This window comes from Rhamphochromis sp. 'chilingali' (genome assembly GCF_963969265.1).
Source record: "Rhamphochromis sp. 'chilingali' genome assembly, chromosome: 2".
Classification (NCBI taxonomy): Eukaryota; Metazoa; Chordata; class Actinopteri; order Cichliformes; family Cichlidae; genus Rhamphochromis; species Rhamphochromis sp. 'chilingali'.
This window is the reverse complement of record NC_137930.1, coordinates 32,290,380-32,434,558: the sequence shown is the minus strand read 5'-3', so window position 1 is coordinate 32,434,558 and position 144,179 is coordinate 32,290,380. Positions and strand designations below refer to the sequence as shown.

General features: G+C 39.3%; 1 protein-coding gene across 2 annotated transcripts; it reads left to right on the top strand.

The window, feature by feature from the left end:
• Positions 1-36,206: 36,206 nt before the first annotated feature.
• Positions 36,207-141,463, top strand: LOC308391386 (leucine-rich repeat transmembrane neuronal protein 4; the record flags this gene model as incomplete). 2 transcript variants are annotated; one of them, XM_080874010.1, is made up of 3 exons in its annotated part: positions 36,207-36,332; positions 43,446-45,007; positions 140,686-141,463. In XM_080874010.1, the coding sequence occupies exons 1-3, from the start codon at positions 36,329-36,331 to the stop codon at positions 141,007-141,009; spliced, it is 1,890 nt and encodes a 629-aa protein (XP_080730136.1). In that variant the 5' UTR covers positions 36,207-36,328. The 2 variants fall into 2 exon arrangements, with proteins under 2 accessions (XP_080730136.1, XP_080730137.1); XM_080874011.1 differs by lacking the exon at positions 140,686-141,463 and having other exon boundaries at positions 43,446-45,013.
• Between the last annotated feature and the right edge of the window lie 2,716 nt (positions 141,464-144,179).

Genomic DNA, 144,179 nt, shown 5'->3' with positions numbered 1-144,179 from the left:
GAAGAATACTGGGCGCGGACAAAGGCTGCAAGCTCCCGAGCCTGTAGCACCTCCTGGGCTTCATGCAGCTGGTCCATGAAGCCCATAAATCCCTTTAGTGTGCGCAAATGAGGATTCCCCTCCAGGATCGCTTCTATAGCGTTAATCCCAACTGCCATGGTCTTAGCGTCCTTAGTGAGGGAAACCCGCTCGATCAGGCGGTGGATGCGGGAGAGGTCATGTTCCCGGAATGAATCCGCTGGGTCCATGTTGTGGTGACGTCGTACTGTCAGGAATCGCTGTGCGGCAGGCAGGAGTTGGACCCAAAATGCAGGACTCACAGACTCAGGGAGGTGAACTCAAAACACAGCTTTATTTGCTGGGAGAACAAACATACAAACTAGACTAAACTGGGAAACCATAAACTAAGAACTCACAGGGAGACACAGGGAGATCCACACACAGCATGAGGGACGACGTCACGCCGAACAGAGGGAGACGCAGACAGAAATACACAGAGGGTAAACGAGGAAAGTGGGAACACACGGGGAACACAGGTGACACTGATAATCATAACGAGACAGGGCGGGGTGAACTGAACATGACATGTACGGGCGTGAGAGTCACAAAGTAAACAGGAAGTGCACAGAGGTTCAGACAGGAGGAGAGAGAGCACGGGGAAAACACAGACATAACGGGCTGGGGAAACATGAAACAACCACAAAGGGAGACGAGGGCTCATAAATACACAGGGCACACAGGGGGGAGAGAGAGAGCACGGGGAGAACTTGGACATAATGGGCAGGGGAAACATGGAATAAAACATAAGGAGAGACGAGGGCTCACAGATACACAGAGGGGCACACAGGGGGTAAAAGCCATGAAGGGAAAACACTTAGGGAACAACACAACAGGGCAACTCAGAAAACATGGCCTAAATAAGGAACAAAATACAAACATACAAGAAAACTAAGAACACTGGGCCAACATGGCCCAGGACCATGACAGTTTATGCGGTGCTATACGTTTGATTAAACACACAACAGCACAGTGCTTGAATTTTTATTCTCAAGCTCTTTTCTTTTTAGCACATGTGGTTTTTCTTTAGTGCTGGCTAAAACAGTTTTGGAGTGCCACAAAGATATATCTGTGATATCTATATTGTCGAACTTGTGCTAATTAAAATATTTATTGACCTGAGTACACCTGCTCTTCAGTAGTAGTGCTGCCTAAATTGCGTAAAAGCTTTCACTGTCTTTTCACACATCACTAAATTATGTGTAATACTATCAGCATGCATTGTCAAACTGAGACAGACAGCTTCACTTCAGGGTAAAAGTCATGCATTTCAAAGCATGTTGATTACAGTGGTAAAAAGTTATATTTTGAATCTATTGTTGCAAAGTGACAAAGGTCTGGACTGCACAGGTCTGCACAGTGTTGGTGTGACAGATCAGTCTGCCCAGTATAGGGTGCGATGGAGGCAGATGATCTGCTGTGGTGACTCCTAAAGAGACCAGACAAAAGACAAAAGAAAGAATTAAAATTCAGGCAGATAGCTATAACAAACTTCTCAAAGATTGTTATAGGTATAGAAGTAACAACACAAAAGTACGATAACATTAGCTATATGAAAAATTATCTTGGATTAGTTAATTGCTACATCGAAAAAAGAAAAAAGATAGAGGCAATAAATATCACGTTTAAATAAAACATTGCCTCTATCCTGTCATATAGATATAGTCTCATCATGCAAATATTAGCTTAAACCACATCTTCTAAGCTGGAATAGTTAAGCACATGTGGTTGTCAGTCTATGTAACACAAACACTATGTGACAAATAGATTGACAAGGCATTGAGCACAGCATGTAAGTAAACTATAGCAACAACAATGCAAGAGTCAATCTCCACGTCAAACAGACTTTGCTTCTTATAATTCAGGTCCAATGAAAACAATTAGGAATATGCAAATTATAGTTAAACAAATATACATTATTCAAAAGATAAATAGTGACCTATTTTTGTGCAACATTTCCCATTTATTTTGGGCTTTTCTGCTCCTTTGCAGTCTGAGCCCCCACTTTCTTCAACTCTTATATCATGTCACCATAATCAGGTAGCAAACTAACAGGTTAGCTGCTAATGGAAATAAAACTGTCATACAACTAGGAGAAACACTAAGAGACTCTATATAAAAGATGGGTGTAGCCACTGGCTCTCAAAAGGGAAGCCAATGCTATGTTTGGGGGAAAAGTAAATAAATAAATAAATAAAAGATGAAAAAAAAGTATGACCACAGAAAACATTTATCTAAGGAGTTTATGATTCCAAAGAGCTTATCTGTTCCTTTTAAGCCTTAGCCCATGCAACATATCACTCCTTTTCTAAATTATGACCCAATGCAGAATAGAAAAGACATTTAAACAGGTTATGATTCAGGGTGAGAGAAATGCATTGTTGATTATACACCAGACCAATTGATGTCTTTTAAGTTCAGAAGAGAAACGATAGAAAATGAACTGCAGAATGGTTCCATGTCTCGATGAACACCCTTTTCCATTTCTTTAAAATCCAGATTGAATCATTTTTCCCCCATTTAATTGTCATTATTTTTATTTTTTATTATTTCTAGTTTTTCAAATAAAGCAATCAGCAAAGATACATAATAAACAAATGAAAGCTCTATTTTTTCACTTACTGAAAACCTTTTTATAGGGTTGTTCGAGCATGAAAAGGAAAGATGCATTTGTTTTCATTTGGTTCCTGTACTTTCTGAAAAGTTGAATTTCAATGAGTCAATCAAGAGGAAGGCAGCAAAGAAAGTTTTTGTATGTGTTGTTTGTTGACCATCATAAGCCACTCAGCATGTACGTATTGTGATGAAAGATTGTAGTTTCCAAGGTGCACACTGTATGGAGTTCAACAAGTGATTGATTTCCCCTTGCACAAGGGGAATGACAGTTGGAAGATTATCGGTTTGTTTTTCCTCACCCTCTCTCTCCCCAGGTTATTTTCATGTTGTAAATGGAGGTATTGATTCAGGCTCCATTCTGTTTGTCCTCAGCTCAGTTTATCATCTGAGGAGAAAACAGGAATGGGAACTTTCACAAGTTTGACTTCATAGCATGGGTGAATGTGATCAATGGCTTCAGCATGACATCCAGTTTTAATAAGGATACTTGTTACACCTTTGTGATCTGACTGGAAATCTTTTTTTCCCTTTTTTAAATATATGTATTTTCTATTAATTGTATCACAGTCGAAGCCCATTTCCGCCACTAAACCAAAAAAAGATAACTTGAAATTTCGAGTTATCTTTCTCAAAATTTCGAGTTTGCTAGTAATCTACGTGAATGACATCATTTTCTTGTTACCCAGAGGAATGCGCACTCAAAACTGGATTGTAACAAATTGGCGCTTTCGAGAGTATGTTTGCTGATAGTAACACCATGTGATTCAGCTAATAACACAAGGATTTCATCATTTGTGAAGCCACGCTGAAAATACTCAGCAATTTGTGCATTTATGACAGGCTGTAATACTGGTAGTTTAGCTGTAGCATTATAGCTGTTGTCTTTTGAGAACAAATTTTGAGAAAATAACTCAAAATTTCAATAAAGATAACTTGAATTTTAGAGTTATGGATACTTTTTTTTTTTTTTTGTGGCAGAAATGGGCTTCCGTACAGTCAACATACTTTCTATCCTGTGTTTAATGTAAAGTTACAATAATATGTGGTTATATACAGACTGAAATAATCAAAAATTACTTTGAGAAGGGGATGGGGAACTGATTGTGCAGCCTATACAAGTTTATAATTGGTCTTGTTAACGTATGTAGCATATCTGTGGAAGTATGGAGATGTCTAGGGTAGTGGACTTTTAATCAGATTTTTTAAACACAATACGAAGATGCCTGTGGATTGGAGAAGTGGAGAGGTAATACGTCTCAAGAATAAGGGTGATGTACAAAGTAGTAGTAACTAGGGCTGTTCGATATAACGATATATATCGTTTCATTTTACGCTATCGTTTGTTTCGTGGTGTCGCAAAATAAACTGTTTGCAGCAATATTTTTTCATCATTTTGATGGTCACTGTAGTGGCTATATTAATTTCTTAAAGTTCTCTCTTTCTCTTATGTTTAATATAACCACACTACAGATGGACAATCGCCTGTTTTTATGCGTTGTCGTTAGCAACAACGACGGTAAAACCCTCGCGTGTCCGCTTATTTTCCACATAAACCTTTCACAATAAAGCTCAAGATCCTGTTGAGACTTTTCAAAATAAACTGAATCACGTGAAAGAGTATGCAGAATATTTACGGATGAGAAGCAAAAAAGAGCCGTCAGGTGCTAAAAAATAAACCTTAGAGTCAAACGTTAGAACAGGCTTTTCCCCGCAGCACGCCGTGTAATAAATACTCACAAAGAAACGGCGGCCGTTACAACTTATGTCTAAAATGTATCGTTTCATGCATCAGTTAAAAAACTTGACTCCAGGTACACGACACCCAGCTGGAAACACTTCAGACAAGTCGAGCTGCCCGAGATTCACAGAATTTACAGAAAATGTTACATTTTTGTGATTTATATCATTATTGGGACAATAGATGTCTTGTATCGGGATATGAGATTATGGTCATATCGCACAGCCCTAGTAGTAACTACTAGTTGCTAAAATTAAAGCAGTAGCATGATAATATTGTGGCATGTTGGAAGTGGCTAGTTCTTTCCCATCATGCCTAGGGAACATGTGTTGCCATTTAAGACGTTTAAACTGTGTATTTGCATTTGTTATGGCTACGTAACTCTTATGAACATTCCTGTTAACATTAACGTTCCTGTTAATGTTCCTGTAAATTCACTGATAGTTGTTGTTTTGATACAAAGAGATGTTACACCATGAGTGAGTTTATATGCGGGGTTATTGACCCTCTGAAGCACAGTGTAGCAAAGTAAAGTGTTCAATAAAGAGCTGCTCCTACCTGCTTGGGGTGGAATAACAGTCTCAATCTCTGTGTTGTTCATTTATTGTTAAGATTCCCCAGCTTCCATAATATGAATAATGTGCTAAAGCTAAGTTAAGAAGAGGTGACATTCAGTGAGCAAAGAATGACTAGTATGGCTTTGACCACTATAGCTGCAGTATTTACTTTAAGAATACTAATGAAAATATATACAGCATGGACTGTGATGTTCTCAGTCAGCATTGTGATCTGTTATGAGATTAGAGTGCAGCTATTGCAGAAAAGAACCCGGAGAAGTATAAAGAGGAATAAAGGACAATAGAAGAAAGACAGAATATACACTCAACAAAAATATAAACGCAACACCTTTGTTACTGCTCCCATTCCCCATGGGATGGACGTAGAGACCTAAAATTCCTTCCAGATACACAATATAACCATACCTCCCAAACAGTGGTCACAAATCAGTCCAAATGTGTGGTAGTGGGCACATCTGCTATATTGAGATAATCCATCCCACCTCACAGGTGTGCCACATCAGGATGCTGATCTGACATCATGAGTAGTGCACAGGTGTACCTCAGACTGCCCACAACAAAAGGCATGCCCGTCGTCCTCATCGGGGTCTTGACCTGACTCCAGCTCGTCGCCGTAACAGACTTGTGTGGGCAAATGCTCACATTCGATGGCGTCTGGCACGTTGGAGAGGTGTACGCTTCACGGATGAATCATGGTTCACATTGTTCAGGGCAGATGGCAGCTGAGAATGTCCCAGTTCTTGCATGGCCAGCATACTCACCGGACATGTCACCCATTGAGCATGTTCGGGATGTGCTTGACCGGCGTATACGACAGCGTGCACCAGTTCCCACGAATATCCAACAACCTCGCACAGCCATTGAAGTGGAGTGGACCAACATTCCACAGGCCACAATTGACAATCTGATAGACTCCATGCGACGATGTGTTGCACTGCACGAGGCAAATGGTGGTCACACCAGATACTGACCGGTTCTGGGTCCCCAGACCCCCAATAGCGCAAAAAACTGCACATTCCAGGGTGGCCTTTTGTTGTGGGCAGTCTGAGGTACACCTGTGCACTACTCATGATGTCAGATCAGCATCCTGATGTGGCACACCTGTGAGGTGGGATGGATTATCTCAATATAGCAGATGTGCCCACTACCACACATTTGGACTGATTTGTGACCACTGTTTGGGAGGTATGGTTATATTGTGTATCTGGAATGAATTTTAGGTCTCTACGTCCATCCCATGGGGAATGGGAGCAGTAACAAAGGTGTTGCGTTTATATTTTTGTTGAGTGTACATGTGAATGACAGCAAGGCAGTTATAATAGTGAAGATACAGGGAGTAGAGGTAATGAAATTGGATGAGTTTAAATACCTGGGGTTAACCATGTAAAGCAACAGACAGTGCACAAGAGAGGTGAAGAATAGAGTGTAGGCAGGACTGATGTTCATGTTGGGAGTGACCAGGATGGACAGGATTAGCAATCAATACATCCATCCATCCATCCATCTTCATCCGCTTTATCCGAGGCCGGGTCGCGGGGGCAGCAGCCTAACCAAAGAGGCCCAGACCTCCCTCTCCCCAGCCACCTCCTCCAGCTTATCCGGGGGAATACCAAGGCGTTCCCAGGCAAGCCGAGAGATATAATCTCTCCAGCGTGTCCTGGGTCTGCCCTGGGGCCTCCTCCCAGTTGGACATGCCTGGAACACCTCACCCAGGAGGCGCCCAGGGGGCATCCTTGTCAGATGCCTGAACCACCTCAGCTGGCTCCTTTCGATGTGGAGCAGCAGCTGCTCTACTCTGAGCCCCTCCCGGATGGCCGAACTTCTCACCCTATCTCTAAGGGAGAGGCCAGCCACCCTTCGGAGGAAGCTCATTTCTGCCGCTTGTATCCGCGATCTTGTTCTTTCGGTCACTACCCACAGCTCGTGGCCATAGGTGAGGGTAGGGACGTAGATCGACTGGTAAATTGAGAGCTTCACTTTTACACTCAGCTCCCTCTTCACCACGACGGACCAGTGCAGCATCCGCATTACTGCAGCTGCAGCCCCAATCCGTCTGTCAATCTCCGGCTCCCTTCTCCCATCACTCGCGAACAAGACCCCGAGATACTTGAACTCCTCCACTTGGGGCAGGAACTCATCCCCGACCCGGAGTGGGCACTCCACCCTTTTCCGGCTGAGAACCATGGCCTCAGATTTGGAGGTGCTGTAACGTTGGGTTGTGTTGTGTGGTTGAGAAGAGGCGGCAAAACACCTAGCAGGCTAGGCGGAAGGATACACACCCAAACTGGTATCAGTAATCCACGGTGGTTCTTTAATACGCATTCTTTAGTAACCGTATAAAAGCCCGGCTGAACGGCTGCGGCTCAACAACAAAATGCCCAGCGTTCATACAACCCAAGCGTTGCAAACAAAACAAAAAAAGGGTCTGGAAAAGAAAACATAAGTCCGTCCCTCGTTAAGCACGAGCGTGGAGGCACGTGTCCTCATAATCCCAGAGCGAGAGAGAGAGCAGTGGCACACACTGATGACACCATCAACCCTCGACTTGGGTGTCTTAAAGGGACACCACACCATAGTGGCTGTTACATATTCCCCCCGGGTTAAACAAAGGCTGTCCCCAGCCGAACACAGCAAAGGTACAGTTCAAACTTAACCAGCCTCCATACATGGTCAGCAGGATAAGACGTTAAAAACAAAATAGGGGAATGTACAGTCCAAAATTGACAAACTGGCATACATGACAGTGTCCCACATGGTGAATGCCCATTCAAATAAATGTCAAAGAAAGAAAATAAACTTAGGATAGCCAGGACAATGACAGAATGAAATTCCCTCTTATTGGTACATTGCGTTTCCACCGTTTTCCCAAAAATTGCAACAGTAAGCATGAACATATCACCACAACATGAAAACAGTGCCAACATGAATCGTAGAAAACTCAAACAACGGTCCTGTGACAACAGTAGACCACATGAAACACATCAGAAAGCAAACAAGGTCACTTTATGTTAAATCTGTCAGTATGAAAAGGGTTGGTCCACCTATTGACCGACCAGTCAGCGGTGACCCTAGGAACTCGTCTTGGTCTGAGGTCATAAGAACCTCTAACAGCACACCCATCGGCAGCAGGAGGTGAACTGTTAACCTCTGTCTCCAGAGCAACATCAGCAGTCTCTTGGAAAGAGTTCTGGTCCATGACAAGCGGGGCAGCGTCAGCACAGTCAACGTCAGTCTCAGCAGGGGCGTTGCTAAAGACCGCGGGAGTTGCGTCAACCGCGTCACAGTCAATGCGGCCCGGGACTGAAAGAGCAGGAGGCAAACTGCTGTCCGGGACACTGAGATCCAAAGCTGTTGTAGCATTTAGCTTCGCACGCTGGCTAGACAAAGCTGAGTCCCAGGTATGGAATAGTTGCATGTTCGCAACATGAAAAACTCCCACTCTCTCCCCAGTGTCCACTGTGGTGAGAGAGTAATTCACATCCAACATCCTCTTGGAGATGCGGTAGGGACCCGTGTAAAGCGGGGCCAACTTAGCAGAGAAGTTGGACGATGCATCTGATTTTGGGTGTGACTTTACCCTGACGAGGTCCCCAACTTCATAAGAAACCGTGCGACGTCTCAGATCATAGTAGCGCTTTTGCCTTTCATGACTCTCTCCGAGCACCAAGCGAGCATGTTCATGAGCATCCCGAAGCGAAGCTCTCAGGTTATCTGAGTGGGACGTTTCCGGGTCGCTCAGTCCCTCCCAGGAGGGTTGAGTGACAAGGTCCAAGGGCGTGTCCAACTCTCGCCCATACAGCATCATGGACGGGCTCAGGCCTGTGCTCTCGTGAGGCGCAGTGCGCAGTGCAAAACAGATCTGGGGAAGATACTTGTCCCAAGAGGTGTGTTTATCCCCAACATAGGCTCGAATGGCCGATTTCAAAGTGCGATTTACACGCTCAGTTGCATTCGTTTGAGGATGGTATGCAGTTGTTAGTCTGTGTTCAGTCCCAAGAGTCAACAAAACATGCTCAAAGAGTTCACTGACGAAAGGCGTTCCCCTATCAGAAATAAGGTGGGAGGGAGAACCATGTCGGGCAAAAATGTCAGTAATGAACTTGTTCGCAGCAACTTGAGCAGTGGCTTCTCTCACAGCACTCACCTCGACCCATTTTGAGAAATAGTCCACAAAAACAAGGATATAAGCATTCCCTCTTTGTGTGCGGGGCAGTGGGCCAACATAGTCCACCCCTGCGTACTCCCATGGTCTTTGTGGCTGGATAGGGACCATAAGGCCTGCTGTCTTTCTTTGACTCGGCTTAGTGGTTTGACACGAACAACATGAGACCACATACTTTTTCACGTCAGAGTTCATGTGTGGCCAGAAGAATCTGAGACGCAAGCGTGCCAGCGTTTTTGCAATGCCCAGGTGTCCAGCTGTGGGATGATCGTGGTAATATTTGAGCAGATAACCACGGAGGGCAGTAGGAGCAAACAGTTTAAGCTGCTTGAGTGGGTGGAGACCACACTTTGTCTTTGGGTCGAGGAAATAGAGGAGACTGTCATGGACAATGTACTGTTCCAGATCTTGATTATTCTCCCCCGTTTGTTGGTCAGTTTCCAGTTGATTGAGCAACGGGCCTGTGACCGGGTCCTCAAGCTGCAGCTGACGAACATGCAGGCGGTCCGAAACAATCACAGAAGGTAGAGCACGAAGGTCCATGCTCCCAATCACGGCATAGGGAGGGAGAAGATCAATGGGGGCATCCACATCAGGTAGAGGATTACGGGAAAGGGCATCGGGCACCTTATTACGTTCTCCAGGTTTGTGGATGATGCTGAAGTCAAAGTCTTGAAGGCGCAGAGACCACCGAGCAAGCCTGCCAGAGGGATTCGGTCGAGACATCAACCACTTGAGGCTGCTGTGGTCGGTGTAAATGGTTACGTGCAAGCCTTCGACATAGGGTCGGAAATGTTCCAAGGCCCAGATCACGGCCAGACACTCCTTCTCTGGAGTTGAGTAGGGCTTTTCTGATTTGTGCATAGCCTGGCTAGCAAATGCTACAGCAACGTCTTTGTCATCCTCATCTTTTTGCATTAATGCTGCCCCAAGACCAGCATCGCATGCATCAGTGTGACTGAAGAATGGACGCGAAAAATCTGGGAACCTGAGGACCGGCGCTGAGGTTATTGAATGTTTCAGAAAGTCCACAGCTGCCTGGCACTTGTCATCCCAGTGAAACTGCACGTCCTTTTTAGTGAGGGCGAAGAGTGGCTCTGCATGGCGGGCATAGTCCTGCACAAAGCGGCGATAGTAGCCAGTCAGGCCAAGGAACTGTCGCACCTGCTTTGTTGTGGTCGGCACTCTGAAGTCAGTCACAGCTCTCACCTTGTCAGGGTCAGGATGAATGCCTTAAAGGGACACCACACCATAGTGGCTGTTACAGTGCTGATCCTCATTCCCGCTGCTTCACACTCGGCTGCGAACCATTCCAGTGCGAGCTGGAGGCTCTCACCCGATGAGGCCAACAGAACCACATCATCCGCAAAAATCAGAGATGAGATTCTGAGGCCACCAAAGCGAAAGCCCTCCGCCACTTGGCTGCGCCTAGAAATCCTGTCCATAAAAATTATGAACAGAACCGGAGACAAAGGGCAGCCCGGCGGAGCCCATCACCCACCGGGAACGAGTCCGACTTATTGCCGGCAATGCGAACCAAGCTCTTACAACGGTTGTATAGGGATCGAATGGCCCGTAGCAATGAATACATGTATTTTTTAATCAATAAAACTGTTTTTTTAAAATATCTTGCTGTTTTTGTATAAGTTCATACTCAAGTTAAAAAACAAAACAACAACACTAAAGCTATTCTGTTATACCTATATGCAAAAAATACACAGCACCCAAATATTTCATAGTTCATCAATACTGATCAATCTAATACACTTAAACCTACACCATCCTCCCTATTCTGGTATTTTAAAGAGTAAGCAACCTAAATAATAGGGTCCTAAAACTCCCAGCAAAATAAATAAATAAATAAATAAATAAATAAATAAAAAAAATAGATAGGGAACCACCCACCCTTCACCTCATGATGCTTAATCGACGTAATCAACTGTAATTTGATGCAGTGTGAAAAAAAATGTACAGAAATCAATTATTTTTCAAGAATAATTAAATAGATTCAACATCTTTCTTCAACAGAACTGCAGACAGATGGTACCTTCCCAAAGGAAAAAGTACTATAGCTTACTAGAGTATATTAGACTCAATAGTTACTATATACTAGTGGACTTCTATATATTTTTTAAAAGATTAAAACTTTGAGTGTACTATTCAGATAATTATTTATTAAAAGCTAGACATTTTAAATGAGAGTAAGAAAGAAAAGTATGTCTTTGTGCCCCCTTTTCCCTGTTAATGCCCTATCGGCCCCCCTGGCTAAACTTTGCTAGATCCGCCCCTGCACAGTTACCAGCCGTCAGCTACGTAGAAAAGGATCCTGGTGTACAAAGTAATATTGAAAAAATTCTAACAACAGCTTATCAAGGTTAAACGTGCTGCTGTTATTCAGCCCCTGGTTTCCTCTTTCTGGCGTGAAGTGGGCAATAAACAAACAAGAGAGACAGAGTCGCGACAGAAAAGCCGATCAGCTGATCATTGATCAGTTTCATGATTGAAGTAGCAGCAGGAGAGAGAGGGAGAGAGAGGCAGTCGCTCCATATATCAGTTGTTAAACTTAACGTGGGAATGCTTTACAAACATTCAGAGATGAACTTAAACACTTGCTGTACTTCTCTCTGGGATAACTTCCTCTGAAATGAAATGCCAGATTGGTAGGTTACAAATACACACAGCCGCTCTATCACGTGACGCAGACTGCTCCGACGTGGTACGGTTATGAGCCGAGTTACGCCGTGTCGTAAGTTTTGTGAGGCGCTTTTTTGATATTTAATGGATCGGATTACATTTCTCGCCGATATCCGATCCATTAATTTACGTAACGACGGACCGATACCGATACGTAATATCGGATTGGTCCATCTCTTGTATATACTAGTCAAAGGATGTTTAATATGGAGTTACCAGGCAGGAGGAAAAGCAAAAATGAAACCAAGCAAACAAAAAAATCCACAGAGATGATTTATGGATGTTGTGAATTAGGATATGTAGATGGTTGGTTTGATAGAAAAAGACGCAAGTGACAGGATTAGATGGATGTAAAGCGACCACAGTGGCAAGAAGATGAAGAAATAGGACATGCATTCGTGTGTCTTTTTTCTTAAGGAAAACGCTAAACTAAAATTTTAACTGCAAAGAAAACATTAAAAATCTAAATATTCTGTATCATTTAGAAGCAATATAATGCTATGAAAAAGGGGCAGCATGGTGGATAATTGAAAAGTAATGTCACCTGAAAGCAAAAAAGTCATGGGTTTAAGTCCAGTCTGTAGTCTTTCTGTGTGGAGCTTCCATCTTCTTCCAATGTCTGTGAGGGTTCCCTTGATGCACTGGTTCCATGCAAAAATCGACTAAATCGACTAAAGGTGTGATTTTGGACACACACCCTCAAATTAATTGTGGGGGAGTTTGCCCAATCAGCCTACATGGGCTTTGGGGACTTGAAGAAGTATTCAACCATGTACCTAAAGGGAACCTGTGAGATTTCTGAGGTATCTGGACAATTTCTGCAAGCCATTCAGTCCCTTTAAAGCTGCAGAGAGAGCTTGGTCTGCATTTTTGGCAGTAAGTTGGACTCATTCTTGGTGGGTGTTGAACTTTGCCAGAGCTGTCCTTTGTCACCCATTCTGTTCATAATTTTTATGGACAGAATTTCTAGGCAGAGAGAAGTGGCAGGCGGCTTCCACTTTGGTGGTCAAAGGATCTTGTCTCCGCTTTTTGTAGATGATGTGGTTCTGGTGGCGGTTTTGGCCTCCAATTCACACTGGAGTGGTTAACAGGCAAGTGTGAGTCAGGGGGAAAGAGAATTAACATTTCCAAGTTTGAGGCCATATTTTTCAGCTGAAATAGAGTTTAAAGAATGTGTGGAGGAGGGAGTGGGAGATTGACAGACAAGTTGGTGTGGTGCCTGCAGTGATGTAGAAACTGTATCAATCCATTGGGGTGAAGAGAGAGCTGGGGTAAACGTGAAGCTGTCAATTTACTGGTCTGTATATGTTCCTTCCTTTACCTTTGATCATGAGCTTTGGTTAGTAAGCAAAGAAATTAGAGAGTGTGAAAGCAGTAGAAATGAGCTTCCTCTGAAGGGTGTCTGGACTCTCTTAGATACAGGGTTGATGTGTTTTGGGTATCTGACTAGAGTGCCTCCTGAGCATTGTGTTCTGCGTATGTCCTACCATGTAGAGCATAGGTGTCAAACTCTGGCCTGCGGGCCAAATTTGGCCTGCAGCCTACTTACATTTGGCCCGCGAAGCCATACTATATTATTATTAGAGCTGGCCTACTGGTATTATACAGCTAATATATATATTGTTTAGTATTAAGCTTTGCTTGTTCCATATTCAGTTTTTCAGCAAAACGTTTTTGAGTCCATAAGAAAAGATTCATTTTCATATCTGGAGGAATAAATATATTTCAATAAATATTAACGTTAGCCCGCGACTTTGTTCCAGTTTTGAATTTTGGCCCACTGTGTATTTGAGTTTGACACCCCTGATGTAGAGGCACCAAACAGAGCTAAAACATTCTGGAGAGATTATATTTCTTTGTGGTCTGGGAATGCCTTGGTGTTCCCCTGAATATGCTGGAGGAGATGGCTGAGGAAAGGGGGGATTGGACTTCTCTGCTTAGGCTGGTGGCTCATGAACCAACCCCAGATAAGCAGTAGAAAAAGTTTGGATGGGTAGATGGACGGCCTTCTTCAGGATGTGTAAAAAATGTCCTAAAACAGTGAACAGTACCAGACCTTGTATAAGCCGGGCAGAGTGAGTATCCAGCAAACTGTAATGTCATGCTTCAATAAAGCTGTTTTGGTCAGAGCAGCCAGCAGAGGACAAGAAATGAAATGCAGACATGGGGACATCATTTGTTGGATCAATGATGTATGCAAGATTTTGTGAAGTGCTCCCCTTTGAAATCCATGAAGCGCACAGTGAAAAGTCTAGTATAGTTTATAATTTGATTTTTATTCCAAATCGTATTATGAAAAAGAACAGATGGATATTCTAAAGCAAAAGAGATGGTACCAGCAGAAAGTGGGGCTTAATATTTGCCAAATTTATAGAGCTTTTTATTTATTGATGTTTATATTGAGTGAAATTGGCACAGACATTTATCTCTTTATGTAAGTTTACTCTTAGTCTTTGTATGCAGAAGCGTTTACATAGGCCCAATCTTGAGTTTAAAGTAATCTGGGAGCTCACTTGGGGTTTATTGGATTTACTCAGTTAAACTGAGAACCTGTACAAGTACAAATACAAAACCGTGGAGTACAACAGCTGATCAAGTAATAACACTGGCATTTGGATTAGTAATAGAATCATTACCCTTAGTATAGTAATACTATTATATTTAACTATGTGATAGGTCTTCTGCCTTAACAACACAATATTTATCACTAAAGCTGCAGTGGGATGCAGCTGCTTTCCAAGAGAATAAAAACAACGAGTTCATTAAATTATCTTAGTAAAGACTGTTAAAAGATCAGATTTGTTAAAAAAAAAAAGAACATCCTTGTGTGTAAATGAGAGATGAACAATTTTAATTTACATTCATTACATAAATATGCTAACATCAACAAAATGTATTATGTTATATTATATTATTTCTGCATATATTAATGCATTATATATTTACCTTGTGATATAAAACCTATATCTATTTTCAGCACAGTTCATATTCACAGATGTGACAGATATAGTGACAAAAGTTAAAAATAAAATAAAAAGGAAAAAGGAAATTGGAAATACATATATTATCATTTTTTCATATCTAAAAGAGATGCATGACTTTTATCGTTATTTTTACAACTAATTCAAGTATATATGATACATTATATATATATATATATATATATATATATATATATATATATATATATATATATATATATATATATATATATATATATATATAATGTATCATAATGTATAAATGTTATACCTGTAGAAATGCTATATAGCAGACATAGCTTTCTATTCATACTGAAGTCACATTCACATTTCTGGTTGAATACATAGGATAACAGCTGCATTTAACTGATAAGGCATTTAAGGAACAAACCTGATGGCAGCACTGACACCAAAGACTAGTAAAATAGATTGACTGTATAAATCCATCCCATGTGGCGCTTTCCATATCTTAATAGACCAGAGAGAGGCCAATGATTTACAACACAACAAGCTATGGTGGTCGGTTTGTGTGTGTATGGATGGTGCATGTTTGTGTGTTTGGCAAGCTCAGGACTTTCCTGTGCAGAACGTCAAATTCCTTTTCCCAAGTTAAGAAAAACAGCTCTGGCATGGCACATCTGCTCAGACCCATAGGAGAATCTGGTGATAGGCAAAAAAGAAGCTATCTTCTGCCACTCTCCACCCACTCACATATTTCAAATTTTGAACTGTTGACAAACCACTCACTGTTTTTATCCTCTAATCCACAGATAAAGTGACAGAGAGTCCCACAGTAAGTGACTAAGTTGTATGGTTTTGTTATGTGAAGGCACTAAATTTATAGATTAAAAAAAATAAAAATCTAATCATTTATTTATAATCACATATTTCTTACATTTCGTACACATCATACATACTTTTTTTTTTAATCTATGATGCCTATTGGTTTAAAACATCTGACAGGATATATATACATGAATACCAAATGACTTGACCAAGATGAAATCGTCTTGAAATGTTCTAGGCACTTTAAACAATAAAAACTACATATACCTTCACCTAGGCTGGTTACCTTGGCCACCAAAAAATCTGTAGAGGGTGTTGCGGATGACTTCCCATTTTTGCTAGACATGTACGCAGTCTCATTGTCTTATATGTCCCACTTGCCAGAAAACATGCCTGCTCCCAAGTCAGATCAAGGTCTACTCGAGCCACTTCCTGTCAACTCTGTTCTATTCCACAATGACAGCCACATGAAGAGCAATATTATCGTCAGTATATCTTGGTTGTGTGTGACTATGCTACACAATTTTCAGAAGCTTTCCTTCACATCTCCCACTGTTGTGCATGTACTGGTACAGCTTTTCTCCAGATGATACCAGATGAAATTCTGATAGTCCGGGGAACCAGTTTTACCTCCAAGTTGATACAACTCCTCCAAAACCAGCTGGGCATCTCAGCAACCATAATATCACCTAACCAACCACAGACTGATCGCCTGGCGGGAAGGTTCTACCAGACCCTCAAGAGCATGTTGCAGAAATAACATATCAAACACATACAAAGATTGGGGTGGCTGTCTTTTCTGCTGTTTGCATACAGAGAAGTTCCTGAGGCATCTTTTGACTTACTCTGTGACTGGGTGCATCCCACCCAGTCATAGAGTAAGAAGTTTTGGAAGCTGTAGCGACTAAGGATAATAACGAGACTCTTAGTGAAATAGACGTTCCTGCTGATGACCCAGTAAGGCGCACAAGGGAATATGTGAAGGGTGCCACACATGGCAGCCAAACCACACCCATTCTAGAAACCTCCAATGATAACACAGAGATGAAGCTCCCTCAGCATTCACCGACCATAGACTCTTACCCCAGGATCTTTACGCTAGGATCTGATATACATACTCAACCAAGTCCCAAGTCAGTTGCAGTACCACACATCCAAACACGAACCACACCTACAGTAGCAAATCTAAAGGAACATTTCCCAGGCAAAGCAGAGCAAAGTGATACCTACACCCCTAAACAAGAGCCAACGGTCAATTATGCACAACAGCCTCTGGACAGTGGCTACACCGGCACCGCCTATATTACAACCCCAGACAACTTCAGTCACCCACATGAGATTACATACCAGGAAAGGGGCCCACTGTACACTCCACTAGAAATGGAGCAGAACATGTCAGACCTTGTTAGATTTATGGCTCGATGCGAACTGGTGTCTACAGGGCTCATTCACTTCAACGACTGTCCCGAATGCTATAGAGCCTGGAAAGCATCGTTTATGAATACCATCAGGGGCCTCAACCGCTCACCAAGTGAACAGCTTGACCTCCTTGTGAAATGGCTAGGTAGCTAAACATGCCAGCTGTTCAGCTGAGTCCTTACCTTAACCCAATTTCCCTCGGGATGAATAAAGTATGATCAATCAATCAATCAATACGATCTGTGTATGTGAACCAACCAGCAAACGGACTGAGAGCTATATGGGATAGGCTCAATGACTGCTATGTTGCACCAGAGGTTATCGAGGTGCACCATAGGCAGAGGACATTACAGGGGACTAAATGTCACTTCACTTATTGTAAGTAAATGCTGACATATATATATATGTTTCAGCATTTACTTACATATATAAAAAAAAAAAAACCACCCAGCACACCCCTGTGGGCGGTTTATCCTTCAAGCTCGGGTCCTCTACCAGAGGCCTGGGAGCTTGAGGGTCCTGCGCAGTATCTTAGCTGTTCCCAGGACTGCGCTCTTCTGGACAGAGATCTCCGATGTTATTCCCGGGATCTGCTGGAGCCACTCGCCTAGCTTGGGAGTCACCGCACCTAGTGCTCCGATTACCACGGGGACCACCGTTACCTTCACCCTCCACATCCTCTCGAGCTCTTCTCTGAGCCCTTGGTATTTCTCCAGCTTCTCGTGTTCCTTCTTCCTGATATTGCTGTCATTCGGAACCGCTACATCGATCACTACGGCCGTCTTCTTCTGTTTGTCTACCACCACTATGTCCGGTTGGTTAGCCACCACCATTTTGTCCGTCTGTATCTGGAAGTCCCACAGGATCTTAGCTCGGTCATTCTCCACCACCCTTGGGGGCATCTCCCATTTTGACCTCGGGACTTCCAGGTTATACTCGGCACAGATGTTCCTGTACACTATGCCGGCCACTTGGTTATGGCGTTCCATGTATGCCTTGCCTGCTAGCATCTTGCACCCTGCTGTTATGTGCTGGATTGTCTCTGGGGCATCTTTACACAGCCTGCACCTGGGGTCTTGCCTGGTGTGATAGACCCCAGCCTCTATGGATCTTGTACTCAGAGCTTGTTCTTGTGCTGCCATGATTAGTGCCTCTGTGCTGTCTTTCAGTCCAGCTTTGTCCAGCCACTGGTAGGATTTCTGGATATCAGCCACCTCCTCTATCTGCCGGTGGTACATACCGTGCAGGGGCCTGTCCTTCCATGATGGTTCCTCGTCTCCCTCCTCTTTCTTGGGTTTCTGCTGCCTGAGGTATTCACTGAGCACTCGGTCAGTTGGGGCCATCTTCCCAATGTATTCTTGGATGTTCCTTGTCTCATCCTGGACTGTGGTGCTGACACTCACCAGTCCCCGGCCCCCTTCCTTCCGCTTAGCGTACAGCCTCAGGGTGCTGGACTTGGGGTGAAACCCTCCATGCATGGTAAGGAGCTTTCTTGTCTTTATGTCAGTGGCTTCTATCTCCTCCTTTGGCCAGCCTATTACCCCAGCAGGGTACCTGATCACGGGCAGGGCGTACGTGTTGATGGCCCGGATCTTGTTCTTACCATTCAGCTGACTCCTCAGGACTTGCCTGACCCTCTGCAGGTACTTGGTGGTTGCAGCCTTTCTAGCGGCCTCTTCATGGTTCCCATTTGCCTGCGGGATCCCCAGGTACTTGTAACTGTCCTCTATGTCTGCAATGTTGCCTTCTGGTAGTTCAATCCCCTCAGTTCTGACTACCTTCCCTCTCTTTGTTACCATCCGACTACACTTCTCCAGTCCGAACGACATTCCAATGTCATTGCTGTATAGCCTGGTAGTGTGGATCAGTGAATCGATGTCTCGTTCACTCTTGGCATACAGCTTGATGTCATCCATGTACAGGAGGTGGCTGACAACTGCTCCGTTCCGTAGTCGGTATCCGTAGCCAGTCTTGTTAATGATCTCACTGAGGGGGTTCAGGCCTATGCAGAACAGCAGTGGGGACAGAGCATCTCCTTGGTAGATCCCGCACTTGATGGTGACTTGTGCTATGGGCTTGGAGTTGGCCTCTAGTGTTGTACGCCACATCCCCATTGAGTTCCTGATGAAGGCTCTTAGGGTCCCATTGATCTTGTACAATTCTAGGCATTCCAGTATCCAGCTGTGGGGCATTGAGTTATAGGCCTTCTTGTAATCAATCCAGGCAGTGCACAGGTTGGTCAGTCTGGTCTTGCAGTCTCGGCTGACTGTTCTGTCTACCAGTAGCTGGTGTTTTGCGCCTCTGGTATTCTTGCCAATTCCTTTCTGTGTCCCACTCATGTATTGACCCATGTGCCTGTTCATCTTAGCCGATATGATGCCTGACAGGAGCTTCCATGTAGTACTGAGGCAGGTTATTGGTCGGTAGTTGGAGGGGACCGGTCCCTTCTTGGGGTCCTTGGGGATCAGGACCGTCCGACCTTCGGTTAGCCATTCCGGGTGTCTCTCGTTAACTAGCAGCTGGTTCATTTGTGCTGCCAGACGCTCGTGGAGTGCAGTCAGCTTCTTTAGCCAGTAGGCGTGAACCATGTCGGGCCCTGGTGCTGTCCAACTCTTCACACTGGAGACCCTTTCTTGGATATCTGCCACTGTGATGGTTACTGGACCCTGTTCAGGGAGGTCGCTGTGGTCTGCCCTCAGATCCACTAGCCACTGAGCATTGCCGTTATGGGTTGCGTCCTTCTCCCATATGCTCTTCCAGTATTGCTCCGTCTCCAGCCTTGGTGGTGCTGTTCTCTTATTATTGTTCCCTTGCCACTGAGAGTACAGTACACCTTTGCTGGTTCTGTATATATATATATATATATATATATATATATATATATATATATATATATATATATATATATATATATATATATATATACACACACATAAAGTATGATCAATCAATCAATCAATACGTATATATATATACTTTTTCCATATATATATATATATATATATACATATACATATACATATATATATATATATATATATATATATATATATATATATATATATATGGAAAAAGTATTTAATATTGTCCAGCTATCGAGCAATAACCTGCAAGAGAATGAGTAAAAATGCTGCTTCGTATCACTCATGTGGGTGTTACCCAGGAGAATCTGTCCTGATTTTCTGAGACCTTTGATCTGGGATTACACAGGGGCTGCTGAGGAGAGAGCAAAGTGATTGGCCTGGGAGTGTTCATGGTGCAGCCTGGGGTGGTCCAGGCCTCTGAAGTCAATTCTGGTGCTGAAACTACTGCAAAGACTGAGAAGGATTGAACTGAAGTGTGAAAATATTCACAAAACTGTTATATACACTTGGCATGATTTAATCATATGAAACTATTTTCCAAGTTTCCTTTGTTACTTTATTTTACTGATAGCATTTGATTAAAATCATTACAGCATGAGGTTACCAAAAAAGGATAACGATAAAAATTCAAAAACATATATCTTGTTCACCGAAACAAAAAGTTGTGCTTTCCAAAAGGATTGGAGGAAAAACGCATTAAAATGGTAGAACTTATTCTTACACAGCCTCGGGCTTGACAGCTTACTGTAGTATAAAGAAGATGTCACCTCCCCTCAAACCAAAGGCTTTGTATAAAAAATTTCACAATATGTGTGTCACACAACTTGCCACAAGTCTTTTAGACTGAAGGGTGAGATGCCTCCTGGGATCATCTTACAATACTGCACTTGGCAACTTCAATTTTTTTCTATTCACAAAAATCCTACTTGATGCAACCCCCAACCCACACCACCCCAAAAAATAAATAAATAAAGTAGGTGTTTTTTAAAATCTATTTCTTTTCAGTTAAACTCAAAGTTCTTGATGACTTTGTTTTATCTATAAAGTAGAATCTACTCAAATTGATCACATTTCAAAAGTATCTGATAAACTGTCAAATTTCCAGCTGTGAAACAGATGCTTCTAATTTAACCGATTGTTTATGAAATGCTGCAACCTACTCTTTATATCCAGTGATTGCTTTGAGTTTATTAGGTACATTGGAGCTGTTGGCTAAAGTTTCCCAACACTAAAACATAGAAAACAAAATGTTCAGACCCACTCACTTAAAACCAACTGGTAACATTCAAAACATGTATTTAAACAGAAACTGAAATATTTCATGAGGTGATTTTGATTATGATGGTAGCATTGTGTCTCAAACAAGGTAAAAATGAGCAATAAGAGGCTGGAAAAACAAATGTATGACCTTATAGTCTGAACAATGTGTCAAGCCGATATCAAGTTTTGGACTCAAAAGCAGAGGAATGACTTTATTTATCATGGGAAACTTGGGCAACAGGTAATCACGAGACATGAGCTTCACAAGGGAAAGATTCACTGAAAGAGAGGAGAACTGGGTTAATCTACTTGTTCTGTATTAGTGAGTATGGAGGATGTTTTGCTGAAGAATAAGAAAGGTTGAATGACTTACTTGTGAAACAGAGATAGCAAGGTGAGTGTCCAGTGGAGCAAGAGTTTGGAACCAAACCCAGTTTTGTCCTTTCCAGACACTTGAGAATGGTGATGAGTAGAAGCGCAGGCAGGTGAGTGTAAGATATTCATCAAAGAACCAGGCGAGAAACCACATAAGTAAACAGGTAAGATGCGGATACTTAGCCTAGGGTTTGGACAACAGGAGACAGAGATTCCAAAGTTAACACAAAGAAAGGCTGAACAACAAGGTTGCAGAATGAGCACTAATTTCCCATAAAAGGGTCATAGACAATCTGGTGGTGAATAAGGGCTCGAGCTGGTCCTTAAATGCTGGCACAAAAATTGGAGGTGATGACACACAGGTGTGTCGTCATCCTCCCTCCGCCCAGCAGGGTGGAACCTGGAATCATGAGCAGGAAGGCAAAAACATTAGTCACAACCTGACACTCAGCCTGGACTATGACACAATGAAAATATATATTTGACACAAAAAAGGTCAAACAATGCTTAATTTAATCCTGGTGGTAGTGTGAAATACAGGAGATAATCCTCTGATCCAGTAGATTAAGGTCAGGCTTTTAGGTGTTGGCATGTGCCAACACGGTTAAGTGTTTAAAGAGTGACACATTTTTCAAATTCACATAATGCTACATACAGTCAACATATTAACCTTTGTAAGACTTAAATCTATGATCCGTTTGTTTGTCAGAGAATTATATTCTGAACATGTAAATTTTCCACAATGTCAAGCATGTGGAAGCATGGTGCTAACAAGCATGGTGCTGATTTTTTCAGTTTTTATTAACTTATTCATTTATTTTTCAGAGTTTTATTTTATCTTGAAAAAAGGTTCATCACTAAATGTTTACTGTGTTTTGTACTGCAAGTCTTATGTTGGTACATCTAAGGTGGGTTGTTTCAGTTAACCCCTAACTGTGCCATAAACGGGTCACCACTCCTGGGAGGTGATTATTCTCTTGCCTGGTTAATGGTCCTTACTGACAGCACTTAATGAAAATTAATGGCCAGCTTTGGAACACTATGCACAAAAATAGGGCACAAACTATATTTCCTCTGCTTTAAAATCACTATATTCCGAAACTAAACACAGGGCCAATTTAGATAGCTACATTGAAACAGAAAGAAGGGATGTTAAGAGTTTACAGAGTCGCATCAGTGTGTTTGGAGACCATGCCAATAGAATTCAAAATTAAATCAAGCCAACCTGCAGTAACACAACAAATTTTCTTAATGAAAAGAACTCCATGAAGTATTTCTGTCTAATAATAACAAATTTCAAATGTTGGCCAAGCCTCTGATGAACTGCCTTGGCAATATTCTTGCTTCATCATCCACTCATTGGTTGGCCAAGCTGGCTGCAGATAGAGAGCTACATCCTCTAGAAGGGATCATCCTTAGTCCTAGGCCTGTGACAATCCCATTAATGAGAATTAATAGATGTATTGAAATGCTTTGATCCCCACTGTCAGGGTTCCTGGGTCGTTGACCCAGTGATTTCAGTTTGTTCATGTTCAGTTTAGTTCGCCACATTAATGTTCTCACTTCCTGTTTTTTCCCCGTGTCAGCTTGTCTCCCGTGTCATTAGTCAGATTATGTTCAGCCCTGTACTCACCTGTTTCCAATCATTGTCATCATTCAACCTGTGTATTTAAGTTCCTCGGTTTCACCAGTTCTTTGTCGTGTCATTGATGTTATGTCGTCGTTCCCGTTAGTGCTCAGTTATTCAGCCAGCCACTCAGTCTTTCAGTCAGCTAGTCAGTTCTGCCGTTCCTGCATTGTTCATTCACCCACTCCAATAAAGCCTCATCATTTCTGCACCGTGAGTCCTGTGTTTGGGTCATCTCTTCCACGCCTCCACACACAACCTCTGACACCCACAACATGGACTGGATCTGCAGCCTCTCAACTTGACTTGGTCTTAAAAGTATCTGTTACTGGATTTAAGAGTTCTTCTTCTTCTTCTTCTTCCTTCTTCCTTCTTCCTTCTTCTTCTTCCTTCTTCCTCCTCCTTCTTCCTCCTCCTTCTTCCTCCTCCTTCTTCCTCCTCCTTCTTCCTCCTCCTCCTCCTCCAACACTGGAAAATAACTCAAAATGTTAGAAATATTCCAGTGTTAGAAAATCAGCACTGCTCAGTGTTAGCCATTGTTAATCTTCAAAACTGACTAGGTTACTTTTAAACATATAACACTGTCAAAAGTGTTAATTTAACACTCAACAGTGTTGTATTTAACACTCAGAGGTGTGGACCCATATAGACACTGTCCAGTGTTAATTTAACACTGGAGATTTTGCTGTGTACTATAGAAATTATTTATCTGATCAGCTTCTACATTGTCAAAGGCTGAGGAAGTAGTAAACATGGTTTAGTGCTTAGATCTTCAAAGCACACAATCACAATGACGAAAAATACATTAGTTTCTAAGATGCATTTTTGCCTGAATAGTTGTTGTGTTTCCCTTTTATTAATGATTGATTTTGGTGTTGTGAATTTACAAGCACTGCATAAGTGGATTAGCCAATCACCCAAAAAAAAGCACATTATTAAGCATCCCCTAAGGTTTTCCTGTTTTGCAAAGTGTGAAGCCTTGGTGAATGTGCAAATATGGTGAAAATGTGGTAACTTGCATTCAATTTAATATTTTACATTCAGCAACACAAAGCCTTTCAAACAAACACAAGTACTTGGGTATGCAGTATGTATGAACATATACTGTACATTATGAAAAGTGTTGTATCCACAAGGTGTTAAGGTATATTATTTGTATGTATGTGTACGTGCTTGTTGCATTCAAGCATATTCACATATACGGCATGTCTCCTGTAGAATTACAGTGTTTTTCTGAGATAGCCGATATTTCTATGTGTCTGTTTTGTTCTTGTGCTATTCCACAGAGGCCGAGCCAAGATATTAACAGTCAATACTTGCATGGAGCATCTAAACCAGTGCAATTTATAAGGCCTTGTTTTGCTGATACAGCCTAGCTGTCAAAATCATCAGTGTGTGCATACAAACACTGGTCCTTCTGGAGGCACGGAAATGCATACAGAGCAGACACCCCACACATCCCAAGAATGAGACGAGGAAAGAATTGAATCTCACTCTCTCTATTGCTCTCTGTCTCCCTTTTTTCTTTTTCTCTGGCTGTTTATCTTTCTCTGCCTCTCCAACCCCTCAATGCTTCATGCCATTCAAAGATTATCTTGTTTTCCTCTTCTTCCTCAGCAGCAAACCCCATCAAGCTGGGATTTGTGTGGTAAGCAGTCATCCATTTTTGCTGTTTTTTATAAATATTCTACAGTATTAAAATAACAGCTGATATTATGTTACATGTTGTATGACAGCATCAAATGTAGAGTAAAATAAAACAAAACAATCAAAAAAAGAACAAATTTACTTTTCAGGAAAATAAGAGCAAACAAATACATTCAATTGCTTGATGGGTGACAGTTTTATACTTGCAAGTTTCTTGCATCAGATGAAATCCATATTTCTGTTAATGTAGAACTTTAGTATGCACCTACTTTACCAGAAATATGTTTCCCTGGATAGCCACCATTCTTGTATTCTCAACTAACCATGTCTCTGTGGATTTCTGTACACATGATAGCTCTGCCACATTTATAGATCATTCATTTCAATTGGCCACAATGGATATGCCAAAACCCTACAGAGACAGATAAAAGAGAGGAGTGAGATTTTAAAGGTATCAAGGACTGATATGTCAAACTGATAAACCCCACAGTGGTTTCTCTGGTGGCCCTATCTAACATACCTGTTTGTATCAAGCTACGCTGTCAATAGCACTCAGTGATTTGATCTCTGCCTCTGGGTCCTGTGATAATTACACTGCTGGAACATCAATGAGGATTTATTGGGCTTCACTCCAGAGTGCACAAAAGAGCTTGCCCTTAATCTTTGTGGGGTAAGAGCCTTCGACTTGTTAGCAACGTGTGAAAAGCCCCATCGTTTCTTTATCCTTGACTAATCATTAGTGGAAATTAGCATGAACAAGGATGGAGTGAGTGTGGATGATGTGTTAAGAAAAAAAAAATTTGAGAAGTGCTCCCAAAGTGAATTCTCCAAAACAAATGAGCCATATGTGACCATGAGTGCAAAAGGAAAAGGGGTTCAATTGAGTATCAAGGTAAACATGTAATTATTAGTAAATACATAACAATAGTTAAAATCTAAAAGTTATTATCTCATAGTCTGTGATCTGTGCACATGTTTCTGATTGTGGAATAGACTTTCTTTCTTTACTTTCTTTCAAATATTTGCTAAAAGTAGGACCCAATTCCACCTATACCTATGAACTATTTGTTCACTTAACATTTGCCATGATTCGTGCATTAAGGTAACACACTCTGTGCCTCCATCATCTGGATACGAGCTTGCCAGACTGGAAGTTATCTGAACACTAGAGAAGTCACTGTACTGTACCTGAAAGAACTAGGGCATGCTCTGGTCATGCCACACATAAAAAGGAGGGCTGATACTGCTACATTACAAGCCCCAATCTGAGCAGCAATGACCCTCCTGGAAGTGAGGAAAATTCCACCTGCTGACTCTCCAGTGCACAGCTGTAAGATCTACTCCACAGAGGTGTTATCTTTCCTCATGAATCACAGATAGGAAGGTAGCACTTGTTTGCTTGTCCTGTAACATGCCAGCATGCCCTGACAACCACCATGAGGCAAATCGGGTGATATAACTGCCTGTTGTGTCTGATTATCTTTAGTTGTTTTTAATAATTTCTGGTTTCTGTACAGTCATAGTGAGAGCTTGGTTAACACTGCCAACAGTAAGCCAGACTGGGGAGAAGGAACTGGTCCAATGGTTAGTCTCATAATCTCATAATTTATGAACAGAATTTGTAGGTGCAGCCAGAGTGTGGATGGTAGAAGGATTGTGGGGCCATAGAGGTCTGGAACATAGATTAGCATGAACATAGTGGGGCAATTTACAACTAAGTGTGAATCACGTGGAATGAGAATTAGTCCCACTATTGTCTGAGGCCATTGTTATAAGCTAGAAAAGGGTGGCATGCCCACTCCAGGTCAAGGATGAGTTGCTGCTCCAATTGCAGACGTTTTAGTATATCTGTGTCTTGTTCATGAGTGAGGGGAGAATGAAGTGGTAGAGTGACACTGACCGGACTGGTGTGGCATTTCCAGCAATGTGGACACACTGCCAATTTGCTGTGGTGAAGAGAGAGCTGACCCTGAAGGTGCTGATTAATAGGTTGATCTATGTTCCAGAGCTCATTTATGGTCACAAGGATATGATAGTGACTGAAAATAAAATGGAATTGTGAAAAATATCAGAAATTAACTTTGTCTGAAGGGTGTCTGGGCTTCTTCTTAGAGATGGTGGGATGTCGAGGAGCTCAGCTCCTGTAACACCATAAAACTCTTAGAAGAACTTTGAGTAGGTCCTATGGCGCCACAGCAACTCCACAAATGTGCTTTTTGTTTTGTTTTCACAACATTGCACAGTTTCCTGTGAAATAAAATATTTTTTACAATACTTTTATATACTTTCTAATATTAACTAAATATAAAATGCAAGATTGTAGTGGTAGCTGGGCTCCATGTGACAATGCTTTTTCACTGTAGCCACTCTCTTTAAAGGCACCTTCATAGTCTGCTACCACAGTGATCATTGTCAGATTGTAGGACATCAATTTAAGGCTTGTCAGTAAAGGAACTTTATGTCGCTGCATGTCCTTGCAGTGATGCTGTGATTATATGAACTGGAGAGAAAGAGGAATGAGAACTAAAGCAGAAAATACCAAACACTCCACCAGCTGTATTTTCTTTTTAATTTGTTTTATTTGTGTTTTGTTGTGTGGAAACACATCTTCCATCGAACAGTGCTCATATGGAAGCATATATGACTCTTTTTTTTTTTTTTTAGGAAAGATATTATTCCTTGGATGTACTGTAATGTGTGAATTTAACGGCTAGATTAATCATATAATTCTGAGATGTTAGGCCATAATGCGAGGGTACAATGCTGTGATGGGCTCCGGGGGGGGGGGGGGGGGGGGGACTACTGTACCTTATAGTCTTACTATTGGTTCAATGATTTCCTTTAATGATTTCCTCTCCTCCTCCTCCTGGGACATGCCTTTGTGGCGAGCCAATACACTGGAAAACAACAGTGTATCGCTGAAAGAATAATTCATACAAATATATGTCTGAATAAATAGTCTTGTTGAGATATGGGCTAATTTTGTGAAAAAAAATATTCTGGTTATGTTTCCTTGTTAAACTATGGGCACACTTGCAGTAAATGAAATGTGAATCAAGAAACATGCCAATATTATCTTAGTGGAATTAGTATTTGACATGCCTTAGAACATAACACACCCACACACACAATGAGGCAGTGTTGAAGTCAGACTGTATTATGGACACATTTGCTATACATAACATTTTGATTCTAAAATGGGAAAATGCTCTTTTAAATGTGCAAACAGACATTTGTTGGTCATTACCTTTAAACGTAACACAATATTACTGATGCCTTTACAGCTTGTTTTAAAGGATTTTGCAGGTTTAACGTGATGAGGTTTTGACATCACCTAGGGTATGTATGAATTTAAGTTAATGATTTGTTTAAAGTATGCTAAGCTGTTTTATGCACCTTGTCTTTGTGTGTCTATGGTGTTTATCCCCGTGTTATCCAAATCTAGGTCATAAAAGCCAGTATGCTGTGCCCTTGGCCTAAGCCTGTGATCTCAGAGGTCTGAGCAAGGTGACTCCCACAGTGTGTAATTAAACAGCAAACTGCCTCACTAAACATGGTGCTGCCCTACTGAGCACCTCCTCGCTCTGGCATCTGTGCCTGACACCAGACCGGCTTCCTTCGGCCATTTTTCATGGCCTTCCTCAGACTGTCAAAGAACTCAACAAACAAAACAAGGGAGAAGTGCTACTACATGCTGCATCAGCCTGACATGTTACAAGTTAGGAACGCTGGACAACACAGAGAAAAGCTTTCTTTTTCATTTTTGTTGCTTCCAGCCATAGTAACACATTTCAAAATACCTCATTATAATGTGCTTGCCAGACCTCTAAGGTGCCAGTTATTAGATGCCAGCAAAGAGCAGACTTTGAAGACAAGGTATATGTATTCCTTAAGAAAAAAATTAAATTGGAAAGGACATGATGTATTCTTAATTCTTTTAGTTCTTTTGCATTCCATAAAACTCAGCTACCGACTCGTTTCAGATAGCTTTATATTTTTCAAGAAAGAAAGAATTTGTTTAGCCCACAAATTTGAGTGCTACTATGTCTTCAGATCTTGTTGGGTAGACTACTTTGTCTGGCTCTACTTTTCCAAGTAGAGCTACAGTTATTATCATCTGAAAAAAAAAGAGAAGACAAGAAAAAAATCTTTCAGGGACAATTAAATGGTGAATGTTTAAGTAGTGGGAATTTGATTTTTTTTTTTCCTGTTTCTATCATCATTGTTAACCATTTCCCTCACTGTATAGACGTAGGAAACAGCATGTGTGAATATTGTGGTAAAGCTTTTTGTTGACGTCCTATAAAGGTAAAAAAGCAGCAAAGCCATTCGGAAAAATCTTACATATTCTGCATTCCCTGATGGTTAAGTAACCTCTGCAGAAATCTTATTTGAAGTCAAGCCAAAAATCAGAGGTTTTCCACGTGTAACATGCTACGAGCACACAGTGCAAATTTGAATACAACAAAAAGGCCACGCTGTGTGAGTTCAAAATCAAATACTCTCTCACTGAGCTACAAGTAATGAAACCTTATATTTGTGTGGGTTTGAAAATGATTCTGTGCATTGGTGTTTAACCACAGTCACCCGTATGAAATAGCCTGAGACCATCTGCGATTTATGATTTGCTCCCAGCCTCTGGCAAGCCAGGCTGAATAATTTACATTGGTGCTGAGACCTACGTGCCCAGAATGTCTGATGCCAAAAATAGAAGAATGAGGGGAGAGAGCGGGATAAGGGGACGGAGTCAGACGATCTACCACTGCTGTTGGAATGTGGCACAAAGTGGGTGTGTCAAGGGAACGGGTAGCATGGTGAGTAATTCGCCAAACAGGCTGAGTCACATGTAAGCGCTCTTGTGAAGCTTACTAATCTGTGTTCTACTACAGTGTCACCATGACACGATAAACACCATGTGCGGGAAACACTGTCTACTTCATCTTCACCAAAGAGATGCTCGCACTGAGTCTGTAATCCACAAGTCAACAATAAAGTTGGTGGAAAAGATGAAAAGATTTTTTTTCCGTCAACTGTCAAGTACTATTCATTCAGCTCAGATGAAAGTCAAATGGGAAGCATCAGCCAATAAAAATGACTCTACAGTGCACAAGTCCTAGAATAACAAATGTAGATGAAAGAGAGGCATGAAAAAAAAGTGTTTTGGACTATTCAGGAAATCCATAGAGGTATTTGTGTGTGTACATGTTTTGGAAAAAAAAAAGCCAGTTTTTCCCCAATGTGTCTCCTGGCTGTAACCTTCAATGGCTTTGTTCTCTGTCACAGGTGAATGCACTTTAAAAAAGGTGCAGTCCTCAAAACCTGCAAGATGAGGAGAAACCAAAAAAACATAATGATCTTTTTCTGTTACAGTTATCCACAGAGTTCAAAAGGTCAAAAGTAAAAAAAGATTCATTAACATTGATGGAATTACAGAAAATAATGAGATACAATATAATAATGGCTTAATGATATGGCCTCTACAGAAACAGGAGCACTATTTATCACTAGCATAAAATGTGTCCTTGAGGATGCTTTTCTTGTGTCTTTGAACACAAAAGTAAGCAGGCAAACAGTGATCCTATTCTGCGATAATCTTCAACTTGTGCCAATCAGCCAGCCTAATCACACTGGGGATTTAATGAAAGTGGAGGACCACAGGCAGCACAAAGTTAAACTGAAGCAGATAAGAAACTCCAGTGGCCTGTAATTGGACCTCATTGATCCGCTGGGTTTATTGATCCTTATCATCTCACATTATGTAAATTTTTCCTCCTCTCAGAGCATTAAAAGACACCCTTGTGTCTTTGCTTTTGACCCCACATAGTTGTAAAAAGGTTGTCGGTATAGAGGAAATCATGGCTACAAAATTCACAACATATGGTGTACTTGCAAAAGTAAACTTGGGTAATTTGTGTACATTTATCTTCTCTGCACAATTGAATTTATATTGAATTTTGTATTTCTTTTTCTTATCTTTCTAATTCTTTCTTTTCTCATATTTTCTTTTATTACTGGAGACTCTCTTTGCCTACCCATGTTCTACCCATGTGAGCTTATGTCCACAGAGACCCCATGGGCAGTTGACAGATGGCAAGGCACTGCCATACACAGATGCCCACCTCTTATCTCTCACATCTTTGCCAAGACAAAACACATGAAGTAGGCATGGAATCAAACATTTGAGGGAACAAAATCTGGAGAGAAACACTGAAACAGTGCAAAGCTGTAGTGTGTCTAATCAGCAAAATTTCATACCGTCATTGTTGTCACGTCTGGTACAGCACCGTGCAATTATTTTTTGTGTGTGAAAGTACTGTTAAGGTAAATTGATTTAAAAGTGTAAATAATCTGAATTTTTTAAATCAATAAACATGTGAATGCTTATGCAGACACATCCTTTTCAGTTATGATCAGGTATGCTTTACATTTTTGGACTAGTCAGAGTTCATCCTTTGCAATTTAAAAGTCTTAGAAGAACATGGAACACAACAGCAGCCGGCATAGTTTTTTTTTTTCTTTTTACTTGCGAAGCTATATTTGCATTTTTGAAAAATGTGAATGTGAACATTTACTAAAAACTGATATTAATGACCTAATTTTACAAAGAAAAATGCAGAAGCTAATAACCAAAAAGTCATTATGATTTCAACAGTCATAATTGAAAATGAAATCACATTTTTCGTAACAAGTTACTTACACAGCCCAAAAATATTAATAGTAATAGAACAAAAAAATGTAATGTTCATTTTCATGTTCACTGGTAATGAATGTTCATTTTGTACAGATATTAAAGGCAAATGGATTTGTATTTATATAGCACTTTTCTACTCTTACTGAGCACTCAAAACACTTTTACACTACAAGTCGCATTCACCTATTCACACTCACCTTCATAAAGCACTTTTTTCTGTGCAGTTTAAGCATTTTTTTTCTATCACACACGCACACGCACACACACACACAATGGCTGCATTAAGGGCAATTTGAGGCTCAATATCTTGCCTGGGGACTCTTTATCATGTGGACATGGGATCAAACCACCAGCATCCCAATTAGTAGCACCATATGAATGCCTATATGTGGTGGATAAAATGTACATGCATTTCAAAAAGACAGAGCCATGAATTGGAAAATGGTTGGCCAGGATATATAGAGGATTTTGTATATAGTCAGTAGGCTGGAACATGCTCCACCATTGATGCAGTCTAATAACCATAAGAAGATAAGAACATTAGCACAACATGCAAACGCTATCTATCCTTGTGCAGGCAATACAAATAGAAGCCTTTTATCCTGCTTGTTTACATGCTTCAAACACTTTACATACGTCTGGTATCATGTATGTTCAAGCCCAAACATGTCAGCTCCAACCTGAACTGCAGTGTGTGAAACACAGCACTCCAGATTGGAAGCCAGCTTGGGGTAAAGGTTAATGGAGGCAACCTGCAAAACAGAGATTTTCAACATCTGCTGTGGCAACCTTGGCAATGTAACATTCTTTGTACTAAAAACATTTTTTTTAATATGGGGCTACAATAAAAACTTTTATTTTCAAAAGGCTCAGTGTTCACCATATAAGCTGTCCCTGGATATTTGTTTGAGGATTCACATTCATAGGTGAACCTGAGAAACTCAGTGTCAGGTTGAAAATTGCCTTGAGGCAGGCTAAGACGATTCTGCCAGGCTTAAGATCAGAGGAAATGGAAAAAGAAAAGAACACTAGAGAACAAGTCCCAGTCTAATGTGAACATGGGAAGGACAGGACGGCGCTGTCTCTCACCCTGGAGAGAGCCTGAAAATATCTTCTGTTGTCAGAATCACTTACAAAGAACACAGTGCACAAGTTAGGGCCACACATTTTACCCGTACAGGTAGGTCACCAAACCATCCACAGTCATTTAATCCATCTTATATTCAAATCCCTGCAAAATAGCTTTCTTTTAAATATTTAGTATTGAATTATTGTAGAATTATATAAGTACCATGTCAGTCAAACTAAGTATATACAGATAAGCATGTACACATATTTCTGTATTATTTTGTTTTCCAACAGATTAACTTATAGGCTTACAGACAGCTTTCAGGCAATAAAGATTACCTCTGCATCTGGCATTCATTCATTTACAAGACAAGTCATTTCCTGTGTCAAATATCACTAGAATGTGTACAGTATACAATCGCATTAAACTGAATATTTCACACCAGAACACTGAGATCCTGCTGTATTTTTATAATGTTATGTGGATAATGCTAATCTCAAAAGAGGGTGATAAATGCATTTCTTTAGAATGTGAAGGATAATAGTGAGGGAGCTCAAAAAGCAGTGCTATTGAAATCACCTTGACACTTAACAACCTGAAAAATTGTTCAGTGTGAATGTTGCTGGGCAACAAACATAGTTAGAGCCATGGTTGAATGTTTTGGTAAATTTTATCTTTAAAGCTACATTTTGGTCTATACAATTTCCCATGGCAGTGAACAGTTACACTTGGCTGTATATTGTCAAAACAAATAAAAAGTATTTTACATGAAAACAAAGCATAAGATATAGTTTCTGTCCAAGCAGCTAATTCATGTTTCTTCTTCTGTTTTTGCATCTTTTTTACTTGTCAAATACTATATATCCAATAGGCACATAAATAAACAAGTGATTCATTGGCAGAGTAAAAAGGTAAACTTAAACTTAACAGTTATAGTTCTTTAGAAGAGAAATCACAGCTGTAGCCTATGGGCTGGCACAGCCTGTATCTCCATAACTTCACAGGGTATTAATTGTTTCAGCACCGTCAGCAGAATGGCCTCTGCTTGTTGAACTGAATCCAGAAGTAAAGTCATCAGCCAAATTGCATGGGCGCAGATACAGCGGCCGAACCACAGTGCAAGATGCTTAATTTTAAGATGGTATTGGAGGTTGTCTGGAAATGTTAAGCGATATCCTGAAAACAGGTGTAGAGCATAGCAATAAATCTGAATTTGGCGCAATAAATCTCAATTTCACTAATTAATTCCAGCCATGATAGTTGGAATAAACTGGTAAAAGTAAGATTTGACTATTTCTTTCCAAATCTTTATGACAGTGCCCTTTTGTCTAAACACAATTAAATCTGCATGACGTCTTCATCTCTGTATATTGTATTCTGTATATATGTTACTTGTTTATTGTGTTTTGCTTACCTTTTTTAGCACTGATGTGGGACAGTACTACAATTTCTTTGTACAACACATGACTGTGCAATGTCAATAAAGAGTTAAACTTAATTTTGTCTTGCATTACAAATTGGAAAAGTGGATCCTTTTCAAATATGTAACTGACACATGAAACACTGTGGGTAGGGATCATGACATATTTCAAATTCACAGAAAAGGGTTACAGCAAAGAAACAGGAACAGAGGTGCCACTGGAATTTACAGTTTGTCACAGACACTCTTAACACATCACCACTGACTTCTAAAAGCAGTGTTGTGTTTTAGAACAAATAAAGATGGTCTGAATTAAAGTTCAAAACATACACTCTAAAGACAAAAGTAGAAAGCCATGCAGTCTAACATTTGTAAACATTCTAAAGAGCTTGCAGTGTTCCAGTCAGTTTGCAAAATTCCTCCTAGAGGTTCAACCATTAACTGGTATTAGTTGTATTATTTCTGGTAAGTGGTATTATTGTAGTGAAAATATTAGTATTTAGTATTTAGCAACTTGGTCACAAATGCTAAATGTTTTCTATGGTCAAGCAATTCCTGTAGGCTGTAGGTGCAATGTATAGGTGGCCAAGAACGTTTGTCAAAATCTTGATATTAAAAATGTATGGTATTTTTAAAAATGTAAAATCTCCCCAAAAATATGTTAGTGCGCCATGGGTTAATATGTGGAAATTTATATGAAAACATGTTATTCATTCAAGTAAAAATGAATCTATAATGCAGTGTGCAAAAGAAAATTAGGGTCAGAATACTTACTAAAGCAGTTGATGTCAGTATAAGAATGGAGCTATGTCTGAAGAAAGGGCAACCATAAATTAGTAACCCAGAGCAGATGCAATGGACATTAAAAATTCAGCTGGTCATTTCTTTCTTAAACACACAAAGGCTTTAAAAGGCCACCGGGGTCATGCAGAGGGAGAAGATGTGAGTTAAATACCACTGCATTTTCAATGCAAATTATTGAAAATGCAGTGGTATTTAAGAATTCTGGTATTTTGGGGTGACACGTTTTCTGTAACATATTAAGCAAAAATAAAACAATAATAATATTAATAATTTTGCATGTAAACTGAGATAAAGGAGTTTAGTCCTGAAAGTTCTGGAAAGGGGTCAGTCAGCCACAAAATAACAATTTTTAAATTCAGCACCATGGACAGCATCATTCAGCAGTTTGCATAGATCCTCTGTATGGGAATGTATTAGAGCTGCCTTTGCAACGTGCCCATTCTCTCATAGTTATGCACATATGTATAGGATACTTGTGTTTCTTAGCTTCGTATCACAAACTTAATAAGCACCCTAGAAATAATCTCAAGCATAATTCAAACAACTAAAGCAAAGTGCTAACCAACAACCATTTCTGAATAGTCCAAAACTCACATACATGAAACACGAATACTAAAGTTCATTCCATTTAGTTATTATCTAGCAGTGCAAACTATAGTGTAAACTGGCTTTCATAAGTAATAATAGTAAAAAAAAAATCATACCACCAAAGCATGATCGTGACGACATTGGACGAGCTCCTGAATCGTTCTCTCACCAGAAGAGGGCATTCCGATTCTGCCTGACAAAGTTGCTTTGACATGTAGACGTGATTAACAACAGCGTCATGCTGCATTTCAAACCGAGCAACAACGAGAATCAAAGGTTTACAAAAAGGTGGATATTTGAAGATTTGACTATCTGGTGATACCCGCTGACAGCGTTTACAACGACTTGGGGATATCCTCGCCTTACTTTCCTGCGCGCTATGCGCGGATCGTACTGAGCATCTCTGAGAACAGAGACGCAGAGGTTTATTAGGAATCTGGGGGCTGGCTGAGTCTACTGGAACATTATACTCATTTTTTTTGCACACCGTCACTATAATTGTGAAGTTTTTTTGTTTGTTTTTTTTACCTGGATATTCGCAAAATCTGCATGTGTAAGACTGACATGACTTACTCGGATGTGGCTTCGCTATTATCTGCACCTAATGCAGTACTCTTTCTGGCTGTTACTTGAAAAAGAGAGTGATCCTTTGCAGCGAAGGGATGGATAAGGAATTCTGAACCCGGATTTTTATCCCTTTATTTCGGAGTTGGAAGTAAATGACATTCGCCCCGGCTGATTTGCACGGTTAGAGATGCAGAACTAAACCGGATAGTGCACCCAGGTCCGGGAGAGTAAAGGGCAGGTGCGCTTTGGAATCGGCGGCTGCGCGGAGAGACAGGGCTAGTGGATTAGAACGATACCTGACTGTGGAGAGCGCGTCATGCGGACTCGGATGTCGCGCACTAGAAGCCGTTAAAACCTGTAGGCTGGAGCTAACAGATAAGCGGATATGGGTAAGTTTGTTTATGCCTCAATCCTTTCGATAGCGTAAGTTAATGTGAAATACACTCATTTTTCTCCTTCCTCTTAATACAGACCACAATTATCTTCTTCTTTTATTCCGGAATAAACCTGCTCTGAATCTGATGTTTAAAAACGCATGCCTTTTCAAATGCAGCGTGTTAACATCCAATAAGCGTTATGGTGCCGTTCATTAAGTGGTTCGTGAAGCTTGTGGAATGTGGTTGAAACCCGTGCTGTTGCCTGTTAGTCGCAGAGCTGCAGTGTGCTTTTCCTCCATTTCCTGACGGTGTGGCTTATTACAGACTAATAATAGTTAATTCGTATTTTTCAACACTGTACGATAACAGATTCGGTGCAGTAATCAGAACAAAGTAATTAAACATGTTTGCCCAAGTGATGACTGTCCATTGTTTTCCTTACTAGTTAGAGTGGCTGGCTCATTGACATGGACCGGAATGCTAATCACGCTAAATGTTGGAAGACAGTCAACTTTATAAAGCGTGGTCCTGCATAATCATTTTTGTCTGATCTGTATGCATGGAGCCCATTGTCCAGTCGCAGTCACTGTTCCCCAAAACTCTTCTAATCAGAGTCCATCCGGTCTTGCTGACTTTTCCTTGCAAACCATTCAGATAACCGGTATTGTGAACCTGCCATGAAGAGGGAATCTCCAAATTGGGCATATGGCTGTATGTCTATGTATCAGTAGCCTACTATGTATTTGAGTGTGTGTGTGTGTGTGTGTGTGTGTGTGTGTGTGTGTGTGTGTGTGTGTGTGTGTGAGAGAGAGAGAGAGAGAGAGAGAGAGAGAGAGAGAGAGTTGTCTCCCCCTCTTCACTAAGGCACAGTCATATATGTTTCTGCATCTTGTTCTCACTTCTGATTAGAATTTACCATTTTCCCTGTTCTTTTTCCCCTTACGCCTGCGCACAGTTACAAGCTCATAAACCATACCCACCACCCACTCTTTCCTATTCCATTTGTCCATTTCTTGGAATTTAACAGTTAGATTTTTGCATTCTTTTCCACCCCACTACAATTCCTCAAATGCCATTAGTGCATTTCCTCTGTCTGATGTTATTATCGGAAGCAGGCAAAGTCCATATTCTTAACTAACATACAGATGAAAAAGATTACTGGTGAGGCTGTTCCATTAATTGTGAGTCCACATGATATATCAACCCACAGTAGGGTACTGCACCACATCGATATATTCTACAAGAGCACACAAAGGCTGCAGGAGCTCAGAGGCATTGTGCATTAGATGTACTGATGTACTAATTGAATAAATCTGTTTTATTTCCTTTTTTGTTCATTTAATAATGAATTTCAGAAATTCAGAAATTCTTGTACAAAGTGTCAACCACATAGCATGCTTTTGCCCACTATTATTTGATGATTGCATGGCGCTGTAGTCTCACTCATCCACCAGTCTAGCTGACTGGGATGCTCTTCATTAACAGCATGCAATGTACTTATGTTTCATGGACCATCTCATTAGAGATCTACTTTTGGAAAGGGAACAGTGGGGTAGGGACAGCTAAAAGCCACCGCTTGAGATGGAATTGCATGGGTTTAAGATAGGTTAAGGAGCTCTAGATAACCTTTTGCATATGGTTATCTAGAGTTCCATTAACAAAAAGAAAAAAAAAGAAAAAAAGACAGCTGTCCTTATAAACAAGAAATACAATTGTTTAGCTGTTAGTTTGTGTAATATTTTAGTCTATGATTTCAAGTTCCAAGTAGTAATCTAGTGTAGCAACAGATGCCATTTGTTGGACCTATGCACTTCAGGTGAACCAGGTAAACAGAGAGGCTAAACAGGCCCTTGAGGGCAGCAGTTCTTTAAAAAGGAAAAAGGAAAAAATTCAATGCCAGAATGGACTTTTGATCTGACATCTAGTATCAATATCAATACCTGTTTATGGTAGGCATTGGTTGACTACAGCTTGAGATAGTTCTTGTGCTTAGAACTGTAGACAATTGTCACACAAAGTCAGCCATGATTGTTTTGTTTCACAAGCCAAATTTGAAACAGAAATGAAAAGAAAGTTACAGACCCCATGTGGTTCAGTCTGATTGTTTATGAAGATGGCACTTAAAACAGCTGCTGCACATCGTTTCAACTGGAAAAGAGAGAAAAAAATGTTTTGATGTGAGAATGGAAGTCTACAGAGCTAAGTTCTCCAAGGTACATCAAACAGAGAACAAAGAACTATTATAGATGATATTAAGGAAGCTAAATTAGTGCAAAAAGGTATATTTTCTACTGCTGGATTAGGTTAATAGTAACAAATAACAAGCATGTTAAGGAACCTTACTGGAGTAATGGGTTGAAAATATGATGTGTGGAGCTTGGTTTTTTTGGGGTTTTTTTTTTTCCTTCTTTGGTTGTCAATTAAGCTATACAAGCTATGTTAAGATGACATAAAAGATGATAGAAAGCACAGTGTTATATGAGGCTAGAGGCAAATTTGTATTGAACTTAATACAGAAATTGTATTACTAGTTTTTGCTGCCCTCAAAATATCACTGCAACCACAAGAATTTTGGTTACATGCCGTTACTTGCAGCAATCTGTTGTGTTGTTACAGTAACCATAATGAAAAGCACTTTAGGGAGTTCGGAGAGGAATTTGATATGGCCAGAGACTTATTCCACTGCACTGCAGTGAGTAGAGTGCACTGATTACTTATTCTCTGACTACCTTCATGGAACTATTGCCACCAAGGGAAATCAGGAATCAGACAAGGGGCAAAAACAAAACATTGTTTCTCTCTCTCTCTTTCTCCTTCTCTCTCTCTCTCTTTTGGTCTATTTGTCTCAGTATATACGCATATCTATGTGTGCTTGTTTGCACACGGTATTCTTGACGATACTCCCCCCAGTGCTTTTCTACTTGGTTTCTAACAAACACAAGGCAGGCTTACAAGGACACAATGTTTTCCAACAACTGTTAAAATGAGTCCAACTTGGCAGGCCTTGCTATCATCTCAAAGATAATTGGAGACTAATAGGATGGCTTAGGCTGATTTGGGGACGTCCTTCCTTATGTTTTAGGCTACTCCCCAGTCTCTGTGCACAGTCAAAACTTAGTCTGGTTGCAGTTTTGTCAATGACAGGCAGCAAATAGCAATGAACCACTTGTGTGCACTCAAAGTGCACCAGTTAGTGAGTCCATTTGCCAAGTTATTAAGCTACATTTGGTTTTATTTTAGGTCAGCAGTAAAGTGCACTTACTCTCTCTATGTGTTAGGGTTGAGAGGCAGAAATAGCTATCTTCTCGTGCTGAGGACAGCAGGGCTGTCTGCTACATAAGTAAGCATTACACACATGCCTTTGGACAAACTTTAACTGCGACATATCCATCTCCATTAGATTTTGAGATAAAACTGCCCAGAGTGATGGAGAAAAATGACAAGCGCAGATCTATATATTATAAAGAACAATAAACTCTGTCCAAGAACAATGTTCATCATAAATGGTGACTCTCAACACAAGCAAGAAAAAAAAAGAAAAGAAAACATGGCTAGGAAGTGAAAATGGAAATCAAGCAGGGAAGTGAGAAGAGCTGAGAGGATGATTTTGACCACATACATAAAATGGATGGCACATTATAAATACATTCTTATGGTGCTGAGGGTTCAAGGGCATGTGAAACCAGCATATTTTAAACACAATGGAATATAAAGGAGAAATTGTTCATCTTGATGCAGCAGAAGAACAGTAATATTGAGGGGAACATCAGGTTAGATGTAAAAGAAACACCAATCCTTTGAGTGACACCTGAACGGGTGACTTGTGCTCCTTTGTGAATATGATTAGATGAGTAGTGGGGAAGGAGATGACTTACAGAGGCATTAGAGCATAGAGCTCTCATTAAACCACATACAGTGTCAGTAAGGGGAAAAGGGTGTTGTGTGAGGCAGCTTTAGTCTTTAAGAGATGACTCTTCTAATAAAGTAAACATATTATGCACACGAGAGAGGAAAACAGTGGGGGTTGCTTCTTTATGCTTAAATGCAAAATTTAGAAAACATAGATTCAATAACCTCCGAGTCTAAAGTGTTGTCTATTAAAATACCTTTGAATGCACATGAAACATCACACATGAGTATTCTTGTACATCAGTACTTGTCTATTTACTTTACCAGTCTTTTTTTCTGTTTGCCTCTGAGGCATGACAGTAATGACAAATGAAAGTTGCATTCACAAATGTTGAAGCGAAAACCAAATCGTCTGCATTTAGAAATACTGCATATTGTGATCATCGTCTTTCTCTCTCTGCAATATTTATGTTTAAATATCACAATAGTAAGATCCAAGATGAAGAAACATGATTGATGTATGTGCTAGTATAATCAATAGCCAGCACAAATTATCTGCAGTGTTCTATGGTTCCCTCCATCTGTAAGAAACGATGAAAGATTCTTCTGAAAACAAACAATAAGTGTGTCTCTATCCATCACACTCTTAGACACAGACAAATACACATACCATACCCATATGGGATCGGCAGATGCTTGGCAAAGAGCAAAATAGCTATGTTAGATACCATATGCTACATGATGCCTCTCAGCCACTTTATGTCAGGCACTCATTTATGACAAATCCAGTTATGATTACAAAAAACACCCCTACAAAATTTAAATCACCAACACACCAAAGCTATCCCCAAAGTCTTCCATGTTTTAACATATCTCTGCCATATAGACATATTCTACATTTTAAAACCACCCACAACTTCCGTTTTGACATAATAACCTCTTTCATTGTGATAATTGTTATCAAGTCCACACTTGATGATCTTGCCTTGAGTAACACAAAGAAGTGAATTCCCTCATACTACCTCCCCAAAGAGAAAATCAATGTATCTTAACAACAGATCATTATTGGCTCTGTAAAGGGGAATGTTTGTACTGGAAAGAACTCGGTCACATCACAGAACAAGGAGTGATATCACAGGGACTTAATCCTTTTTTTCACTTTTGAACTAGTTTTTAAAACAAAAAATGTAACCCCAAAACCAAGAATTCTGTGCATTCACAACACCCGACTCTTTAAAAACTAACAATTCTATGCATCATTCACATGCGGGCCATGACATTCTCCACCCATACATTTGGATTTCAGGTGGTTGTTTTCTACACCCGAGGTGAGCTGTGTGTTCCCATGGAGTTTATTCAGATTTTTATATTTGGACCTGTGGAAAGCAGAAGTGATGATTCACACAAAATCTGTACTGCACTGTTTGGTTAAAAATGAAATGTCTGGAGTTTAAATTGAAATGCCTCCAGGATTGCATACACAACCATAAGCTCTTGAATGTTAATTTGTTCTTTGCGGGCTCCCTTTCATGACTTATCTGTTCCTGCATTTAGTACAATGACTGCTTATAGGACAATGGAATATAAATGCAGATAAAGATATGATTGTGTAAAGTTTCTTCTCTCAACATTGATTTTCAGTGGGTATTCACTGTAAACTTGCAGAGGCAATGACATCAAAACTAACTGATGTCAACTTTGCTATATAAGTAAATAACATTTCTTTATATCACTTATTGATGATGGAATCCCTAACAAAAGTAGATTTTAAGGCAGTGCATTCTTAAATTATTCTTTGGTTGAAAGGTTACATTTTTTCCTTTTCTCTTCTCTATGTGTTTTTCAGATTTTAATCTCATAGTAAAAGCTAAGATAATAATCCTGAAAATAGATTGCTATTCCCTTATAGCTCATAAATTATGGTGCTTTGTTAGGAAGGTGCTGCTGTTCTAAAACCAGCATATTGCAAAGATATGCATCCTCTATTCAGTTGTCTAGGAACACGATGATGCAAGGTGGGGGTCCATTAAAATAATTGTTGATTTGAGATTGTGTACCACGGTGATATTGTTGTATCATAAAATCCAGATTTGCACATCCACATTCAGCCCTGAATCTCCTATTGTACCACACCCAAAAGGTGTATTCTACTGGATTATAATTTGCTGATTGGAAAGGCCATTGAAATCCATTTAACTCACTGTCAGCCATTGAAGTGAAATGACTTTTGGTCATGACATGGTCCACACTATTAAGCTGCAAGTAGTCAGTAGATGATAGAAAATTGCAGCCATAAACGAATGTACACGGTCAGCAACAATACACAGGCAAGCTGTGGCATTTACGTGATAAATAACTGGTAGTAATGGGCCCAAAATGTGCTACGAAAATATTTCCTACATCATTGGAGAAGGTTAAAGGGTTGAGTCGAATATCCACTAATCCAAAAGTCAGTGGTCGGGTTCCTCCAGTCTGCATATTGTAATGTCCGTAGGCAAAATTCGTAAACCCCAAACTTGCACATTTTTTATCAGCTATGCACATATTTGGTAGGAAAATTACAATGCATATCAAGTAATCAAGTGTTGCCGATTAGTAGCATGTGGCAGCAATTTACCCTCTTGAAATCTATGGAAGCAGTAAGAGCATACTTTTCCCCACTGCATGTAGTCTGCACAGCATTTAGGCTTTTAAAGAAATAACATTTAGTGTAATTGTTCATCTGAGGTTGTTTTTGCATAATTGTAAATCAGATGAGTGACTAAGAAAATGGATCCTTCATCCTTAACAGCACTTATGCTTTGTCCTGACTTTCTTGTTTGGTGAAGTTGGTTTTAAGCTTTTCAAATATGTTTGCTGTACTGTGAGGGACTTTTCCTTCAGATGCATCCACAACAATTCCTGTGTTTATTATGGAGGTCAAAAAGTTCAGTTTTTGTATTAGTATACTGACTTCATAAGTAAAAATAGTCATCCAAATGTATAAGTGCAGGTACAGCACTCGATGTTTACCTGAGGACACTTCATCAGAAGTTGCTGCTAAAACTGCTAAGATTGTGGCCCCTGTTTGTGGGTAAAAAGCCTTGTCTGGGTGTGAATAAATCCATTTTCTGTTCACTCATACAAAAAAAAATGTATTTGTTTATAAAATTAATTAAAAAATATGGCTTAAATGTTTTTGAATTTGTATTAAATCTTTTCTTTATAACCCCCCCCCTTCTTTTTTTCTTTTTTCTTTTCCATTTTGTTTTATCCCTCTCCCTTCCCTCACTATAGGCTCTGCTCTGCGGCGCCGCTGGCTAGTGGTCCAACTCCTGATGCAGGTGTGGCTGGCAGCAAATCCATCTCTAAGTGAGCGCCAGTGCCCCAAGAGTTGTCGCTGTGATGGAAAAATTGTTTACTGTGAGTCAAGCGCCTTTCGTGATGTCCCCAAGAACCTCTCAGGAGGCTGTGAGGGCCTTTCTTTACGATACAACAGCCTCGCCAGTCTTCGTGCAGGCCAGTTTGTAGGACTCAACCACCTCATCTGGCTCTATTTGGACCATAATTACATTGCATCTGTGGATGCAATGGCCTTCCAGGGGGTCCGCAGACTTAAAGAACTGATCCTGAGTTCCAATAAGATCACATCACTCCACAACACCACATTCCACCCTGTCCCTAATTTGCGTAATTTGGACCTTTCGTATAATAAACTGCAAGCCTTGCAACCTGGACAATTCCAGGGCCTACGGAAGCTTCTCAGCCTTCACATACGCTCAAACTCTCTTAAAATTATTCCAATGCGTCTGTTCCAAGATTGCAGAAATCTCGAGTTCCTAGATTTGGGCTACAACCGTCTGCGCAGTATCACTCGAAATGCATTTTCTGGCCTGGTCAAACTCACTGAGCTGCATCTGGAGCATAACCAGTTCTCAAAGATCAATTTTTCTCACTTTCCTCGCCTCTACAATCTGCGGGCTCTTTACCTGCAGTGGAATCGGATTCGCTCTATGAACCAGGGCCTGACCTGGACCTGGGTCTCCATCCAGAAACTGGATCTGTCGGGGAATGAGCTGACAGAAGTAGATGCTGCAGTTTACCAATGCTTACCCAATCTGCAAACACTCAACTTGGATTCCAACAAGCTGACCAATGTTTCCCAGGAGGTAGTTGATGCCTGGATCTCTTTGACTATGATTAGCTTAGCTGGGAATGTATGGGATTGTGGCCCTGCCATCTGCCCATTGGTGGCCTGGTTGAGAAACTTTAGAGGGGCAAAGGAAACCACCATGATTTGCGCCTCCCCGAAGAAAGCCCAGGGTGAAAAAGTGATGGATGCAGTTGAAGCTTTTGGTGTTTGTAAATCAAACCAAGCAACACCACTTACAGTGAGTATTCCTCCAAACCCATCTAGTGTCCCTGCCCAAACTGAGCATCGCCCAGCTATCCTTGCTTCACCCACTGATTCTGGAAAGAGAGGTGAGGGATCTCTTAGGGGTCCTACATCTTCAGCAGTTACTCCACCTGTAGCACTACCCCCAGAGCAAGACTTGGAGCCTGTGTCTTTCCACAAGATTGTGGCTGGAAGTGTTGCCCTTTTTCTTTCTGTTGCGATGATCCTGTTAGTAATATATGTATCATGGAAGCGCTATCCTAGCAGTGTCAAGCAACTGCAGGAGCATTCGGCAGCAGCTCGCAAACGTCGCAAGAAAACTAGAGAGACGGAGCGCACACTGAGCTCTCCCCTGCAGGAGTACTATGTGGACTACAAGCCCACCAATTCTGAGGCCATGGATGTGCTTGTCAATGGGACCGGACCCTGCACCTATACCATTTCAGGCTCTCGAGAATGCGAGGTATGACCCACACCACCGCCACTACTCCTAAAATAAAACTCGGTCCACAATGATGCGACCAGAGGTAATTATTTGCATTGCTTTAATAAAAATTAGTCTTGTACTTGATTACTTAACCTTACCCAGTAGGTTTGGTAAATACTGTATTCCCATGGAATATTACTGAATGAAAAGAGATGGCTTCAGCATCACTGTGTGTATAAGAAGATATCTCTTGCTTTCACATGGTTGTTTGTGTATTTGCTTAAGCCATAATCTCTGCTGAGGTGCAAATGTTTGTTTTGCCACAGAATGGTACAGAAATACAGATAAATGAGACTGATTACATACCCTGTTCCTCGTAATCTTGAGATTAAGCTACGCTGTTTGTGGTTAGACATTTGTACATATTTAGATAGTTGTTTGCTTGCATATCACAGACTTTCTGCTTTGTGTGTTTGCTCTACCATTATTCGGTTTTTGATGAGAAGCATTGTGAATAGAGAATAGCTGAATGGTGGGAAGATTCACTTATGGACACCGGGTGTGAATGCTAATAGAGACTCTTGTCACTGAAGAGAGCTTTCCTTGAGTTGGTGACTTCACATTTTTGTATGACTTGAGAAGTTGGTAGAAAATACTTAATCTTATTGTCCCCAAAGAGAACTTCTGTTTTCCACCTTCCTTTCTTATTGAGTTGTTGTTGAAGTTACTCACTTGTTTACTCCCTTGCTTAATTGATTAGTCATGCATAAACCATATGCATACTTCACACTTCAGTTAACACAGGCAATGAAAAAAAAATGACACATGCAAACACACACACAAACACACACACACAAAAAACCAGCCTTTGATAGTTCCAACAGGAGTGAGAATCCTTTGAATTTTCTTTTACACAGGCAAGTGAATTTCTTAAAAACAGTATTTACAGACTATAATAGTATGGGAATGCTGGTTGTCTCCTTTTGCTTGTAGCTTCAACACTCTTGAGTACCTAACACATGGTATCATTCTTGGTTAAACTTTTTTTTATTTCTCTTCAGAAGCAAAGCTTCCTTTGAAATATGCAGTATTTTTAAAGACTGTTTAACCAGGGCATTTTTAACATATGGTTAAGGATGGGTGTCAGGGTGATCTTGTGCAGGAGATAGCTTAATTCTTTACGCTGTGACATTATTAGCCCTTTTTTTCTTTTTCTTGGCACTTCCATTGAAATATATTTTTACTCAGTGGGTTGCAGGTTGTGTCTGATTTAATAACTCTATACAGAGTTTTCAACTTTGAGTAAATGGACTTGAACATCCACATTCTTTTCATTTATTTTACTGATTATCTGGCTTCCCTGGATGCAGGTCACTTGGTAACATGTAATTCTTGCAAGTAGTTCTCGGTGGTTTGATTACAAGAAGAGCAGCTGCCATGTTGTTGCTGTCCCTGACCTCCCCTTGACACATTTCATTCTATAATCCTGATTTATATTGACTTTGACCTGATTATTTTTTAATTTATTATATCTTATTACATTTATTTATTTGAATTGCATTATTTTGCGGTTTCAACCCAAACTGAAATACTCAGTTTAAAGAGTTAACATTTATTATAGAGTTGTTTTGGATCTCATGTAGTTTGGTTTTATTGTTGCTGCTTTGTGTAATTTAAATAGTAGTTACTTAAAAAAATATTAACTATATGTCAAAATTGTTCAATAAAAATTGATTTAGAACATGCAGATAAATATCTCATTCAAGCTGGGTATGTGAAGAGGTAGCATATGTAACAGTATAGACTCCTTGTTGTGATAATTTCCAGTGTTTACTGGTGCATTTATTTAATTATATTCCATTCAAACCTTAGTCAGTGCCTATTGCTGCGGCATTCTAGACTCTCCTAATTAACTTGCCACACCTATAGGGAATAGTTACTGTCAAATTATACCATTTTGGCCTCAGGCTTTTTCAGCTTTTTTAGCTGCAGCTATATTCCTTAAAATATTTTGAACTGTTTGTTTAAACAATTTTAAGCTATACTTAAAATGCCTTCCCTTCAGCCTTATCTATTTGGGCTATCTTAGAACATTGTTAAGTGGAGACAGAAACTATCAGTCAGCCATCCACAAAGTCCTAAGTTCATCTCAGAATGTGCTCCAATCTTGTTTCTACATTTCGTTGCCTTTGCATAGACATAAATCACTTGTCAGAACACAGCAGCACAGCTGCACTCTGCCCACCTTGCAGCCTCAATTCCTCTTTTCTGGCTTGAGGATATAGCAATTCATGTCTGTTCATCCTTCCTGTGTGGGGGCATTCCTTATTCCTCCTGTTTTATTCTTAACATTTCTGTTATATAGTTGATTCTATTCCATCACTATATAGTAACCAAGGACCTCTTCACATGATTGTCCTTTATCATTTTCCAGGTCCACTTGACACGAATTGGAGCTTAGGAGCTTTTTTAGTGAATTGCCTGAAGATGGTGCAACAGCATTTTTCCAACATACTTTGAGCACCTCCATTCTAGCTGCACTCTGAGAATGTATATAAAAATGGATAATGTCTTAACATAAAAAAATCAATATGAAAGTGCCTTAAAGTGCTAATAAGAGGTTCGATATCATATTACTCTATTAGAGTTCCATGCTATCATTCTATGTACTTCTCACTTGATTGATCATTTAAGTAAAAATTCCCAGATGAGTATGGTATTCATTAACGCAGTGTGTTTATTTTGTAAAACAGAATAGAGGATGAAGCACAGTATGGTTTAGGGCACAGGTGTCGAACTCCATGCAAGCTTTTTTTCAGCGCTGTGGTATTTGCCCGCAAACAATACCTTTCAGCTAGCTAAAACAGAATATTATGCTATCACCGAGCAACATGGCTAATGCCTTTCACACAGCTTTGTCTCAACTCCAAAGAGCCACAGAAGTAAAAGCTCATAATAATAATTGAAACAATCTTTGAAAAAATGACTTACCAAGCATGGCAAACAACTCAAATATGTAGAGCAAAATGTTCTGAAACGGCTTCACTTCAGCTTCGATTGGAGCCGTGCTGGGGGCGGAGTCTGTGAATTTACTCTGTTGGTGTCATAGCCCCTGTAGGAGTTCAGAGTTAAGAGGTCAAGAGTTAATGTTTCCATTGTAACACCTCCAGATTTGACAGAGAAACACTCATTTTTAACACTCGATTTTAACTACTATCATTTTACACCTCAGAGTTACATTAAAAGAATGTGACTCTGCTTAGAGTAAAATTAACTCTACTTTTGCAAGAAGACTATTAACACCAAAACATTTAACACTTTTGAATTTGCTGTGTAGGGTGATATCTAAAACCTGCAGGACACCGGCCCTCGAGGCCTGGAGTTCGACACCCCTGGTTTAGGGCGTGATTGCGAAGTCACTACTGTTTGAGTATAGTATTATATAGTATCATGCATTGTATTCCAGGGTTCTCCATCAGATTCACTGGTAGCTTATCATATTTAGTAGTCATCATGAGTATGGCATCTCCAAACCAATAGGTTTACAGACCATACGTGATGGATTACGTCCATGGCAGCACTAACCTTGGCAGTGGCTCACTCTTCTTTTAGTGTCTAACATGATTGCCTTTTAACTTCAATCAAGATCTGGCCAGTTTTTTCTGCATTGCTGACCCATCGAAAATCACAAATAAACAACATATATGTACATTTTTTGCACGGTACACAAAGTTGTTCTTAGATACAGATTTTGATTATACCACCAGCACACCTCATGCGTTACCTTTCTTAGCAATTTCTGAAACTAATTCCTGCTAGCAGGAGTGCTACATGCCCTTTTGACTCACCCTCCTCATCCCTTCTTCTGATACTTCTAGTGACCTTTTCCAAACTACAGTCACCCACTTACTATAATGTCACCCTGGCTGATTGTCACTGCATTACTATTCTGTTTTGCCCAGACATATTTGACAATTAAAAAAAATACAAATTAAAAAAATTATATGATATCTACTTCTTTACTTTATCTACTATGATATTTACTTCTTTTGAAAATATTTAAAATCTATTTATTAATAATTATTATCAGTTGTTTTAAACAATCGGTTAAGTAAAAGAAAATTAATAATCTGACATCCATTTAGTCATTAAGAACACATCATAATTCATACAACAACTGTGATAAAGTACAAAAAAATCCAACCAAACAACCAAACAACCAAACAAAAAAAATATAGTCCAGACCTGAGGAATAGTGAAGCACAACCATATCCATCATTCAATCATTTTTTAGCTGCTTTTCAATTTAGGGTTACAGGGGGCTGGAGCCTATACCAGCTGTCATTGGCCTAAACTTGGAGTACACCCTGGACAAGTCCTCAGCCTCTTACAGGGCAACTATCTAACATCTGTAGCCAATTATATAGGATTAACTGAGAGTTAAATCAATAGTAGACACATGTTAATTATATGCACTGGATTCTCGAACTTTATAATAATCACTGTAATATGGTTATAATATTTTTATAGCTGGTTTCCTGTGGAATATTTGGGTCTTAAAGAGCATACTAAAAAGCTGCAAAATTAAATGTCTTTTTTCTTTAGAATATGTCAACATTTCAGAGGTTAAAGTCCTAATAGATCCTGCACTGAAATGGAAGAAGTACCTTCCCTGTTTTCTTTCCCTCTCTTGTCAGTCCGAGGTCATGGTGTCAGATTGTTAATTGCTCAGAAAAAAATCAACACAAACACTGGGAGGCTAGCCAAGGGCAAGTGAGCTATCTGTGATTCAGTGGGGAGGCTGAACTTCTCAATGCTAGTGTCTTCAGTCTACAATTAGCCATGTGGGAGACTTCAAACATGCACTGCGCGTGAGAGAACATCTCTCTCATCCACTAATCCTGTCTGTTTCACACTCTGGTTCCATGCTGCTGCTTTCTCCGCTGCTGTTTGATCCATGCTTAATGAGGGTGTTAGATCACCAATACAGCAATTACATTACCTGGAAAAGAGGCAAGCCACTTTTCTTTTCCTCACAATTTTTACAAAGCAACCCAAGTGCATCATTAATGCTAAGCTTCCTGATACATTGCCTTTGTTATCTTTTCTTCTTTTTGTGAAACTCATCAAAAAATCTTTTACAATTTGGATCTGATGTACTTGCTCTGTGCCCTCTTGCACGGCAATTATTATTATTTTCCTCCTACTGGTCTGTTCACTTTCAAAGCCATTTATCATAGCAGAGCTCATTTGTTTTACAGTAGTCTCTTGCATGTTTTACCAGCTCCTCTGCTATTGACGCCACCATCCCCCACACCATCACCTCACTCCGCTGTGGTTGAAAAATGGCCTGCTTTATAAAGTCCAGCCAATTTACTTAGAAGAGAACAAGTAATATCACATCCCAAAATTACCAATGTTTATTTTCAGTTACATCAATTTAAAAAATTGTTTCTAAAGTTTGTAACTATTATCCAATACATGCACATACTGTTTCTTAGCCCAAAACATGCAATGTCGATAACTATTCATATTAAAGAAACAGTTCAGTTGCTACAGAAATGCAGCAATTAACATAATATTATAAATTGTATTTATAATATTGTAAAACGCTTTGAAAACACTTTTTCTCCCTTTTTCCATATTTACCCGTTTGAACCATTTCATGCTGTAGTTTCTAAGACCTCTACATTAACAAGATCAATCAATCATTAGCTTGACTCTATACAGTTAAACTCCTATCTACTAACCATCACACTGGTATGTATTATAGTATGACATAACCTTACAGCCAATTTGATCACTTTGCTATAGGGTATATTTCTTCTCAATCAGATTCTGGTGATTTCTGTGGCTTTGCATAGCATATTAAACATAATGATATTAGTAGCTGATTTTGTCCATCAGGCCTAATGAGTATTTTTAGATTCTTCTGTGTGTTTCGTAAACATAGGGCAAGCTGTTTCACTATTATCAGAGTACGTGAATCTTCATTCAGCACTCAGATACAGTATAGGACTGAAAGAAGTGAGATATTGTAGTTACACTTATTTTGGGATTTCACTATACAAACAACTTGTAAAAAACAAAAAACAAGCAAAAAAAAAGTATCTAAAATTCAAATCAATAGTATCATTTTCAGTTAGGTTGAACTGCCCCAAAACCCCAAACCACTTTGCCTGTTAGCAATTCAATTCAAAATTTTTTTTCTGTTTTTTTTTTTGTAAATCAGTTAGGGTCAGGTAATATGAAAATGAAGATGACTCATCCATGGATCTGCATGTAAGTAGACCACTAAGTACCAGCAGTGGAACATCTGTTCAGGCTCAAAATGCTTTAAAATGAAGAAATAAAAAGCATCCAAGCCAACTCTGTGATAGGCATATTTAATTACTTTCTTTTCTTTTCTTTTCTTTTCTTTTCTTTCCTTTTCTTCTTCAAAACACTGTACATTCAAACAAGCACTTCTGCAGAGGTTATGCAGGCTAGTTCGCTCTTGGTGGAAAAAGATGTCCTATTTAATGAATTGACAATAAGTCAAATATAATTAGGCCGTCATCGTAGCATAACGTTGCTGTCAGATGAAAATATTTTAGCTTTCCAAAGTCAGTTATATAGTTTGTGTTAATAGGTTTCTTGGGACCTGGTGTCAAGAATATTACTTGGAATTAAAACTGCATCTTTCAAGAAACAAAAGTCTCAATTCCATACTTCTTGAAAGAGTTGTTATATGCTATTACAGTTCATCCCAATTAACTAATTGCTATAATAAAAAGAGAGGGTAGAAACTTTATCTTTTTAGTGTGGTGTGGGTTGAGAGCATATTGCAGTAAGAGTATAAAACAAATCACACAGGTCTGTGCATCCATTAAATGTCAGTGTCTTTCTGGGTATTTTTGTTGTACTTCTTAGTAAATATTTGTATTGTTGTGTAGTGCTTTTATACCTACCTATGAGCAATGCAATGAAACATAAGCTCATTAGTCAGTTTGAATGGATGTGGTAAGAATATTCATCCCAATAGTTTCAACCAGCAACCAAGGATGGGGTAAAGCTATTGTAACCAAACATCTTGTCTCTCCACTGCTTTCTCTAGTGATGACAGTATTAAAGTCCAGCAAGTTCAACAGGCAAAAAGAACAGGCAGGCTCTCTGAGTTGAAGTGGAGTAAGACAGGTGGGCAAGTGAACCTGGCAGAGAAGAACATTCAGCATGATGGAGCAATCGACAGGCAGACAGGAGAAGCAGTTAGAAAGCCAGAGAAATCAGGCAGTCATCCAGACCTGACAGCTAGATTGGCAGGCGCGTGTCCACAAAGACACACAGGCCTTTGTCCACCGACAGCTGTCCATCCTCTGATCAGTGATGGCTCTAAACTTTTCTTTCTTTTTTTGAAGATAATAAAGTAAGTCCAGTACAAGACCCAACCTAACCCCATGTGACCATGTCAAACTTTCAATGCACTTAGGAAAGTGGCCATGTTCTTATTATATTAAAGGGCACTTTGGAACAGAATTTGCATTGCAAAGTTGGATTTTTTTTATATTTTTTGTTTAACTGAGATTGAAATGATTTTATGTTCTTTCTGACTATGCAGGCCTTCTCCCATAGTGTAGAGACATACATGGTTAACTGGCTATTCTAAAGTGACCATACATGGATGGATGGATGACCACGTGTGAATGTAAGCGTGAATGATTGTCTCTCTCTGTGTTGGCTCAGATTGACTTGAAACCTGTCCAGGATGTACCCTGCCTTTTGCCCTGAGGCAGCTGGGACAGACTCCAGCACCCCCACTCACAACCCTAAATTAGATAAGCAGTTTGGAAAAATTGGGTGCAATTAGAGAGACGTAGAGAGATGGTGTAAATAATGCTAAAGTGACTACAATTATTAGGACAATATTCTCACCAAAAGACTAACTAAACATTGTTTATATAGGATTCAAATGATTGCTTAATGATGATCACCCCCCCCCCCCCAAATAAATAAATGAATAAATAAATAAATCAAAATAAACAAACAAACAAATAAATACATAAAAAAATTGAACACTTGAACATTTAACTTTTTGTCATTTTTAAATTCAGTTCACTCAAATCATGTTACATGCATAATTTAAATCAAAGGGCATGTGCACATGTAAGTGCAATTCCATTTCTACCTGTTGCACCACACCATCAAAAATGTAACAAGGTAGCAAAAGCAATCAGACATCAAATTCCTGATGCTTCTGTGATGTACTGCTGCTTTTTTTATGCTGTACATTACATAAAAAAATGTACATGAAGGGGTGTGGGTGGCTGAAATATAGTGATGTGGAAATCTAATGAAATTTCTTCTCCCTTTCAAGTCTGATCCTTCTCCAGTATGTAGGTGGTTGAGAAGGCTGCCTGCATGTGTTGCATCCACTCATGTCGACATACAAAAGTAACCTTCATCTATGCTATTCTCTGAAGTTTCATTCTGTTGTGTCTCCTATTTCCTTTTAAAAACCTTTTCTCTGCTGTGTCAAGCACATATTATTTTTAGTTAATTACCTGTCTCTGTCATCCTCCAGCATCCCACACTGTGGTCTTACTGCTTAATCCTGAATCAAGTAGTCTTCTACTGCATGAAAATGTCCACCTCTCATGAGTGAGCACTTCTGTTCTTGAACAGCTTCACTTTTGTATTCTTACCCCAAATTTCTAAGCAGTAAAGAAAATCATGTAAACACAAAAAGAGTGTCATCCAGTACCAGTTTTAGCAATTTAGGAGCCCCAGATGAAATCAGGAGTTTTTATCCAAATTTTTCAATAGTGCACATGCTAATATGTATTTCTCTTTCCCAGTGTAGGCTACTGACTCCCACCTACTGATATGTAATTCTTTGCACTGCTTTGCCTCTTGTCTTTAATAGGGAGATTTAATAGGTCCCAATTCAAATCAAGGCATTTATGAAAAACAAATGACAACGAGAGAACATTGCTCCCATTACACAAAGTCCATCCAAAAGCTTCGTTACAGTACAGCATGGTCAACATATGAAATGTCATGTAGTTTGAGGTCATGTTCAGCAGTAAACAGCAGGACTGTAAAATATAATGGTCCCTCTTATCGATCACATTAGCACGGTAATAAAAGCACCTTATTGACAAAACCAACAATGAATATGTTAAAGATTGATTGTGCCATGAAGCTGCTAACGCTACTTAGGAACCATCGCCCCAGCCTGTATTCAAATATCAATTCAAATGTTATAATGATCACAGGTAAAGATGATGGTGATGTTGATGATGATGATGATGATTAGAAAAATCCACCTAGGCTATGTGTCTGTAGTAGATAATGGCATCCGCGAGATCACTTGGAAGAATTGAACATGATTTATCGAGGTAGAGAAATTAACATATTTAGGCTGGTGTTGGTGATGATGAAGACTGAGGCTTGTAATGATGTCAGTATTATAATTGACAGCGTGGGAAAGCGGTAGTCATGTAAACAACAGAAAAGCAGCTGAACACCCAGGAAAGCAAGCAGATGAGTGATTCTCTTCCTTATTGAACTTATGCATACTATATACAGTATATAAATCTAAATCCAACTATCTGTCTGATCAGCTTCTCGCTTGTGACATAATCAACTTTTAGCAGTGCTATTTTCGGAGGAGGGAACCATTACAAAAGTAGTTGTGTACTTGACCAATACTAATGAAATTTTACATTCCCACATTTTTTCTAGTGATGAAATACCTGCAAATTAGACAGTTAAGCAATTTTTTTTTTTTTTTGCTCACTCTTTTTAATCAAGGCAGGTGGGAGATTTTTTTTTCAATTTCCTCATAATAAGGGCCAGCACAGGGCAGTAATCAACATCAGGCTAACCAGATTTGCGTCAACAAATTGATGTTTTGGACCTATGACCGCTATAGCTGATGAAGGTAGAATAATCTGCAGAGTGCACATGAGTGTTTGACTAAGATTAAAGTAGTGAGTGTCAATCTGGTTATCCATTCAACCATGAATTAAATCAGCTGCAGAAAGGATAAAGGTACATACAGAGCAGTGCAGGGAATCATGACAAATACGAAGAAGGTACAATAACACACACTCCCAGGGTACTGAGGGCCGTACTCTATTTCTCAGACTTTTTTTTCTTTTCCAGTGGAACATTTTACACTGTCACCTAGATTTATCAAGTCAGCTGCAAAGAAAGGTGTGCTACTGAAAGGGCATAGAAAAGCAATGGAAATTACAAGTCGAGCCAAAGACAGGACTAGACAAAAAGAGAGAAGAGAGAGAAATTGGTAGGTGGACTAGGAGTGATGTAGGATTTAAGGACATAGGAAAATTGATAGTTGGAAGGGGGAGCAGGGCACACACACACACTAACTCAGCTCTCTCTGACCTGAGAGGCACAGCGTGTTTGATTTAGTGCCAATCACAGTTTTTAATGTCTGTGCAGCGTATCATAATTTATTAGGATTATCATAAACTTGTGCTGGGAGAAGGAGTGGGGTACTTGTGCCTCCCTCTAAGAATGAATTACTTGCTGCAAGCTGGAGCGTCAATCAGGCCAGAAATGGCAAAACCAGCTTTTTTCCCTACTTTGTTTTACTCAAGCCTCTCCATGCAGCCCTTCAGAGACAAGACCCACAATAAATATTCATCCCATCATATTCCATCCTAGAAGGAGCCAAGGATGTGATGTGAAGGAAAGCTAAAGGCAGATTTTAATTACATTCTGGCTTGGAGAGGGTTTCTCTGTCATCAACATCAAGGAGTTTGGAATTTAGGGGTAACATCAAGAGATGTATTGCTGCGAACACACGTACACTGAGAGACACACACACACACCCGTCACACCTATGATTTTCACATTGACTTTGGATAGTGAACTTTGTGCTTACTTTTAGCACTTTGTACATTAGTTCAATATCATGAGTAGCAGGTGTTAAATTAATTCAATGTGCCAAATAGGTGAATGGGAGAAGAAAAAAGATGGGCACAACATGCGAAAGTTCTCTTAGGACCAGTAGCCATGTAAAGACTTCTATCTATTTGTGAGTCTGCTTTTTGTCCACTTCAAATAGAGCATGTGAACTCAACGCATATCTCCAAAGGGGTGATAAAACAACACATAATCTATAATATACTGTATTATGCAGTATAGCTAAATCTCTTAAGAACAGAAGGAAATGTGTTTGTATGTGTGTTTATCTTGGGAGAAATTAATGAACCTTTGTATGTTCTGCATGCAACAAGAACATGTGCTAATTAAAAAAAAGAGGACACATGAAGCAGGAGCTCCATATCTCCTTGTGGAACTGGCCTTGTGAAGTTTAAGGGAATGTCATTGGTATTGGGTGGCACTAGGCTACAAAGGCTCACTATAATCTGTGTGCAAGAACATGCATCTGTGTGAAACATAGATTGGGAAATCCTGGGTTAACTATATATGTGCAAGCTTGGTCACATGAAAAAGTTCGCAACAACTGACTAGTAATACCTTAACAGAAATTAACAGAATTATCATATCACAACTCTATCTTAACACACGGGAGAATCTTATGGATTTTAATCAAGAATTTAATTGAATTAATCTTTAAGAAACTGTTTTAGTTTTTTATTCTCTGAGCTGCATCCAATTATTTAAAAATTAATTGTTCATATGACTGGTCATATGACTGGTCAGTTACTGGTCAAGATCATATGACTCTTCTTCCACAGAAAGAATGATCCCTATGAGTGCCACCTACTGCAGATATGTTATTAGATGATGATTAAAGGGTGATTAAAGAGAACCTCCAAAGATATTAAATCTCTAAAGAGTGTAAAAATATAAATACATATAAAATATACAAATAGTATTATTAGATATGTTATTCATACAACATTAATATTAATACAAATATTAAAAATGTGGTATAGTTGCAAATTACAGGACACATCCTTTTGGGCCCACTTCCACAAGCCAGTGGTCAGTGACCTCCTCGCAAACACAAATCACTTGGGAAAAATGTGCATTCACCAAATGGTTGCTAGAGATTGCTTGCAGTTACAAGGTGAAATTTATCACAAGCTCTTATACAGTCATACACAAAACACTTCCTTGCAGTTACTTTGGTCACTAACAGATTGCCAGTGTTGCCTACAGTTTGCATAGAGGATGGTGATGTTTATGCAAACACACACCAAATGCTCCCTGAACAGTAGTGAAAGTGTGAAAAGAGCAATAAAAACCACTATTTGCTGCAGTTGTGAGGCACGACTTTTATTTTGAAGGCAAATGCTATATATTTTCGATTTCTTCCATGTAAACTATAGTTGAATGTGGCAATCCCCTAGTGGCCAAAGCAATCACAAGGAGGTTGTTTTTGGTGCAGTACCCTCTTTCCAATTTCACCTAGCAACTTTCAACCTCCAGCAGCCACTTGCCAATCAGTCAGGGAGGACATTTTTTTTCTTAGCAACCTTTAGTCCCTAGGTGTGTGTGTCTGGGGGCTTAATTAAGATATGTTGTCTCGTCTGAAATTTAAGGTAACCAAATGTGGCTTCCAACACATTTTATGTAGATATGCAAGTAAAATTAATGAGAGATTATTTCTGTCCTTTTTTTATGTGCTTAGTGTAATGTACCACATATCCAGGGTATTTTTAAGCCCCATGGTGGTCTTTACTGACAGTGAAAACACACATTCCCTTGAATGAATGGGAAATCTGTGGAACAATACAAGGCCTTGCTTTTGGGAGTTGGTTTGGGGCCTGAGCTGGCATGAAGCTCGGTGGGAGTATGAGAGGGAGGCAGACTGGAAGCCTAATTAATCCAGCCTTCCTTAATTAGTCCCTCTCCCATCCATGACGCACTTACCAATCTTCTGATGCTTCCTTTCCTCCTTTGCTTTTCTTTTTTTCCTCATAAGCTGTCTATTCTTTTTGCAGCATCTACATTTCTCTGTCACTTTCTCCTGCTGTCTCTTGGTCTGTCTGTTTTACCATATTTTTAGGCTTCATCGAATGGCAGTATGTTCCGAGGTGATAAGCAAACACATGGTGCTGCAGAGTGCAGCTTAGGCAAAGCTATGGTTGTCTCTGCTGTTGCCTGTGTCGCCACTAGAGGACCATACAAATTGACAGCTGTATGCAGCAGAGATTGCCTGCACACCTTTATGTACTGATGTACTGTATGTAGTGCCTCACAATGCAGGTGGTCACTGGATGACTGGGACAATGGCCCAAACGATGCACCTCCTGCTTGCAGATCACAACCCTAATCTGCAAACACTGGCACAGAGAAGCACTGGATGCATCCCTCCAGCTTGGTTGGAAAATTGAATATGGCAGTAACTGTAACCAAAGAGGCTGACTTTAATGACGCTGGGCAACGAAAACCAGCCCACTCGCTCTGTGCCCAGAATAATGAGGCAGTTATTCCACTAGTGGCAATGACCATTCAAAATGACTGTGCTGTGAATACTGATCAAGACTAACTGTTGACATTCTCATGCACTATGCTGGTTTTATAATGAGCTGTATAATTATGTTATCTGTTTTTGTTTTTACCAACAAAACAAAATTCATACATTGATGTATCTAATTAACCTAAAACAACTTTAAACTATTTATTTTGGTCATTTTGATTTACCATATTCTTCATTAACAAAGCACCAGTAATCGATTAACTGGATTTTTTTGATTTGATAAAACTGGAAATGTTCCTGTTTTTAAGCAATTGACTAGAGTTTTTTTTGTCTTATTCTTCTTCTTGGCTTTATTATTTGTTACGTTCCCCTGAGGGGTCTAGGCGGGGAGGGGGAAGTAACAAAAGTGACCGGGTCAGAAAAAGGAGTCAGGGAGGCAAAACAGTTAAATAAAACAGTTTTATTGAAGTAATTCAACTAAAGGAGACGGACAAGCCGTTATCACCATAAAAGAAACAAACAAAACTCAGGCGTCGGTCAGTAAGGCAAAAAGTCAAAAGGAAAGCGCAGCTCACTAGCTGGGAACACCACAAGACACTCAGCTCACTAGCTGGGAACACACAAAATGGCACTCTGGCCCAGAGCTCACCCTGCTCTGGGCTTAAATACCCTTAATTGCTGATGGGAGTCAGCTGTACAGGAGGGAAAGGTGGCACCTCAGGCAGGAGGTAGTGGGACACGCCCACACAGGCACCCTCAGGAGAGAGAGAGGCCCTGCTAGGGCCGTAACATTATTATTATTATTATTAGTTGTATTATTATTATTATTGGTGTTGTTGTTGTTGTTGTTGTTATTCTTAGTACAATTTCTCTTATCATTCATTTTTGCCTTCCAATTGTACACCACCTGTCCACATTTAAGAATTAAACACTGGAGACTATAGTTATTGAAGAATATACAACTGGCAAGAGGCAAATATTTTACACAGGAGTTTGTGGAAACTAAACGCAATCTTAAAACTGTGCTCAATATATTCAATTTAAAACAGGTTGAACAAATTATCATATCCATATCTATGCTACTATTGAGCTCTTTCTGCTGGATGAGTGGGAAAAAAAATCTGTTTGCTGAAATGATTAGAACCAGATATGGTATGCAGTAGCTATAAAGAGACATCAGTCCCTTCAACTGTCTCTCAGTTTTGCTTCACAACTTACTATACACTGTACTCTACTCCTAAAAGCAATTCAAGTTCAAGTTAATGAGGTTTTTGTTAATAGTGCACATGTGTCATAGTCAGTTCCGTTCCCACATTTCCATCAGGTTCAAAAGAAAACACATGAAAAAACGATTGATTTAAAGGTGAAAATTACCTGAAACAGAACTACCTCACTAACAGTGGACCATAAGGTGATACATATCTTAAGGGATTTTCATCAAATTCCCTTTTTTCACAAGTAAAGATGGACTATTTGTGTATCAAGGTCATCTTGCATCCCTGCGGCACTTCCACCACTTGCCAGTTTTTACTTTCTCACTCTCTCCATGTCTTTAATCGTTATTCCCCCAAACCATCCCTCTTTCTCGTCATTCTCAAAGGAGTATACACACAAATGTGCATTTATATCTCTATCTATCTATCTATCTATCTATCTATCTATCTATCTATCTATCTATCTATATATATATATATATATATATATATATATATATATATATATATATATATATATATATATATACACTCAACAAAAATATAAACGCAACACCTTTGTTACTGCTCCCATTCCCCATGGGATGGACGTAGAGACCTAAAATTCATTCCAGATACACAATATAACCATCCCTCCCAAACAGTGGTCACAAATCAGTCCAAATGTGTGGTAGTGGGCACATCTGCTATATTGAGATAATCCATCCCACCTCACAGGTGTGCCACATCAGGATGCTGATCTGACATCATGAGTAGTGCACAAGTGTACCTCAGACTGCCCACAACAAAAGGCCACCCTGGAATGTGCAGTTTTTTGCGCTATTGGGGGTCTGGGGACCCAGAACCGGTCAGTATCTGGTGTGACCACCATTTGCCTCATGCAGTGCAACACATCGTCGCATGGAGTCTATCAGATTGTCAATTGTGGCCTGTGGAATGTTGGTCCACTCCACTTCAATGGCTGTGCGAGGTTGTTGGATATTCGTGGGAACTGGTACACGCTGTCGTATGCGCCGGTCAAGCACATCCCGAACATGCTCAATGGGTGACATGTCCGGTGAGTATGCTGGCCATGCAAGAACTGGGACATTCTCAGCTGCCATCTGCCCTGAACAATGTGAACCATGATTCATCCGTGAAGCGCACACCTCTCCAACGTGCCAGACGCCATCGAATGTGAGCATTTGCCCACACAAGTCTGTTACGGCGACGAGCTGGAGTCAGGTCAAGACCCCGATGAGGACGACGGGCATGCAGTTGAGCGTCCCTGAGACGGTTTCTGACAGTTTGTGCAGAAATTGTTTGGTTGTGCAAACCAATTGTTCCAGCAGCTGTCTGGGTGGCTGGTCTCAGACGATCTTGGAGGTGAACCTGCTGGATGTGGAGGTCCTGGGCTGGTGTGGTTACACGAGGTCTGCGGTTGTGAGGCCGGTTGGATGTGCTGCCATATTCTCTGAAACGCCTGTGGAGACGGCTTATGGTTGAGAAATGAACATTCAATGCACGGGCGACAGATCTGGTTGACATTCCTGCTGTCAGCATGCCAATTGCACGCTCCCTCATTGCTTGTGGCATCTGTGGCATTTTGCTGTGAGACAAAACTGCACATTCCAGGGTGGCCTTTTGTTGTGGGCAGTCTGAGGTACACCTGTGCACTACTCATGATGTCAGATCAGCATCCTGATGTGGCACACCTGTGAGGTGGGATGGATTATCTCAATATAGCAGATGTGCCCACTACCACACATTTGGACTGATTTGTGACCACTGTTTGGGAGGGATGGTTATATTGTGTATCTGGAATGAATTTTAGGTCTCTACGTCCATCCCATGGGGAATGGGAGCAGTAACAAAGGTGTTGCGTTTATATTTTTGTTGAGTGTATATATATATAAACCTTAGTCACCATATTAGATGAGGCTTTGGCTGACATTTTGCTATGAACTTCCTTTTCAGATTAGATTTAAAATCCTGCAGCTTATTTTGGATGACACAATCTTTCTTTAAATTTAAAGTGGAAACAAAAAGGTTTATTACTGATATGAACATTTTCAACAATGTAGTTTAACATGTCTAATTTAGAAATATTATGCTGTATACCGGGTGTAGTTTCGTCAGTGGATAGGGTGATCCCTCTTTAGGAAAAATGTGGAAAACACAGTTGTGTTTTCCACATTTTTCTGGGTCTGGGTGCAATTCCCCCCTCCAGGGGCAAGGGTACCTAGACCCGGTTTGTAGAGTACGCTTGGGGAGTGTGATTGTGTGTACAGCGTCTCTTTATGTCTGTCTCCACGTTGGTTGAGTGTGGAGTGAGTGCATATGAGAGCATGAGGGTGGGAATGGATGTTTGTGTCTGTGTGTGCCTGTATGTCTGTGTCTATATGTCAGGTTGGGTATCAGACGCCACCTCTCTGGGGACACCTCAGGCCCTCCAAGGTTTGGAGGCCTATCTCCACCCACCACCACTTCCCCTGCCGGTGGCGGACTCCCTCAGGTGTCGGTGTGTTGGTGGTTCTTTGTGTCTGGGGGTGGGCGTCCGGGTACACACCGGCTCACTCCTTGGCGGCCGCTTGTCGGGGCCTGGGACCTGGGGCTCGCTCGGGCCCCTTTGGAGGTGGGGTGCCCCCGGCCTCTCGGCCTGGGGCTCGGTCACTCAGGCACAGCTGGGGGCCGGCGGAGCTCACGGGCGCGTCACTGCAACTCCCCCTGACTTCTGCTCCGCGGCTGCTGGGCGAGCCCTCATCTGGGACTCTCCTCAGCTCTTACTGGAACAGTGGCGCGGCTGCCCCTCTGTTGGTCTTCCATGGTCTCTTGTGTTCTGGGGGCCTCTGGATGTCTGGAGTTTTGATCTCCTCCATACCCGCTTCACACCCTGGAGGACGGGACTGTGGCCCCCCCACACTCCCTAGCAGATCATTACATGGAGAAACCTTTGGAATGCAAGCATGCTGATCCACACAGGTATGCACACATGGGTATTCACAGACGCGGACTAAAGCTTTCTTGGCTGCTGCCTCAAAGCACACTGTGCGCTGTCTATCTTGCGTGCTGCACAATATCGTTTATTATTTAGTAAATATTGATATCTATGACTAGCTAGTTTATTGTGATGGTGCTTTGTTTTCTCTATTATTATGTTGCTCTTTGTTGTTTGCTGTCTCCTCTGTTTGTTTTTTTTGTTTGTTTGTTTTTTTTTCTCCATACAGGTGACCCAGGAGTTCTTTTTTTTTTTCTCTCTCTTCCCCCCCCCTTCTCACCGTCTCTTCTCCCCTTTGGTTTTCTTTCTTTCTCTCCCCCTCTTTCTCTCATTCATTCCCCCTGTCCTATTTATTAAAAAAAAAAAAAAATGACAAAGGATGAACTGAAGCTCTGCCATCACGTAATGTCGCATACTGCTGTTTCTGACGTCATTTAGAAAAAAAAAAAAAAAAAAAAAAAAAGGAAAACACAGTTGTTATTAGCTTTTGGTGGTTTGTGTAACAGCTTGGTGAGCCTCTCGCTCCTTATCCTCGTCTCTTATCCCAGGTTACTCCAAGGCTGTGTGGGCCTGAGATCTTGGAGCTTTCAAGGCTCTGTGCTCTAACTGGTGTATGTAGTGAGTCACCAATACACTGCAGTCTGCAGGCTTAACCATTACACTCCTTGAGCAGTGAGCATAAATCTGTTTATTCTGAGTCTGCTCCAGTTTACAGTTTTTTTTCTCCCACATTTCTTGTTCACATTGGCTTTGTATCTTCTCTTTGAGGAATATTTTTGGTGTGTTTTTTCTTATGTTATTTCATTTTATTTTTAAGTGGTTTAGTGTGGCCCATTTTTTCTGTGTGGGTTTTTGGTTCTATCCGTGTCTTTCTATAGCCTTCTCTTTCCAGAGGCCTGCTCGGCATCATTTGCATGGCCTACTTTCCATATGAGGTTTGGTTAATACCCACAAGTAGACACTTGAACACTAAACAGTTCCCTTGCTGCAGTTAACAGTGGACTTTCCAGAATGAACTGATATACTTAAGGCCTGATCTGTGTAATACATGTTATGCAGGACCACACCTGCCTTCAGAAACTTGACCAAGGAAGTGTACACCTCTGCTGGGTTAAAAGAATTAACAAAGTCTAAAAGAGAGACACCCAAATGTAGTAATTACACTTGTTTCTTTTAAAGGAATACGCCGATGTACTGTAATTAGGACACTTCGATCTTTAGTAATCCACTACTGTCACTAGACAGTAAGTTTAACAAGAGAAAATATAAGTTACTTTACCAAATCTTTGGTTTTATAGATCCAGCCAGTGCTTTAGAAACATTCTAAATGAACCATGTAAGTTTAATATGTGACACAAGTACATCTATTTTGATTTCCAGTTATGCCAATATAAGCACCTAAATAGTTTATTACTTGATGTTCGTTTTAAGAAGTTATTTTGAATTTTAGTTCTTCAAAATATATCAAATCTGTTTCCTTTCATTGTTCTGTAAAGTTACTTATTTTTTTAGTTTAGTTTATGTTATACCTTACACACACAGAGGTCAAGATTATGGTTAGAGTTACAGACACATTTTTTCTTTTCATTTTTGATTTTGACAGACTGAAATAGTTGAAGATTTAAATTAACAATCTAGATGGGATGTGACTTAATGTGGTCTGATACAGTGTGATATGAGAAACTGAAGAATACAGTCTGTCAGTGTATTTTTTCTTCATGTAACAATCACATCAGATGGACCAAAACATAATATCCCAGACGTGTTCTTTTAGTTTTTAGGTCATAAGACCATGGAGGCCTGTCAGTGGTATCAATTCCTTCATCCTCCAGGAACTCCTTTCATATTTTCACCTTATAAGCCATTGTCGTGCTTCAGGAGTAACCCAACTTTCATTAAAAAGATGTTATTTTATTTTTTAAGCAGTATATATCCCTCTTCAGTGGCTTGAAATTTAATTTCACTTGAGGCTGTTTTTTATTTAGTGTTTCTTTGTATGGTGCTTTTATTTTTCTTGTTCAGGCTTTTAAACTGATTATAAGCCAAATACTATTCTCAGTATACTGTAATGGTACACTAGTGGCCTGTACTGTTAACTGGATTTGAGCTTATCCAGCTAACTTCAGGGTTAATCCTGTTATGAAGGCGTTCACCTCTTACCTGGATACATAGCCATGACAACTTATATTGCAGACTTAACGTTCTCCTAAGCGGATAATGCTCAAATTAGAGATTAGCAGCTATGAAATAACCACCCATTGACCAGTTTGATGAACCAATGCTGTTTTCTCCAGAAAATAGTGACACCACTCCTGGAAGATTATTTGGACCTCTGAGCACAGAGAGCAGGGGGGTAAAGTATTTAAATGTAACCATTAAAAATGAAGTACAGTTTTTTAATAGTTTGCCTTTCCTTGATGAACATCAGGCATAAATATAGATATTTAGACGCAACTTCTCATGCGACTCTTCATTAAAGGACAGGTAAAAGAATAAAAACTAAAACTTATTTTTACCCAAATCATAAGCTGCAGGTTTTGTTATGGCTTTGTGTAGGTTTTAATTTTTTAAGTTTATTCTTTTAGGAATTCTGTTTCCTGATTTTTTCTCTGTATTTTGTGGTTCGTTTAGAGATTTCCTTTTGTCCATCATACTGTTCAATTTATTAGTTTCTCGTGTTTTTTTTTTTTTTTTTAAATTTTCTTGCTCCATCTAGTATTCAGTGGTGCCAGCTTTTATTAGGTTAGTGTAGTATTAGGCAGTGGCGGTCCTAGCCTGTTTGGCGCCCTGGGCGAACACTCCCTCTGTCTGTTACTGTTGCTATTTTTACCATTTCTTCTTGGAGCAGCTGCAACCCACATAATTTCCTTAGGGATTAATAAAGTATTCTGATTCTGATTGTTTCAGGATGACCTGCCATTATCCAATGACACATCTGCTTACTTGTATCTTTTGCTCGTTTCTCCTCCTCTTCTTTTCTCTTGAGACTGAGGACCTGATGGCTTTGAACTTTTCTTGTCCATCTTCCATTGATTTTAATTTTGCACTCCAGTATGAACACAAATCCCCCAACTCGAAGGTCACCACAGCATGATCTAACACACCTACACCTTAGTTCACAGATTCACTTTGTCTAAGGTGCTTTTCTGAGATTTCACACAACCCAGGATTCAAATCATGAATACATAATGGGCTTGGATTTACAACATTATAAATGAAATGTGCTCTATTTGGAAGCAGTAGGGCCCACCTCCCCTTTCGATGGGTTGTGTGTGAGACTTTAAATCATCAAACTGTAAATTTTAAATTGATATTGATCCCTTTACCCCGAGTCCTAAACTGTATATTTTTTTTCTTACTCGTGTCTCTATATTCTGTACTGTATGTAGATAGAAAACCGATCGGTGCCTGTACCATTCACAATATGCGCTGGCATGACGTCGGGGCAGCATGAGTAGGAGGAATTTTTTTTTTTTTTCGCCGATGCCCGTCATGCCGCCCCCCACCACGATGCCGCCCCGGGCAACCGCCCGTGTTGCCCGTATCTAAAACCGCTACTGGTATTAGGTATTAGGCTAGTTTAGTTACTATTTAGTTTAACTGAGTTATCAGTTATCAATTTCGGTCATTTATTTATTCATTTATTGTTTCCTGTTGTATTTTTAGTCTTTATTTCCTTGTGTCTTAATTTAGTTTTACTTCATGTCAGTCATTTCCCGTGATTATACTCACATGTACCTTGTTACTCTTCCATGTCCCATTCCCCTTATTAGTCCTCAATGTGTGTGAGAGTATCGAGAATCTTGTGTTTCCTTAATTTATTGCTTGAATTTCATCCTTGTGTGCTCTATTAAGAATTCATTTGTCTTTGCCTAGTTTTAACAATTATAATCCATCAAATTTTGATTTTTGTAAGTCTTGATTTTTGTAAGTTTGTTAACTTACACAGTAAGCCTTTTCACTAGCTTTCCTTCCCTGCAAAACATTAGGAGAAACTTTATTCATACTGTATATAGTAGCACTGTTGACCTTAAGTGCTTAAACCACATTCACATTTACACCCTGGTTTGAATATTATACCAGTGAACAGTGCTTTTTCCTTCTTTTTCTAAAGACTCATACCTCCGATCTGTCTACAGCAGCTGTGTTGTTACACAATGTGTGCTGTGTTTTTCCACTTCATATTTTCCTTAAATGGTTTATTTTTATTTATTTATTTATTGAAATATCAAACATTCTGTCACCAATATAATCCATATTTATGATTTTTTTGGATCCTGCCAACACCATTCCTTTCATGTGATGGCTAGATTGATAAATGCTATGTTAACTGACTGACTTGATAGCCACTTTGGTGTCACTGCCTATACATTGACGATGTTATGTTAAGGCAGGTAGCAGAAAGATACCCTGGCTATATTGAACAAGCGTCTGGGTAAGCACTATCAGTTATATACATCCCCCGTTGACCTAAATGCTATTCCTTATTTTCTTTCGAGACACTACAGTAATTCTCTTTAAATGGTTTGTTACACAGAAGGAAAAAAATCCATAGAAACACTGATCATCAACATTCACACATTTGCATACATTTCTTCTGTCTTTGGAATGGAATTTAAAAAAAAGGGTTGGGGGGGATCTAAGAAAGCTAATCTCCCACTTCATTTGCAAGGCTTTCTGGGACACCACAACCCCAGGAGCAAGCTGTTTGTGCACTATAAACAACTTCTGAGTTTGTGTCGGCTTTCTTTGAGCAAAAAGAAGGTACGTGGAGGTTTGTCTTCCTAAGATGGGAGCAACAAATAAAAGATGTGAAATGGATAAGAGAGAGAGGGGGAGAGCTGGGTTCATATATAATGGCTGACTGGCAGAGAATGAGACTTGGCTGTTTTTCATTTCACCTGTCGTTGTAAAAGAAGTGCCTGTCACAATGAGGGCAATGTTACCAGGGCAGTGGATGTTTCCATGACAACTGGGAGATTTTTACCCCTTGTTCTGATTAATGTTGAGTTGTTGCCTTGGATAAAACCTTTATGCAAGCACTTGCTCCCCCTACACAGCAATAAGTGAGAGGGACACTTGTTCTGTCCATGCCATAAATGAAAGGGATACTCGTTCTGTCCTTGCAGCAATAGCAGCATTGTATCTTTCATCTCTAACTCTCAGTCGCTGTGAGATTCTGCACCTTTTATTTTTTCGCTATGCTTGTTCCGCATAAAACAATGGGAGTGAGGGTAATCTTATAGTCTGTTATACTTCTAATAGCTAACATCTTTGTTGAACATCTTGGCCAAAGTTTTCAGTCTTACATTCTTAGACACTTCCAATTTTGCCAGGTCTTTTTGCTAAGTGCTGAAAAAAGGGGGCACTGGAAATCTTATTTTGTCCAACAGAACAAATTTTGCACAGGTTAAGAACTCAATGTTGTCTACAAAGATAAGAACAAGCCATCATGTTTATGACATTTACTCCACTATCCACAAAGTCCCAAGGATCAAATGTATCATAGGTGTGATTCTGGATAAGGTGAGACTGCATGCTCCCACAGCCGTAACTGAGTTCATCTGAGTGATTTAATAAATGTTGCAAAAAAGAAATCACATCCTAAACCCATCTGCTCAAAGTTATCGTTACTTGGGGCACATATAACAGCTCACCCAAGCCACAAAATGTTTCTGTGTCTATCGATGCAGTCTGTTGGTGAGCGTTTGTGATGTTCAACTCTGACCTTTATCTCACCATCTAAATACTATAAGGAGGAATATGTAACGCAGTTCAGTTTCACGCCCCAGAGGGCTCTCGCCTTCCTTTGAAAGTAGCCTATAATGTAACTGTACGTCTAGGTTTTTAAATTATGAAGAGCAGTTTTGGGTGTGTTACAAAATAATTTACAAAGTTTATTCACATTACATTTTTCAATAATGTAATAATGTAATGGTTTCCTCTAAGAAATTCAGTAATTACAGTTACAATAATGACATTAATTAGGTTGCAAAGGCTCTTTAGTTATCGAAGTGGATAGAAAGAAAAAAAATCAAGTAAACAGGCCTTCTTCCTGTGCACTTGCGATACAGTCAGTTGATTTTAATTTGTATGTAAAGGGGAGACAGATCTGCAGAGAAACAGATATGGCTTTAATTTTCACAGCACAAAAAGATGAGTGTGATGGTAAAGTGCAAACTGTGTCCATAACAGAAACAACTGGATTATGCTGCTCACACAACTTTGGCTCTTTGGAAGTATCTGCACAGCATGATACACACAGCTAGCCAAAAACTCAGCGTGTTGATAAAGCTGATGGTGATGCTGACCCCAGCCCAGCAGCCAGACCCTGAAGCTGTGACGATCACTGAAAAATCTCTTTGGGCTGCTTTTGTTGTGTCAGCTTTGTGTTCATATGTAAACACTTAAATAGAGATTGCATACATGTTCTCATTAGGATAGAGATTTGTGTTTTTGTGTAGCCTAAAATTGACACTGTTAAGTTGTAAGTATGAGACAATACATTTCAGGTCATTTCATGGACAAGTATTATAACAACATGTGTTAGGAACTATTATATGTGTGTGTAGAATAGGAGAATATGCCACTTTGAGTGGGGTCAGAATTTATGAGATTTATGACAAGTTTCTATCACAAACTGTCTGGCAGTGATTGCAAAGATTCGTTTTGGATCTCCAATAAACAGAACACAGGTTATTGTGTGGCAGGTATTGTTGAGATGCTGTTAGGTAGTATACAATCAGACCTGATACAAAAGAAGAAAGGAGTTCTAGGAAAATCAGTGGCCACTTTTCTATTGTCTCACAGTTGGAAAATTATGAGGGCAATCTGCTCCATGCAGGGAAAGACAGTCCCCTGTAGGCTTACAGATTTTGAGGCACTGCATTTATGCTATGTTCCACCATCTCTCATTTTAGAAACTGCAGGTGGGCTTTTTTCTTGAGCACAGATTCAAACTCTCCATTCTCCCCCCAACACTCTTTCTCAAAGTATGAACAGACCTGCAGCACCGCCAGTTGTTTTCATCTGTAATATCGGCGGTCCATATCACCTTCGTTGAAGCAAATTATGTGCTACATAGATATATTGTGTTTTGTTGAAGATGAAGATTTTTCTTGAATATCACACATGTGCACAATTTACAACAGATTTACAACGACAGATGAACTCAATGATGAATCACATCCTATAACTGTAACTCATCAGAATTTTTGGTTCTTGGTGCAGTCATTGTTCAGATGTTTGCAACTTGTAGATAACTGAGACCAAGCAGTGATATGCGACACACTCATTTACACATGAGCCATTTGTTATTATTATTATTAATCACATGTGATTCACATCTTGACAGCAGAAAATCATCAATATTCTTATAAAGGATGATTTTATAATTATACAAATTGTTTCTAAAAACGTTTCCAATTAACCAGATTTATTTGTTTCAAGACTTCAATACTCTGATATTTGTGAAAACTCAAAAACAAGGTAATAAATGTACTTGTAATTAATGTATTCTCTGCCAAGAAAGTTTTCTAAGTCTTTCTAAGGCAACCAAGGGTAAGCTGAAGTAAGGCCAAAGCATTACCCATTTGAAAAGAAAAATATTTTAGCCTTTTATTTCTCCTTGCTGTTGAAACTTTGTTGATCAGTTTCTGTTTCTATCTATTTATCACAATTAAAGGAATTCCATTTTTTTTTTAAATTACAAACGTCCTATGCTATTTTTTTTCTTACTAACTATTATTGTTAAGCCAGCCGCACAGGAAGAACCTGTGTCTGAGATTGCTGTTCTGATCAGCTTTTAGAAGAAATGCTAAGAAACATGTGTTTGGACTGTGAGAGAAAACTGACACAGGCATAGGGAGAAAACTACACACTGGACTGCCAAGTCGTGATTTTATGACATGTTCTTTTTTTTTAAATGATTGTTATGGATAGACGCCCAGAAGGTCATTTTACAGTAAGTGTAGTAAGTCAAGTATACCAGGCACTTGGCTGTCATAAGAAATGGACAGAAACACTGGGTATATTGCCCCATCTCCCACATGAACTGATGCGCTCGTTTCAATCAGTCTTGAGCTGAGTTGTCACATTGAGGGGTCAGAGTTGAAACAAAACTCTTAATGACTACCAGCAGAGACAGCATTAGACCGTGGTCTTTCAGTTCAGCATGATGCAAATACACTGGAAGTGTGCATCGATTTTCTCATCATGTCAGGACCATTCAGCAGTTCCAAATCCGTTCCCAGTCTCTCCCAATTAGCTTTCGGCCCAGAGAACACTGTCGATCCCCATCTGCCCATCTGCCTGTCAGTGGCTTCATTCCACTAAAGGAGAGAAATAGGAAGGGGAAGAAGAGAGGGAAACGAGGGAAAGAGCAGGCAGGCAATGGATAATTCTGTGTTTGGCGGCTACACGTGAGAAGGCTTGGCAAATCTGTCTAAAGCCACAGCCAGTAGGGGTGGTTTGGAAACGGAAGGACTCCCTGAGAGAGATACTGTTGTTTGGATGATAGAGTGAGGCACAATGCCCACTCACTCTCTGCAACCATTTATCAATGAAAACACAGGACTCGTTCTCTGTATCGCCTCTGTCAAAAAGGGATTCAAATTTCTCTTTTTGATGAGTTTTATACATCTCCGTTCCTATCTGTCTTACTATTTTCCTTTGGGATGGGCCTATTACTGAACATCTTGCCCTAAGGTTACAGAATCTCGTCCAGATAATGGTCTAAGACTTCAGATGAGTCTTTCATTCTCCCAACAGGCCTTGGCGCTTAAAGTTGGCAGCTTCAGATGGACGTTCTGTATGATTGCTGCCTCATCACTCTCTTCTGGTTTCCTCTGCTTGGAATATAGTTCCTCTCTGAACTGAAATGACTGATTAGATATATCCTTACAGTCATCTTGCATTACAATATTTGTTTGTATTTTCAGCTGCCAAAAACTGGCAACATGCTACAATTATCAATTTGGGAGCTGAAATGAGAAATCTGTGCAGTATAAAAGAGATTTAAAAACATAGTCCTGTTTATAAAATTTTATTTGACATCCAGTTTTCTTTGCATGGGGGTCTTTTGCCTTGTCTACCTCCTACTGCCGAATAGTGTGTAATTGTATTTGTATGGAATAGCTGTTGTATTCCATTGCCCATGAGTGGTTTCATCTTTGGAGTTGGCTCCACGCTCATGACGAAGCTTTGTCCACACACATATAAATTAGAGTCCACGCTGTTGTTGCAGCATGGACTCTAACTCTCTTTACTCATTGGTATTCCTCATCTCTCTTTGTCCTGATGGGTGGTGTAATTATGGAAGCCACAGGGAGGCAGCTGGGTTTTAGACTTTGTAGAAAGGCTGCTGGGAGCTGCCCACTGGTGGGAAGGAAAAGAAATGCATGCTGCCATTTGGTAACCTCATCAACCCGAGCAAAAGAGCTGATAAAATGAACAAACTTTCAAGGAAAAAATGCATGTATAGGCACTGATGTTGAGACATGTCTGGACGCTATTATCCATGCACACAATGTATAGTGAAAAACAGTCATATAAATGCATCCTCACACAGTGGGGCATGTAGACACACACTGTGGAAATGTAGCTGTCCACCTCTGCACACAAATAGATAAAGTCACCATTGGTCCAGGCTGCAGCCCGATAAATTTCCCCCTACATCCCTTTATGGCTTGTGTTTTTTTCTTTTTTTCTTTTTTTTGGATGGCTTGGGTGTTATCGGGGGCAGCAGTAGTTGAATTCACATATCCTGGTCCTGGTACAGCTGGGCCTTTGCCTACAGTGCATTAGTTTTTTCATGAAATGTCCCACCATTCTTGGGCCTGATGGAACACCACTATGGGCTTACCCACAGTGATCTAATCCAGCTGGGCACAGACATCTACTGATATACTAGCGAGAGGGCAGAGAGATTGAAGGAGCTGAACATAAGAGATGTGGAGTAAGAGCGAGGAATTGAACTGGAATGAAAAGGATATACTCTCTGAGGAGAAACAGCGTGAGAGGATCTTCCATTAGAGAGCCCATATTTGGCTTGTGTATGTGTATATCTCAACCATCTTGCTGGTAGATAAACAACGCCTTGCATGACTGCAGGCATACTGGTGGGTCAGTATGATGTGTTTGAGGGGGTAGAATGAGAGAATCAACATCAATAACAACTACAGTACACAGCAACAACAGTGGAAACAGTGGCAGCTGTAGTGTTGTGGAGAGACCCACTGGCCCTGGAGGAGCAGAGGCTCCATTCAGGAGCGTTGTTATGACTCACTGTTGGGCTATAATGACCACAGATGGCCATTAGCAAGGTGTGAGGTAAACAGTGTAGGCCCTGTGTCCCTAGTGCTATAGAAAGGTACACTACTCAGATATGACAGGCACAAAGTTGATGTATCTAATAAGCGCTTGTATGAAAAGGATCCCCTCCCACCCGCTTTTCACCTGCAATTCTAAAATCTTTTTAGGATTGCAAAAAAAACAAACAAACAACAACAACAAAAAAACTTACTCACAAATCTGAGGTTAATTTGTGAGTTAACATTTTGTGATGCTGCTACTAACATATTAGGTTGTTCAGCTGACTTTTCCTCTTCTAAACACAACAACATTTGTAGTTTTCAATCTATAAATTGATGGGAAGACATATTGGTGCATGGCAACTTGCAATGTGGTGGCATTTGTCTTTCTCTCTCTCTCTCTCGCTCTTTCAGACATTTTTAATAGCCCTTACTCCCAATTCACATTCACCTTACTCTCCCTACTGTTTTTACAAAAAAAATGTTTCTTATGCAAAGATTGTGCTGATATGCCATTTAGCTGATGTTGTTTCTATGGTTTTCGAACCAATTCCTGAGGTCAGATGGCCAAGGATACGAGTGGGCGTTAAGGCATCTGGGCAAGGAACTCAAAACTGGATTATAGATGGCAGGCCTTAACACCCACTCACATCCTGGGCCATCTGACCTCAGGAATTCGCATGATAAGGTGGGGCCAGGTTTCACAATGAGCTCACCCGAAACTCTGGCTGATTGGGACCCACACCCAGTTTCACACCTTGGCTCAGGCGATTAGAGGATCATCAGGGGGTCCTTTTGTCCCTCTGTGGGGGGATACTCCCACTAGGTTTATATCTGGGACTCCCTACCATTTGACCTTAGAACTGAAGAAGCTTCTTGGATGAGAGGTGAAACGTCTTCAAGCAACTTAAAGAAGTAAAGAAGCTTTTCTTTGCATGCTCCTTTGACGACAATAAAATAAATATTTTCTTTATTCAGCAACAGGGTCAACTTATTACGGTATTTTCCTCACTACAAGGTGCACTTAAAATCCTTTAATTTTCTCAAAAGTTGACAGTGCACCTTATGTATGAATTGTGGTTGTGCTTACTGAACCGATTTTATATGGTACACGACGCTCAAAAAGCTGTCAAAATATTTTAGTACAACTTTTGTAAGCGACGAAGCCACACCGCTTGATTGATTGTCGGAGCATTATGGCTACCGTAGTCAGGAGCCTCATGGGCTTAGATTAATCTGGGTCCAAAACTCTGTTCTTCAGGTCCCAAAGTCAAACGAACACTGAGAGTTCCTTTGTCTAAATTTTTTCATCTTTAATAAAATGATCAGGGTTGCTGCTTTACCTGGTGTGATAATTAAGTTTAACATCCAGGCATCCATGAAAACAGAATTTATTAAATTTAAGTTAAGTTCGCTAGTTTCCACCTAAACATGATATACCATGTTCTGACTGAGAGATTTTGGAAAAAATTAAAATGTACAGCTCAGCTATCACTTCCGACATAAATGAAGACAGAAAACTAAACAGCAGTGGCGTTTGTAGGGTTACTGAAGTTGGACTAGCTAGTAACCCTACAAACGCCACTGCTGTTTAGTTTTCTGTCTTCATTTATGTCGGAAGTGATAGCAGAGCTGTACGTTTTAATTTTTCCTGTGGCGGTTAAGCTGCCAGATTTTTCGCTTCAGGACCCTTCTTCATGGTTCGTGGCATGGCATTTCAGCCGACGACGCAAAATACCATCATATGGTGTTCTCGCTGGATCCGTTGTCTACCTGCCGTGTGAACACCCTTCTCTGGGATACCCCCACCCAAGGGAAGTACACCGCTCTCAAGGCACTGCTGCTGCAGTGCTACTCCCTCTCTGATGCAGAGCAGGCTGAGAAACTCCTCGCTCTCTCAGGACTGGGTGATGGTACCGCTCTTGAGCTCATGGAGAGCATGCTGTCCTTGCTAGGAATGGATGATGGCGGATTCCTCTTCACTTACGTCTTCCTCCAACAGTTGCCTGTGCGAGCTGGCATCGCCAACTCCCTGCTGCTTGCCGCAAAGGATTACCACTCACTCACAGAAAAAACGGATCACATTCTCCTGGCTACCAGTTTTTCGGCATCCAGGCGAGTTCCTGTTTCACCGACGGCATCTCCCGCGCCCCCACCGATTCACCCGGTGGTCTCTGACTCATCGATGGTGGCTGGGATCGCAGGATGGTGGCACCGCGAAAAAGGGCTGTGTTTTTGCCATCGCCGTGCCACCTTTGCAGTTTTGAGGCCCAGGGAAACAAGCCAGCCAGTGCTCTGTAGCGGCCGCGACAACTGGAAGGAAAGATAAGGAAAGGATAATCTTCATTGAGGACTCACATGTTTTCTGGTTGACTCCAGCTCCCAGAGGAGCCTTGGAAACTCTGATGACGTCTTTGCATACCTCCATAATAGTATATTATTTAATCTTAAAATAAATTGGAGATTTCCCACGTACCACCAGAGAGAGCCCAAGTACCACTAGTGGTACGCATACCACAGTTTGATAAAGACTGTACTATGTGATTGCTAGCGACACAGCTATGTTAGCATAGACATAAACACAGTGAAGCTGAAGGATGAACGCAAATTTTTTTCCACTCGATAAAAGTTAACGTGAGGTTTCCCGATGGTTAGGGGCAAATGCAATCGCATGGCAGGATGCTATAAATGGACCAAACTTCAGTCAGGATAACAACTGAAATAATCCATCCACAATACGAAGTTATTGATTGATATACTGCAATAACAGGGGAATAGAGCAGCTGCAAGAGAATTCAACATTAATGAATCAATGGTATAGATTTGGAGGAAGCAAGAAGAATGAGTTGAGTAAAATTTGACTTACTGTTTTGTTTCGCTTAATGCGCCTTATAATCCGGTGTGCCTTATGGTCCAAAATATACGGTACTTTCATCAACAGGGGCACTAAGCATAACTGAATTGTGATCTCATAAAAAATTATTTACAGTACTGTGCAAAAATTTTAGGTTGCTACTTTGTCACTACCAGCCTGTTGAACAAGCAAATCATTTCTTCCTGTTTCTTCATTTTAATATATGAAAAATGCCAAGATTTGCACCAAATAATGTTTACCTATATAATTTGGCATATCTCAGCATTGTTTACAATGTTCCTTTAAAACACTGAGGACACTGAACAAGTAGAGGACAGAAGAAGTCATACGTTTAATATATCAAAATTGCATTTGTAAGAAATAGGAAAATAAGTTCTGACACAGGACTTGAGAGATGCATCTCATGACCCTTCAGTTGATCAATCTACTGTTCACCAAAGCCTCTTCAGAAATGGTCCCAGTGGTAGGGAAGGAAGAAAGGAAGGAAGGAAGAAAGGAAGGAAGGAAGGGGAGGAAAATGGGAAGAAAGTGCTGAAGTAAGCTACAATTACTTAAGCTGTGGACTGAAAATTAGTGCCAACGGGTCTTATGGAATGATAAATTAAAATAAAAAATTTTGTTCATCAGAATGTAAAAAGAAGGTCAGGGGAGGGACGTGTAACAAACGTGGCTATAGCCAGTGGAGGTTCAGTCAAGATTTGGGACTGCATTTAGCTAGTGGTGTTGGAGATCTTTTCAAAATGTATAAAATAATGAATGCAGAAAAGTACTGTCATATTTTGATCCAATTTGTAATATCAAGAGGAAAATGTCTGATTGGCAACAGCTTCATTTTTCAGCATAACAATGATTGCAAACACAGTGCCAGTGTAGTAAAAGAATACCCTTGGGCTAGTAAAAGCATACCTTGTCTTGAGCTAGAGCTCACTGTTCTGCTCCCCATTGATGTAGAGACCCACCTGCTGTGATTTCTCTAACCAGAACTTGAGCTTGAACTCACCTGCTGTGAGTTCTGGCCAGATTGGTCCTTTCTCTTTGTAGTGAACCTCTAAACCAGAGCAAGGACAGTCATCAGCAACTGCAATCCAAGGCAGTCTAAGTGCTTGGGCTAGTTAGATAGCATGAAATATGCATGAAATAAAAGCCAGGACATTGACAACTAGTAAATCGCATTGCTGGCAGTGCTGTCTTAGATAAAAAGATGAAAATAAACATATGCTAAAGTGAGTCAACAGATAATATCCCTTGGCATCCCATCCAGTTAAAGTAATGTGTAGAAAACACTGGTGTGTGTAGGTGTGTGCATTGTTCTATAGTTAAGTAAATGAAATAAGTAGATACTTGAAAGTAGATAATACTATAAGCAGATATAGGCAAATAAAAATGTAGAAAGAATAGAATTATTACATAATCAGAAGTGTGAACTTTAACACAGAAAGAACACTTGTTTTACTGTATCTGACATTTTTGTATATTTATCATGTCCCCACATTGTGGGATTAAGTCTAAAAAAGCTAAACCTTGTTTGCACCTTGTGAAGGATGAACTATTTTCATCTGTTGCATCTTCATCCTTTTTTCCTGAAACTTCTTCAAATAAAACAATTGCAGTGTAAGATTCTTTCCAACTTTCAGAAATTGTGTGTCCTGCCTGTTCTTGCTAGTCAAAACAACAGAGTCTGATCCCTGAGAGGCAGCTATGGGGTCTGGGTGTCCTTTGTGGTCTTTTATGGTACAGCAGGCTGGTGATGGAGGAGCTTAGCTTGACCCAGCAGGTATCCATCTCTAACTCCTCTTTGAGGGAGCTGGCTGCCAGTGTGGAAGCCTGTGTCAGGGCTGGGAAAAAATGAACCACATAAAAAACAACACAAGCTGACTGTAAAAGAGCATAAGAGGAGACTCGCAGGCATAGAATGGTGGAGGCTGGCTGAGGCAAGGCGCCAACAGGCCTTAGACGCTCTGATTCAGCATCTCCCATCATTCACGCTGCCATGAGCCACAGCAGGGGTATTATGGGATTCTTCAGGATTTTTTTTTCTTTGTCATCATTGACTCTTTCTGAGACTGACAGCTATCTACATTGATTGACACTAAGGGAACTAGGAGCCTGCTGAGAGAGGGGGGTGCCAGGCTAATTGACTGTCTTCCATCTGGTTGATGGCTGGCTTTGGAAGAAACGACAGGGCAGAAGCCCACCACTGTTTTTCTCTACTGAGCCTGGAAATAATGAATACTGCTGGAATGTTTTGGCAGAGAATGTGTGAACTCGGATAGTCAATTCTCACTTTGTTTTTTCCATAAACATGTGGATGCTGTGAATCGCCATCACCACCACATTGGGTGTAGGGAGTTTTTGTTGCAGTTATAAATACTGTCTCCAAGCTCCAAAGGCAGAAGTAAGAATTAGATGGAGCTGAAGGGTTCTACTAAATAAAGCATTTCAGTTGATGAATTATTGAACAAATAGAGATGTATACCTGCAGCAAAACAGCAAGGCCTGATGGTCTTTTTTTGAACACAGTAGGAGACTCAGCCATGTATTAAATTACATGTTCCAATTTTTTTTTTCTGTCTGCATCATTAGACTTGGAGTTTTTTTTCATAATGGTGATTAGTAAATTATCAACTCTGCACTGAAGTGAAGGAAGAAGTGTTAATACCCCCCCACCCCACCCCCCACCCCACCCACACACACACACACACACACAAAGGGGCTTTAGTAAAAAGTCTATTTTAGTTGTTCACTGGTATAAATAACATTGCAAAGTATGATTTATTTTACATCCACTAAACACATTCTAACTTTAATTAGCAGAGACCAAGAGGAACAGATTGCACTTCTATAGGTTTGCTTCATTCTCTTCTTATACACAGACCCTGCTGGTTGCTTTTTTGTAGGTGAGAAAAATAGATAAATAAATAAAAGTTACATTGAAATAAAACATTTCAGAAAAAGTAATAAATGTTCTCATCAGTTGTAGCCTTGGGACTGCCATGTTTTTATTCTTAAATAGATGTTTTGAAAACTCACTGAATCAGAGGATAATTCAATATCTATTGAAACACAATTTCAATATGTATTTAAATATCGACATGAGTAATGCTGATAAACAATATCTGATCCAAACCCAATATCCATTTCAATTTGCGGTAGATACACAATGTCTGTGCTGAGGTCATCCCATTGATTTAATGTAAGCTGCCTGAATGGAAAAAAATGGCACTCATTGAACCCTTACACTGAGGTTGGATTTAAAATTGATTTTTGCAAGAAGAAGCACTCATTTGAATGTGTCTATACAGTCAAATTATGGAAACTTTAAAGCATATTAACACATTTGATTTAACTGTGGCTGTGACTATTAAGGCAACAGCTTGATGAACCATAATCAGGTGAGCCAGGAAAACCTTTGCAACACTTGGAGTTTGAATAGACCAACCAATTTTCTACATCAGTAGATATATGTGGGTGTTACCTGCATGAATATATAAGGATATGGTTTTCTTGCGACATACTGATATTAGACAGACAGACAGACATACAGACAGGAGGGTATGCAGGCAGGCTTATAAAAAAGAGTGTAGTGTGTGTGTGGTGTAGCTCAGGAGGCTCTGGCCCAGGACTATACATTGACAAGCTGTCCACATCTCACTGTAATTTACAGACCTTACCCCAGAGAGCAGGTCTGAGTTATAACATTTCTCTCTACCCTCTCATTCTCCTTTCTTACAGCTTTTCCTTTTCTCTGTTCATTTTCTACCGTTTTCAGCTTACTTTTTCAAGTCTGATTTTGTTTTCCCCTCATCATACGATTGTGATTTTTTTTTTTACTTTCATTGTAAGCTGCTTATAAAGCTACTGGATGACATGAAACATAGAACTATTAGGGTGACTATTAACATTTAATCACTGTAATGCAATTTTGACTGAATAGTTTCAAATCTGCTGATACGGGTGAGTTAAAGAAAAAAAAAATCATAAAAGCAGTGTGCAGTATTTGGGTATCACAACAAAGTCTTATTTTCTAGGCTTCCCCACTAGAGAAGTCATTCTGTAGTGCTTCCAGATATAGGTTGACAAAATATTATACTTGTTCTTCACAAAGAAAAAAATGGGTGTGTTCTTAAAAATAACTCAAATAAAAAGTTGATTAGTTTTTTTGGGTCTTTAATATTTATAGGTTTTGGATGGGGGTAGAATTTTTTAAATAGCATCTGGTAATCTTGCGGCGGTATGATCTGACTCACAGTGGAATACAGGTCAAAGCATTTACTTCTCATAAAACGTGTCTCAGTAACTGGTAGTAGACAGTCGACTAGTCATTGGGCAATGATTTCTCTCAAACTTCTTCTTCTCTTTCCTGTTATTGTTAATATATTTAAAAAAAGAAGCATATTTAGTACCATACAGTTTTTTTTTCCTATTTCCAATTTTCTTCACAACTAAATCTGTCCTCACAGACTTCAGACTGTACCTACCTAATCAACCCAAGTCCTCGATTGGGTATCCCACAAGACCTGTTTGAAGCAGGTTTCTGTATCAGTGAGAAACAATTATAGCACTTAAAACTCAACTTCCCTGTGGACAATCACAAAGGAGTTTATCAGTATTCAAATTTTTTTAGGAAATTACAGTACAATTTTGTTTCCGCTTACAAAACAGATGTCTGACCAGCTTTCCAACAAACAAGATGTAATTCAAAGTAAGTCAGGTAAGAAGTCAATTCCACAGAGATTCCACATACTTCATCACTCTCGACATTTTCATCTGACACTGAAAAATTAAGACTGGCCACTTTAGATGCTAATTTAACTGCTTAGCACATGATTTCCCTTTCTCAGTAAAGCTTTACTTCTACCATAAAGCTGTCATGCTGGCTCCACATCCCACTCCCTTACAATCCAAGGTACAGAGGTACACAGCAGTCCTCTTTCCCCCACAGAGAGAAACGGCAACCTTCATTATGTTTTCTTTTAATCCGTTAATCCACGCTTTAATACAGAAGTAAACAAATAAAAGCATCTAAGTAAATGAACAGTTAGAGTCACTCTGTAATAGCTCGTAAATCTTTCAGAGTTTGTAATGAGCTCCTTTCTCCTCTGGGCTCAGCAGCAAGAAATCAGCACTTCACACACGAGTGAGAGCAGCATGCAAGAAGACTCCCCCTCTAAATATGTACCATTGAGAGACTTTGGGGGGGGGGTTAGATTGTTTGTTTGTGGAAGTTGTGTTAATCTGTACAAGCATCTTGCGCTCTATTTTGATGAACAATAACCACCTTATAAAAGTACATGAAGATACTGTAGGCATACTGTATGTAGCACAACGGTTTATTAATTAATTATAGATGGCATACCATCTTTAATAGGGTTTGTAGACCTGATACAAATGTGAAGGTAATCCCACAACTAAAGCAGATAAGTACGCTTGTGTGAGCAGTTTCTGCAGGGAATTGCATTTCAATTTAAGCATTAGATACCAGTAAGATGAGATGACCATCATTTTTCCTGTATCTAGGCAACAAGAGAACCACATAGCATTTCCCTTTCTCTCCTTCCATCTCTTTCACTAACTCTTGTTCTCTTTCGCTTCAGGGAACATTCAGTATTACTTTTAAAATTAAAGGCTTGCAAAAAAAAAAATCCCTTCTTTTTGGTAGCTAAATGCGCACCAATTTATTCAGGCTCCACCTTTAAATAGAAAATTATGCGCAGGTGGATTCCGACCACATCATCCACTGATATCCACTGTGTTTTATGGCTCTCCTTGAGGAATGATGAAATGTTTACCAGTGGGTGAGGAGCAAACAGGGCAAGAGAGGGAGGGTTGTGTGATGTGTGGGAGGACTGCTTCACTCCTACAAAAAGAAGGGATGGCGAGGGAGGAGAAGAAGGACGGGGTATAGGAGGAGTTTGGTGTCATCAGGGTACAGCCCTCACCAAAATAAATCAAATATGGGTCCATAGTGAGTAAAACAGTGTGATTGTACTTTATGACACATGTATAGTTGTTTCCACTTTGTTTTTATTGTGTGTCATCAGGATGTTTTTATGGTTCTTCTTTTTTTCTGTTTTGTTTTGTTTAGTATGTTTTCTGCCCACCAGTCATCAATTTGCAATAATTTCTGGACATCAGACTTACATAACCTTCATTTATTCTGCAATGTCTGCACTGGGCACTGCTGCTTTAAGATTGAGTTGCCACAGAAACAGAGCTACATTTCTACTGAAGAGGGGAAATATGACAGCTTCAGGAAGTAATTGGTTTTACAGGCACAAGAGAGTATTAATTGTTTTTAGTATTGTATTTAATCTTTCTGTCGCCTAATACACAGTAAGTAGCTTCCAGTTATTTGCAATTAATGTCTTCAGTGTAACATGTAACATGCAATTCTATGTAATGAAATCTTATGCGTTCTACTTCAAATGCACTTTAAAAAAAGAAAATTCATACATGTTTTGTCATTTCCAAACTTTCTTGAAATCAAGTTATTACTATATCCATTTCCACTGTGTTCCATGGAGTTACTTTGCCCTTTTACTCAGTTTTTGCAAAGAGTAACATGATAGATGTATGGAGCAGAGAAATATGCTGAATGACTAGATCATGGCAATAAGGTACTACACATATGCTTCAGCAGAACCCCATTTTTTTATGAGAAATCTCCTGCAAGACTGTATGCATCTTACATGCACATGGTTTCACTTCCCAACTTCCAAAAAGCAGTAAGGCAGGAGAGGAAGTTGGCAACAGGAGGAGGTGAGACACTGACTCTGGTTGATAGTTACACATGATGGATGTGACTCACAAGTGAGGATTCATGCTGACACTCCGCAGTGACAAAGCCTGCCTTATAGCAGGTGACAGACTACTACCTGCAGCCCAGCCTCTCTGCGGATTAAGCTTGATATCCTCTCTGGTTTAACAATTACTTGTACCACTTGCATTCCTTGCAGGGATACTATTGAGAGGTGCTACCATGTAGAAGTAAAGTGGGGAGCTCAAAAATGTCTTATATCCTTCCAGGGTGAGCCCATGGCTTGTGTTGCAGGAATAGGGAGCTTGATTGACAGAACTGTAGAATGTAGAATTACTAGGCCAGTTGTTAATTAGAACGATGCTACTATATCTGAAACCTGTATATGTACAGATGAGGGACATTGTGGTTGTTTTAGTTTATTTTATCCTCATGTTTACAGAGCATTTTAATGAACAATAAATCAATAAATGATAAGTTGATGGTTCATTTATTTTTATTTTGATTAAATGAAAAACTAATTAATGTGTACTTAATTAATTAATGTGGGTTTGTTTGCTTATTTTTAAACAATTTAAGTTTAGAGTTTTAAGTATTATGGTTATTGTAATGTTGCAAATGATGTTTAAAAAAACTTTTAAGGTATTTATAAGTAGGCAGGCAGCAGCCTCAGCATCATCGATAAGTTGTGCATAAAGATAAGATAAGATAACTCTTTATTGTCATTGCACAGTCATACATCCTACGTCGGCACTACATATAACACAACACGACACGATATGACACATCACAACGCAACAAACAACACAACACAGTATATTAACTTAGTATAAAAAAGAAGAAGAAGTAAAGTGTATTTAACTACACACACATTAGTGTGGCTTGCGGGCACTGGAGCTGATCGCACCAACTCAGAACAGTGCTTGCAATTCCACTTTAATAAAATAAGTTGATGAATTTACTTAGTAACAACTATTATCAATCATGGTTGTTATAAAGCATTACCATTAGTTCTGTCAAGGATGAGAGTTAATATTAACCTCACATATGAATGATGTCTTGTAAAGAGATGCAGAAAACATGTAGCGAAAGAATGACAACCACGGGAGAAAAGAAAAAAAAATACACACACACAAATGAAAGTCACGTTTTGTATCGGGTGGTTTAAGTGTTTTAGGTAGTTTCCTGTCAAATTCTGTCTGTTGTAGAATCCTTGTTTTTCCTGAGAGAGCATCCTTTAAAAAATGTAACCCTGTGGGGAAAAACAAATAAATATATATATATGAATAGAGTAAAATAAAAATGTCACCACTATCAAAATCCTGCTGTCTACTTTTAGATTCTCTCTCTTTGTCTCTCTCTCTCTTCCCGTCACTTAGACTTTCTCCCTCTTTGTCTTTAGGAACTGAATAAGAAAGATAAGCTAAGACTCCCATTTAAGTACCTCTCCATCCATTAAGATAGAGATTATAGCTCCAAAGCTAATTGTTTTTCTTTCTTTCTCCCTTTCTTTCTTTCCTGTTCGTTTTATGGAGAACATTCATGAAGCCAACAGGGGGCCCTTTCTTTTCAATTTTCTTTGTAGTAAATTCTCTCATTTTTACCCCTTGTCCTAATATGAAGGCAAATTAAAATTGATTAAATTTCAACATGTTCATTAGGCTATGAAGGTGAACTCTATGTGAAAGGATGTGGTGCTTTAAAGGGTCTTGTCTTCCTCTGTGCAATCTTGACAAATAGAGATAGGCTGCCAGAATGTAATGCAGAACGGCTGTCGAAGGGCTAGCATATGCTTTGTATTTGCTCAGACATTTTTAACTTAATTCTTTGTTTACTTAATGCACTACATTACACTTTTGTATATGTAAACTATGTGTTTTTATTCTGTATTTTCATGTATGTATGTATCTGTTTATTTTAGATGACAAATTGCACTTCATTTTTGGACACATTTTAATTGTGTATGTGTGATAAAAGGCAGTTATTTTAGCTGCTGTTGGGAATTAAGGTACAGCCAAGACAATTTTAGTATCTGTTAGTATCTCTGACTTCAAACAGTCACTGAGGAAAAAACTAAACACCAGACTGGGAAAACATTTTTTTTCTAGAAAACATGAATCCAGAGAGTGTACTCCTCTCTGGCTTAACTTTTGTAAATATGCATATAGGCCAACAGAGTATAATCCCAAGAGAAGTCACCCATTATATTTTTCATTCTTATTTTAATTAATTGGGATTAGAGGTCATTTGTTGAAATGGAAATTGATGGCATGGAGGAAGCTACCTAGTTACACTTCACTTATTTGCATTCATATGTGTGATAAAGATAACTATAATATAAATGGTTGAGAAAAGGGATAGCCACCACACTCATCACTAAAGTCATCATGAAAGCTTTATAGAAAATGTCTCAAATGAATTAATTTTTTGTTTCATTTAATAAAAGTAGCTCCCCTTAAAGGAGTTCTTAACACCCATCTATAAACAAAATCTGTTAATGAAAATTTCAGCTGTCTATATATAAGCATGCCGTTGCTTGTTTAAATTTTTCATAAACTAGCGTAGATGTAAACTAAGCCACTGATTTGACAGATAAGGGGTACCAGTGATGAATGTATATTGAATTAATCATTTATTTAAGTATGTTGGAACCACAGCATCTATATAATGCATCTAACAAGCCCATTAATTCCCTTTGGCAAGCTTTTCACCTTGTTTTGTACTGAGGGGGAGACAATGACAAAGAGAGCAATAGAGAGACAGAAGTGGGCACACAGAAAAGACAACATAGTTCATCAGGTCTTGGCCTTCTGTAAAGTGAATGCTGGGGGAGTTGTGTGTGAGTGCATAAGTGTGAAAGTTTAGTTAATGTGTGTATGGGGTTGAAGGGTGATGGGAAAAATCAAGGACAGCCGCCTGCGCCTTCCCTGACTCTGTTAGGCCAGACTGGCATTTTAATAAGGGTTGCTGAATACCACTGCTTCATCCTCCAGGGTAGCTGAACACACACATTCACAGATCCTCAGCCACATGCGTACAAAGTATACGGAGGGAGGTGGAGGCACAAATCATTCGTAGGTGTGTATTAATGTTAGTGTACACAGAACGATGTTGGGTTTATAAAAACCCATGTCTACATTTTATAGAGATATAAAGCTACACTACTGGACGTGTTCTAGATATTAAATTACTTCAAAAGTAAATCTATAAATGGTAAATTAAGTAGCTGGCAGACATAGCCAGCAGTGAAATCCTTCCCTGCATTGTAATGCCATTACTGTCCACACAAGAGCTGCAAGGGTGGGCAGTGTGAATACAAGAGAGCTTTCACATTCTCACATGTCAAGCACAGAACCCACTGATAATGTGGATTGGGAAAGAACAGTGAGATTGCAGATGCAGTGTGCACAGCACGGGGCTTATATTAGTCAGGCATCGAGTGTAGCAAGATGTGTCGCCTCCAGAGGTGGCACTTCAGGCAAAGGAGACTCATCTGTGGAAAGTAATGGAGAAAGATGAATGCTGCCTCGTATTGACCAATGCAGATGGAAGTAGAGTCATACATAATGTTCACACGTACTGTGGCTGCTTCTGCTATCGATTTCGAGTGTTGGAAGTTGTAGGGATGAGGGCTTGCTGTGATGCCCTCTTTGGATTGCTGCTGTCACACTCTACTCACTGACACATCCTGTGTCAAAATGCCTGTTAAACATGTCTGCGTGGAAGCTAGGCGAAGCTCAGAATGGTTCAGCGTTTTTTCTTTTTGTTGTTGTGTTTTTTCCTGCTGACACTGCCTTGACAAAAAACAATGAAATATAGTAAATACCATCAGATACTCCTTGAAAATGCAAAACATGTCCTTTTTTTGGGTTTGTTTTCACACGATTGAAAACAAGAGTGACGTGTCAGCATGATGACTTAAAAATGCAGCTTTCAAGTTGCTCTAAACTAATATGTTGACCTTTTAAGCTGACAAGTGTGTAATGTGATTGCATGGAGGCAGCTCTGTTTCTATTTTCTTGAGATTCTTTTTCACACAGCAGGAAGAGCAGCTTGTGAGAGGGATCAGAGTGGTTGTGATACCACTCGCCCTTTTAAGCAAGAAAGAGATAAAACAGAGCATCATCCTGATTGAAGATAAATCCACTCAGATTAGCTTTTCTGTGCTCTTTATGTTGGCTTTTTTATACTTCTGTTTTTTCTTCTTACTTTTTGATTTGCCTATCCAACTAAAAGTCTCTAATAAAACACGGACATATTTGCATAATAATACATTCAATACATTTTTAACTAAATTTCAGCACAAAAGAATGCATTGTTTTAATCTGTATGGTGTAGTTGTGAATTGTAATGCATGCGTGCAAGCAGAAAGATGTATGTAAAATTATCATATGCATTTTTTATTCAGTTGAGTTATTGTTATCCCCTTAAGTCAGAAATAAATGTTATTAGATTTTCTTTCCATGCCTCAACATATCTTTTTTAATTCTTCCACCAGTGTGCTTTTTGCTCTATATTGCTTTCATTTGATCCCTATGCATAACCCCTACGCATAGGTTCTGCCTCGTTCCTTTACATTATTGGAATTGTCCAATGAGCATTGACAGCGGGAGTTTAATGAATTAAAGTGGACATAGCTGACTCAGTTCAATCGATAACTGGTCCCCAATGGAGCCTGCTGCTCTGAGAGCTAGAAACAGCAGAGAAGGGGAGATAGAAAGACAGAGCTACAGTGACAAATTGAACAAGAGAGAAAAATGAAATGGAGAAGAAAAGAGCATACAAAGGAGAAATAGAGGAGGGACTAACCCTCCAGGGAGAGATGATGTGAAGGGAGGGAACCACAGATGGGAGCTGAATACAAAAATGGACGGAGGCGATGAATGAGATCCAGCAGATGAAAGGGTTAAGTGTTTTGCAGCTCTTCAACCTAATGGCTCCTGAGGCTTCTCCTCAAAAAGGCTAGTTTGTATCTTGTCTCCTAAGATCCTGGGAGATACACACTTGATACCTGATTTTTTTCTTCTTCTTCTTCTTTCCATCCCAACACTGGCTTGTTTGTACTTTACAGTCTAGCATACAAACTGGGACTTCATAGCATGTGGCCTCATTCAGTCCAGGACACACAGAAACAACATTCATCTTGCCTTCATTACAGTACTGAAATCATAATTGTTGGGCCTTTTGAGCAATTAACACTGGTGTGCTTTGTTCAACAAGTAGTTTGGCAGTTAGTGCTAAAAAAGTGTTGTTTTGTCTTATTTTGCATAACAATGCCATTAAAATAATTGCTTAAACTGTTCACCATCTTTCAATGCTAAACAATCACTTTGCCCACGGCTCACACGAGTTTATGTCATGAATTGTAAACACCCACCATTTAACTGATTTTAGTTGTTTAATGACATACTGTTGCATATGACTAATTTAGGGCATCGTGTTACTTAATGGGTTTCCATGCAGAATGATAGCAGTTTTTTAAGCAACACAAATGCAAACAGAACCCATGAAGAAACAGATCTAACAGATTAAGGTTTCTGTTATATCTAAGATCATGTTTTTCACAGTTACTTTTTGAATTTAGCTTTGTGCTATGTTGTACATGGGATGGTTTTGCCTCTCATGTCACACTTGTTAATAACTGTTTGATGGATGGCATCCAACTTTGATTTCTGTTTCGTTTAGAGCGAGCAGATACCTTATAATCTCCCACCTTACTTGTCACACACTGTACCTTGCTCATGCCACTCAGTACTATTTTTTTTTTCTTACTGGTTTTTCTGCTTGAAAGTAATATTCTCTAGTGTTAAATAATTTTCTGGGTTTACACTTTCATCTTGGATTATTTTTATACTGTTTATATGTCTGCTGGGGACAGTCCATTATTGTCTTACACTGCACAGTGATTCTTACCTTGAGCAGCTATGGCTCAGGCTATGTTAGTGAACTTGGGAGGTTGATGGTTTGCTCTCCATATTTGAACGAGATACAGAGGCCTGAGGAGCCCCGGAAGCACCCTTTGGAGTGTTACTGTGTGAATGTTGGGTTAAACAATGCTTGGACATAGAAAGCATTTGTGTGAATGGGTGAATGTGGAGTGAAGTAAGAAAGTGGTCAAACAAAGTAGAAAAATGTTATATAAGTACCAGTCCTTGTATCTTGTGAGACAACTGGATTTTCTTGCGATTTGTTAGATAAGAATCATAGGGCCTAGCTGGTCCAAACAGCGAGAACCACTGAACTTTAAAAATTTGCTCAGCTTCAGCTTCTTGTCGTGTTTGTCAAGTCAATTTGATTCAATTTAGTTTAATTAATTAATTAATTTAATTTATAGCGCCAATTCACAAAAACAGGTGCCTCAAGGCGTTTTATATTGTACAGTAGATCGCACAATAATACACACAGAGAAAAACACAACAATCAAATGTCCCCCTATGAGCAAGCACTTTGGCGACAGTGGGAAGAAAAAAACTCCCTTTTAACAGGAAGAAACCTCCAACAGAAAAAGGCTGAGGGAGGGGCGGCCATCTGCTGCGACCGGTTGGGGTGAGAGAAGGAAGACAGGATAAAGACATGCTGTGGAAGAGAGACAGATAATAACAAGTATGATTCAGTGCAGAGAGGTCTATTAACACATAGCTGAAAGGTGATTGAAGAAGAAATATTCAGTGTATCATGGGAATCCCCCAGCAACATACACCTACTGTGTTAACTAAGGGAGAATTCAGGGTCACCTGATCCAGCCCCAACTACAACCTTTAGAGGAAACTATAAGCAAAGAGGAAAGCCTAATCTTAAAAGTAGAGATAGTGTCTGTCTCCCGAATCCAAACTGGAAGCTGGTTCCACAAAAGAGGGGCCTGAAAACTGAAGACTCTCCCTCCCATTCTACTTTTAAATACTCTAGAAACAACAAGTAAGCCTGCAGAGTGAGAGTGAAGTGCTCTAATAGGGTGATATGGTACTACAAGGTCATTACGATGAGATGGGGCCTGATTATTTAAGACCTTGTATGTGAGGAGCAGGATTTTGAATTCATGTCACGGTCCTGGGTCAGTGACCCAGTGTTTTGAGTTTCTTGTGCCTCTGAGTTTTCAAATCAAATCAAATCAAATCACTTTTATTGTCACATCACATGTGCAGGTACATTGGTACAGTACATGTGAGTGAAATTCTTGTGTGCGAGCTTCACAAGCAACAGAGTTGTGCAAAATACAATAATGTAAACAAGCAAAATACAAGAATTGGCTACATCTGAAACTAATAAATATATGTACAATATATAATAGTATATGCATTTCTGGATGTGTATACTAAATATTTTTCTACGTGTGTGTGTGTGTGTGTACACACATATTTTACAAATTAAATAGAGTAAACAATAAATAGAATATATAAAAATATACAGAGTTGAGACATGTGCAAAACAGTGGCATTACTGTACAGTATGGAGTGCATAATGTTAAAGTTCCAGTAGTGAAGCTGAGGTGTCTATGACGTGTTCATCAGTCTGATGGCCTGATGGAAGAAGCTGTCTCTCAGTCTGCTGGTACGGGACCGGATGCTGCAGAACCTCCTTCCTGATGGAAGTAGTCTGAACAGTTTATGGCTGGGGTGACTGGAGTCCTTGATGATCCTCCCTTTCCTCAGGCACCGCTTCCTGTAGATGTCTTGGAGGGAGGGAAGCTCACCTCCAATTTCTGTATTATGTTCTTAGTTCTCGTTGTTGTCCTAGCTTGTTCTTTAGTGTAGTGTCTTAGTTTGGTGTTCTTGTATTCTGTTTAGTTCTCTGAGTATTTAGTAGCTGCCCTCTGTGTTTCTTAGTTGCTGTCTCCCCTAGTCTAGTTTGCATCTTTGCTAACTCCTGTTTTACTTTGAAGGTCTGTGTCTCATGTGCAGTGTTGGGACTAACGCGTTATTAAGTAACGCGTTACAGTAACTACGTTATTATTGTGGTAACGAGCACGGTAACTAGTTATTATGCCAAAATCAGGAACGCGTTACTCGTTACTGGGATTTAGATAGGCTCGTTACTCGTTACTTCGTGTGGTGGCTATCGCGGAGCTTCCACAGATTCAGTAACATTAGCAAGTGGTGGAGGCCAGCAGGTGGATGAAGGAAAAGGGACGCAGAAGGAAAAGAGACCCGAGGCGGCCGCCGGTCCAAGTGTGAACTGAACTTCAGGTAAGAAGTTATGACCTGCAGTCTCTCTGGGTCAGATATAAACCGAGTTTAGGTGGAGTTTATTTTCGTTGTGCTGACTTTTTCCGTACTGCGTGCTAGCTAGCATGACGGAGTTTCTATACAGCTGGGTGGGTGCTATGAAGTTAATGATGTTGAACTTTATTTTGTTCATAAGTTATTAGAGTTGCCAACCGTCCTGTCTGGTATTCAGAGAAAATATTACGCGTTTCTTATTGAGGTGAAAAGGAACAGTTTGTCCCGTAATTCAGCTACAATGGAAAAGACACAAAGCTGGAGTTATTCTGTGTCTTTGCTGCACAGCTGCCTCTTCTCTCATCCTCTCACCCTCCCTCTCACGTTTCTACTTCAATCATGAAAACTGATCAATGATCAGCTGATCGGCTCTCTTGTTTGTTTATCGCCCACTTTGCGCCGAAAGAGGAAACCAGGGGATATCGCGCTAAACAACAGCAGCACGTTTAAGCTTGATCAGCTGTTGTTAGAATTTATTTAATATTAATTTCTAGTATCAGCTGATGTTTGCTGGAGCCACAGCTGTAAAAAAGCTGCTGGTCAGGATGTCGGTTTGGATATGTGGTGAGAGGGAAACATGAAGATGAAACCAGGAGATGTCCTTACTGGATCATCAGAGCTGAACAGGTGATGGAGAAACAGGTTTACCTTTTAGGTGACATGAATGAGTTGAAGTTATGAACTGTTTCTGAGAGACAAATAACACCAGGATCCTTTTCTAAGTAGCTGACAGCTGGTAACTGTGCAGGTGCGGATCTAGCAAAGTGTTGCCAGGGGGCCAGGTAGGGCATTAACAGGGAGAGGGGGGCACAAAGAAATACTTTTCTTTCTTATTCTCATTTAAAATGTCTATCTTTTAAAAAATAATAATCAGAATCTTACAACAAACGATTGATAGATTGATGCATATATACCATCAAAACAGTGTACATCACTGTCACAACAGTGTTTATTTTCATTCAAAGGCTTTATGATTTTTCCTATAATGGTCAAAATGCCCGGGCCAATTTTCTGTCCCAATCCAACCATGTATGCAGTTCATCTGCAGTCTGGTGTTACCTACATCTTCCTATTCAGAAGGCAGAATTTCCGAGTTCTGAGTACAATCAAAGCACCACGACTGCAGTTTTTGTGTTGATGTAAAAGGCGCACATGACACTGTGACGTAGGCTAGAATCATGGCAGCAGTCAATGACAGTCCAGGCGTGGAATTTCTCTCGTGGAAATATGCACATTATCTTTTCCTTTCTATTGGTAGGTGGCACAGTGCACTTGTGGCAAGTAAACAAGCTAGAAGACTGGCAAAGTTATGGAAGAAACACATTAACAAGAGAATTATGAGTAAAACCAAAGTTACTTTCCCTAGTAACTAGTTACTTTGAAAGTAACGAGTAACTTGAAGTAACTGAGTTACTTTTGAGAGAAGTAACTAGTAATGTAACTAAGTTACTATTTTAAAGTAACTTACCCAACACTGCTCATGTGAGTGTATCCTACTTTGCTCCCTTGTCTCGTCAGTTCTGATTTCTCCCAGCTGTGCCCTCCTTCTGTGTCTCATTCCCCTCGTTACTTTCCACTGTATTTAAACCCTGTGTTTCTCTGAGTCAGTGTTGTGTCGTCCCTCATGCTGTGTGGATCTCCCTGTGAGTTTAGTTTGTGAGCTTCCAGTTTAGTTTGCTTTGTATGACTTTCTCCTGCCAGCGAATAAAGCTGAGTTCTTTGTGTTTAAACCTCGTGCCTGAGTCCTGCATTTTGGGTCCAAGTCCTGCCTGCCGCACAGCGATTCATGACAATTCAATTCTGGTTTTCACAGGAAAATCCAATTCTGGATTCTCTTGTTGGTACTATCATACTGCATCATAAGGTTTATTAGACAACGATAGACAGGTGGTCCATCCAATTAGCTGTGAAGTTGTTGTTTTTTTTTTTAAGTGACTGTTTTTGTCACACATTTTCCCCTGGGTTTTTCAGATGGTTCCATGCAACAAGCCATTAATTTAATTCTTTTCATATATATATATTCATATATATATATATGTATATATATGTATATATATATATATATATATATATATATAAAACACCCAGCACGCCCCTGCGGGCGGTTTATCCTTCAAGCTCGGGTCCTCTACCAGAGGCCTGGGAGCTTGAGGGTCCTGCGCAGTATCTTAGCTGTTCCCAGGGACTTCCAGATACAGACGGACAAAATGGTGGTGGCTAACCAACCGGACATAGTGGTGGTAGACAAACAGAAGAAGACGGCCATAGTGATCGATGTAGCGGTTCCGAATGACAGCAATATCAGGAAGAAGGAACACGAGAAGCTGGAGAAATACCAAGGGCTCAGAGAAGAGCTCGAGAGGATGTGGAGGGTGAAGGTAACGGTGGTCCCCGTGGTAATCGGAGCACTAGGTGCGGTGACTCCCAAGCTAGGCGAGTGGCTCCAGCAGATCCCGGGAATAACATCGGAGATCTCTGTCCAGAAGAGCGCAGTCCTGGGAACAGCTAAGATACTGCGCAGGACCCTCAAGCTCCCAGGCCTCTGGTAGAGGACCCGAGCTTGAAGGATAAACCGCCCGCAGGGGCGTGCTGGGTGTTATATATATATATATATATATATATATATGTATATATGTATATATATACATATATATATATATATATGTGTATGTATATATATATATATATATATATATATATATATATATATATATATATATATATATATATATATATATATATATATATATATATATATATATATATAACACCCAGCACGCCCGGTGTATATACATATATACATATATACATATATATATATATATATATGTATATATGTATATATATATATATATATATGTATATATATATATATATATATATATGTATGTATATGTTGTTTTCATTGTCTTTTGAGAAAGACAATGTAATCTAATAAGAACCCTTTTTTTGTACTTATTTACCCCCATCAGGCTCTCTGTTCCTTGAAGTTGTGCATTTCGCTAATCGTGGTGTGCACGGATGGACAAAGTGTTAAGAGTTAGTTATGTTAACAAGGAGAAGGGCAAATATAGCCTTTTTAGACATTGCTCTGGTAATGGGTCCTTGACTGACTGACAGGCCCATTCTCTGCACCTCCTGAGTGACAAGTCTGCAGTCGCCGCTGCAACGTAGGAAATGAGAGTGGAATTACAATACCAACCATGTCACCTCCTGAGGGGACAGGAGAAAGGAAAATACAATCACAGTCCCTATCAAACACACACACAAATGCACACATGCACGCACGCACGCACGCACGCACACACACACAGTATCAATTTGACTTCACTCTGGAGAAAAATACACACACAGTGGCAAACACTCAGACTCCAGCAATGGTTTTTTTTGTTTTGTTTGTTTGTTTGTTTTTTTTGTGGGGGGGGGGGGGGGGGGGATTATTATTATTATGCTGCTTTGTGTTGATCTTAACTTGGCATCTGCCCCATGTTGGGGGATTATCTGTCTGTCTTTAGAATATTGTGCTTTTATGTCTATATTTGAAGAGATATATACAGTAGATTTACTTACTATTATTATTTTTTTATTTTGACACGTTTCATTCATTTAAATAACATACAAAAAGTGAATGTGTACTCATGAATAATAATATAAGCTTTATTTTAAAGGAAGCGACAGTGTGACGACAAGGGGAAACTAATTTATTTCATCCTTATCCCTCCTTTAGGCTAGTCTGAGTAAGCCTGTGAAGAGCATGGTTTTCTTAGAAAGGCCTGTGAAAACACTCTTAATATTTTAGGGCATCCTAGTGATTTGTTTAAAGAAACTGTAAAAAAAAAAGAAAAAAGACAGAGCTTCTTTCTATCTCTTTGGGTAACATGTGCACAAAAAAGGAGAGACAGAGTAACAAGGAAAGAGAGAAACTGTGGAGGAGAGCCGAGGTACGTTTCTATTTACACCACATTAGAAAATGCAAATTCAAATCTGCATTTCTCTTCTGTCACTCAAGTTTAAGTATTCTAATCCCTGTAAGCGGGGAGGGGGGGGGCATACTCAGTGACAATGACCAAAACATCAACTGAGTGAGTGAGTGACCCGAGTGAACTCATGGGAGGGGCTTTGCAGCTTTTGTCCTGTTCATGATGTGACTTCAGCATGACCATTTTCGAGTCATTACCAGATCTGGTTAATGCTATGCTTTGGTAGATTAATGTTTAAGTGGGGACATTTCCTATTAAAAGCTTTCTATTATGTTTGCTTTTACATGAGGACAGCCAACAACCCCAGAGTCTGTTATGCTGCATTTACTGTTGTTCCCCTGTCGCTCTGACTTTATTGCCTGTGGTGGGGTGTTTATGAGTTTATAAAGGCTCATGATGCATCATCATGCTTTTACAAATTCAGACAACAAAACTCAAACTCATACCCTTCGCTCTTGCTTCCCATGGCAACCCTGTTCACCTCATTCCCTAACCATCCCAGCACACTCATTTGACCTTGTTAAACCCTCTAAACCACACTGCTTGAGAGCTGTTACATGCCACAGTAATCTCTATCATGGGATTCATTTCCGTCACTGTTAAAGGGGGACAGCTAATATCAGCCATATATAATTTACAGACACCAAGCTAAGGATCTTTAGACGAGAAGGGATGGCTATTGTTGTGATGTTACTTGAAGATGTAACCTTGGGGGCAGAAGTAGAGACAAGAGGCGAGGCAGTTAGTGCTCGGACAGAATACTGGGGCCTTTTGTGGCATGACAGGCCAACACAAGGTGAAGGGTTTGGAGCTGTATGAGCACAGGAGAGCCAGCAGTGGAAGCAGAAAGACAGATCCATGTCTTTAGTGTTAAGCAGCAGCTGTATGGATGCACAGCCACCATAATGAATCCTATTGAAGGTGAGCAGGGTCCAGGTGGCCAGCCTTTCAGGGGTGGACAAAAGGCAATCAGTTGTGTGCTCCCATTGTTTGCGTGTGCACATGTGTGTGTATGATGCAGACACTCCTGCACCAGTGAAAATGGGGATCAGTCAGAGAATGGAGTTGTGTATGGCATTGAGAATTGCTTTCAGGGGAGCTGGAGTGTGCTGCTGTAGATGGACTGGCATTATAGCCTCAGCAGACATCTATTGGAAAATCCCCCCAGAATTCGTTGTGGTTAGAATAAAGTCTCAGTGTCAAGCATAAGACCGGTCAATATTTCTCAACTGTAAATTGATAGTGTTGAGTGTATGGCACCTCGTGGTGTCATGGGCTTCTGGAATTGTTTTCATTGAGCTATAGGTTTCCAATCCTGCAGTTAATGATACTTGTTTTTTATTCTTTCAGCTGCAGCCATCTGTACTCTTGAGTTTCAAACTGGGCTCATGAGCACACCTGTTTGAGTGAATTACTGCCAATGCAATATGGTGCTGTTAAACAGGGTCATATGGGGAGAGAGATGGTGATTGTTTCCTTCCTAGAGATGCTCTTCGCACCCACAGCATGGGCCCCATTCCATAGATAAACCACCAGATGTTTCAGTGGTGTAGATTTGGCTATGAATCTTCTTAACTGCAGCTCAACGCACGGATGACAGACTGAGTATATGGTCAAATCACTGTTTGTGACAGCACCCACAATTTTAGTCTTTTAACAACCTCCAGTGGTGGTTTTCTTTTATTCCCTATGGCTTAGTAATTCCATGGATTCTCCTTACATTTTCTACATGGCTATATTTCAGATGGCCCCGTTTGTTAGTGCTAATGCATTTTAGTGTCAGTGACTAATTAAAACTGCAAGATCACTTTGTAAAACATCTGTTCCACTTTTAATAAGCAGGGCAGTCTTGAAGCGATTGTGTTAAGTGCCATTAAGTGTTGATCAAATGATGCTGCCCGGTCAAAACACTGCTGAATGCTCAGTTGAGCATATCCTAAATTAAATAAATGACAAATCCAAAAATCATTCTTTCTCCTGCTCTATGGGTATGTGTGGTAATGTTTTTACATGGCTATAAGTTTACTCTATCCTTTGGATATCCTTTAATTAAATTTAGTTTATTTTTTTAGGATGCTTTTAGGATATTTCTTATGCATATGTTTAGAAACAGTATTCAAATTCATTTTATTTATGCAGCACCAGTTCACAACAACCTCAAGGCGATTATATAGTGAAGGTAGAGCCTAGCAATCACAGCTCACAAGTGCTGGCTCACAGATCACCTGTGAGCCAGCACTTGGCAATGGTGGGAAAGAAAACCACCCTTTTAATTAAGAGACCTCCAGCATGTCCATGCTCAGGGAATGGTAGCTATCTGGTGCAACCAGTTGTGGGATGAGAGGAAAGAGAAGATTAACAAAAGAGAGATCACAGAGACAAGGGCACACTATGCGAGAGAGAACACAAAAGTTAATCAGAATCAGAATCAGAATCAGAATACTTTATTGATCCCTGGGGGAAATTATTTTTTGTTACAGTGCTCCATTTTAAACCAACATTAAGACAAGACAGACAATACGCTAACTAAGAATAGTACAATAATATACATATATATACATACATACATACATAAGTCACTTATAAATAAATAGTTGGAAAAGAAACATGTGTAGTTGTAGCAGCAAACAGTGTGTTAAGTGGATGCGTTGTACAGGGAGATGGCCACAGGCAGGAATGATTTCCTGTGTCGTTCAGTGGTGCTTTTCGGTAATCTCAGTCTCTCACTGAACGAGCTCCTGTGACTGACCAACATGTCATGGAGTGGGTGGGAGGTGTTATCCAACATTGTCTTTATCTTGGACAGCATCCGCCTCTCCGACACCACCTTGAGGGAGTCCAGCTCCATCCCCACAACATTGCTGGCCTTACGGATCAGTTTATTAAGTCTGTTGGCATCTGCGACCCTCAGCCTGCTCCCCCAGCATGCAACAGCATAGAGGATCGCACTGGCCACAACAGACTCATAGAAAATCCTCAGCATTTTCTGGCAGATGTTGAAGGACCTCAGTCGCCTCAAAAAATAGAGACGACTCTGGCCCTTCCTGTAAAGTGCTGTGGTGTTTTTAGCCCAGTCCAGTTTATTGTCAATGTGTACTCCAAGGTATTTATAGTCCTCCACAATGTCAACACTGACCCCCTGGATTGAAACAGGAGTCAAGTGTTTCCTGGTCTTCCTGAAGTCCACGATCAGTTCCTTGGTCTTTGCCACGTTGAGCTGCAGATGATTCTGCTCACACCACGTGACAAAGGAGTCGACCACAGCCCGGTACTCTGTCTCATCATCCCTGCTGATGACACACAATAGTGAGATACAATCACATCAGGAGTAAAAAAGAGGAGGGTAAAAGAAATGCAGTTTACTGTGGAACCTGATTATTCTTGTATGTGTTTAGAAGGATTTTAATTTCAATTCTGGACAGTAACAAGAAGCCAGTAAAGAGAAGCTTATATGCGAGAAATGTGATTTCTCCTTCTAGTCTCCATTAGTACTCTCACTGTGATGTTTTGGATCCACTGAAGACTTTCCAGGACGCTTTTAGAACAGCCTTATACTAGACAATACAATACTGGGCTGTCCACACTTATTTAGCTTGTTTATAGTGTTTCTTTTGATCTGTGGGCATTGTATCTATCCAATCAGGAACAATAAAGTGACAAAGAAAAGTAGTACCAAAAGTACAAAAGGTGATCCACCACAGCATTATTTTTTTTTGCTGAAAAATCTTGGTTTGTGGCATTTACATGGACATTACTTGAATGTACCAACCACTGTAACATTTCTGCACACCAAACACACACCCACGGCAACAAGAATGTCTTCTTCCTATCACCAAAAATGATACCGCAAGATTATTAAAGGTATTAAGGATTTCTCCAAATGTGATGTAAATATTGTTTGTTGGATTTCCTCTGCAGGATGAAACTAAAAAATCTGTATTGGTCAGTTTGAAATCAGAAATTGATATTGCATAACTGTTTACACACTTTAAACTTAGAAAACAAAGTTCTTTCCTGGTTTTCGCTTGTTGTGTTGACTCACTCAGTATCAGTAAATGGAAAAACAAATGTTAGTAATGTTAGTAATCCCTATCTGGGGCATCCTTTTATACACACACAACAAAGAGGCAGGAAGAAAGACACATTCAGAAAACAATAAGATAAACAAAAGTTATTTATTTCAAAGTATGAGAGTGGTTCAAGATTTAAGTATCTTTTAATTAGTGCTGAATACTTATTGTTGCCAACAACAATATGTCTGCGCATCTGATCTCTGACTTTGCCCATTTTTAATTCCTAGCGGTTATTATTTATCATTCATTTAATTATTTTATTATTATATCATTATAAGCACACAAAGGTATCGTAAGGATGTCTACATGTAAAAGTTCTCTAAAAGGTAGTTGGGTAAAATAAATAAATAAATAAATAAATAAGCAGAGTGATCATAGTTTACAGATTGCATGAGGTGTATTGTCCCACGATGTTCTTTTTTGTAAAAGATAATGGATTTGGCTGGATACAACAAATCTCAAGGCTTTTTGTGTTTCTAAAGATTTTTTTTCTTAGTCATTTCACTCTGGATTCTTTTATATTTATTTCAGTCTTTTCTGTGCATTCCCCTATGCATGTACCCCATTGTTTGCCCCCATATAATGTCTAAAAGGCAGCATTTCAAGTCCTATTGTGTAAAGCATTGGTGTGCATTGCTGAACTAATGGCTTTTAAGATGTCAAAGGGAAATGTAGCACACAGAAAAAGAAAACGCCTTGCCCTGTGTGGGTTTTCATCTAAAATTGCTTCCTGTGCACTGTGCACACAGACCGCTGTCATCTGTTCTGCAAGAGACCTTTCTCTCTCCCTCAAAGAATAGTTAACAGCAGCAGCCAGCAATGACAACTCAAGTTGATACATATTAAATCTGTTAATGTTCACACTGTATCATGTACTTGAAAGCATGGTGTGCAATAGATGTCTCTGTTTGTAGCAACTTGTGTTTGAATTTTACACTTGGCTATGGTACTATCAGGAGTGTAAAAAGTGTGTTGCTGGCCATGAAAATGTGGCAGTGGGATGCATCACATCTCATTATTTTCACTGTAGCGTGCACTGCCTGAAAAAACAATGCAAATTCTCCTTTCCAGGTGAGCAAAGAAATTTCACATCTGCTGCAGTGCCACAGAAAGTCATCCATTTATACAGTGTTTATTTGGTCTGGTAATCTTTTACCAGGGAAATAAAAGGTTGTCTGAGTTTTATCAGCTCTGCAGTACTCCCTTTGAAGGTTTCCTCTCAGGAAATGGAGGAGGAAGTGAGGGGTTGTGCACCGTCAGTTATCAGATATACTGTAGTTGCTCTGGGATATTACTTGCTGATAGATTCTGAATAAGACATCTGCCAAAATGCTAGAGAGTCACTTCTCGCATAGGTGCTTCACAGAAGAGCTGGTACCATTTCATTTCAAGATTGGAAATGGTAGAAGTTGTGATTGTCCCGGTTCTTATCTGTGCAACATAGTGAAATTGCATACAGCCATTCTCAACCCCCTAATTTACCAAGACGCAAGGGTTAAGATGTGTAACCAACAGAAGAAGACAGCTCTACTATATCCACACCACTTGCAGAAACACATCAGAAAGGTGCTAAAATGAGACATATTGGCCTGTGAAGTCAGTATGGAGTGCGAGAGGGTTGAGACGCTGCAGACTCGGAGAGAAAAACACAGCCATGCTGCTGTTTCAGACCATAACCCTGGCAGCATCTCTTTGTACCATTTGTCTTCATGGATGTGACAGTCTTTAATTATTTTTAGGGGAGGGTAAATGATTTGTATTTCAGTCAGTGAGCATTAGGCATTTTCTTTATATAGTGCCAATAATTTTACTAAATGGCTCTCATGTGCTTCATCTGCATTTGAATTCTGTTTCTTTTAAAGCTCAGAATATTCTCACTGATACACTGCCATATTACTGCTATATGAGCCTCTAGTCTCTGCTTGATTAATATTATCAATAGAGTATAAGCTAATTTTATTACTACCAATGCTCTTGCTGTAATTGGCTTCATCGTGTGATTTTTTTTTAATGTCCTTCAGTCCACAATCTGTTAATGAAATTCTTTGTGAAAATCAACCAGAAGACTTTGAAGTTCTCTCAATTCCTTGTTCTTTGCTTTGTTGGTTTGCCTTGTACATTGGTGAAATCTTTCCTAAAGTTTTTCTTCCCCCAGCTCACTTCCCCTTCTATTTCCCAAGACATTGTCACTGTAAATAGATTTACCTTTCCCCATAGTAAAGTCTGGGTATGTTACTCCTGTTTCTGGGTATGTTTTTCACTCCCTACCCAAGCCTTTCATCTGCGACTGCCTAGCTTTCTTTAGAATCATGGTGAACTTGAGAGAAGCATTTATTGAAGGAGTGACATAAATAATAGTCCATCTGTAAGATCTCAGAGGTACCATCAATTTTTTGTAACTTAAAAAAATGCATATTAACCAGTGAAGCCTTCTGCTTGTTTTGTATATGTTAACTACTCAGTTGTAAATATTTTTCTCTTGTTTTCTCCTTAGAAAGAAATATTATAACAAACCATGAATGTTCAAATATCATGTCTATGCATCATTTGACAATGTGTGAAAATAGCCTGTTCAGAAATGTATCTCCACACTCTGCCATGTCTTACTAAGCTGACAGTGTTACCTTTCTATTCATAATATTTAAATCTTCCTGCCATATGACAGCAAACAATGTAGGAGTGGCTTCCAAAATCCCTAGTAATCCATCTTTGCAGTGATTACTGCAAGAACTGGCACTTAACTGCTTGTGACAGCCAACATGAAACACTGAGACAGATGTCATAAGTTATTGTCGTTGGCAGTCAAGAAGCATTATACAACTTTAATGATGACTTTCATCAAGCTTCACAAAGCCCCTTCGACACCAAACACGGATGTCGTGTTCCTCAGTGTGCAAAACCTGATGCCCAAATACACCACTAAAGACTCTGAGATGAAACTGGAAGAACATGGTTCCCAAAAGACTTAGTGAAGCATGGCCTGAAGCCACCTTGAACCATACCACTGCTCCTGAAATAACTCAAATGTAGTTCATTTTGCAGAGTGAAGATACTGTATGCACAATAGATGTACTCAGTCGGCAGCAATGGCCCGGGGAGTCCAAAAGCATAAATGAGGCCTGGGATATTGTATTTCAGTTGCTTCCTCTCCCCTTTTTCTGTCATTTGTGTGCATATCCACAACTTGCCATCTCTCTCCAGGTTTGGTTCCTAGAACAATTTACAGTGATGCTGACAGAAGTCTACAGATTCTAACTCCTACTTGCATCCCTCAGCTCATTAATGTTCACACTGCGTAGTTCCTCTTCTGGCTTCCCTATCCTCTACTAAGATGTCCCTTACTCTTGCACAGCACCTAGTTTCAACCCCATTTTCCACACCTAAATCCTTCTCCATGGGACAAGCATACCCTCCGTTACCCCAGCCGCATTATGACAAAAACTCACTCATTGAGGAATGTTTCCTCGATGAGTGGGAGACAGAGACATAATCCTCCGCTTAACTCATCAGACCATTAATAATGGTGGTCAATCCTGTCAAAGCCATCCGGGGAAAAGAGAGAAAAAAGAGGACATTAACAGGGTGGTCCTCTTTGAGGATGATCGGTCTTCTGTATCATGCAAAAAAAATATTGCTTGCCAAAGACCACCAAAGTGTAATGTGCAGTCTTAATGAATGAGAATAGCAAATGAAGGACTGGCATATACAAACATCGGCTGTCTGAATAATTCCATTAGAAAGCAGTCAATGTTCATTTGGGCTGTAATTAGGTCCCATCTCCCAGAGACATGTGCTCTGATTGATAGTCAAATTGCAAGAGATTGTGTTTACTTTTTATCTCTATTAGGAATTCTTCCCCTACTTTATGTATCATGTTCTCTCTTTCATCTCTTCCAAACTGCTGTCCATCTCATGAATAAATAGCCCGTTCACACTCCCGAGGTGTAAGGACACCTTCCGCGTTGTTATGGTATGCGCCGGGTTATGGATGAAATCCAGTGTAATGACGGCCCCGCGGTAATAGACGTTCCAGCCCTGTATTCCAGCCCTAAACCTAGCCCTAACCATAACCTTATTCCTGACCTTAACCAGGACTTTAATGACGTAAAATAGCATGTTTCCAAGCGATTCCTCATTTTTTTAAGGTCGTCATTTAGGAACGTGGTGGGTAGCCAAAAACGTAATAGGTTGACGATTTGTCACCTAGCGTAAAATGTTACGCTTTGGAAGTGAGAACGTGTTGGAATAAACCAGTGTCTGGCCAGAGGTTGAATCCTGGAAATGGGAACACAATTACTGTAAACATAAGGAACACATCTCTAAAGGGGGGGCTGGAAGTTAAAGCAGAAGTGCTTTGTGTATGCCCACTTTTAAATCTCCTTTTTAAATGTATGTTGTTACTCACAAGAAAGTGTGTACATTATTGTACTTTATTGAGCCCCGTGGGGAAATTGCTCTCTGCATTTAACCCATTCACTCAGTGAAGCAGTGGGCAGCCATTGGGCGCCCGGGGAGCAGTGTGTAGGGACGGTACCTTGCTCAGGGGTACCTCAGGGTAGCTGTTAAGGGGAATCGAACCCCCGACCTTCCGATCATGGGGCAACCACTCTACCTACTGAGCTATCCCCGCCATATAATAAAACAAAACTCATTTGAAAACATTTCCGTATCCCAAAGTCTTTTCCTGCAGTGAAACATTTTTGAAGCGAAATCCCTAAAGTGATTTCTTTTCAATGGATGATTGTGTAATCTATCTGTGAGAGAAGAGGTATGGCATCATGGTGTCATCATGATCCTTGAAATCGTTAGCCTAAGGGCAGCTAGTACTTGCTGTGTTTCAGTTTTTGGGGGGGGGGGGGTTTCAGTTGTGTATGTGCCTTCCAGTGCAGTGTTTTGGGTAGTTAACATACAACACATTTGTTGAAAGCAGGATCTTTTTTTTTCTTCATTCACACTAACTGGGTGGTTTTTGTCATATGTATGATAGGTGACGTGTGATTCCCTTGTAGTAGTGATTACATCGATTTTTTAATTGCATCCACATCATTGTTGTAATAAGCTCCACCGTGCACATTTTAGGGGCAATGTTTATGTATTTTTGAAAATCAACCTACCTTACCTGGCCCTCTATCAATGCAGAAAAAAAAGACTAAATCGGTAACAACATAACATACATATCCTGTTCTTTGGCCCCTCCTTTACTAAAGGCCCAGCACATTTTGTGCTCAGCAGTTTTGTTTTTGTTACTGTTTGCTCAGGAGGCTGGACAAATGAAAAAGACAGCCTATATGATCCAATCCACACTCACCCTGGCAGCCATGTGCGCAATCGGAGTATGCTGGCAGCGCCTGCAGTAATGACTTAATATCAGTCCTCCCACGGAGGAGCAGATGAGAGCACAGGTGTGCAGATTCTCCCTTGTCACATGGCACTGCAGGGCCCACACAAGCTATTCTCCATTACTTAAACTGCCATCAGGTCATTTATATACACACTATCTATCTATCTATCTATCTATCTATCTATCTATCTATCTATCTATCTATCTATCTATCTATCTGTCTGTCTGTCTGTCTCGGTGTTTGCTTAGCCATTACATGTTATTCCTATGGAAAGATGTGGAACCATGGCTTCATACCATCAGGAGAAGGCATACATGTATTTGTTGTTTTCTTTAACTTTCTCTCTCTTTTCACATTTTTCTTCTTCTGTCTCTATCTGTCTTTCTCCTCTCTGTCCCTCATACACCCACGCTCTCACATGTGCCCACATAACCACATTCTCTTGCACAAACACATGGAGAAGAGGCGAGGTAAATGGTGATGTGTTGTAATCTGAATATGTTTTGGCTTGAAATCCATCCAAGGCGACCCCAGATGCCGTTATCTCAGATGTTCATGCTCGGTTCTCTCAGCAGGTCGGGATGCCTCACTGCTGATGACTTTGTTCTTCCTTAATAACTTTACCAACATTTGTTGTTCAAGATCTATTTTCATTCCTGCTTAATCTGAAACCCAACCTTGTAGATTTTCTTTTAGGGTTTATTTTGTGGTTAGCTCCAAATTAGAGAAAAAAAAGCAGTCAGATACCAGTATACAGTATCACAGTTCTAGTTTATACTCCTGTAGAACAAACTCTAAATTATTTCAAGGAGAATTTAAAGTGTATTTCCAGTCCATCACAAACTGAGCACTGATCCTTTCACACTTTCTTCCTCAGATTGCACCAGTTAATTGTGTGGATACAGATTGTCCTAACCAGACATTTTTGATGTCTGTAGTAAAAAGGAATAAGCTTGAACTGAATTTTAGCTTTAAATAAATAAATAAATACGTAATAATTCCGCAAACTAATCTGTTATCATATTGAATCACTATTAGATATATTTTAAACACAGTAATACAGCATAACACATAATGCCATTTGGGTAATTAGGCAGCTGATGGTATCATCCGTCTCTGATATTTTATGTGATTTTATGTACATTTAAAAATATATATACGGTACATAGCTGCAAAAACCAGAGTGAGAGAATGCATTTCTCTCCAGTACAGACTTCTGACAGCTTACATTTACAATGGTGCCACACATGTCCTATTAGGCCAATGAACTTTTAAATATGACCAAAACATATTGTGTCAGACAAAAGCACATGGGTTTGAAATAATAAAAGAATCAGATTTGATCTAAACAGTCACACTCACCATGCACTATTTAGAGTTTCCTGCTTTTATTTTCCACCCGAAAAAGTAGGGGTACTGTGAAAACTGCCGATTAAAATGGAATCCACTGACTTTCAAGTCAGTTAAAACTATTTACTTTCTAAAAACAGTAGGAAACCATAACAAATGTTGAACTTGAGAAATGTTCTTTCATTCTGAAAAATAGTATATGCTCATTTCAAATTAATGCCGCCAGGGTACACCAAAATTTTGAGAAACAAGTCTGTCTGCTATTTTTCTGCAACATAGCTTCAAAGTGCTGGGTGATTCATTAATAGGGCTCCTCTTTGAGTCTGATCAAACTTGCCTGAACCATGCGTCTGTGCATGTGTGAAACTGACAAGCAACTGAATAAAATTGTATTACCTATTCATACACAGTATAAAAGTTTTATTTTAACACAACTGAATATGTAAATTGATACGAGTTGGATGGATACAAAAATAATGTGCAATCATAAGGATGCAGAATAAATACACAGAATACAATCTTTTTGTTAAATCTTACAACAGATGATCATTGTCATGGCATAAAATATCTTCAAATGCATTTATTTGATAAAAATAAAGCTTTAATTAACTTGCAAACAAAGGCAGAGTATGTGAAAAATATATCACTTGTACAAGTAATAATATTCAAACATTTGCCATTAATTTGGCTAACCTTATGACATGTTCAGTACATTACAGCTTTAAAAAAGGATGATTCATATGATTTGTAACAGAGCTGAGTGGATTGTGGGTGTTAAATTAGAGAAAACCTTCAACTTATGAACAATTGAGGCTAGAGTTCATTCCTAATTTTTATACAGATGCAGAAATAGCACTAAAACTGGGAGGAGAAAACATATATTTTCTGAGTATTTGTTACCTTCGATTCAGAAGTCATCTATAGGAATATACACTGTATATTAGAGAAAGAATAAGAGTAAAGAGTCCATGATAATGTACGTTTTGCAGATTTTTCAAAGTAAGATCCCACAGTCAGAGCAGTCCTAGTGGTGAAGGTCAGAAGAGATTTAGTTTGAATAAATAACCCCAATTTGAAGAAAAAAGAAAAAAAAAAGAATGCAGTGATCTGAAAATCTCATGAACACATATTTTCAAAACTTTATCTTAGTATTTATTAGTATGAACATTTAATTACTAAAATGCCCACAACCTGTCACCACCTATGTTTGAAACTATATATGTATTAGGAAACCATAGTACACCACTGGCATATTTTTCAGGTATCAAAACGTTAACTTAGTATTTGTTTACTAAAACCACCTACAACATTTCCTCAACCATGTTTGAAACCAGAGGCGGAGCCAGACATTTGAAACACCCGGGGCTTAGCCCTAAAGGGTAGTATGCATGTGGGATTATTATTTTAGAAATGACTGAAAGACTGAAAGATTAATAGGCTCTGTTTTGAGTTTTGTTCAAAAAAGAATGACTTCATATAGGAAAAAAATATATCACATATGCAGGACACCATAAACTAGTTTTTTAATTAAGCAGCAAGGCAGAACAAAGTCGGGCCTGTATCAAGACACGAGGACTAAACCCCAATTCAACCAGACCAAGAACTGATCTGGAATTAAAACAGGACTACAACAGTTCAAAATCAGGACTACTGAGGACTTAACCAAGACATAACCAGAATCAGAACTAGATGATAGTAGCACTAAAAATCATCATAGACCTGCACTACACTTATTTTTTAATTCTACCAAAGTCCACTATTTAGACTGAGAAAAGTTTATGTAATTATTTAGCCTTGTTGTGCAAACAAGCCTGCATAACTTAATATAGAATTTGAAAAATAACAAACCTAAAAAGAAACACTAGGTACAAGATACATGAGTACCTATGATACGGTGATACTTTTGGTAAACAACCATTTGACTAACATGTGTGTCTCACCTGCTCTTGTTCCATCTCTGTTCTGTCCTCATTCTCCTCCATCTCCCTCTCTGCTCCTCTCTCTCCCTCTTTGTGCTGACAATCATCAAATATACAGTTGAAACCAGATATTTACACACTCTTCAGATAAAAACACTTTTTTAATTGTAACATCAAATCAGACTAAATGTTTATTTTTTTTAGATTGATAAATATAAAAAACATTTGTTAATTTTAAGAGTAAAGAGATAAACTGTCTGTATTTCTTAATTGCAAATGGCACCAAATTGTATTCAAAATTGAGCCACACTTATGGAGCTCCACAATTCTTTTCCTGGTGTTTTGGTTGACATCTCTTGATTTTCCCATTTCAAAGAAACAGGCTCTGTGTTTTGCCTTATATGCATCCACAGCTGTGCCACCAATTTACTCACATGGACTCTGCTAACCTATCAGAAGCTTCTTCAGCTCAGAATGGAATCGTCTGGAGTTTTCTTATTAATTAACAATAAACTTAGTGTATATGTACTCCTAAATTTGATGAAAGTGATAAAAAATAGACAGCTCTGTCTCTCTTTATTCTGACATTTAACTAATTCAAAAGATATTTCAATATTTATCCAAAACAAAACAAGTTTACTCTAAATTGATGTTGTACAGTAAAAAAATGTTCTTGTGTTTTCCATAAAGTGTATGTAAATATCTGGTTTAAACTGTGAATATCCTGCTGTGTATTGAAATTCCTCTTGTTTTGCATAGAAATATACTGAACAACATAGTAAGCATAATATATAAAATAACATTTACCTGAGTTTTTTTCTTTGAAAGAAGCCTCTAATGTCCATTCTTATATTTCAGTACATAACTGAAACCGATTTAGTCGGGGAGGGTAAGAACTGAAAATATGAAATAAACACACGTAAGCTAAGACTCTAAAAAAAATAGCATTTGTTCTGCTTTTCATTTCGCCATTTGTTGATTCACTTGAAGAGCAAGTAACGTAATATTGGTCAAGTGATCAGTTTGATATCAATCTTTCGTGGTTCACCGTCATATTTACATTATTTGTACGGTACGAATGATTTGCTTTGGTACCTGGTCAAACTTAAGCTCTCCTTAGTATGGCTAGCTCCGTTTCTCCAACAGCGCACACAGGCAGCAGCTGCCCCGCCCTCTCGCTCAGTCGCTTAGTGCCTGAGCTTGGATCATACCAATATCAGGGGGGATTCACGCACAGTCGTAAATTCCCTCAGTGTGCACTATGTGCTTCGAATATTGTGTGTACTTTTTGTTTTATACAGTTGTCAGCCAGGCATCTAACTATGAAAAAATTGCACTCCAAAAGACCCCGGGCTTCTGACAAAACAACCCGGGCTTAAGCCCAGTAAGCCACCCTCACGCTCCAGCCCTGTTTGAAACTTGTCCTAAATCTTTTTTTTCCTTTTCTTTCTGTTGTTCTTGTTTCCTTTTACACAAAGTAAACACAATCCCTTGCTTTGAAGTAACACACAGACCATATCTTTTCTTGAAGAAAAATGATTGAGACAGTCTGTTTTCTTAGGGTGTAATAAGATTGGCTCAGATGACACATCCACTTCATCAGACTAATTGCCCTTTCCTACAACAGAGGGATTTGCAAGTGCCCACGGGACATCAAAGACAAGCATCGTCTGCTCAACCTTACATCCACTGTCTGTTTAACATTCCTACTTATAAAAACACTGGTCGTCTTAATTGACTTGGCCCATCCAGAGAAGCTCTTTCATATTACTGAAAACTAAGCTGCTTGTGAGTGTCATAAGGCAAGCCAGCAAGGCCCCGGAGAAAATATTCTGCGACAGCTTCTCTCCCCTGAGCCCTTATTGTTCTTCCAATACTGCCATTGGCTGAGAATGGAACATTTGGATGATTAAAGGGATTTGGTGGTGCACTGTGTCATGTTACTGTAATCTCCCAGATGATGGATTAGGGGTCTGCCCTGTCATACTCTCCTAATCTGGCCATGCCAACATGCGTATGTGTCTCCCAGTTGCCTCGACACCCACACCATCTTCCCAGAGGTTTCAGCTGCCCTGGAGGAGTAACAATCTCAGTTTGACCTGGTTAGCCAGATTCCTGAATACAATAGTGGCTCAGTCTGTGAATGCCTGGCTCTTATGCTTCTGCATTCCTTCAAAATAAAGGGATTATTGCATATTCTTGATTTTACCTCTTATATATGATCTAAATGTAATTTTTATTAAGGATGAGAAAGTAGAAGGCTGGTGGTAGGTAGAGCGAGATAATCGCTCTTCAGAGCAGTTTGAACCTCAGGGAGTGTCACATTTGCCATCTGTCATAATGGACACCAGTGACTTGACTGGATTGTCTAAAAGGTTTTTGAATTTGATAAAGCAGAATGATATTGAAATTAATAAGGTGAAAGAGACAGATGGGAGTGTTGGCCTTTACCTTGTAAGTGGCTGCTGTTGCTTTTTGACAGGTTTTATAAGAAAGGAGGATGAGAAGGAAAAGAAATGGAGAAGGGGCAGAGGGGATGAGACAAGAGAATAGCTTTCGACTACACCTAACAATAGCCTTGTCATCTCTCTCCAAAGAGCAGATGCCCAGGTTCCTGGTGGCATCTCCAGAGAGAATGTCAGGGAAGAAATAAATCTCCCAGCCAATTTATGGGAGGAAGGTGAACTTTTTACTAGCTTTCCATAGTAAAGGCAAGAAGAGAAAATCACTGACAGCTCTGGGTGGAGATTTTCTTTCCTCTTTCCTAGTTGACATGGCATTTTTATTCATTGGACCTCCAGAATGCACTCTTGTGCATCGTGGGACTGAAAGAGAGTCAAAAACGGTCCATGTGAATCTTGCCCAATAGCAGGGGGGTAAAAAGTGAGAAGGATTTCTTTATATAAGAGAACTGAAACCAGACAGTTCCCACTCACTCTTTCTATTTTTGTTTCTCTGTTTTTCAAAGTATTTGAAGCAATTATTGATGTTTTCAGGTAAACGGGAACATAAAACATACACACACACACACACACACACACACACACACACACACACACACACACACACACACACACACACACACACACACACACACACACACATATAGGATAAGGGACAGATTTAACAATGCTCTTAGCCAGTTTTTGGTATGTACAAAAGAGAAACTGTGACTGAAAAGCATATATTAGCATTATAAGTTTTTTTCATAGTGTGACACTCTAATTGACCCTCTGGCCAATATTGAAAAGTAGATTTGTGCTGGTTTTCCTTTGTTGTAACAATTATTGCACTTATTACTATGAACTCATACTCCACAGTCTAACTTTGGTGTGGAATGTGACATCTGAGCAGTTACTGTTCGTTGTAACTATAGGGACGACTAACAGAATGATTAACATCCAATGTAATTCTATTTAGAAAGATTGTTTATTTATAGTGCTATGCAAAGGTAAAATGGTAAATGGCCTGTATTTATATAGCACTTTACTAGTCCCTAAGGACCCCAAAGCGCTTTACATATCCAGTCATCCACCCATTCACACACTGGTGATGGCAAGCTACATTGTAGCCACAGCCACCCTGGGGCGCACTGACAGAGGCGAGGCTGCCGGACACTGGCACCACCGGGCCCTCTGACCACCACCAGTAGGCAACGGGTGAAGTGTCTTGCCCAAGGACACAACGACCGAGACTGTCCGAGCCGGGGCTCGAACCAGCAACCTTCCCATTACAAGGTGTCGATCAAGCCTTTATTTATTTATGCCTTGCTAGGAAAATGCACAGCAATTTAATAAAGCTAGTGATTAAAAACAAAAGCACAAACAAGTTTAAACTATTAGATAATTTAAGGCAACTCTGAAGCTTTTTTTTGTAATTTCTTCAAGTAGTTTTCATCAATAGTTCTCCAGGCTTCTTGGACGACCTTCCAAAGCGCTTCTTTCGATGTTGGTCCTTTTGTTTAATTTTTTTTTCTCAAGATGATCACACAATACTTTAAGAATGATGAGGTCAGGGCTCTGGGGTGGCCAGTCAATGACTAATACTGTTTTACTGTGTTTTTTTTCTAGGTATGCTTTTGATGATGTGGCAGTGCTTTGGGGATAGTTGTCATGCTGAAAAATAAAGTTATTGTCAAACAGAAACTTTCTAGATAGTATTAGATGGTAGATCTGACTCTATCTTTCTGCTTTCAAAATTCAGTTAAACTGTCTCAATGCCGCTGGCTGAAATGCAGCCCAAATCATGACAGAGCCTCCACCATGGTATATAGATGGCTGTAGACGCTCACAGTCGTGCCTCTCCCCTGACTTCCTCCATTCATATTAAAAGAAATTTCACAATGACTGACAAAGACTTGAAAAAAATTGAAATTTTAAAATTGTATTTATCAGAGACCTGTTGCCACTGATTTTCAGTCTAATTATTGAGTAAATTGGCTCAGCCTTTTCTGCCTGTTTTCCATCCTTAAGAATGGCTTCTTGATAGCCATCCTTCCAATGAGAGCATTTCTGACAAGGCATTGGTGAACAGTAAACATTTCAACGGAATGAGCAGATTTTTCGCTAGATTTTTGTTCCCTTTTTTAAGGACATAACCATTGCATACTGTTCAATTGCTATAGAAAGTTTTGTAGACCTGCCACGTCTTTTCTTCACTTGTCAGGTTTTCTCATTATTTTTTGTAAAGATACACTGCACTCCATACCAAGATATCCAAATCTCTCACCCAACCACTTTTTACGAGTCACCTTGTTGTGCAAAAATACTATTTTATTGCTGTCAGACTATGTTGTTTTTTGCATTTTTCATAGATTCAGCATGAAGTGGGAACAAATCATGTGTTTTGCAGATTACAGTCTACCTTATTGGACTTCATTTGTTACTAAGAACGTTGCATTTCCCTAATGACAGATCAGGAAACCTGGCCTTCTTGGCGTTTCTGGGTGGTGTGCAAAAAGATGCTCCATCTGGGGACTTTGTCCATAGCAAACTATGTTCAAGGATAACGATTGCAGCTGGCACCACAACCCACTCGGACATAGGCTGATCATTGATCAGATCTGCAACCATATGTCTTGGAGGAGCTGGGCTGTCAACCCATCACAACATGATGGCGAGTTAGATCAGTCATTAGGGGAGGATCCTAGAGTGCCCGAATGTGTATGAGGACCGGGGTGTCTGGCAGACGAGTAAGCTGGGGATAATGAGCACGACTGGATCATGTTCTGTAATTCCATTGTTGAGGTGGCTGTAAGGTAGTTGGTGACCCTAAATCAAGTGGTTAAGGGACCTGTCAAGGTGAATAAAAAGTCCTACTGACCTTGGATAGCTAGTGGAACTTGAAGGCAGAACTTTTAGTTTTTTTATCCTTTGTTTAAGAGGCTGGTTTTTTAATGTAGTAAACACAGGATACAGGGCATAAGAAAATGTTTTACATAATACAAACATGCTAGTAAGGGTATTCTAATAATTCTTTTGTAAAATTGAAAACAATTAAGAGGCTCACACATGTTATTTTACGGCATTAGAGGATAAATCTATTTCTTTCAGTCATACTAATTCTAATCATATTGAATGTCAACAGTGGCACTAAAATCTTAATTTTGGTTTCAATTAGACGAACATGTTCAACTAACAAGATTGTAATCACATAAAATGTTTATTTCTTGATGTTGCTAAAGAAAAAGATGGGGGCAAAACTTTACTTTCATCCTTTGTTTCATTCTTTGTGGACAATGAAAGTGCAACATTCTGTGGCAGTTCATACATCTTCAAATATTTTAGCCCAGACCATAGAACTGTCTTACCATCTAATTAATTAAAGTTTCAAACATTAATTTAGTGATAAAATTTGATGCAACATTCACCTCTGAAAAGGATAATTCAGATATAATAAAAGTGATTACATTTTAAACTGCACAATGTAATACACAGAAAAAGACATCTACAGTATCAGTGCCAACAAAGGAACTTGATTATAGTCTACCACATAATAGACTTCAATTAGAAAATAAATATAGAAATACATTTAATTATTTCTTTAGATCTGAATGAACTTATTACTATGCTAAGACCTTTTCAGCACATTTAAATAGCTTCTATCTGAAAATGGGGGTGAAAAAAATGCCCATCAGCCAATATACTGCAAGTCCCATCAATAAAATATAAAACTTGAGGTTATGAGCTGGACCTGTGTGTGTGTGTGTGTGTGTGTGTGTGTGTGTGTGTGTGTGTGTGTGTGTGTGTGTGTGTGTGTGTGTGCTTGCGTCTGCGTTTACATGGTGGAGTTTCATGGTGTCCCTCCGTGTTTCCTTTGGTGTAAGCCAGGCTGACAGCCTTGTATTGTACCAGAGGGATTCACACTACAGAGGTCAGCAACTACTTTCACTCGTTCAGTGATGACGAGATTTTGCACTTAAGAGCATAACTCTCAGGTCTCACTGGGCAGTGCAGTGAAGATATTTTGAAAAGTCACTACATGACATTGTAGATGTAGTGAGAAATTTTAATGAGAAAACGCTTCCTCGTCTCTTTGGTTGATGACTCAGTGGTAGTCAAAGCGACAAAAAAACTTGGAGAAAAGAGGTTTTATTAGCAATTTCTTTACAAGGAACAGTACTAAATTAACGTGTAATTTTTCACATGCTGGGTCTTAATAACGTATACTTTTTAAGAAAAAAAATGTGGCTATGCAAACTTCAGCTGTAGGGTGAAGTCTCCTGGCCCAGAAGCGAATTTGCCCACTGAATCCGCAGTGCATGTTGGTTCTGGGCAGAGCTGAAATCAAGATGTTGCACATTCTGTGGTAGCTCCAGCTCTACAAGATGTCAGCTATACCTGCAAGTGTTTGCAGGAATGTAACAGAAGCTGCCAAGGCACTACCAGAGAAGTCCATTCTCTTTCTGTTTTAATGAGGCCAGCCCACAAACAGACACATCACCTTCACAATCTCGGCATGAGGAAGCTCATTAGTATGTGCATAAAACATAAGGTGGAGGGAGATGTACAAATGGTGTGCTGTCCCTCCATCCAAGGTGGTGTTATTATGTGCATATAATTCGTTACTCGGCCAATATATTCCTTATATATTATTAAAATTTATAAACCTATTTTTTGTCACTTCATTTCACCTTGTATTGATGTAGAAATGGTTGTAGATTTTTGCTTTATCTGTTGAACATCATGACAGAGTGAGCCACAATTTGTTGCAAGATCTTAACATTGCTTGTACTTTGAGTCGGCATGGCACACATATTCAATCGCTTTGATCTTTTCAAATTCATATTGTCTCAGTACTTCTACCACAGAATGACATTATCTATTAAACTCTAAAGCAGTGGTTCTCAAACTTTTCACATTGAGTACCACCTCATAAAATATATGGCTCTTGAAGTACCACCCTTATGACCACATTAAAGTACAGTAGTCTAGGCCTATTTAACACCATATACAGTTTACACGAGACAATTTTATTTCTTATATGAGTTTTATTTCTTTTAACTGTCATAAACAGAATGTGACAAGTGATAATAATAACAACTGTACTGCATTAAAACATTCACAGCAAGTGGTATATCTAATCTTTAAGTGATGACGTATGTACCCTGCTTCCAAGTCCAAACTACTCTGCTTTTATTAAGGTTGTTGTGTTTGTATTGTAAAAGTCAGTGATCACTGTCGGTCTCGCTCACGTTTTAAAGCTCAGTTTTTAAGACCTTACAATGTAACTACAGCTCAGCCCATGCAGCAGTATATTAATGACTAACCTCATATTGTGGATGGATTATCTCAGTTGTTCTCCTGACTGAAGTTTGGTCCGTTTACAGCATCCTGCCATGCGATTGCATTTGTCCCTAACCATCAGGAACCCTTGGTTAACTTTTATCGAAAGTAAATAAGTTAGCATTCAGCCTCCAGCTTCAATGTGTTTATATTATGCTAACCATAGATGTGTCGCTAGCTACCACATAGCATATCATTTTATACCAGCTAGCCCAACGTCAGTAACCCTGAAAATGTCACTGCTATTTAGTTTTCTGTCTTCATTTATATCGGAAGTGATAGCAGAGCTGTACTTTCAAATTTTTCAGAAATCCCTCAGTCAGAACATGGTATATTATTTAATCTTAAACATTTTTTTTTTTGGAGACTTCCCGCATACCACCAGAGGGAGCCCACGTACCACCAGTGGTATGTGTACCACAGTTTGAGAATGCTCTAAAGGAACATTATTGACTAAGAACATTAGATTTAGCAAATCTGCTGCCTACTGCATGTCAAGGCATTTTTTCCGTCTTTATGTACTTAAATGTCAAGTTTGGTTGTGTCTTGGCGTTTATCAATGTGACCTGTATGATCTATATTGGTACTTTCAGGCTTCCTACTGCTCCTTAAAGTAGACAACCAGTGCTTTTGAGTATAGTTTATTATAGTAATTACATGAGGCTGACCCGCTTTATTCATTTTCATGAGAAACTAGACTGGACAAAACCGCTATATAAATCCACCTGGAAATGTTTAATGAAAACTGTAAAACCCAGTATGACATTGAGTCATATACACATTCATTGTGGTTATTTTTTTAGTCCACTGTATTTTTTTTTTTTTTTTTTTTCTGACTGAACATGTTATGGTCCCAGGTTATCGTGATGTTTTTGAGCATCAAAAACATTGCAATTTGTCTCTTGCTTTTTTTGTTGTTTTTGTTAGATGCATTGTGGATCCTGTTTTTAATTAAATGTTACTCCAGTATCTCCAGTGTTCTTCATTTTCTCATGTTCCCCTGTGTCTGTCATCTTTCTGTCTTCATGTCTCAGTGGCATTTGTCTTTTGGTTAATATCCGACTTACTTTGAAAGTTAGTTTTCTCTTGTGTCTAGCTGAAGTTATGCTTTCTTTTATTTTCCCAGCTTTATAATTTTTTGACCTACCCACATTGTTTTCACCTGTTTATTGTCTCTCCTTCGCCCCCTTCCCAGCTGTGTCTGTCTGTATCATCAGTCCCTTGCTTATATATAGAACTGCCTCTTGCTTTGTCCTTTGTTAGATCCTCCTGTTGAATTCTCAGTAGTATTACATGTGTCACGCATTTTTTCAGTTCGTTCTGTAGTTCTGGATTATGTTCTCTTTTGACTTTACTGGAACTCTTTGCTTTACATAAGTATATATGACACAGTAGAAGTGAGTGGTGTTGATTTTTCAGCAAAATCACATATTTATTTGCTATGTTCTGATCATTAAGCTGTAAACAATAACAGTGTGCGGGGTATTTGGATGGGACTCCAGATACCCGCAAACCAGTCTGGATCGCTGTCTTTCCCTCCTCTGCTATCTATATCAAGAGTGCACACAGAGCCCAAAATGAACAGGGTGAAGTGTGCACTTCACCTGAATTCACACAGAATATGGTAATCTAGCACCTTTCCTCATGGCTTGTGCAGAGGTACGGGCATATTTATTTGTGCTTTAGAATGTGACTGGTCTTAACATTCAGAGATATAATGTATGTCTTTGAGTCAGTGATTTATTCTCACCAGTGCAGCTTCCTCAGCATTAAGGCTATGTCCACACGTACACGGATATTTTTGAAAACTGAGATTTTCCGTTTTCAAAAATAATCCCGTCCACATGTAAAGGCAGAAATGAAGGAAAACGCTGCTAGGAACATGCAAAAGCAGCAGGTGGCGATATATTCCTAACCGTGTAGAAATGTTGGCCAATCAGAAGTCTAGAAGCCTCGGTGGGAAATAGTAAACAAAGCTGGGGCATAGAAGCAGAACCGAGTCCTATGTGTGGAGGGACAGTAACTGTGTGTGTATATGTAAGCATTTAAACACTGCAGAGAGTACAATTAACAGTAACAGTATTGTAGAAATTCATTTCACCAAAACAATAATGTGGCGCACAGTGTGACGTCAAAAAAGGCGCACACCTTTGACGCTGCGTTTTCTCCGTTTTCCTCATCCACACGTAAATGCAAAAACTGAGTTTTCGAAAATATCCACGCTGGCAGGCGTTTTTAGAAATCTCAGTTTTCAGTGACCGAAAACGCCATTTACATGTGGACGAAAGGTGCAAACGCATAGAAAAATCTCCATTTTCAAAAATACCAGGGTACGTGTGGACGTAGCCTAATTCTCTTGCTTTCTCACCGACCTCTGCTTTCTCTATCTCTCACTGTTTCTTGCGGAAGAGGGACAAAGTCTGGGAAAGTTGAGTTTATAACAGTGCCCATCAAATTCAAATTCAAATTTTATTTGTCACGTACACAGTCATACACAGTACGATATGTAGTGAAATGCTTGGACAACTGCTCGTGACCTAAAGAAAACAAAAAAGGAAAAGGCTATGAATAAGATAGGAAATAAATATGAAAAATTAAAAAGGGTAAATTTAACTAGGAAGGAATAAAATATAAATTAAGGTTAAAAATGAAATAACTGTACAACACAAATTAGAATGAAGGGTAAATTTAACTGGGAGAATAAGATAAAATATATAAATCAAAGTTGAAAATAAAATAACTGTACAACAAAATACACAATATAGAACTATATAAGAATGTATGAAGAAATATAAATAAATATATACACAATAACAGCAGCATATACACAATAACAACAGCGTGATTTAAGTAATCTGTTGCTACACAATATACCTTCAAGCTTTTCCACACTCAATTTGTGTAACAGGATGTTCCTACTCTGAGACAGATAAGAGCCTTCTCAAAAATGGTTTCTCAAGCATACTCTTTTATTTATATATATATATATATATATATATATATATATGTATATATATATATATATATATATATATATATATATATATAGGGCTGCTCGATTATGGCAAAAATGATAATCACGATTATTTTCACTGAAATTGAGATCACGATTATTTGACGATATTTATTTAACCCTTTAAGACCTACCATAGAACCAAGTCCACCAGAGCTTATATATATATATTTTTTTACATGCTGTAGTGCCATTTGTGGGAGCATTTCAAGTTGCTATACATCAATACAACTGTTATAGCCCATATTTTAATAATATGTATGCATTAAGTCCATAGTAATTACATAAATTGCAAAAAAGTGCAATAAACTACAAAAAAAATTGAAAATCGCTTTTGTTTTGTTTACATATATTTCTACTTGGAGAAATTTAAGAGGTTTATCCCTCAAAACTTTAAATACAATAAAGTTGCAAAAAATAGTTTCCCACCACAGGAAATTTATTTTGAGTGTCTTCATAGTTTTATTTTGGAGATACAGCAATTTTTATATACTGCAGGAAAAACAAAAAACAATCCTATGATGCAAATTTGCAAAGAAAACAGCATGTGCATCATTTCACTGTGGGAAGTGTTACGAACAGCTGATAGGAACGGCAAAGCGTGTTTCTGGAATATTATGTTTTTGTTCCTGCAAGCGCTTTTTATGCAATTTTTGCAAAGCTATATGTGGAACGAAACCGTGACCTAGGACAAGCTGATGGCATCAGATGTAAGTACAACTCCTCCGGTTTCATATGCAAAACAAATTATTGCGCTAGCTTACACGGTTCAGGTTCTACAGGGATTTAAAAATAGTTACGCAAAACGGAGCGTGCTGCTCTGACCGGCTTTAAAGGGTTAACAATAACTTTAAAAAAATAATATAAAATGGTGTGCAACACCACTGAAGTTTTTTCTTTTTTAAACTCTCTTTTCAACCAACGGCAGTCACTCTCCAAATAACTTCTGCTTAGCTTTCCGAGCTTCCCTCGGGTCCTCTTAATCAGCGGTCTCCACCCTTTTTTGCGCCACGGACCGGTTTATGCCCGACAATATTTTCACAGACGGCCTTTAAGGTGTCGCGGATAAATGAGGGAGGGGCTGATAATCGGCTCAGTCATTTTTAATGATCGTTGAAAGCCCAGATCGTAATCGTGATTAAAATTCGATTAATTGAGCAGCCCTATAAATATATATATATATATATATATATATATATATATATATATATATATATATATATATATATATATATATAAAGAATAACAGCCTTAAACCAAACGCATGTCGCTTACTATTTTCTTACACCTTGCCTTTTTTTTCTATGTGTGCAAAATTTTGCAACCATGGAATGGAACCACAGTCAATATTTATTGAGCACCGGAGGAACATTATGGACTAAGCATATTAGACACAGCAAATTCTCTATATGCCTCATGTCCAGTTCTGCTTCCTTCAGCTCACTACATTAATAATAGCATTAGAGTTATAGCTTCACGTCACATCCTGCATTTCAGAGCAAGTTGTTCTAATTCAGATTTATCAAGTATTTTTGTGTGTGCACATATACAGTGGGGCAAAAAAGTATTTAGTCAGCCACCGATTGTGCAAGTTCCCCCACCTAAAATGATGACAGAGGTCAGTAATTTGCACCAGAGGTACACTTCAACTGTGAGAGACAGAATGTGAAAAAAAAATCCATGAATTCACATGGTAGGATTTGTAAAGAATTTATTCATAAATTAGGGTGGAAAATAAGTATTTGGTCACCTCAAACAAGGAAAATCTCTGGCTCTCACAGACCTGTAACGTCTTCTGTAAGAAGCTTTTCTGTCCCCCACTCGTTACCTGTATGAATGGCACCTGTTTGAACTCATCATCTGTATAAAAGACACCTGTCCACAGCCTCAAACAGTCAGACTCCAAACTCCGCCATGGCCAAGACCAAAGAGCTTTCGAAGGACACCAGGAAAAGTATTGTAGACCTGCACCAGACTGGGAAGAGTGAATCTACAATAGGCAAGCAGCTTGGTGTGAAAAAATCCACTGTGGGAGCAATCATCAGAAAATGGAAGACATACAAGACCACTGATAATCTCCCTCGATCTGGGGCTCCACGCGAGATCTCATCCCGTGGGGTCAAAATGATCATGAGAACGGTGAGCAAAGATCCCAGAACCACACGGGGGGACCTGGTGAATGACCTGCAGAGAGCTGGGACCAAAGTAACAAAGGTCACCATCAGTAACACACTACAACGGCAGGGAATCAAATCCCGCAGTGCCAGACGTGTTCCGCTGCTGAAGCCAGTGCATGTCCAGGCCCATCTGAAGTTTGCCAGAGAGCACATGGATGATACAGCAGAGGATTGGGAGAATGTCATGTGGTCAGATGAAACCAAAGTAGAACTTTTTGGTATAAACTCAACTCGTCGTGTTTGGAGGAAGAAGAATACTGAGTTGCATCCCAAGAACACCATACCTACTGTGAAGCATGGGGGTGGAAACATCATGCTATGGGGCTGTTTTTCTGCCAAGGGGACAGGACGACTGATCCGTGTTAAGGACAGAATGAATGGGGCCATGTATCGTGAGATTTTGAGCCAAAACCTCCTTCCATCAGTGAGAACTTTGAAGATGAAACGAGGCTGGGTCTTCCAACATGACAATGATCCAAAACACACCGCCCGGGCAACAAAGGAGTGGCTCCGTAAGAAGCATTTGAAAGTCCTGGAGTGGCCTAGCCAGTCTCCAGACCTCAACCCCATAGAAAATCTGTGGCGGGAGTTGAAAGTCCGTGTTGCTCGGCGACAGCCCCAAAACATCACTGCTCTCGAGAAGATCTGCATGGAGGAATGGGCCAAAATACCAGCTACTGTGTGTGCAAACCTGGTAAAGACCTATAGTAAACGTTTGACCTCCGTTATTGCCAACAAAGGTTATGTTACAAAGTATTGAGTTGTATTTTTGTTATTGACCAAATACTTATTTTCCACCCTGATTTATGAATAAATTCTTTACAAATCCTACCATGTGGATTCATGGATTTTTTTTTTCACATTCTGTCTCTCACAGTTGCAGTGTACCTCTGGTGCAAATTACTGACCTCTGTCATCATTTTAGGTGGGGGAACTTGCACAATCGGTGGCTGACTAAATACTTTTTTGCCCCACTGTATCTCTCTGTGTGTGAGAGAGAGAGCGATCCTGGACTCTACATATCTCTCTGCAAAATGAGGTTCAAATTACTTTCCATGTCACAGCTTCTGTTTATGTATACATGTGTACATGTCCATGTCCACAGTGGGACCAGATCTCCTCTTGACATGCCAGGGGGCAACTCGGGTGATAGGATACAATGCCACTGTTGGCCATCCTTCTGAGATAATGTCATAATAGGGGTGTACGGGTGTGCGTGGTGGGGGTGAGACAGCTGGCAGCTTCGTTTCCTGTCAGCGCAAATTTTCTACTACATCAATAATGAGTTCCACAGCCCAGCCATGAGCGGTGCGGCTCAGTAGCCACACGACTGTATTCTCATGTGTCCTCTTGTTCTCCCTCCCTTCTCCTTCTCCCTGCATTTCTCTTGTTCTTTATAGCATTCCCAATTTGTACTTATTCTGTTATCTTACCTTGTGTTTTTGTTCTATCGTCATTTGTGTTACTCTGCATAACAATCTCATCTTCCAACTCAAATTTTGTTTGTGGTTATTTATATATTTCCAATTGCCTTTATGTGCTGAATGAAGCATAAAAACACGTGTGGTTTACTGTATTTCAAAACAGTTTTTGGACTTGGAATGATGCACCCAATGACCACACGATGTGACCTATGGTTAAATGCTGCTATGAGGTTCTTTAGCTATCATCTGACTAAAAAAACACAACTAAAAATGAGAAAATTACTAAGAATACCCAAAGGCCTTTACAACAATAATCCATTTTAAATTTAAATTGTGCTGCCTTTGGCATGCTTGTCTAATCTGCAGTTTTCTTGGTTTCCTGATCTAATTTAGCTTCATTTTCTCTAGCCTTGTGAATTATGTGCTGCATAATAAAATGCAGATATAATAAAAACAAACAAAAAACAAAACAACCCCCCCCCCCAAAAAAAAAAAAAAAAACACTGCTTCATGGCAAGAAACCAAAAATATCAACTCAAAGTCTTTCTTATGTATAAATGCACTTTAATGACAGGGCAGCAACATATTATAGTATATACACAAATAGGTGACAAATCAGTGTGACATACCAGATCTCCATGATGTCTTACAGTACTTACTTGTCAATTGCTTGGAGGTAGTTACACTGACTGGATTTTAAATAAAACACTTCAGATGTGACCTGCAGACATTTAGTTGTAAATCCAGGAGTTTAAGTCTGTGAAGGTTCTCAGTCATCCAGGTCATTGTAGTCTAAGGAGCTTGGAAAGAAAAAAGCGTCTGGACTTCTTTAAGTTGCTTGAAGATGTTTCACCTCTCATCTGAGAATCTTCTTTAGTTCTAAGGTCAAATGGTGGAGAGTCCCAGATTTAAGCCCTATGGGAGTGTCCCCTAAACAGGGGCAATGGACCCTCCAATAATCCTCTACCTAATCACACGAGCCAAGGTGTGAAAACGGGTGTAGGTCACAATGAGCCAAGGTTTCGGGTGAACTCATTGTGAAACCTAGCCCCACCCTGTCATGTGATTTCTTGAGGTCAGAAGGCCCAGGATGTGAGTGGGCGTTAAGAAGTCCAGATGCTTTTTTCTTTCTGAGCTCCTTAGACGCAGGAGTTTAGTCATAACTGGTTTAGAAACCACCGCCATTTTATACATAGTCCCCTATTACTCAAAATAAATTGGATAAACTCACATAATTTTAAATTTAAGAATTGCTGCCTTCATTTTTGCCTTCAGTAAATAAATAGTTTGCTCTACTAGGTTGAGATCAGGTGACTGACTTGGCCACTGGAGAATATCCAATTTCCAGACATTCGGGTTGCTTTTGTACTGTGCTTTAGGTCCTATATCCACTTTCACTGTAAAGGCCAATCTGGTCTTCTCTTCAGTATTTGCTAAATCTAGGCTGAATCTCAGCAGAGACTATAGCCATGTACACTTCACATTTCATCCTGCTACTTCTAGCAGCTGAAAGATCATCAGTAAACACTAGTGACCCAGTTCCACTGGCAGTCATCCATACCTATCCCTCAATATTGCTTCCACCATGTTTGACAGATGATATGTATGCTTCAGATCTTGAGCTGTTCCTGCCCTTCTCCATATTTTTTGTCTTACCATCAGTCTGCTCTTAGTTTCATCTGTCAAAAGATTGATTTTCTTTTTTTCAGATTGTCTGGGCTTCCTGTTCAGTGTAACCACTGATTTACAACTTGTTGTACAGTGTATCCAGAAAGCATTCATATCACTTCACTTGTTCCACATGTTCTCATGTTGCAGCCTTATTTCAAAGTTCAATTAAAAAGTAAAACAAAAAGTAAAGTCATTCTTCAGCTTAAAAAACAAACAAACAAGCAAAAAACAGCAACATATATATGACTGTGAATACGTATATACATATATGTATATACATATACATCATCTGTCAGAACTTTCCACCTGTGGTAAATACAGCTTATTTGACGTTATTTTGAAAAGTACACACCTGTCTATATACTGTCCTATAGTTGACAGTGCATGTCAGGGCACAAATCAAGCCATGAAGTCTAAGGAATTCACTTTGGTTATCATACTAAGAGTTCCAGTGAAAAGCTATTGAATGGAAGTTCAATACTTAGAGTCAAGTCAAGATACTTTATCTGGCTAATTTGGCATGGAATAATGAGGAGAAAGACCTCACCTGGCCATGGGACTGGTTGTCAGTCAATTGCCCAGTTACTTCCAAGCTGGTGAAAATGAGTTAATATGTATAAAGTGGCAGTAATTCTTGAACAGATAGTAGAAGACTCCACTTAAACCCCATGATTAAAGCTCAGAGTCTGCATGTCAGTCATATGAGTGTGACTTTAAATCCACAGTCCTAAACTAACTATATTTACTAAACAGCTGATCATGTGAAAAAGAATAATGCAAGAAATATTTTATTCCATTGTCAATCTCTAAGGAAAAATGGGCTCATTAAACTTTCAACGTAAACCCCCTAACACAGTGATTCTTTTAATATGAAGACCTGATATCTTATAGTCATTTCAGAAGTCTCTTGCTGTTAAAGCATACCGAAGTGATATTTCAACATTTAAACCGACCTACGATGCATAAACAGTGCAATAATGACAGCTAATCCAGGATGGCAAATTTTTGTACTTCAAACACCATTCTACAAATGACACTGCAATAAAAAAAGGCAATAACAAACATCCCTAACAATTTTGCATATTTTCTTTCCAGGCATTCAAAATGAACACTACTGTTTTAACATTTATTTTTCAAGAATGTGTTCTCCATTTTCAGTCCCATTTTGGTGATTTTAAAATAGGGTTAATCATCCAGATTCCACAATGTGTGTAACACTTTGGTGATTTGAATGCATATAAATACTGTGCTCCATTGAAAAAAAATTTGCATTAATAGAGTTGATTTTACATCAACGTGTGTCTGGAGGAATTGCCATGGAAACAGTCAGTTTAATGCCCAGGACTTGACCATGCAATCAGACCACTTAGCAAGCAAGTTAGTGGAAGGTGATTCTTGGCTCCCTTCTCTGTAATTCAGTTAAGACTAGCCTGTCATTTAGTTCAGGCAGACTGGCAGGGCTTTAAAAGTAAAGATGAAACTGCAATTACCCTGAGAAAGACGCAGTAAAAAGGCAAAAGCTAGCAGGCTGCTTTCATGTCTACACTGACATGCATTAGTGAGGCTGGAAGAAGTGTCCCCAGTCTTTTGTTTATCCATATATCACAATGTGCTGCATTGTGGAGGTTTTAGATGTGATAAGACTCTTTTAACATCATCAGTAGACGGCATGTCATGTACACCAGCAGGCTGCACATCAAATAGAGCCAGTATCTGGCATTTGATAAGGGGCTGATTCAAACAAAGTGATATGTCTAGCTGACATGAATCTGACACATTCTGTCCAGTCCATTATGTATATTTTTTGTAGCAGATTAGACTTTGGAGCTTTCAAATTCCAGAACGGACCTTCATAACTTCTGACTGTATTTCTTTCAACTAAATATGTATTTTATTGATACCGGTTTATAAGTCAGCATGCAAATTGGTTGTGATATTAGGGAAAAGATATAAGATAATAATTATCAGTACTTCCTTAAACTGAAACTTGAGCTCTATAATAAATATGCATCTATTTTAAACCAAAACGGTTAATTTCTTTACTTTCCCCTGATATGTGTAAACAATACAAGCCAACGCATTTGTCTGGAATATAACTGTGGGCAGATAACTGATTATACAAAGGACAGAATCAGTGCATAAGGTGTATAGCACATAGCTCTCTCTCTCTTTCTCTCTCTGTTTATTTATGAGTTCTGTTCATGCAGATTTGCACAGTAAAACTGATGTGGATCATGTTTGATTCGGTAGTCAGGGCAGAGCTGGACAGTTATTTTACATCTGCTAGTTTTAAAATCTGTTGAGGTACATGCCAGGATACAAATTAAACCTGCCTGCTTAGTCTAGTTTTGTGTTCGTCTTGGGCAATCTGCCAATCTTTTAAATGTCAGCAGAACCAAATTTTGTTGTTTAGAAGAGAAAATGTAAGTCTGAAATCCTCTATAACAGACACATTACAATATATGCCTATATAGTATATTAATCTACAATATTTTGAGAATGTTCAATTTGGATGAATTATTGTCTGATTGTTTGTGCATTGGCAGAGTTGCTGCTACTATCAGCAAAATTAACTAAAAACAAATGGCAAGCTCACAAGCAAGCAATATTTATTTATAAAGCTCTTTCCACAAAACATGACTTACAGACAATCTAGTTTGGACTGACACCTGGCTGGGAAAACTGTGTTCACAGTAGAGCAGGGCGATATGGCCAAAAATATTTATCACGATATATATTTGAAAATTTGCGATAACGATATAACCGACGATATAATTGATGTGAGACAAAATACAACTCCACAACATTACTAGCGCAAAAAGACAACCTTCCATTTATTTTCACTTAAACAAGAAGCTGGTTTTTATGTACATTAAAGCTTTATAAAAATGTAACAGTGCAAATGCAAATTCCTTGCTGAAAGTTTAACCAAAAGGCATTTCCAGTAGAAATGGGCTGACATATCCTGAGCATAACCATGTATAATATCCACTGAAGTTAAAAAGAGGTGCTTTGCAACATTAAACTGCAGTGTGCAGTACGCATTTTTCGGACCATAAGGTGCACGGGATTATAAGGCACATTAAGCGAAACAAAGCAGTCAGATAAATCAAACTTTATTAAACTCATTCTTCTTGCTTCCTCCACTTCTGTACCATTGAGTCATTAATGTTGAATTCTCTGGTAGCTGCTCTATTCCCATGTTGTTGCAGTATATTAATGACTAACCTCGTATTGTGGATGGATTATCTCAGTTGTTCTCCTGACTGAAGTTTGGTCCGTTTACAGCATCCTGCCACGCGATTGCATTTGTCTCTAACCATGAAGAACCTTCACGTTAACTTTTATAAGTGGAAAAGTGTTAGTGTTCGTCCTCCAGCTTCACTGTTTATGTTATGCTAACATAGCTGTGTCGCTAGCGATCACGTAGCACATCATTATATACCAGCTAGCCAAACTTCAGTAACCCTACAAACGTCACTGCTGTTTAGTTTCCTGTCTTCATTTATGTTGGAAGTGATAGCAGAGCTGTACGTTTGAATTTTTTCAGAAATCTCTTGGTCAGAACATGCAATATCATGCTTAGGTAACTAGCGAAACTAGCGAGCTAACTTCCGCTAGCTTCCTGCTAACTTCTAACTCCGTTAAATGTAATACATTTTGTTTTCATGGATGCCTGGAAGTTAAACTTTATAGTTACACCTGGTAAAGCAGCAATGCTGATCGTTTTATTAAAGATGAAAGAATTTAGACAGTTTTTAACTCTCAGTGATGCTGCAGTGTTGTTTGACCTGAAGCATACGGAGTTTAGGACCCAGATTACTCCCAGATTTAAGAGCATCTTAGAACGGCCGCTTGCATGTTCTGCAAAAAAATGTGCTTTGTTGTGTATCTGACGGACAAACACCAAACCAGTTCCACATCACGGAAGTTGCACCATTTTACAAACCAATTCTGGTTCATCTGTTTCACTCAACAATCGGCCATGTGCGTATGAAAACAAAGGCACTGCGCATGCGCGTTTTACTCATATTCTATCGCGATATTTCATTTTCCTATCGTTGCCTAACATTATACCGGTATTACCGTGAACGGTATAATATGGCCCAGCCCTAGTTCACAGTACCACCAAAAACCATCTAGACACTGCATCCAAACTATTTATTGCTTCCAAGTGTTACAACTACATCTACTGATATTTATGCTGCTTACCAGAGCTATTGTTATGTCTGCAATCTGTCCTAAATTTCTTTGCGTTCAGAAAACTAAATCATGAGAACTACTTATCTCCTAGTTAAATATCTGCAATAGTCTCATCTTGGACCTTTGGTGCACTCAGAAGCATGAAACTATGTACTATGTATAGTATAGTCATAAAGAATTCATACAAAACACAAAACCAAGATCAATATCTTATAAGAGGTTAAGCCAAGGTAGTTGTAATGTGGATATACCTCATCACTTCTTGCAGGTGTTTGTCCTAAGTTTTCATTCTTTGATGTTTGCCCTGTAAAACAACTTGAATGAGTCTATTTTTGGATTGAGAATATTAAAACTTGAAATAGTCCATAAAGCAGTGCTTTTGTTTTATTTTATTTTATTTATTTATTTATTTATTTTTTAGCAATCCAATAAATATTAGGCAGGGAAAATAATAGATAGTTGGATACATGTATCTTTGTCACATGGAAATTAGATATGGAACAATTTGATTCCTATAACCGAATTAGTCACACTTAGGCACACTTGAAATTTAATACTTAGTAATTTGGACCATTTTAAATGTGTCTCCGTTTGAATAAAAAGATAAGCAAAAGAATTGTTAAATTGATTTCAGTGTGCATCATGTACTTGAACAGACCAAGAAAACAGCACAGTAAAAAGGAAATTTACAAATGAGAGGAAAAATAAATAAATAAATAAATAAATAAATAAATAAAATGATGACAACACAGAGACATAGGGTTGTAGCAAGATACAGTATCATTTAACCTGACAGTGCATGGAAACATATTGCTTTAGGCTTGGACAGATAGCTGGTCAAAGTATACCAGACAGGGATATTTTGTTGTTAAAAAAAATCTGTCAGGTTTGGATTCCCCCTAGACCAGCCTATTCTGGTTGTGTAACATCTCATCTGTTAACAGTGGTGCTATTAAATCCTGCAGCAGCCCTGCATAAAAATTCCTCAGGTGGTACAACAGTCATTTTATGGTTTGAAAGTGAGAATATAACTGTAATACTTTTTTTTGATGTGGGCTTCACATAATGCCTTGTTTTCACGCACACACATTACGTTACATTGCAATAGCAACCAGCCAGAGCCCACCTGCTGAAATATAAATAATGTATGTAAGTTGAAGTCTATCATTAACTAAAACTCTTCTTAGTTGCCTATGATGCTTCATGGTAGAGCATGTCTAAATCATGTAAAGTAGGGTTTGTTTGTTTGTTTGTTTGTTTGTTTGTTTGTTTGTTTGTTTGTTTGTTTTCAAATCATTTACAGTCTCAACTCACAACAGTTATAATTTGATGTTTGATTCAGATTGATTCAAAAGGAAAAAACAGACAAAAGGAAAAACACATTTTCCACATAAAGGACAAATATGTTGAGCCTCATATATGGGCAAAAATACAAAAGAATTACAATATAGAACCAATAAATTTGAGGGAAGTAGTAATACACTACAGAAAACTATAGTGTTGACATAACACCATGTGAGCCTGGCTGCTGCTTGAAAGGTTCAAGGAGAATCTGAATGAAGTGGGACGTGAAGATGTAAGGAATGTGGACGAGTGATTTATGGAACTCAATTAAAGTCTTGCCATTTATTCTAATAATGTTAAAGCATATAGACACAAACATAGTTAGATACAGATCCATTTTTCTTGTGTGTCTAATTAAATGGAGCGGGATGAAACAAGCACCAAACTGCTTTTTCTGTTAAACAATGGTGACGTGATCAAAGAGGTTATTTGTGACAAATTCTTTCAATTCCAGATGACGTTTCAGTTTCATTTGTGCTGTTTCTTATTAAATGTGAGACTGGAGAGTTTGTATTCTCAAAGGAACTGTCAGGTCAGAGTTTCTCAGTAGAAATGTTCTCTTTCTCTTGAGGGATTTGCTCTGCTGCGAGTGCATGCAAAACTGTCCCTCGGGGACTTCCTGTAATGACTTGCTATGACTTAAGCCCTACTGCTAATTACCTATTCAATTGAAAACATACGCCTCTTCACTAATTCAGCATTTCCATATCTATCATGATTACTGGCAAAGAAGTTATTGTTTTTGCTCTGATTTAAGTTACTTGCTGTGACATGTAATTGCATTGTGTTGGCCCTGTATGGAGTTGCATACATTAGGGAACCTTAATATCAGATTTAGCAGTCCAAGATGGGTAAAATAATTACTTAGAAATAACACACATAATTTTTTGTTGGCTTTTTTTTATGAAATGTACTTATGATAGGTACATTTCATGAGCCTATCATGATAGGTACATTTCATGAGCCTATCATGATAGGTACATTTCATGAGCCTATCATGATAGGTACATTTCATGAGCCTATCATAATTACCCCAAATGTAACCTAGCAAGCGTAGTTCATGACTCTACACTTTATCATTAACCAGTTTAGCCTGCACTAACCTGCCCGACATTTCCATATATAAGATTTAAAATCCCAGTATTAAACCTCACTTAATGAGCTTTCAAATCAAATCAAATCAAGTCACTTTTATTGTCACATCACATGTGCAGGTACATTGGTACAGTACATGTGAGTGAAATTCTTGTGTGCGAGCTTCACAAGCAACAGAGTTGTGCAAAATACAATAATGTAAACAAGCAAAATACAAGAATGGCTACATCTGAAACTAATAAATATATGTACAATATATAATAGTATATGCATTTCTAGATGTGTATACTAAATATTTTTCTACGTGTGTGTGTGTGTGTGTGTGTGTGTGTGTGTGTGTGTGTGTGTGTGTGTGTATACACATATTTTACAAATTAAATAGAGTAAACAATAAATAGAATATATAAAAATATACAGAGTTGAGACATGTGCAAAACAGTGGCATTACTGTACAGTATGGAGTGCATAATGTTAAAGTTCCAGTAGTGAAGCTGAGGTGTCTATGAAGTGTTCAGCAGTCTGATGGCCTGGTGGAAGAAGCTGTCTCTCAGTCTGCTGGTACGGGACCGGATGCTGCAGAACCTCCTTCCTGATGGAAGTAGTCTGAACAGTTTATGGCTGGGGTGACTGGAGTCCTTGATGATCCTCCCCACTTTCCTCAGGCACCGCTTCCTGTAGATGTCTTGGAGGGAGGGAAGCTCACCTCCAATTATCCGTTCAGAGCACCGCACTACTCGCTGGAGAGCTTTGCAGTTGTAGGCGGTGCTGTTGCCATACCAGGTGGTGATGCATCCAGTGAGGATGCTCTCAGTGGCACAGTGATAGAAGGTCCTGAGGATGCGGGGGCTCATGCCGAATCTTTTCAGTCTCCTGAGAAAGAAGAGGCGCTGCTGCGCCTTCTTCACTGTTTTGTTTGTGTGTACTGACCACGTAAGATCCTCAGCCAGATGTACACCAAGGAACCGGAAGCTGCTCACTCTCTCCACAGCAGCGCCGTTGATGGTGATGGGGGTGTGTACTTGTGGCGGGGCGTGGCCTGCGGTGCCGTGCAGAGGAGGCGGACGCACCTGCACGGCATCCGCAATCACGCCCCGCCGAATTAAATATTGTACTGGGTCCTGTGGTTGGGTTGTTGGTGTTATGTTGAGCTGGAAGCGGGAGAGCTGCAGCTCTGAGTGCGAATGTACAGCAACCCAACCACAGGACCCAGTACAATATTTAATTCGGCGGGGCGTGATTGCGGATGCCGTGCAGGTGCGTCCGCCTCCTCTGCACGGCACCGCAGGCCACGCCCCGCCACAGTACTTCTCTGCACCTCCGGAAGTCCACTATCAACTCCTTTGTCTTTGCGACGTTGAGGGTGAGATGGTTGTCTTGACACCAGTGGGTCAGGGCGCTGACCTCCTCCCTGTAAGCCGTCTCATCACCGTTGGTGATAAGACCCACCACTGTAGTGTCGTGAAATGAGCTTTCCTTATCTTTGAAGATAATTTCTCATTTTCCCTCATATTTTGGGACAAACTACATAGAATAAGTTATTGTGTTTATATATGTGTTGAGCTCCTTAAAGAGCTGCAGTTGAACCTACCATTTAAATAATGTTTTTCCATTTATGGTCGTTCCTCTTCAGTAACTAGCTAAATGCTTAAGAACCATGACCACAACTTTCCATCAAAACATGAACACATTACAGGGATTAGAAGGAAAAAAATGTCCTCAAGGTGTAAGCAGGCCATGGAAGGTCATTATTTTCTTATTGCTGAGCAAATATTTCTATCACTGTAAACAACATCAGGTTGTAGCTTATTTAAAAAAAAATTTAACTGCTACCCACAACTCTAATACAAGAGAAACGGCTTAAGATTTTGACAAGATTTTAAACTTAATAACGAGACAACTATAAAAATTCTGCACAAACCTAAGAGACAAAGAGAGAAAATGATTAATCCTGGTGCCACATGCTGCTTTGAGATGCACTGCATTGTTTGCTTGCATCAGTGAGGATCCAGCTTTGTTAAAAGGCCATCTGTGTCTGAGTGCAGTTGAGGCTGTTTGCGGCGAGGCAGGATCGGGAGCAGTTAGGGAAGGTCTGCATATCAGTTCTGGCTGGTGGCCAGCTTGCTTTGACATGTCTTATTAGTCAGGTCTTTAAAAGCTTCAGCCTACCTTCCCAGGCACACTCCTCCCCAATATCACTGATTAAAGTGCGACTGACGCTCCCAGTGAAGAGCCAAGTTGGCCACACAGCATTTATGTTGGGTCATGCTCATTACTCAGATACACTGCCAGTGCCACCATGACTGGAAGCAGCACATAATGCAAGACATCACCAGCCAAGAGATTTGGGAACTTTGAATTCATTATGGGACAGTGGAAATGGAACTACAAATTGTTCCCCTTTGACACAACCTGTCATTCTGCCTTGTTAATATGCGTTCGGGCACTCTTCAATGGGTGCAGAAGATTTACTGTATACATGGTGCTGGAGGCAGTTGAGGGTTGTTTCTTAGGCCATGAAATAGCATCAGCATGTCACAGCTTTGAGCATTTGCATGTATATAGATGACATAAAATAAAATGATCTATGTGGCTTTAGCTTGACAAGGTTTCTGCTGTTGGTCTTGTGTTATATCATGGTTCACATATTTACTTTTTACCAGTGAGCTGTATGTTAGGTGACTTTCTTTGGTGCTAACAACAAATAAATAAAAAAATGATAATCATGATCCACTGCAGTTTTTAATGTCTGCTAATTATAATGCCCATCTATGCTATGACAGTTAAAAATTGTTGGTGACAGCTCTTGAATTCTGAACTTAACCTTGTCATTAACAAGTTTTACCATTTGATAGAGTAATAATAATGATACTCATAAAGTAATCAATAATCATTCGCTGCATTCCTGATCTGTAACAACAAAAATAAAGCAACCCAAGAGTCCAAAATTAACAGTTAGCATATAAAACTGACAATGTAAGCTCTGTAATTTTCATTGTTTGAGAGATACTCAGCCCCCCCCCCCCACACACACACACACACACACACAGACACACACACACACACACTCAATTAGTTGTTGTAATTGTGTATTGTGCTAAATGTTTGTGTGAAAACAAACCAGACAGAGGAACGTGTTGAGCATTGAGTAACATTTCATGGCCCATTTGCTGTGGTCTGCAGAAGCTCCTTTACTGCATGTACCATAGAATGGGAGGATGTTGTGATGAGCCCACAGTGGGCACTCACTGGTGCGTGAAGGGGCCCTCCATCCCGCTCTCCTTCTCTGTCTATCGCTAGATTTCTCCCGTACTCTTCTTCCTGTTTTCTGAGCAGAGTTGTGCATGTATTTGTAAGTGTGTGTGTGTGTGTGTGTGTGTGTGTGTGTGTGTGTGTGTGTGTGTGTGTGTGTGTGTGTGTGTGTGTGTGGTGGTCAGAGACCTGTAATCAAGAGTCACTGCACATAAAGGGACCTCCAGTCATTAAGGAATTAGTGGGAGGCTAACGGCTTGTTTAGAGAATCAATTAGCTTAAAATGTGGACATGTGGGCTCATTTTCTCACACAGCTCTATGAGGGAAAGTCAAGGTTATACATTCTGCCTCTAAAGTTAACTGACCCCTTATACCTCTAAAACTACAGTGGTCCTGTGAGACTTTGTGAATCCCAAGATGTGGATGATCTTATAGTTAGTAAAATGACAATGGGAGCATTTACCTTCTATGAGGTACACATTTTGACTACGAAGGCAATATTAAATTGCAGTAAACATTTGATTAAACTGCTCACAGATTTTAGTTTGATGTTGGCATTTATTAGCTAACACATACAGACAGTTTCTTTTGCATGCTGATATTTAAAATACATTATCTTCACTTCCACTTAAATATGCAATAAGATGGTCTATATATCTCAGATTTGGGAAATTCTTTCACACATATATACTCTGATAAGTTACAGCATTAACTGACAGGTGAACTGATAAAGATATAATTTTGTTACAATGCAGCGGTCCACTATAAAACTTTGCATCCTTAAGGGTCAGCACTTATGTTGACTTGTATGGGAGACAACATGCAGTATGAATATTGCAGACCAAGAACCACAACACATGACAATTACATGAATTACCATGAATGTTAACATTACTGATCTACACTACTACACATAAAGAGACAAGCAACTGGGAAGTCTTCCTCTCGGGATATGCTGTCTGAAAACAAACTGATGGTGTTTAGCTTCACACCTCTTCAGACACGTCCATGCACACCGCTCTGCTGAAACCTGACTGGTGGGCTCTGCGTCGTTGATGCCCGCCTAGCAACATCTGTGCTGACTTTCAACACTTACCAGAGCAGCTACATTTGAAAGACAGTATTTACCCACATGCTGATGTCCTGTGACATACATGCAAAAGAACATGTGTGCAACTATTTTGTTGTGTTCACTCACAAAGCATAATTTGAAGATTCTGTTGATTATTTGTTTTGAAATTTTAACTGTTTTTAGAGTTTGCCTCTTTTTCATTTCAGGCAATCACATTCTTCAAAACATGAAAAACATACATCTTAATGTGCATTATTTTTATACACTTATTTACACACTTTGCATTCATCATATATTCACTGGTTAATGTGTGCTTACCACTATTAAACAATGTTTTATCTCACTATTTTTTTTCTTCATTTTACCACTACAGTTACCGCCACAAATATTACTTCTTCTACTGTGACCTTTATTATACCTGCAAAAGTAAGTGCAGGGTAAATTAGATTAGACCTGGTATGTGATAAAAAAACCAGTTAAACAGGGTAACCCACATTCTGGTCTTCATACATACAGTCTTAAGTAACCTGCAGCATTTCTCTAATATCCCATATGGAAAAGATATATATAAATCTTATAAAGTTTGTATCTGTCGTGTGTGAAACTTGTATGAAAAGCAAGAGTGAAAACAGATATAAGATCCCTTGAAAAATTATATAAATGAAACTTGTATCTTTTGGATACTTACTAAAACAATATATGAAAGTAATGAGAAAGTGGCCACTTTCACGAGTAAATCATATAAGCCTTATATGATTCACTATATGAAGTAGGCCACATCTTATGCAAGTTTTTTTTTTTTTTTTAAGTTTTTACTATTACTTTTCCATATGGGATGATAATAAATTTGTAGTTATTTTTAAGAAATAAACAATCATTGTTTGATTTGTTTTATTGATCATTCTTCAGCATAAAGACTACCTGTTAAATCATGTTTTACAGTCAAAATTATTTATCAATTATATATATAATTTTCTGTATATATATATATATATATAATACAAAATTATAGATATATATATATATATATATATATATTTTTTTTTTTTTTTTTTTTTTTTTTTTGTATATAAAGGTATATATAAATTTTACTGTGAGCCTTTAGCACCTCCTCTTCACTTTGTTGTGCTTCCATGTGCCACAATATAGTGACTTGAGAAGATCAAAGAGTATGGAGGAGATAGACTTTTGAACCATGATGCTTCTTAAGCCCACAGAGCCATTAACATTGACTGCCTGTGGCACTGTTACTGCCTCCTTAGCTGCTCATAAAAGCATGAATGCAAAAAGAAACAAAACTTCTAAAAGGCACTGAAATGTTGGAAAAATAAATGTATGGGTTTTGTTTCAAATTAAACCTGTTGTGATAATTTAACATAAGATTTAATTGTTTACAGAAGGAAAGTTTTTACTGTTTTACAGTCATGTTTGTACATTCTGTGGCTATGGCATGAGATGCATTGCTAATTTGACAAATGTCCCAACAAAGTATAACAATAGCTTCATTTGAAGGACAGCTTTGAAAATTACAATATCAACAGAATATCACACAGTTGCTAAAACTGGCAAAAAAAATGTAACACAAACACAAAGGCAATTAAAGAAAAGATTTTCAAAGATGACACTGGACTGTATGGCTTAATCTCTGTGAGGAAGCTTTTCCATCTAAGGTCACTCTATGCTTTGTTCCAGCATATGGAGATAAAGATCCACTAAGAGGCAGGATGCCAGTCATTGTCAGATGAAACACATGCAGGTAATGGTGGGGAAGATCCATTTTTCTTTATGCTAATACCTTCTGACAGGCACAAGCCGCGGTATACCATATACAATAAAAGGTGGACCTACATAAACAAAATCTCTCACATGTAATCAGCAACATAATCTCCATCATTGTTTTTCAGCAGACACATCTAACCTTGTAAGCAAAGGTACTTTATGTGTTCCAGTTTCAAAGCTGTTTTAGACTCAACATTGTTTGGGAAGCTTTGACCTTTCAGTCAAACAGCAACTGTACAGAAACCTGGCTACACAAGGAAAAAATAATAAGGAAAAAGCTGAAATTGATCATTCAAAATTCCTTGACTAGTTGATTTTCTTTTTAAATGTACTGGTGCACTGAAAACACAGAAAATAATGCTAAACAGAAACATGCTGAAATGTAAGATCTACAACTAAACCATCAATGTATTAAGCATTAAATATTGGGGTTTTTTTGTATTTACTGTGTTTCACAGGCACAAAACTGGAATATCTACTCAAGGTTAAATAAAGAAATTATGTCCTCAGGTTTTAAGTGAGATAGCCTGCTGTCACAGATAGAGCATAGCAGCTAAATATAAAGGCAAATGCAATAAAATGCAAACAAACTAGCCGAATGCTACTTACTGAAATGTTAAAAAGTGGGTAGTCACAGTTGTATACTATAATCACGCTGAAATAGAGCAATATAAATCATCTCACTATTGAGTTGATTTGTAAATTAGCATGAAATAATACAAAACACAGAATTTTACTACTACACCACTATTTTCTAACTAGAAAACCTTTTTCTTTTGTATCCACATAGTTTATAGTATTTCCCTTTAAATTGTTATCCAATAACAAAATTGCCATTTAAAAAAAGATAGCTTGTAAAACAAGTCAGGTTTAACACACTGATGATTTTTTTTCTGTCAACAGACTATTGAGTCTAAGGAATTACTGATTTGGGAGGCACAAAGAAAAAAGATAATATTTCTATTGTGTAAGCTATACCTTTCTTATAAGTGAATTATTCATGAATATAAATAGCTCTTTTTATCACAAAAACTGAAACAGGGAGCACTTTGGGCCAATTTGCTACATGTGTTACATGTGCCGCAAGTAATAACTTGGAAGGATGTTCCATAGACATTGATAATGACACATTTTGATTTTGGACACCAGCATGGTGAATTTCAAGTCAAACAATCAAGATGGGATTAAAGATTAGACTTTCAGTTTTAATTCAAGAGGCTTAACAAAAGTATTACATGAAATGTTTAGGAATTATAGAAATTACAAGTTTTATATGTAGTGCCTCATTTTCACAGAATCAAAAGAGTATGGATAATTGACCAAGAAGCATTATTATGGCTATAGGGATGGGTATCGTTTAGGTTTTATCCGATACCAGTACCAAACCGGTACTTTTGAAACGGTGCCGGTGTTTAAACTGTGCTCGAACCGGTGCTTAAAGAATGGAGAACACACACTTTGTCCAAAAACCTCTCATGTTTAGCTGTTTTCCACTTTTTCTTTGGTCATTTTAGCCTTTTTGGCTAGTAATCCACTGAGTGCCTGTAATGTAATGAATCAGCCCCACTTAGTGAAGTCCATTTGAGGAGGAACGCTCTATAGAAAGTAAGTGGGGAGGTGGTTCTGCTGGTCTACTGGCATATTGGAAGGAAAGTGTGTTATGGAAATGAAACTTTGTGAATGTACAAACATTGGTAACTACAGAATTACCAGACCAGATAAACAAGGACTCACATTTCAATGTGACTACAACTTTCTGCAGTTGCTAACTGTAATGATCCACTGCATCAAATGCATTATAGTAAAGCCCAAATATGTATGTATTCAGGTATGTATGTATTTATTTATTTATCTGAAACAAAGCTGGTGTAAATGTTTTCAGAGGGGCTCAGAATGCTCTAATCCTTTGCTCACATACAACACACACCCCACCCACCCACACACACACACACACACACACACACGCTCAAACACGCTGTTTTTCTTTTTTTTTTCTTCTCAGCCTGCACTTATCTGCATTTCTGAAACAAATTCTTCTCTGACATTACATCACGAATGATGAATATTTTTTACATGCATATTGGAGACAAAGTTATTGACCTGGTCATTCAAAACCGTCTTTTTTATATTATTATTATAATTTTAATCTGCATTGGTAGCAATACAGTTTACATAATGCATTATGATTTGAGGTGTCATACCATTAGTTTTTTCACAGTCAGTCATTTTTTAGGACTTTTCTTCTTCTTCTTCTTTTTCTTTGTCTTATTATTATTATTAATAATAATAATAATAATAATAATAATAATAATAATAATAATAATAATAATAATATCATTTTATTATTATAATTACTTTATTATTAAAAACCAGGTTGGTCTGCCTGAATTGTAATATCTATCCTGCCCAGTATGACTTCTACTGTATTACAGTCCTACAAAACAGTAGTTGCATACTGTGGAATAACCAATTTTCTGTGAGTGTGTGCAATGTTTTTATTTCAGTTGCTTCAAAGATGGGGACCTGGTCTTTGACCACTTGCAAACAGTTGAGTGACTGTAGAGTATCAAAACAGTGGTAGAACAGCAACATGACAGACTCTGCCTGCTCTCTGTCTGCTAGCAGTTTACAATTGAATGGGGTCAATTTGGAAATCACATGCGCATGTTTGTTATAATGTGATAATTAACTGTGCTAAGTTGTCAAAAATTGCAAATCTGTTTCCATTTGCATACACAGAAATTCACATTGAATAGAAATTTGTATTAACTACTGACATTGAGAGTTTAGTTAGAATCACATAGATCTGAAAGAAAAATTGAGAAGTAGTGATGTTATTTTTGCAGATTTTCAATTTAGCTGTGAAATGACACAGGTACTTGGTAACTTTGCGTTTACAAAAATAAAACCTAGAATACAGTCTGATGACAACCAGTTGAGTCGAGTCGAGGGCACAACTGTCAAGTAGTATTATTTACAAATCTTTGCCAATTTGTCTAAGAGTGATCGCAGTCACACTGAGCTGGATCAAAATTGTTTGGAGACAGGTTACATCCCACCAGGGGATCTGTTAATTGTCGCTAGTTGTACTTGCCAACATCAAAAAAAAGTAATAGCAATCCCCAGGCAACCGCATTTTTTTCTTAGTCGCAAGGAGATTTTTCGTAGTATTTTTACTCTAAAGTGACGGTGCCAAGATTAATTTTTTAAGAAGTGTCTCCCTCCTGTAAATGACATTTTTGTCAAGCACAGGTTTATATCATGTTCTTAAGATCTGGTTCCCATCACTGGAACAAGTTAAAAATAAAACATCAAGAATCTGAATGAAAGTACAGTTGTGACACTTGCTCTGCTTCCAGCACCTCAGAGAGAGGGGTTGTATTATTCATGTCTTCCGTGTTGTTGAGGTATCATGTAGCTGAAGTTGTGTGTTTCTTATTGCCTCTGTGTACAGATCTGATGATCTTTCGCTCTGTCAGGCTGGGGTGTTTAATCCAGGTCAGCTGCCATCCTAAGCTGCTGTTTTCATGGCTTGTTAGAAAACTCTTAATTGGTGAATAAGTGTGTGAGCTAAAGTTAGGGAGACAGTGTTGCAAGAGTCTCATCTGTTTGTCTGGCACTATGTTAAGGTTTGTGGGGGGAACACAAGACCAGACACATGGCCAAATGTGATGAGTGCTTCTGGCTCTGACACAATTGACATGGCACTAGAGAGATCACAGACCCTATGTTCTCCAGCTATGTTTTCCCAAAGGCTGAGCACAAAACCACCCAGCTTTTTGTCTTATATAGATATGTGTCTATCACTACAAATCCAGAGCTTCTTATTCTTGTGACAGTCAATAAGCAATTCATTACAACTTGCGGGTTTGGAACGTACTATGATTTAGCTTAAGATGCTTCTTACATCTATAAACATCAGTTGTTGTAGAACACGTTTCAAAGAGTCTTTGTAGCCAGTAGGTTTTGGTCAAGTGCAGGCTCAGGTGGTCACCATGTGAGAATGATTACAAAGAGGTAGCAGTGAGCTTTCAAATTAACTGAGTTATAGGCTTTGAGTCACACAGGCACAATGAAATGTAGTGTAACAAATTACATGCTTCAGAAAATTTAACATTTAAAAGTATGTAATATTAACTCAAAAATTAAACAGCTGTGGCTGTTGTGACTTGTGTTCATAAAAGCTACCCTGTTTTAAATGTTTGAAGTGCCAGAAAAGATTTATTCTTACATTGGCTGAAGGTCCAATAACATAAGCAGGTCATATCCAGGATTAATAAAAGGAGAAAAATTTCAGTTGACAGATATAATTTCATTTTCTGTTTTGTGATACAGATAAATAAGAATTTGTTTTGAAGCTATATGGCTAATTATTTTTCTCTCTTTTTTCTCTGTTCTTCCATTCTCTTTCCTTTGTTTCTTCCACTCTCCTGTAATCATTCCATATGTCTTCTACCTCCATCACCCCTTCTGTTCTTACCAAACAGGTCCCTCATCAAATGGGTGCACTGACCTTCTACCGTTATGAACAGCCTATTGTAGACTACTGCCAGGCCCATCAACCCTTGCGGCTAAACATGGGTTATGAGGGACCCCCACAGGGCCTGGAGGGCCTGGAGGACCTTGGGCCATGTGATAGAGGCACTATACAGACAGTGGCACTGCCAGCAGTGCCCTCTGCTGCCAGCATGGGTGCCCCTGTTCCAGGACCTCGCTCTCCTCCATCGACCCTCAGACCACCAACTGAGGGTCCCGGCAGCAGTCCTTTTCCTACTTCTGAGCGCACTGGCACACTCAAATTTGGACGCTAGTGAGCATGGTTAGAAGTGGGGCAAGGGCCTCTCATTCACCATGACTTTGAAATGAAGGGGCAGGCGAGCTGGTTATTCAGTGGGGCCTTGTTCTTAGAACATCGGTATGTGAACTAGAGGACAAAATTTTCAAATTATGCCTGGAGGCATTTATCATCTGAAACACACAGTCTCAACCATATACAGTTGGGTGAGACATTCTTGCTGATCATTTTGTTTTTCTTTTCCAAAACAACTCATAGAAAAAAAAGGGTCCCTGACTCAAGGGAGGTTAATTCAGCATATGCCACAAAGAATTACCTTATTTCCAAATCTGATCTTTGTCATATCCCATATCAGCATCATGGGGCATCTGTTCACAGCAGCAGCAGCCAGCTTACTCTGAGTCAGGAGTGAAAGGGAAAGTGCAATAAACACAAGTTTTCATTCACGACAAGTGAGGGCAGTAACATCAAAGATCGAAGAGATAGAGCATATGAAGAGCAGAAGGCTTCTTACTGTGATTAACATTACAATTTCTACTCACTAGCTATTAAAAAAGTTAACATATATAATTTCATTAATTACATAAATATTTTGTTTCTTTGAGTGTCATATTTTGTACTGAATTACATTAATGTGCATGTTAAACCAAAGAGTTTACTAATATTTTTTCTTTCTTTTTGCACATAAGGTACTTTAACTAAGGAGCTTTTTAAATGTCAGATGTTCCACTGAACTAGCCTCTGCCAGTTCACATTTATAATTACCACTAGATCCCCTGATGATTTCGAATGGACTAGAATTGTCTTAAAGAAATAGAATAATCAACGGGGTCATCATGTTGAAAGGTTATGAACGTATTTATCATAATGAGGTATCACACCTGGCACTCCCAACGTAAGCTCAAGTCAGTTCTTGTGATCTTAGTGTTACTATGAAAAACATAATTCAAAGCAGCATAAACTGTATGTTCCATAAATGTATTAAATATATAAAGACCCTTTACACAGATGAACAACAAGTCATTGTACCGTATATGACTATATCCCAGCTGAATAACCCACTATGCTTTAAAAAAAAAAAGGCAATCATGGAAAAACTAAAATAAGAACATTTGAATGAAATGTATTGTACATATTATTGAAAAGGTCTACTTCACTGAAGGTCAAACCACTCTCACTGCCCCAAACAGTCATTTGAAACATTGTTGAGTCAATGTTTGACTTTCATTAACTGGACTACTTGAAGAGCACCATCTTGCTGGGTTGGCCAGGCTTAGGCCATGTGCTCTTCCACCACAGAGAATAATGGTGCCTAGTGGTGGCATGCTGAACCAGCACGTTGACTTCTCTTTGACCTGCATATGATCCCACAGACTATACAGGAGGTTTTGCCTGACATCTCAATTTTTTCCAGAAAGTGAGCCGAAATTAAGGAATGTTTTCTCTTTTTTTCTTTGTTTTTTCTTTTTCCTAATCAGTAAACGGTTGGCCACCATGTTGAGCACTGCTGCTCGTTGACTTATGGAGCTGTTGAGGATTTCGGATACGGCTTGCATGGCCTGTCAAACAATGTCCTCAGTTTAACTCAAGCAGTGCACCAGTTTCCTACATGTCAGTGGTCATACTCTAGGGAGCTGTGGAACTTACGCTTGCTCTTCCTACAGAGAGACTGATTGATCCACACATGAAATTGCAAGGGGCCAACATTTCCCAAGAAAGATGATGCATATTCAAACAAATATGCATTGTTTTTGTTTTATTTCGTTTTGGTATTATATTTTTTTGCTTGAAAATTTTTGAGGTGTTCAAAGATGATGTCAAGAAATTCTATAAGATGAATAAAAGGACAAAATCAAATAGAACTTATTTATGATGTAAATAATGAGTCTTTAAAGATTTAAAAAAAAAGGTATGAACTTCATTTCTTCTGAAACACAAACTGCTTGTGAACAGAAGAGGAGCCTTATTCACTTTCCAGTGGGAATATATTACTAAGATGACTTGGTGAGGAGGTTCCTACTGTAATGCTCTCGTTGTTTCAATGATAAGTATTTTTCTATCTGCTCCCATCACTATTCTACCACTCTACCATTAAAAACAAAATATGTTACTGACATTATTTCTCAAATCCAGTCATTTTACTCAATAACGCGAAGAGGGGAAGATTCTGAGCCCTGTTATTGTGATGTACTTCAAGCGCCAAACTTGACAGAGATTCATATTTCCTGTTCTGCCATCAGGCATGTTGGAGAAGCCATCTCACAGGTGGTAATTAAATAACGTGTTGTTAGTTACATCCATTCCTCTTGTTCAAGAATTTTAACACTATCAGCCATTTCAAGGTCTACTCGGGGAGAAGTGTGCTTTTCTTTATACCAAGAGTTTAACTTGTGAAGGATGTTCTTTATAATGTGCCATTATTTTGTTAAATGTTTTATCAAAAAAAAACAAAACAAAAAAAAAAAACAACTGACCCGAAATGCTTCATGATATCACAACTAAGAAGGGTTCGGTCCCTTCATGTACAGGACATTGCATTTAAAAAAAAGCAGTTGATTCGCTCAGTACGGTTGCTTAATAGTGATGGTGGAGTTTACTTTGTAATAGCAGCTGTGCCAATGTCTTTATAATGGGAGCTCTCTCAATTCTATCCATGTATTGTCCTGCCTTGCTGTATATCACCCCTGATAACTCCTTGGCCTGAATTTCATGTCTGCTGCTTGGTGACTCGGGTGAACCTGTTTAACAATGTTCTATTTCTGTCTGCATGCTGATATTTTAGGAAACTGTGCCCATTTAGGGAGGAGCACTGAACCAGAGACAAACAGTACGGGAGATAATTCCTGTCCGGAGTGCCCTAGAACCAGCAGCACATGTCATGGACAACTTCACTGTTTTTAAAGCATCTTGTTTGCTGACCCATTCATGCCCTTGTCTCGATTAAAGTATAATTCCCTGGCACTGTAGGCTGTTAAATAGAGAAATAGGTTTGTGTCGAGCACTCACACCTGGGACAGGCATTCCCTTTAATAGTTTCCTGTTAAGCCTAGTACCCTACGCATACTAATTAATGCAGGTTTCAGAACAGTGATTATAGTTGACTTCAGACTGAACATAAAGATCAAAGCTTCTTTGCCCTCATGTGTAATTAGAAAATGCAAATACCATCTTTGTATATCCACAATT